This window comes from Triturus cristatus, chromosome 1_2 (genome assembly GCF_964204655.1).
Source record: "Triturus cristatus chromosome 1_2, aTriCri1.1, whole genome shotgun sequence".
NCBI lineage: Eukaryota > Metazoa > Chordata > Amphibia > Caudata > Salamandridae > Triturus > Triturus cristatus.
The window spans coordinates 141,594,263-141,716,158 of record NC_140580.1 but is presented as its reverse complement, the minus strand read 5'-3'; the positions used below and the strand labels follow the sequence as shown (position 1 = coordinate 141,716,158).

The 121,896-nt window shown below is 46.4% G+C and overlaps 1 protein-coding gene across 4 annotated transcripts; it reads right to left on the bottom strand.

Annotated features, from left to right (window-relative positions):
• Positions 1-8,836: 8,836 nt before the first annotated feature.
• Positions 8,837-71,727, bottom strand: LOC146866970 (uncharacterized). Of its 4 annotated transcripts, XM_085603295.1 has the most exons (7): positions 71,636-71,700; positions 67,167-70,419; positions 66,924-67,073; positions 65,888-65,985; positions 59,371-59,446; positions 51,494-51,556; positions 8,837-8,931 (listed from the first exon to the last, which is right to left on the bottom strand). In XM_085603295.1, exons 2-5 carry the CDS (start codon positions 67,266-67,268, stop codon positions 59,407-59,409), a joined length of 390 nt encoding a protein of 129 aa, XP_085459421.1. In that variant the 5' UTR covers positions 67,269-70,419; positions 71,636-71,700; the 3' UTR covers positions 8,837-8,931; positions 51,494-51,556; positions 59,371-59,406. The 4 variants fall into 4 exon arrangements, 3 of the variants coding, with proteins under 3 accessions (XP_085459421.1, XP_085459420.1, XP_085459422.1); XR_014961050.1 differs by lacking the exons at positions 8,837-8,931; positions 51,494-51,556; positions 59,371-59,446 and adding an exon at positions 61,196-62,504; XM_085603294.1 differs by lacking the exons at positions 8,837-8,931; positions 51,494-51,556; positions 59,371-59,446 and adding an exon at positions 61,196-62,560 and having other exon boundaries at positions 71,636-71,727.
• Between the last annotated feature and the right edge of the window lie 50,169 nt (positions 71,728-121,896).

The window sequence follows — 121,896 nt, the reverse complement described above, 5'->3', positions numbered from 1 at the left end:
TCACTCTGCACATGTGCCACTAGACTGGGGGTGTCACAGATGTGGGGCTGTCTCAGCACGGCAGACATCCAGCACAGCTCCCTGCTCACATCAGATGGGCAGGGTGTATCCATCCCACATGTAGCTGGTGTGCAACACTCCACATATGCACACACCCACATGACAGGGGACTCACACACACACACCAATGTCCAGGGGACGACCACATCATTTGGACACTCTCACCACAGGTACACTGAACAGACACACATCTGTGAGTCCTGGCACCTGTCACCCTGGGGGGAGCACAGACTCACATCAGGACTGTAGAAACAACATTTCCAGGAGGATTAGGCAGTCCGAAAGTGGCATGCACCATGCAGTGATCGTCACAGTAAGCACCATGCTAGTGCGTTGTGCACACAGGAACTACAGCATGCTCTGCATGGGAGACATGAGCCCTTCCCCCCCCTGGGAACCACTATGAAGAACCCTGCATGTCTGTCACACCTGGACACAATGCCAGAAGTCACAGTCACAAAAAGGGGCACAGTTTAAGCTAGTGGAGTCTGCACTCACCTGCTTCCCTGGTCGACCATACAGCATGGTGTACTGTGGGAGGATCACATCCACCAACGCCATATTCTCCTCCATGGTGAATGGCTGGGCCCTCTCCACAGACCTGGACATGGTGCCAGAGGAATCACAAGCAGCAGCAGTGTTGTGGAATGAAAGGATGTGCAGGCAAGTGCTCTCTCAAGGGACCTGGCTGCCTTATATCTTCCTTGCTGGCCTGTTTCATTTACAGGAGTACAGAGTGATTGGCTCAGTCACATTTGCTTTCTACGTGTCGTCCAATCATTTTAAAACTACCCCAGTGACAGGCTTTGCATGGTCTTAAAATTGAGCATGATGTAATGTCAACAACCACATTGCAACAAAGTATATTGTCTCCAACCGACTTCTGCTGGCCACATGATGCAAAATTCAAACCTGAAACTCGGTCTCCATGACAACCAGCATGCATTTAGGCCCCTATACTTGTCCCTCATGTGTCCCCTATGTCAATCCTATGTCACAACACAGGTACAGTGCGTTCCACAGCCCTAGGGCACCCCAAATGCATTGCAACGGACCGTACACGCGTGTGTACGGTCCCCATCACTATGGGAGTGCTGGCAAATGCGTACACCATAGTGATACGGACCGTACACGCGTGTGTAGGGTCTCTATCACTATGGTGGTGCTGGCGTGTGCATACGCCATAGTGATAGGGACCGACCCTACATGCGCGTGTGTACGGTCCGGACTACTATGGCATACACGTACGCGAGCACCCCCATAGTGATAGGGACCGTACACACGCGTGTGTACGGTCCGGACTACTATGGCGTACACGTTCGCGAGCACCCCCATAGTGATAGGGACCGTACAGGGTCGGTCCCTATCACTATGGGGGTGCTCGCGTACGTGTACGCCATAGTAGTCCGGACCGTACACACGCGTGTGTACGGTCCCTATCACTATGGGGGTGCTCACGTACGTGTACGCCATAGTAGTTCAGACCGTACACACGCGTGTACGGTCCGTATCACTATGGCGTACGCATACGCCAGCACCACCATAGTGATAGGGACCGTACACACGCGTGTGTACGGTCCGGACTACTATGGCGTACACGTACGCGAGCAACCCCATAGTGATAAGGACCCTACACACGCGTGTGTAGGGTCGGTCCCTAGCACTACGGGGGTGCTCGCGTACGTGTACGCCATAGTAGTCCGGACCGTACACACGCATGTGTACGGTCCCTATCACTATGGGGGTGCTCGCGTATGTGTACGCCATAGTAGTTCGGACCGTACACACGCGTGTATGGTCCGTATCACTATAGCGTACGCATACGCCAGCACCACCATAGTGATAGGGACCGTACACACGCGTGTGTATGGTCCGGACTACTATGGCGTACACGTACGCGAGCACCCCCATAGTGATAGGGACCGTACACACGCGTGTGTAGGGTCGGTCCCTATCACTATGGGGGTGCTCGCGTACGTGTACGCCATAGTAGTCCGGACCGTACACACGCGTGTGTACGGTCCCTATCACTATGTGGGTGCTCGCGTACATGTACGCCATAGTAGTTCGGACCATACACACACGTGTACGGTCCATATCACTATGGCGTACGCATACGCCAGCACCACCATAGTGATAGGGACTGTACACACGCGTGTACGGTCCGTATCACTATGGCGTACGCATACGCCAGCACCACCATAGTGATAGGGACCCTACACACGCGTGTACGGTCCGTATCACTATGGCGTACGCATACGCCAGCACCACCATAGTGATAGGGACCCCACACACGCCCTCGGAGCGTATGTACGTGGGATTCACACCTGACAGTGGTGACAGGCGGCACACAGGAATTAATTGAGCTGTCACACATGGCCAAGGCTGGACATCAAGGCATTGTCGGTGCAGTACTACATGTGTCGGGCACAGGTGGGTCAGGTTGTGATGTGGCACCATACTCCTGAGGTGTGAAGCGAATTACAGTATGATGAGCTGTGTACACATGTCACGTGTGATGGTGCCCTATGTGCCACACATCCCCTTCACTCCTTTGACATGTGTGCATGTAGTACTGACTTGGTGGGCCATGCGTCACTGGCATGACACAGTCACCGACACCCGCAAATGTCCCCTGATGCCAGGTACACAGAATGTTACCCCTGACAAGTGAATGCCCACGTTGCACGCTGTAGCTATGTCATGTGTGTGTCATGTGTTCCCATAGGTTTGCTGTAGGTGTTTGGTCAAATGCATCTGCAGTTGCTGCAACCAACATGTGTCTGTGTGTAGATGGGCATGACACGCTGTTACGCACACAAGCACACATGTGTAATCCGACGTGAGGTGTGTATGTATGCATCCACACGGAGTTCCAAAACAAGGACATATCTGCATACTCTCAATGTATGTGTGATCAGTCTTGACATGTAATCCTTCTGTTGCCGAACACACCCACCTCAGTAGGATGTGAGCTTTCTGATCCACAGGAACGACGATAATGTTCCCACACTCTCTAGACCTCTTCACAGCAGAATGATTTAGCCACACCCTAACTGCAGAAAGATAAAGAGAGATGTGGGGACCCAAAACGGGGAACAAAAGGTTTCAGATCCCCCAGCTGGTTGCCATCCAAGGGTGAGAAGGGAGGAGGGACCTATAATAGAAGATAACAAGGTATCATTAAAACTGACCTTTCTTTCCTACTCCGTTCACTATTCTCACACTGATGTACAAGAGTGTATGTATGTACTTAGTTCTTGTCTTACCAGCTGGACAGCTCATAGAACTGTAGAAGGAATGACTCAGCAGCTGTAGGGACAGAAATTCATCCAAAAGGGGTTGACTGAATGAAGGACACTTAAGCCTCTTCGAGGACTAGAAAAGTACTGGTAAGATAAACTGGGGAATAGACTGCTCTCAAGAGTCAAGAAGAACACTAGAAACACTTGTCCCCTAAACAATAACGCCCTCAAACGAGGCACACAAGGTACAGAGAATAAAGGCACTCTCAACAAAGGATTTCTCACAATAAGGTCTTACTATGCAGACTCTGATGTGAAGGCGCTCACTGTGCTTTTCAATGGCTTAAAGAACTGTCAAAAGGTAAAGAAGAAACGAGTGTTTCACACTACGTACAGCGCGTTTCTCCACTTTGTAAACACGCAACTATTTCACAAAGACAAAACAATTGTAGTGCGCCTAGCGCGCGTTGCATCAGCCCTTACGCTGAACCATACACTTCCAGCTTTTCGGGCACAAATAACTTCAGCAGAGCGCTAAAACATACTCCACTATTATCCGGGAGTCGGGGGAGAAATAAACCAGAAACAAACAACCTTGTCCTTCGTAACACGAGTACTACGGGAAGAGAAGGGGAGGGTTACCACCATAGGGGAGGAGGAATACAGTAGGGAACCAATCCAGGCAACGACGAGAAAGCAAGCTTACCGCTCGATAACACGGAACACCAGGAACGCGTTGCCAGCGGAGCAATCCTCTCGCTAGCCACGCGAACACACCCTGACTTCTCCTACCAAGGAACCACAGCGACCAAACAAACAGGAGCACAGGGAAACAGGAACAGGGAAGCACTTGACCAGCAAGGAGACAGGATTCGGAAAAACTGAAAGCCAAGCACTGGCTTCAGGTCGACGCCCATTATTTAAAGCAGGGAGCGTCTGCAAACTCCGCCTCCTAGTCCTCGAGCAGGGAGCGTCTAAAAACAACATGCCTTCTCAATTAACTTTATTGTACCCACGAGGCCCATTTGGCAAGACAAGAGGCTCGATGTGTAACACCTTCATGGCAAGGTGTGTGGTCTGTCCTTATTCTATGACATGTGACCTGTGCCTCTAGTGTTCCGCAACCTGTCTGTACAATAAACATCCTTCTTCTGCACATATTTGGATGTCTGTAACTCCTGTAATGCGTCTGCCTGCTCACTTACACTGGCCCACAGCTAGTTTCATGGCATGGCATATTGAGGTTGAGAATCAACGTTTGTAGCTGGCTCTTGGTAGGAGTGTCACATGCCTGGCATACGTGTCCAGGGCATATTGCACAGACCTGACTCTGTATGTAGCATATGTGTATTGCCTGTTGAGCATGTGCTCTGTACATTGACATTGGTGGTGTACTGTACTCACTCTTCGTTGTCCCTTCTAATTCACTGCAGGGCTCCGCCTCTCCTTCGACCAATTCCGGACTTGGCTGACATGCGGGAAAATGACTGTATACGCCGCTACCGCTTCCCCCAACGCTTGATTGAGGACCTGACGATACGGCTGGCACCACACCTCCAACCGCTACACAGGTATCTTACTGCACTGACACCCAAGATGAAGGTGATGGCAGCCCTACATTTCTTGGCCACAGGTACCTTTCAACATACCATTGCCCATGTCGGTGGCATGTCCCAAACCATGTTCAGCCGTGTTCTGCATGATTTTTTAGAGGCCATGTTGGAGCACCTGGATGAGTTCATTAAATTCCCAACTCCTGAGCAGTTGACAGCTGTCAAGCGTGAGTTCTATGCCCTGGGAGGGATGCCCCATGTCATTGGGTCCATAGATGGAACACATGTGGCTTTGGTACCACCACAGGCACAGGAGGTAGCCTTCCGTAACCGCAAGCATTACCACTCCATTAATGCCCTTGCAGTGTGTCTTGCCAACATGGTGATTTCACATGTCTGTGCTCGTTTTCCAGGATCAGCACACGATGCGTACATCATGAGGCGTAGCAGGGTGCCTGAAATGATACTGCAGCTGCGCAACGAACGAGCATGTATTGTTGGTGGGTATACTCTGGCAGTCCTGTATTTAACGTCATCTTCCTGTCTTACTGCTTCTCCTGACCCACTCTTGTCCATGATGTTTCCATGTAGGGGACGCTGGCTATCCCAACATGCCATGGCTGATCACGCCTCTCCGCAACCCCAGCACGGCTGCCGATCACCGCTACAACAACGCCCATGAGCGGACCAGGCGAGTGATAGAGAGGACGTTTGGCCTCCTGAAGAGCCGATTCCGTTGCCTCCACAAGACCGGTGGCGCACTCCCATATGCACCGGTGAAGGTCTGCAAGATATTCCTCGTGTGCTGCATGCTGCACAACATGGCAGTGGAGAAAGCTGTGCCACTCATCCTGGATCCAGATGAGCAGGACCATCCACCCGTGGAGGATGAAGGGCTTGGTCACGAGGCAAGTGATGTGGAGGAGGAGGAGGCGGTAGAGGACATGCGGAGTCGGTTCATACGCGACTTCTTTGCTTAGTGGTGAGTTCCAGTGTCTGAGTGTGCACGCATTGGGCTGTGTGGGGCAAGTTTTGCAATGTGTGTGTTCATCTGCATGTCTTCCAAGTGAGTCAGAGGTGTGTTTGGATGTGTCACTCGAGTGATGGTGCAATAGAAGAATGTTTTTCCAGAGTCATCATTGTCACCTAGCATGTTGACAACCTAATACGTGTCGAGTACATGCACATGCATGTGGATGTGCTTCTTTTGGCTGACTTCTGGTGTGTCTCCCATCCACAGGTACTTGCGCATGCTGTCTGCTGGTGGCATTGTTGTGCTCCTGCTATTCCTCATGAACACAACAACATGTGCTGAATCAGCGTTACATGCACAGACAAGTTCGAAAATCTCCTTTGGGTAAGGGATGCAGCACGGCTTTTTGGGAGTGGTATTTGTTTTGAATGTGTGTGCACTGCCCCTGTTCATGTTTGGATACTTTACATACATGTAGAATCACCATGGGGCACATGACATGGAGCAGAATTCACCTGAATTGATGGTCAGACTAGGTGACAGTCATCTGTAATGGGATTGTGGATTGTGATGGAGCCATCAATGTGTGTAACACTGCCCTCGGAAACATACGGGTTACACCGGGTTGACATGGTGTGTGAATTCCCCATTAGGGGCTCAATGGTGTATAGCAGCCTCTCCGTGAGCAGCAGGGGGTGTTTAGCTGTAACCCGTCACTTGTGTGCCAGTGCCATGGATTTCCAGCATCTGTGGTGGTAAGGGGGGTGCCAGTGTTGGTCCCACGTGTTCATCCACATGACCTGTGTATGTGTTGACAGAGTTGCATTAGCATTCCGACACACATGAGTAATAAAGGTGTCCCTCTGCCTCCAAGGTGCCTCATCTCTGTCAATGGTGGTCTGTTGCCACTGTGCATGCGGCATGTCTGGCATTGTTCTCAGAGATGGTGCATATGAGTCTATGTGTAGAGTAGCAAGATGCAAGCTGTTTGTCAGGGATTAGATACTGTATTGTGCATGATGTCCATGGCTGTGTAGGTATTGTGGCATGTCAGTCTCCACGACGGCCACTGTGCTGCATGTGAATCCATTGTGTGTGTGTGCCATGTTGAACCAGACATTCCTTCCTTGACATACACCTTTTGCATAGTTCCTTCCTGAGATCCTTATCTTTGTGTGCTACTTGTGGCATTGTTTCCTTGACATGGCACATGCTGCTGCAGGCCCTGCAGCAAGGGCACCCAGTGTCCACGCAAACGAGCTGGTGTTCATCATGGATTGCTTGCTGACATGTGCTATGCTGATCAGCAGCATCTGTGCCTCATGAGGCAGCACACTCTGCATTATGCACAAGATCCCCAGTTCCATCCACCTCAAGGCAAGAGGGAGACCATCCCCCAGGTCAACTACGACATCCGTGTCTAATCCTACCCTGCACTCTACGGACATGTGCGTTAGAAATCCCATGATACTTGTCCACATCCAGGGTGCATCTGCACAGCTCTGCTACTATATCCGGCGACCAGGCCACATCAACGTCAAACAGAGATGGGGGAGTGGATCACTGCCAGCTGCAGGATGACCTTCTCAATCCACGCACACACTCAGGATGCAGCCCACAACCACAACACAACCTTGTGGCACTGTGATCCAACACCCAATTGTGCCATCTCCATGCATCCAACCTTGGCTGGCCCACCATTCTCCACATCCACCTGACTCAAGCATGCAGGACATGGTTCTGCCACGTGTCTACACATACTTGGGACTCCCACCCCAGGACACTCGACATGATCCCTGACCTCTGCGCATGACTGTTGCTCTTCTAAATAGGTCTGTAGGCACAGTTGTGCGGGCACCCCCTCAGCTGGTTGGGCCCATCACGGGTGAGTATGGTGCTCCATGTCTGTCTTGGATGGTACATTGTGACCCATCCTGTGCCAGACCCCAGGGTATGGATGTTTGGAGTTACTTCTGAAATCAGGCATGGTTTGACTTTACAACACACACATGTAGTGGAATAATGCAAAATGACGGCATCATCTTGTGAATGTGATGAATTTTATTAGTGCTGGGGTACGTGTTTGGGGGGGTGACAAGAGGTGCTTGGCGGGAGTGTAGAATCCAAAGTTCACAGGGGGAGTTGGTGTCCTTGCCATTGAAAGTCATCAGAGTCTGTGCCACAGTCTTTGTCAACATTGGTCAGACAGTGACCAGCAAGGCCATGTGGCAGAGAATGTCCTTTGCTGCTGTGCTGCTGTTGGGCCAGAGGGCCAGGTGCCAGGCCAGGTGACCTGGGAGATGGTGATGTTCCGCTGACTCTCACGGTCTTTTTCGTGGACGACCCACCTTCCTGCGGGGACCCTCAGAAGCAGGCCTTGACGATGCCAGGGACACTCCGTCAGATGAATCCTCCTCCTCCTCCCTCCCTGTTTCTGGTGCTGCTCTACGCCTGGTGGCACAGGGAGGGTTTGCCAGGCTTTGGGCGATCTGACGGAGTGATTGGCTCATGTCCCTGTGCACCGCCAGGAGCTCTGCCAGTCTTGCCTCCATCCTGGCATGATGCTCGACCTGCATGGTCTTCATCTCATTGAGGGTCCCCACTACCTGGTCGATGCCCCTGGAGTCACGCCGGTATGCGTCCAGGATGCTTCTGACGTGTGACATAGCCGGGTCCTGAGCCAACTGGGCAGGTTCGCGCCTCCGCCGTCCTCCACTCCCACCACCCCTGCCCACTTGCGCCTGGCCTGCCGTTGTGGGCACATCGGGTCTCCGGGACCCCTGAGGGATGGCATTTGCGGTGTCACCTGCCTCCTCCTGGGTGCCCGGAGAACCTTGTCCCTCCTGGACAGACTGGCTGCGTTGTTGTGTGCGGGCAGGGCTCCTGGGTGTCTCCTGGGATGTGGCAGGAATGGGGGTGGTGGTTGGCACAGTTGTACCTGACGCAGGTGCTGTAGGTGGTTGGACACCAGAGGGGCCAGGTTGGTCTGGGTCATCCACGGAGTGGTGAGAGTCGTCGCTGCCGGTGGGGTCCTCTTCACGCAGAGCCTGGTCCTGTGAGTCTTCCCCTCCAGTGTTGGGGGGAGATCAACGACGTTGACCTGTGTGTGAGAGAGGCAGTGTTAATTGTGTTACATGCGACATCCATGTTTCATTCATTTTTGATTTGGCACAGTTCCTTTGGGTGGTTGGATTTGGCTAGCATTCCTCTCACAGTGCACTTGTGCATGGGTATTTCCCTTGGCCACAGCTTTCGACACTTTACCTATGTGTGACACAATCTTAGTTGATGCATCTTTTGGGAACGCAGTCAGCAGTGTAGTGAGCTGTTAGAGTCGGGGATCTCTGGTTGGCGCAAGGTTGCCCTTGTGTCAAGCAGGAACCCTCTCCTCCACGTCAGGGCGCAGGATAACCCCTCGCGAATGACCCTTGCTCACCCTCTAGGTGCGTGGCGTGAGCAGCCAAGGCGATTCCTCAGGCGTTGTTGGTTAAGCACTTACAATCACACACACAGTAAATACATCAATCCCCCCAGAAACGGACACCAGACTTGGATATATATAAAAATACGCTTCTTTATGTAAAAACAAGGATATATATCTCAGCAGACTTATCACAAGACCAATAACGTTTTCGCTATGCCACCAGGTTGTAAAGCAGGCAAATGTTCTTTGTTCTTAGCTTCAAATGGAGACTTTGTAGTCTCTTGCAAGTGTTACTTGTGGTTCCAGTACTCACAGCGATCGGCTCCTGCGAACGGGGAAATAAGGCGTTGCGGGCCCCGAGCCCGATACTGGAACTTCTTTCGTGATGTGGAGAGTCGGCACAGGTCGGTGCGACTCTCAGCTTCGGAAGTGTTCTTGGGTCCTCAATCAGCAGGTGTGGGCAAGTAGGCAGGCGCGGCCAGCGACCCTTTAGCACGGCGGTGCCGGAGGGTCTCCACAGCGGGGGCGGCGCGGCCTGAGATGTCCGGGGATAGCGAAGCGGGGTCGCAGGGCACGGTCAGTGCAGCTGGATGACCCGGCGTAGATCACAGTCGTCGGACGGCTTCCGGCGGGAGGGGTGATAGCGCGGTCAGCGCGCTCCAGTAGCAGGCGGTGACAGGGATGCAGGCGGCCTGGCCCGGGGACAGAGAGCGGCTCTGGATGGAGCGGGGCTCTCACGGGTTTGAGGCAGGCAAGCTTCTGAGTGTCACGGCCCTAGGAGGGGCGATGAGGGGCGCAGTCTCTTTCCAGCGGGATGCACACACGGCTCGAATTGGAGGACGAGCAAAAGCACAGAGAACCCACTGGTCCTGGGGTTCAGTTCAGGGGGCAAGCTCAGATCAAGCCCTTGGAGAATGTTCAAGCACAAAGTAGCAAAGTCTTTTCAGTAAGTCTCTTCCTCTCCTTTCTCAGCAAGGCAAGCAGCAGGCCAGCTCCTCCAGTGTCTTCTTCTCCTTCTAGTCGGGCAGAGGTTCTTTGTGGTAAAACAGGATTCTGGTTTCTTAGGAGCCAGGCTCCTACTTTTATACCGCGATTCTTTTGTTCTTTAGCGCCAGGGGGCCTAGGCCTGGCTCAGTCCAGTTCTGGAGTACTTTGTTATGGTGACTCTGCTCTTTCCTTTCAGCAGCAGGGCAGAGACATCAGCCGGCTTTGTGGTGGCAGAGCACAGGTCTATTCAAGAGTCAAGGTGTACTCCTCCCACCCATCCTGGTGTAATCTCTCTACCCACCACCTGGCAGCCAACCTGTCTCTGGGGATCCCCCCACCCTGCTCCTTACTGTCGCTAGGCAGAACACACACACACACACACACACAGCAGAGGCAGACGGAGATGGTCAGGTCAGTAAATACTAACTTTCTAAAAGTAGTATCTACAAACCCAGGATATTAAAATAAACTTGACTACAAGAAGTATTTTATTATTCTGAGTTCAGGCATACCAAACTTGACACTCTACCATGCTCTCTGAGTCCACTGGGGTCACCGCGTTGGCGTGATCCCAGCAGCCCATCCTGGCCTATGGAGAGCAGGTAGCCTTCAATAGTGAAGAACGGAAAGGGCTGTAATTCACTACTAAGACATGCCACACACACCAGGGCATGTCTTACCTTATGCCTACAATGCACCCTGCCCTTGGGCCTACCAGAGGGGTGGCTAATATGTGGGTAAGGGAAGGTTTAGGGACTGGCAAGTGGGGGCACTTGCGCAGTCAGCGCGACGGTCCCGGACCGCGCACAGGGTCTGCGGTGGCAGACCCTAGACACATTTTACAAGGCCGCTTCAGTGGGTGGCGCAACCAGCGCTGCAAGCCCACCAGCAGCATTGGCATTCACGAGCCCTGGCACCCCTGGTGCACTTTACTGGGGACTGACAGTGAATCCAATAAACCAATCATGGACATCAATTACAGGTACACTTTACTTAGGGAGCACTTGCACTGCGGCACGGATTAGCCGTGGCGCAGTGCCCTGAGCGGACAACACCAGCAAAACAATCGAGGCACACCATCAAAAAGTGGAAGGGAAACTCACGCCAAGGTGCCAGGTCTAACACGTGTCCCCTCCAGCTGAAATGTGGGGAGAACTACCCTTGCCCAGGGGGTTCCTCGTCACTAAGGCGGAAATACCTGGACAGACCGTCAGCGTTGGCGTGATCTGTACCAGGACGGTGTTCCACCGTAAAGTCCATACCCTGTAGGGAGATGGACCACCTCAACAGCTTCGGGTTTTCACCCCTCATTTGCATCAACCATCTGAGGGGCCTGTGGTCCGTCTGAACCCGGAAGTGAGACCCAAACAAGTAGGGTCTTAGCTTCTTCAGCGCCCAGACCACAGCAAATGCTTCTCGCTCAATTGCACTCCACCTACTTTCCCGTGGAAGTAACCTCCTACTGATGAAGGCTACGGGTTGGTCCCAGCCCTCCTCAGTCATCTGTGAGAGAACAGCCCCTACACCATGCTCTGAAGCGTCTGTCTGCACTAGGAATTCCTTGGAGAAGTCAGGGGCCAAGAGCACGGGCGCCGTGCACATGGCAGTCTTCAGGGTGTCGAAAGCTTTCTGACAGGTGTCAGTCCAAATCACGTTCCTGGGCTGCTTCTTAGAAGTCAGCTCCGTCAAGGGGGCAACGATCGTTCCATAGCCCTTGACAAACCTCCTGTAGTACCCAGTGAGCCCCAGGAAGGCCCTCACTGCGGTCTGCGTCTTGGGGGGTTCCCAAGCCAGGATGGTCTCAATTTTGGGTTGCAAGGGTGCCACCTTGCCACTCCCCACTTGGTGTCCCAAGTACACCACGGAACCCTGCCCGATCTGGCACTTGCTTGCCTTGATCGTGAGGCCTGCTCGGCGCAGAGCCATCAACACTTCCCAGAGGTGGCGCAGGTGTTCGGGCCAGGTGGCACTGAACACTGCGATGTCATCCAGGTAGGCGGCACTGAACGCATCCAGCCCAACCATTACCTGGTTGACCAACCTCTGAAAGGTGGCAGGGGCATTCTTCATCCCAAATGGCATGACTCGGAACTGGAAGTGCCCATCTGGTGTAGAGAATGCGGACCTCTCTTTGGCCCCATCGGTCAAGGCGATCTGCCAGTACCCAGACGTTAAATCAAACGTGCTGAGGAACCGGGCAGCCCCCAGCCGATCAATGAGCTCATCAGCTCTGGGGATGGGGTGCGCGTCAGTCTTCGTTACTGAATTGAGTCCTCTGTAGTCCACACAGAACCGGAGTTCAGGTGTGGCTCCCGGCGCAGCAGCCTTTGGGACCAAGACCACGGGGCTGGACCAAGGACTGCTGGAGGACTCAACCACCCCTAGCGCAAGCATTTTGGAGACCTCCTCCTTAATGCAAGCTCTGACCCTGTCAGTTACCCTGTAAGCCTTGTGCTTTACAGGTAAGCTGTCTCCTGTGTCCACATCATGGACGCACCAATCTGTGACACCAGGAACCAGGGAGAATCGGTCGGAAAACTGTCCCAGCAAGTGGCGGCAATCTTCCTGTTGTTCGGGCGTCAGGGTGGGTGAGAGGTTAACTCCATCCACTGACCCATCTTTCTCAGAGGCCACTAAGAGGTCAGGAAGAGGCTCGGTCTCCTCTTCCATTCCATCATCAGTGGCCAGCAGCATGCCCACTTCGGTCCTCTCTAAGTGGGGCTTAAGGCGGTTAACATGTAGGACCCTCAAAGGGTTCCTGGGAGTCTGCATGTCCACCAAGTAGGTGATAGGACTTTTGCGCTCCACAACCTCAAATGGACCTGTCCACTTATCCTGAAGTGCACAAGGCTCCACCGGGGCCAAGACCCACACCTTTTGTCCAGGTTGAAGCTCTACCAGAGTGGCATTCCGGTCGTACCACCGCTTCATCTCCTCCTGGCTGGCTTCCAGATTTGCCTCAGCAAGTTGCCTGAAACGCCTAGTCTGGTTTCGGAAGGCCAGCATGTAACTATATACATTCTGGGGAGGTTTCCTGGGAGATTGCTCCCAGCCTTCCTTTACCAAACTCAGAGGTCCTCTTACCGGGTGACCATACAGAAGCTCAAAGGGGCTGAACCCTAGAGACTTCTGTGGCACCTCTCGGTAAGCGAAGAGCAGGCATGGCAAGAGGACGTCCCACTTACGCCTCATTGGACCGTCCAGGCCCATGATCATGCCTTTGAGGGTTCGGTTGAATCTCTCAACCAACCCATTTCCTTGGGGGTGGTAAGGAGTGGTGAACTTGTAAGTTACCCCACACTCCTTCCACAGGGATTTCATATATGTGGATATGAAATTGGTCCCCCTGTCGCTCACCACCTCTAGAGGGAATCCCACTCGGGAGAAAATTCCCATCAGTGCCCGTCCCACCACGGGGGCCGTCACTGTCCTCAGAGGGATGGCTTCAGGGTACCGGGTGGCATGGTCCACCAAGACCAGGATGAACCTGTTGCCCAGGGCTGTCTTGGGGTCCAGAGGCCCCACAATATCAATACCCACTCGTTGGAATGGCGTACCGACCACAGGGAAAGGTTGCAGAGGAGCCTTATGCTTCCCTCCGCTCTTACCACTTGCCTGGCAAGTCTGACAGGTTCTGCAGTAGGAATCTGAATTCTTATGCATTTGGGGCCAGTAAAAGTGGGTGACAAGCCTGTCATAGGTCTTGTCCATCCCCAAATGTCCTGCTAAAGGCACATCGTGAGCCAGCCCCAGTAGGAAGGTTCTGAACTTCTGGGGTACCACCAGCACACGGGCTGACCCAGGTTCAGCAGCCTTAGGCTCGGAATACAGGAGGTCACTCTCCCAGTACACGTAGTGTGTTTTGGCCTGAACACCATTGGCCTGGTCTGCAGCCTGTTGCCGCATACCCACGAGAGAAGGGCATTCTTTCTGCTCCCTGCAGAATTCCTCCCTGGAGGGACCTCCTTCTTGCTGCCAATGGGTCAGCTCAGGCAGGTCTCCCAGTTCGGCAATCTGTTCCCCGGTAGGCTCCAGAGCATCCCCCTCCGGGTCTGCTTCCTCCTGGGCCGTGGGAACTTCGGGGGCCGGCTTCCCGCGCCTCCTGCGCCTTCTCCCTAAGGCCGGTTCCTGGACCTCTCCCTCAGGCTCCAGGACCCTCTCAACACCCCTACTGGCTGCCATGGACCGGGTGGTCACGCACGCCCAGTCGGGTAGACCCACCATCCTCAGATGCGTGGTCTTCTCCACCTTTTCCCAAGGGGAGCTCTCCAGGTCGTTTCCTAGCAGACAGTCTACAGGCATGTCAGTTCTCACAGCGACTTGTAGAGTACCAGAGACCTCCCCCCACTCAAAGGGAACTTGAGCCATTGGACAACGACTCTCTATGTTGTCAGCATTGACAACCCTACAGTAGGCATTGGGTACAATCTGCTCTTGAGACATCAGGTGTTGCCTCACCGAGGTCACGCTGGCTCCTGTATCTCTAAGAGCCTCAACCTTCTTTCCATTGATGGTCACTACTTGCCCATATTTCTTAGTGTTAGAGGGCAAGTAAGTTTCGGGGACCATCTCACTGTCTCCTAGCGAGACTAGGGTCATCTGCCCGGGACCCCCACCCTCCTGGACTGCTACCTCCTCCCCAAAGTTAACACTAGCTACTTGCCGGGGTGGAGCACCAGTGGGTGCGGTCTTACCAAACAGGCGACACTTAGGATCAGAGGCAATGTGACCCGGGTCACCACACCTATAACAATTGAAGGGCCCCTTTGGAACAGGTCTACCTGTCGGGGCCCCGTTCTGCTGCGGGGGTGGGGGTGGCTGAGAACCCTTCTGCTGGTTCCCTTGGGGATTACTTTGGGGGCCTTTTTGGAACCCTTTCTGTTTACCCCTGTCCCCCCCACTCTTCTGCTGGGGACCCTGCCCACCTTTGGCGGAGTCTCCCACTTGACCCTTGTGGACCCTGGTGCTGAGCCAGCGGTCCGCCTCCTCAGCAAGTTTCCTCGGGTTGGACAGCTTGCTATCAATCAGGTGCTGGCGTAGCTCAGGAAAACATTGACTGGACAAGTGCTCCCATGCAATTAAATCAAGCAGCCCTTGATAATCATTCACTTTGCTACCCTTCACCCAACCATCCAGTGCTCTGCAGAAAAAGGTTACATACTCCACATATGTACTCTCAGGGATCTTCTTAGTCTCCCTGAACCGCTGTCTATATAGCTCCGGAGTTAACCCATACCTGTTCATTAAAGCTTCCTTCATATGGGGGTATGAGGCTTGGAGATCTAAGGGTAAATCTAACAGCGTGTCACGCCCTTCAGCAAGGAACCTTCCCCACAACCCCGCTCCCCAGTCTTTCTCAGGGACCCGGTGTGAGGACATGGCCACCTCGTAGGCTCTAAACCACTGCCCTATGTCATCCTTTCTAAAATACTCCTTTACTACATCTTTGGGGATGTACACCTTGGACTCTACCTGCACCGGTGGAGTGCTGCCACCAGAAGGAGCGGTGTCCAAACTTTTCGCCTTCAGCTCCAACTCCTTCAATCTGATATCATGATCCATTTGGCGTTGTTGTGCCTCCAGGGCCAACTTCTGCTTTTCCATTTCCATTTGTCCTGCCAACTTTGCCATCTCCATTGCATGCGCCCTGTCTGCTGCCCTGTCTGCCAGCTCCTCTGGCGACCGGACTCTGCTGGGCTCCTCAAGGTTGTCGGGCGGAACGATGTCCCCCGCATTCCGTGGGTCTCGTGACTCCTTCCAGGCTCTCAGTGCCTTGGCGTACTGGGTTCTCCTTTTGAATCCAGCATGGGGGACTCGGAATTTTACACTGTAGCCTTTCAATTGCTCTATCGTGTAGCCTTCCAGTCTCTCCCAATCCACCTCATCTATTCCAGAAATCACAGAGAGTGCTCTTCCAGCGGAGTGTGAGCCAGGCATGGTTGCAGTAATGGCAGATGTCTCAACAAAGTTCCAAAAATGAAAACCTGTGGCTGCGTTACTTGGTCTGCTCTCACTATCTGGTGATTAATAATTCACTGTATGTAAATTACAAGTGCAAATCCGGAATCCCAACCGCTGCCAACAATGTTAGAGTCGGGGATCTCTGGTTGGCGCAAGGTTGCCCTTGTGTCAAGCAGGAACCCTCTCCTCCACGTCAGGGCGCAGGATAACCCCTCGCGAATGACCCTTGCTCACCCTCTAGGTGCGTGGCGTGAGCAGCCAAGGCGATTCCTCAGGCGTTGTTGGTTAAGCACTTACAATCACACACACAGTAAATACATCAATCCCCCCAGAAACGGACACCAGACTTGGATATATATAAAAATACGCTTCTTTATGTAAAAACAAGGATATATATCTCAGCAGACTTATCACAAGACCAATAACGTTTTCGCTATGCCACCAGGTTGTAAAGCAGGCAAATGTTCTTTGTTCTTAGCTTCAAATGGAGACTTTGTAGTCTCTTGCAAGTGTTACTTGTGGTTCCAGTACTCACAGCGATCGGCTCCTGCGAACGGGGAAATAAGGCGTTGCGGGCCCCGAGCCCGATACTGGAACTTCTTTCGTGATGTGGAGAGTCGGCACAGGTCGGTGCGACTCTCAGCTTCGGAAGTGTTCTTGGGTCCTCAATCAGCAGGTGTGGGCAAGTAGGCAGGCGCGGCCAGCGACCCTTTAGCACGGCGGTGCCGGAGGGTCTCCACAGCGGGGGCGGCGCGGCCTGAGATGTCCGGGGATAGCGAAGCGGGGTCGCAGGGCACGGTCAGTGCAGCTGGATGACCCGGCGTAGATCACAGTCGTCGGACGGCTTCCGGCGGGAGGGGTGATAGCGCGGTCAGCGCGCTCCAGTAGCAGGCGGTGACAGGGATGCAGGCGGCCTGGCCCGGGGACAGAGAGCGGCTCTGGATGGAGCGGGGCTCTCACGGGTTTGAGGCAGGCAAGCTTCTGAGTGTCACGGCCCTAGGAGGGGCGATGAGGGGCGCAGTCTCTTTCCAGCGGGATGCACACACGGCTCGAATTGGAGGACGAGCAAAAGCACAGAGAACCCACTGGTCCTGGGGTTCAGTTCAGGGGGCAAGCTCAGATCAAGCCCTTGGAGAATGTTCAAGCACAAAGTAGCAAAGTCTTTTCAGTAAGTCTCTTCCTCTCCTTTCTCAGCAAGGCAAGCAGCAGGCCAGCTCCTCCAGTGTCTTCTTCTCCTTCTAGTCGGGCAGAGGTTCATTGTGGTAAAACAGGATTCTGGTTTCTTAGGAGCCAGGCTCCTACTTTTATACCGCGATTCTTTTGTTCTTTAGCGCCAGGGGGCCTAGGCCTGGCTCAGTCCAGTTCTGGAGTACTTTGTTATGGTGACTCTGCTCTTTCCTTTCAGCAGCAGGGCAGAGACATCAGCCGGCTTTGTGGTGGCAGAGCACAGGTCTATTCAAGAGTCAAGGTGTACTCCTCCCACCCATCCTGGTGTAATCTCTCTACCCACCACCTGGCAGCCAACCTGTCTCTGGGGATCCCCCCACCCTGCTCCTTACTGTCGCTAGGCAGAACACACACACACACACACACACAGCAGAGGCAGACGGAGATGGTCAGGTCAGTAAATACTAACTTTCTAAAAGTAGTATCTACAAACCCAGGATATTAAAATAAACTTGACTACAAGAAGTATTTTATTATTCTGAGTTCAGGCATACCAAACTTGACACTCTACCATGCTCTCTGAGTCCACTGGGGTCACCGCGTTGGCGTGATCCCAGCAGCCCATCCTGGCCTATGGAGAGCAGGTAGCCTTCAATAGTGAAGAACGGAAAGGGCTGTAATTCACTACTAAGACATGCCACACACACCAGGGCATGTCTTACCTTATGCCTACAATGCACCCTGCCCTTGGGCCTACCAGAGGGGTGGCTAATATGTGGGTAAGGGAAGGTTTAGGGACTGGCAAGTGGGGGCACTTGCGCAGTCAGCGCGACGGTCCCGGACCGCGCACAGGGTCTGCGGTGGCAGACCCTAGACACATTTTACAAGGCCGCTTCAGTGGGTGGCGCAACCAGCGCTGCAAGCCCACCAGCAGCATTGGCATTCACGAGCCCTGGCACCCCTGGTGCACTTTACTGGGGACTGACAGTGAATCCAATAAACCAATCATGGACATCAATTACAGGTACACTTTACTTAGGGAGCACTTGCACTGCGGCACGGATTAGCCGTGGCGCAGTGCCCTGAGCGGACAACACCAGCAAAACAATCGAGGCACACCATCAAAAAGTGGAAGGGAAACTCACGCCAAGGTGCCAGGTCTAACACGTGTCCCCTCCAGCTGAAATGTGGGGAGAACTACCCTTGCCCAGGGGGTTCCTCGTCACTAAGGCGGAAATACCTGGACAGACCGTCAGCGTTGGCGTGATCTGTACCAGGACGGTGTTCCACCGTAAAGTCCATACCCTGTAGGGAGATGGACCACCTCAACAGCTTCGGGTTTTCACCCCTCATTTGCATCAACCATCTGAGGGGCCTGTGGTCCGTCTGAACCCGGAAGTGAGACCCAAACAAGTAGGGTCTTAGCTTCTTCAGCGCCCAGACCACAGCAAATGCTTCTCGCTCAATTGCACTCCACCTACTTTCCCGTGGAAGTAACCTCCTACTGATGAAGGCTACGGGTTGGTCCCAGCCCTCCTCAGTCATCTGTGAGAGAACAGCCCCTACACCATGCTCTGAAGCGTCTGTCTGCACTAGGAATTCCTTGGAGAAGTCAGGGGCCAAGAGCACGGGCGCCGTGCACATGGCAGTCTTCAGGGTGTCGAAAGCTTTCTGACAGGTGTCAGTCCAAATCACGTTCCTGGGCTGCTTCTTAGAAGTCAGCTCCGTCAAGGGGGCAACGATCGTTCCATAGCCCTTGACAAACCTCCTGTAGTACCCAGTGAGCCCCAGGAAGGCCCTCACTGCGGTCTGCGTCTTGGGGGGTTCCCAAGCCAGGATGGTCTCAATTTTGGGTTGCAAGGGTGCCACCTTGCCACTCCCCACTTGGTGTCCCAAGTACACCACGGAACCCTGCCCGATCTGGCACTTGCTTGCCTTGATCGTGAGGCCTGCTCGGCGCAGAGCCATCAACACTTCCCAGAGGTGGCGCAGGTGTTCGGGCCAGGTGGCACTGAACACTGCGATGTCATCCAGGTAGGCGGCACTGAACGCATCCAGCCCAACCATTACCTGGTTGACCAACCTCTGAAAGGTGGCAGGGGCATTCTTCATCCCAAATGGCATGACTCGGAACTGGAAGTGCCCATCTGGTGTAGAGAATGCGGACCTCTCTTTGGCCCCATCGGTCAAGGCGATCTGCCAGTACCCAGACGTTAAATCAAACGTGCTGAGGAACCGGGCAGCCCCCAGCCGATCAATGAGCTCATCAGCTCTGGGGATGGGGTGCGCGTCAGTCTTCGTTACTGAATTGAGTCCTCTGTAGTCCACACAGAACCGGAGTTCAGGTGTGGCTCCCGGCGCAGCAGCCTTTGGGACCAAGACCACGGGGCTGGACCAAGGACTGCTGGAGGACTCAACCACCCCTAGCGCAAGCATTTTGGAGACCTCCTCCTTAATGCAAGCTCTGACCCTGTCAGTTACCCTGTAAGCCTTGTGCTTTACAGGTAAGCTGTCTCCTGTGTCCACATCATGGACGCACCAATCTGTGACACCAGGAACCAGGGAGAATCGGTCGGAAAACTGTCCCAGCAAGTGGCGGCAATCTTCCTGTTGTTCGGGCGTCAGGGTGGGTGAGAGGTTAACTCCATCCACTGACCCATCTTTCTCAGAGGCCACTAAGAGGTCAGGAAGAGGCTCGGTCTCCTCTTCCATTCCATCATCAGTGGCCAGCAGCATGCCCACTTCGGTCCTCTCTAAGTGGGGCTTAAGGCGGTTAACATGTAGGACCCTCAAAGGGTTCCTGGGAGTCTGCATGTCCACCAAGTAGGTGATAGGACTTTTGCGCTCCACAACCTCAAATGGACCTGTCCACTTATCCTGAAGTGCACAAGGCTCCACCGGGGCCAAGACCCACACCTTTTGTCCAGGTTGAAGCTCTACCAGAGTGGCATTCCGGTCGTACCACCGCTTCATCTCCTCCTGGCTGGCTTCCAGATTTGCCTCAGCAAGTTGCCTGAAACGCCTAGTCTGGTTTCGGAAGGCCAGCATGTAACTATATACATTCTGGGGAGGTTTCCTGGGAGATTGCTCCCAGCCTTCCTTTACCAAACTCAGAGGTCCTCTTACCGGGTGACCATACAGAAGCTCAAAGGGGCTGAACCCTAGAGACTTCTGTGGCACCTCTCGGTAAGCGAAGAGCAGGCATGGCAAGAGGACGTCCCACTTACGCCTCATTGGACCGTCCAGGCCCATGATCATGCCTTTGAGGGTTCGGTTGAATCTCTCAACCAACCCATTTCCTTGGGGGTGGTAAGGAGTGGTGAACTTGTAAGTTACCCCACACTCCTTCCACAGGGATTTCATATATGTGGATATGAAATTGGTCCCCCTGTCGCTCACCACCTCTAGAGGGAATCCCACTCGGGAGAAAATTCCCATCAGTGCCCGTCCCACCACGGGGGCCGTCACTGTCCTCAGAGGGATGGCTTCAGGGTACCGGGTGGCATGGTCCACCAAGACCAGGATGAACCTGTTGCCCAGGGCTGTCTTGGGGTCCAGAGGCCCCACAATATCAATACCCACTCGTTGGAATGGCGTACCGACCACAGGGAAAGGTTGCAGAGGAGCCTTATGCTTCCCTCCGCTCTTACCACTTGCCTGGCAAGTCTGACAGGTTCTGCAGTAGGAATCTGAATTCTTATGCATTTGGGGCCAGTAAAAGTGGGTGACAAGCCTGTCATAGGTCTTGTCCATCCCCAAATGTCCTGCTAAAGGCACATCGTGAGCCAGCCCCAGTAGGAAGGTTCTGAACTTCTGGGGTACCACCAGCACACGGGCTGACCCAGGTTCAGCAGCCTTAGGCTCGGAATACAGGAGGTCACTCTCCCAGTACACGTAGTGTGTTTTGGCCTGAACACCATTGGCCTGGTCTGCAGCCTGTTGCCGCATACCCACGAGAGAAGGGCATTCTTTCTGCTCCCTGCAGAATTCCTCCCTGGAGGGACCTCCTTCTTGCTGCCAATGGGTCAGCTCAGGCAGGTCTCCCAGTTCGGCAATCTGTTCCCCGGTAGGCTCCAGAGCATCCCCCTCCGGGTCTGCTTCCTCCTGGGCCGTGGGAACTTCGGGGGCCGGCTTCCCGCGCCTCCTGCGCCTTCTCCCTAAGGCCGGTTCCTGGACTTCTCCCTCAGGCTCCAGGACCCTCTCAACACCCCTACTGGCTGCCATGGACCGGGTGGTCACGCACGCCCAGTCGGGTAGACCCACCATCCTCAGATGCGTGGTCTTCTCCACCTTTTCCCAAGGGGAGCTCTCCAGGTCGTTTCCTAGCAGACAGTCTACAGGCATGTCAGTTCTCACAGCGACTTGTAGAGTACCAGAGACCTCCCCCCACTCAAAGGGAACTTGAGCCATTGGACAACGACTCTCTATGTTGTCAGCATTGACAACCCTACAGTAGGCATTGGGTACAATCTGCTCTTGAGACACCAGGTGTTGCCTCACCGAGGTCACGCTGGCTCCTGTATCTCTAAGAGCCTCAACCTTCTTTCCATTGATGGTCACTACTTGCCCATATTTCTTAGTGTTAGAGGGCAAGTAAGTTTCGGGGACCATCTCACTGTCTCCTAGCGAGACTAGGGTCATCTGCCCGGGACCCCCACCCTCCTGGACTGCTACCTCCTCCCCAAAGTTAACACTAGCTACTTGCCGGGGTGGAGCACCAGTGGGTGCGGTCTTACCAAACAGGCGACACTTAGGATCAGAGGCAATGTGACCCGGGTCACCACACCTATAACAATTGAAGGGCCCCTTTGGAACAGGTCTACCTGTCGGGGCCCCGTTCTGCTGCGGGGGTGGGGGTGGCTGAGAACCCTTCTGCTGGTTCCCTTGGGGATTACTTTGGGGGCCTTTTTGGAACCCTTTCTGTTTACCCCTGTCCCCCCCACTCTTCTGCTGGGGACCCTGCCCACCTTTGGCGGAGTCTCCCACTTGACCCTTGTGGACCCTGGTGCTGAGCCAGCGGTCCGCCTCCTCAGCAAGTTTCCTCGGGTTGGACAGCTTGCTATCAATCAGGTGCTGGCGTAGCTCAGGAAAACATTGACTGGACAAGTGCTCCCATGCAATTAAATCAAGCAGCCCTTGATAATCATTCACTTTGCTACCCTTCACCCAACCATCCAGTGCTCTGCAGAAAAAGGTTACATACTCCACATATGTACTCTCAGGGATCTTCTTAGTCTCCCTGAACCGCTGTCTATATAGCTCCGGAGTTAACCCATACCTGTTCATTAAAGCTTCCTTCATATGGGGGTATGAGGCTTGGAGATCTAAGGGTAAATCTAACAGCGTGTCACGCCCTTCAGCAAGGAACCTTCCCCACAACCCCGCTCCCCAGTCTTTCTCAGGGACCCGGTGTGAGGACATGGCCACCTCGTAGGCTCTAAACCACTGCCCTATGTCATCCTTTCTAAAATACTCCTTTACTACATCTTTGGGGATGTACACCTTGGACTCTACCTGCACCGGTGGAGTGCTGCCACCAGAAGGAGCGGTGTCCAAACTTTTCGCCTTCAGCTCCAACTCCTTCAATCTGATATCATGATCCATTTGGCGTTGTTGTGCCTCCAGGGCCAACTTCTGCTTTTCCATTTCCATTTGTCCTGCCAACTTTGCCATCTCCATTGCATGCGCCCTGTCTGCTGCCCTGTCTGCCAGCTCCTCTGGCGACCGGACTCTGCTGGGCTCCTCAAGGTTGTCGGGCGGAACGATGTCCCCCGCATTCCGTGGGTCTCGTGACTCCTTCCAGGCTCTCAGTGCCTTGGCGTACTGGGTTCTCCTTTTGAATCCAGCATGGGGGACTCGGAATTTTACACTGTAGCCTTTCAATTGCTCTATCGTGTAGCCTTCCAGTCTCTCCCAATCCACCTCATCTATTCCAGAAATCACAGAGAGTGCTCTTCCAGCGGAGTGTGAGCCAGGCATGGTTGCAGTAATGGCAGATGTCTCAACAAAGTTCCAAAAATGAAAACCTGTGGCTGCGTTACTTGGTCTGCTCTCACTATCTGGTGATTAATAATTCACTGTATGTAAATTACAAGTGCAAATCCGGAATCCCAACCGCTGCCAACAATGTTAGAGTCGGGGATCTCTGGTTGGCGCAAGGTTGCCCTTGTGTCAAGCAGGAACCCTCTCCTCCACGTCAGGGCGCAGGATAACCCCTCGCGAATGACCCTTGCTCACCCTCTAGGTGCGTGGCGTGAGCAGCCAAGGCGATTCCTCAGGCGTTGTTGGTTAAGCACTTACAATCACACACACAGTAAATACATCAATCCCCCCAGAAACGGACACCAGACTTGGATATATATAAAAATACGCTTCTTTATGTAAAAACAAGGATATATATCTCAGCAGACTTATCACAAGACCAATAACGTTTTCGCTATGCCACCAGGTTGTAAAGCAGGCAAATGTTCTTTGTTCTTAGCTTCAAATGGAGACTTTGTAGTCTCTTGCAAGTGTTACTTGTGGTTCCAGTACTCACAGCGATCGGCTCCTGCGAACGGGGAAATAAGGCGTTGCGGGCCCCGAGCCCGATACTGGAACTTCTTTCGTGATGTGGAGAGTCGGCACAGGTCGGTGCGACTCTCAGCTTCGGAAGTGTTCTTGGGTCCTCAATCAGCAGGTGTGGGCAAGTAGGCAGGCGCGGCCAGCGACCCTTTAGCACGGCGGTGCCGGAGGGTCTCCACAGCGGGGGCGGCGCGGCCTGAGATGTCCGGGGATAGCGAAGCGGGGTCGCAGGGCACGGTCAGTGCAGCTGGATGACCCGGCGTAGATCACAGTCGTCGGACGGCTTCCGGCGGGAGGGGTGATAGCGCGGTCAGCGCGCTCCAGTAGCAGGCGGTGACAGGGATGCAGGCGGCCTGGCCCGGGGACAGAGAGCGGCTCTGGATGGAGCGGGGCTCTCACGGGTTTGAGGCAGGCAAGCTTCTGAGTGTCACGGCCCTAGGAGGGGCGATGAGGGGCGCAGTCTCTTTCCAGCGGGATGCACACACGGCTCGAATTGGAGGACGAGCAAAAGCACAGAGAACCCACTGGTCCTGGGGTTCAGTTCAGGGGGCAAGCTCAGATCAAGCCCTTGGAGAATGTTCAAGCACAAAGTAGCAAAGTCTTTTCAGTAAGTCTCTTCCTCTCCTTTCTCAGCAAGGCAAGCAGCAGGCCAGCTCCTCCAGTGTCTTCTTCTCCTTCTAGTCGGGCAGAGGTTCTTTGTGGTAAAACAGGATTCTGGTTTCTTAGGAGCCAGGCTCCTACTTTTATACCGCGATTCTTTTGTTCTTTAGCGCCAGGGGGCCTAGGCCTGGCTCAGTCCAGTTCTGGAGTACTTTGTTATGGTGACTCTGCTCTTTCCTTTCAGCAGCAGGGCAGAGACATCAGCCGCCCCACAGGGGGCGGCGCCGGCTTTGTGGTGGCAGAGCACAGGTCTATTCAAGAGTCAAGGTGTACTCCTCCCACCCATCCTGGTGTAATCTCTCTACCCACCACCTGGCAGCCAACCTGTCTCTGGGGATCCCCCCACCCTGCTCCTTACTGTCGCTAGGCAGAACACACACACACACACACACACAGCAGAGGCGGACGGAGATGGTCAGGTCAGTAAATACTAACTTTCTAAAAGTAGTATCTACAAACCCAGGATATTAAAATAAACTTGACTACAAGAAGTATTTTATTATTCTGAGTTCAGGCATACCAAACTTGACACTCTACCATGCTCTCTGAGTCCACTGGGGTCACCGCGTTGGCGTGATCCCAGCAGCCCATCCTGGCCTATGGAGAGCAGGTAGCCTTCAATAGTGAAGAACGGAAAGGGCTGTAATTCACTACTAAGACATGCCACACACACCAGGGCATGTCTTACCTTATGCCTACAATGCACCCTGCCCTTGGGCCTACCAGAGGGGTGGCTAATATGTGGGTAAGGGAAGGTTTAGGGACTGGCAAGTGGGGGCACTTGCGCAGTCAGCGCGACGGTCCCGGACCGCGCACAGGGTCTGCGGTGGCAGACCCTAGACACATTTTACAAGGCCGCTTCAGTGGGTGGCGCAACCAGCGCTGCAAGCCCACCAGCAGCATTGGCATTCACGAGCCCTGGCACCCCTGGTGCACTTTACTGGGGACTGACAGTGAATCCAATAAACCAATCATGGACATCAATTACAGGTACACTTTACTTAGGGAGCACTTGCACTGCGGCACGGATTAGCCGTGGCGCAGTGCCCTGAGCGGACAACACCAGCAAAACAATCGAGGCACACCATCAAAAAGTGGAAGGGAAACTCACGCCAAGGTGCCAGGTCTAACATGCGCGGGCGTAGCAAGCCATGCAGAGCCGCCTTACGTGTTGCACTGTACGTGGCCAAATGTTGTTTTTTCCATGCTATTTGAGAATGCAGGTAGGTACCTTAACTATTTGTGACAGGGTTCTGACAAACACAGTGGGTGGGTATACTGGGTGTAAGGTTCTGTTTGTGCCTGCAGCACGGATGTACTCGTGCACAGATTGACACATGGCCCAGTGTTTATCAAAGGTTGAAGGGGGGGTTCACGCACTGCCAAACCTTGTCTACATGCACACAGTCCACCTGCTGACGAGCGGACATGGCCACACCACCCAAGGGTGATTTGGTCTCCCTCTGTCTCCCTTTCTCCCTCCCTCTGTCAGCCTCCTCCCTCTGTCAGCCTCCTCCCTCTGTCCGTCTCCCTTTCTCCCTCCCTCTGTCAGCCTCCTCCCTCTGTCCGTTGTGGAAATATGGATTTTTCTGGTCAGTTATGTCCCCTATCTTGGACCCCAACGGTTCTATGTGCATGTTACAAGTACATGTATGTTCCCTCCAGTTCCAGTTATGAAGACGCAAATACATGTGCGTCCACCGTCAACATGTCCTCTGTCAGATCCGCCATGAATAGGCCGGATATTCCCTTCCTAAGTACGAAAGGCCACCGCCTTTATATGGTTCACCTATGCCATTTTACAGTCCAGGCAAGTAGGCCCTGATTCTGTCATCGAACTCTTCTTGCCTTCTGCCTCTGAAAACTCCAGTCTGAGCCTGCATCTGTGACCATGAACTTTGTCTCATTCTCTGCGCGGCTCACGAAGCCTGACATCAGCCTATTCTCTGCCAAGAACTGTATTTCACCTTCGAATTATCTGCTTCCCCCTCAGCCGATGCATTCCTGCCTAGTAGTTTAAGTAAACATTCTTCCAGTTACCAAGCAAAAGGCCCGGCTTCTCTGTCTTTATGCAAGTAATTCATAGTCCTGTTACCATGGAATATTTCTACCCCCTCGCATTTAGTGTAGACACTTAGACGCTTGTACACGCACGCACAGTCAGTATAGAATAGATTCTGTCCGAGAGTCCTTCTTTTGTGGATAACATAGTTCTTTAAACATAGGATGTTAGATATGATTTGGGATTAGGTTGACTTGACCCCCCAGACTTTTCGTCTCCACATGTAGAGCTAAATGTCAAGTCCCCTTCACCCCCTAGTTACACGTCAATTACACGTCATGCTGCTGCGCGCGCATCTATGCCAAGTATTATCTTATGGATCCACCTATATATGACATCATAACCAATTATGTTCCTTTTTACTCCTTATTACACCCATTTTCGGTTACGCAGATAAATCGTCATTTTCCTTATCAATTGTTACGCCTACTGTATTCGCTTCATTGTAATGTATGTACTATAAAAGTCATTTCTTGTCAATAAAGTATGTACTTCACTTCCTGAACCTCCGTGGTGATGGAACTTGGAGCAACCGATTATAATCGTTCATTGGAATAAAGCCCATTCCGAACCTCTAATACCACGGATTCTGCCTCTCATTTTACTGAGCTATTTTATTATGTTTCTGTATCAAATTAAGTCCAGGTAAAGGAATTTTATTTACCACATGAATGGCGCCCGAACAGGGACACTTTCTCATCTCACGCGCCGGCGGTGAGTTGCAGGCCCGGTCTCCTGCCACAGCTGGACGGACAATAACGCGTACCAGCAGGATTTCCTGTATCTCCCTCCGGTCAAGCGGGGGCGACTGAGACTGCGATCAACACCCAGACGAGGCGGTGAGAAGTGCGAAGTATCCCGACCAGAGCCTAGCTGAGAGAGCAAGATCCGAGGTATACAGAGGCCCACCAGTTCGAAGTCGAGTCCAGTTTCCGACGAGTCGAGTCGAGTCCAGTCCAGTTCAAGTTCAAGTTTCCGAGGCCTTCCGTTTCCGAAGCTACCCGGTGAGTACCATTACTGGGGAGGCATTTCTGACGTGCACATAGGTTGTGCCGGTCAAGACGGGTTTGGGTACGCAAATCCGGTCTGCACTGTTTTAGCAGTGTATATGTACTGTTTAGCAGTATATCAAGTATTCCGAAGTATCTAGTTATTGTCAAGAATTATGCTTGGTGATTAGTTATGCAGACGATCATCATTGTTGTTTCAGTTAAAGGTTTAATGTTAAATGTTAAATGTTTTAAGTACGTTCTGTATATTGTGGTATGAATGATTGTTCATTATTGTGCTATTGTATTAAGTCTGTTCAAAATCAAGTATCAGGTCAGTTGGTCAAAATCAAGTATAAGGTCAGTTCTCAATATGCCGTTCTTTTCGAAACTAAGACAGATCACTACAAGAAAAGGGGTACTCGAAGAAGCCGTTCCTATTCCTCCTAGGGACACTCCAGGGCACTTCATGTATCACAAACATGGCTTAGATGCTATATTATTTCTTGATTTATGGGTAGACTACACCAAGGAATTACCAGAAAGTCAGAGGTGGCCCGCAGCGGGAACCTGGGATGCAGAGTGCATCATGAAAGTAGAAGAAGAGTTATGGAAAAGGAAAGTCAGACAGTCACAGAAAGATGCCATTGAATTATGGCGTAAAGAATCACATAGGCGAACAGAAAAAGCACGTAGACAGGAAGAGAAGAGTAAAGAGAATTCCAATAAAGTTCAAGAAAACCTATTAATTGAGGAAGGTATCCGAGTGAAATCAGAACAAGTAGACAGACAAAGAAATGCCCTTATGAATGGTATGTATCCCCTTCTGGCCGAAGGATTACCTAAGGCTACTCCAGAAATACCGAAAGACTTGCCACCCCCATTGTTCCCAATAAAGGTACATCCTAAGGGGCATCCTAGAACCGCAGAAGATGTTTTTCTTTCCTCATATTTAGATGACGCAGCTCCCGAGTATGCTAATTCCGCCCCGCATAGACCGCATACCAGGGAGGTTCAACGCCAAGATCCAGTACCCGTATCGTTACAGCAACAAGTTCTGACACAAGTTCCGGCAAGCACATCTGTTTCTGCATCTGGTCCTACAGCTACTTCTATAGCTGTGTCCACACCTGTAGTTGCTGTGTCACGTTCGACGAATCCTTTCACACCCGACACCCCAGATGGGGCCACGGGAGGTGCTACCAATATTTTCTCTACGCCACCCAGAATGAATAAACTTACTTTTCAAGAGTCAGCACATTCACGTACACCCAAACTCATAAGTGCCCGTACGCTGAAGGAACTTCTTATAGATTGCAGATATGACCCTGTGCCCGGTAAAGAGGACGAAATGACCCTGGCATCATTGCGTATCAGACGAGCCGCAGTGTATTTAGGGAAGTTACCAGGAATGACTGCGCATCTAGATAAAATATATCATTTTGTCCAAACAGGGCGAGATCCAGAATGTATTAACAGAGCTATGGAATACCAGAAAGTAGAGATACAGGGGGAACTGTTACGTTTCCTCATAAATTGTGTGATCAGAAATCAAGACCGACCGGGGGTAGACCCGGAAGCAATGCAAATTCTTACCAGATGGAGCCAGAATATATCAGAAGGTAGACATGATAAACAAAATTGTATAATAGCCATGTGCCGAAAGATCCGTAAAGAAATAGAACGCCTACACGAAGAAAGATTAGCGGTAGACGAGTTCGAACAAAACGAGGAGGAAGGGTCAGGACTGCCCACAGGACAGTCAGACACTATAGCCTATGTGGGTAGAGGAAGACCTTGTAATAGTACTAGATGTCTTATTGACCCGATACGTCCGATATGTCCAGACAATAACAGGGGTTTCCCAACACCCATAGTCCATATAAGGTCTAACGAGCATTCGTTCCAAACCGCCGACAAACTACTCCGAGAACGAAGGGGTTATCATTTTCTCGATTCTATGGATGAACAAGAATTAGCCAGGTCAGCTGTCCATTGGGTTGACAGTCCCGGAAAATACAGTGATAATACAGTAGCACGCACATTTTTGAATCTCACCCCAGATGAACAGCGTTTAGCTGGGATTTATATGATTCAACAACTCATTATACTATATCAGAGTCAACATTCAGATCCTGGTCCTTTACCTGATATATTGACCGAATTACTCACGAATAAATGGAGAGGTTCAGGTACTAAATTAGTTAAAGAAATTCTAGAATCAAGAAAGCAGTATATTCTTTTTGTATGCGCAGAGCATGTCTCATTGCCCGTCAAGGAAAGAACCACGTATTACATGGATAGACAGAATCCCTTACGAGAAGTGCACCCAATAAAGGGCGAGGACAACGAGTTCAAGCGCGTATTTGTATATACGCCCATATCGAAAATAGAATTGTTACAAATGAAGAAAGTGGTACCCAGTCATGACAAAGACCCAGCGGGTTTTCACCGAGAAATTAAAGACATGTTACTCATGGGAGAGTATACCTATCCCGACATTATGACAATATTAAAGGTATTGATGCCTGCTGGTATTTATGAGAAACTCAAGGAAAAGGAGTGGGAGGTAGGAGACCAAAAGATAGAATGGTCAGTGTTAGAAGCGGAAGAAAAGGCCCGAACTGCAGGAGCAGGGCTTGGGGATAGAACTAAAGCACTACCAGGTTTATTAGTACAGGTACTGCCACGTTTATTAACTACGAAAAAGGAAGATTGGGGTACAATTTCAGCCTGTAAACAGAAGCAAGATGAAGACACTAGTGATTACTATGCCCGATTTGAAAAATGTTTTGGTATAAATAGTGGTCTAAAGGCAAGTAGCGAATCATACCCACATCTGTTTGTAACAAAATTAGTAGAAAATGCCCTGCCCCCAGTAAAAAATAGAGTATTAAAATTCGAGAGTACGTGGCAAGGTAACACTCCATCACAAATGTTACAAATGTTACAGTACCATCACAATAGAATTAGAGAGGAACAAGAACATGAACACAGACGCATGAAAGACACGAAAATGAAAATGCTAGTTTCTCAGACAGTTCCAGCTGAAGGACATAAAAAGGGTATGACACATTCCGATTCAGTAGGACCTGTAAAAGGGACATGCAATTATTGTAAAAAGCCAGGTCATTACGTACACGACTGTCCAGTTTTAAAACATAATATCGCCATAGGTAAAACACAAGAAAGATCACGGCCACTCAGACAGGATCAGAATGAACAAGGAGCTCCGCAGCATGCACAGGCCATGCCGGCTCCACCACAGTCTATACAGTTTGTGCCGGCTGCACCAGCGCTGCCTGTTGCTGCCACACAGACAACAACACGACAAATGTATCAGACCGCACAGTATGAATATCCTGAGTATCAGCGTTACGCATGAACTAGCCTAGAGAGGGAAGTTGACTTACCCCTTATTGAAATACCTGTAGATCAAGAAGGACCTTATGTACATAGTGAATTATTAGGCCAAGACAGAAAATTTTTACTCGATACAGGGGCAAGTCGAACGACCATAAAACATAGTGAAGTTCCAGGGGCACCCCTCTCAGGCTCACAGAATATTTCCCTTGGTTTTTCAGGAAAACCTATTGTTAATGAAGTATCACAGCCTCTTCCACTTACGATAGGACCTCTGACCCGAACTACAGATTTATTGCTTACTAAATCATGTCCAGAAAACTTGCTAGGAATAAAAACACTGAAAGCTCTAGGAGCTATAATATGTTGTTCTCCGGAAGGAGTAAGATTGTTTTTACGTGATTTTAAAGGTCACTATGTGTCTAGAGACATGGATCCCCGACTGCAGACTTTACCTACACGTCTATGGGCACAAGGCCCTACTGATGTTGGTTGCATGAATATTACACCATATCGAGTCACATTAAAGGCAGGAGTGGTGCTACCACGAATGCGACAATACAAGTTACCACCAGATGCTGTAGTGGCTTTACTACAAATCATTGACGAGCTCATTACCCAAGGAGTAGTTGTAGAAACAGACTCCAATGTATGTAATTCACCGATAATTCCGATTCTTAAACGAACAGATCCAAAGGCTCCGCCAGTATATCGATTGGTTATTGATCTGCGCGAATTAAACAAGTGCATTGTGCCACAATTCCCTGTGGTCCCAGATATCTCGTCATTACTGACAACCATTGATTCCGAAGCAACATTCTTTACTGTAATTGATCTCAAGAATGCCTTTTTCAGCGTCCCAATAGATCCGGAAAGCCAATATTTGTTCGGATTTAGTTTAAATGGACGTAGCTTTAAATTCTCACGCGCACCTCAAGGATTTACAGAAAGCCCCAGCATCTATAGCCAAGCACTGAAACGAGAACTCGACAGTATCCACATGCCAGTTAACACTGCTCTGCTCCAATACGTCGATGATCTGTTGATCACCGCGAGAAGTGAACCGGAATGTGAAAAAGCATCACTGACAGTTTTACAATTTCTAGCCGAAAAGGGGCACAAGGTGTCCCCTTCTAAGCTGCAATTCTGTGTCCAGCGAGTTATTTATCTTGGACACTCGCTGTCCAAGGAGGGAAGGCAGCTTACACCCGACCGCATTCAGTTAATAGCTAACATGCCAACACCCAAGACACAAAAGGAGGTGCGGGCTTTCATAGGTCTCACTTCCTATTGCAGGCAGTGGATCCCTCAGTATGCATTTCTAGCAAAACCACTCATTCAGTTGACAACACAGGAGGCAGCCACATCGACTGTTCTCCCTTGGACTCAGGAACATACACAAGCTTTTGAAAGCCTAAAGAAAGCTTTATGTCAAGCACCTGTTTTAGCAACGCCATGTTACAGAAAACAGTTTACACTCTTTGTTACAGAACGCGAAGGTACTGCCTTGTCGGTACTCACACAGGAACAAGCAGGAGCACACAAACCATGTGCTTATTTTTCTAGTACATTAGATCCCGTAGCTCAGGCTTTGCCTGCATGCCTAAAATCAGTAGCAGCGACAGCTTTAGCAATCAGACAAAGCGATGCCATAGTGTTAGGACATCCATTGACAGTTCAAGTACCACATGCAGTAGAGGTTCTTGTAAATAGAACGCAAACACAACACTTGACTATAGCGCGACTTACAGGATACGAGCTTACATTGTTTCAGCCACACATAGAAATCAGACGCTGTAACACATTAAATCCTGCCACACTTTTGCCAGTAACCGGAACAGACCCACTAGCCCATGACTGTATTGAAGTTATTACTATAACAACAAAACCCAGACAAGACTTAACCGATGTCCCATTGTCAGATCCAGACCTGACATTGTATGTAGATGGTTCATGTATGAGAACAAGTACAGGAGAGTTAGTGGCTGCTTACGCAGTCACAACAGATACTGAAGTCATTGAAACTAATCGTATAAATACTTTGTCAGCTCAAGCCGCAGAGCTCATCGCTCTGACACAAGCCTGTATTCAAGCCACAAGTAAAAAAGTCAACATATACACTGATTCACGTTATGCATTCGGAGTTGTACATGACTTCGGCGTGCTGTGGCGAGAGAGAGGTTATTTAACTTCCCACGGTGCCCACATTCAGCATGGACCCCTCATTCATGCCTTATTAGATGCAATACATCGACCCACTGCAATATCAATTATGAAATGTAAGGCTCATACGAAGGTTACTGATATCATTTCCCAAGGCAATGATCTAGCCGACAGAACAGCTAAACAGACTGCTCAAACTCAAACCCCCGACATGATAAAGACAATAGTCCCGACACCGACACAGTGTATGACAGTTAAAGACCCTACTTTTGACGTAATTGACATCCAGACACATGCTACACCAGACGAAATAAAGAAATGGACTGAATTAGGAGGGATCCAAACGGACCAAGGATGGATGATGAAGGAAAAGTCTGTATGGTTCCTTCCTGATTCAATGGTCCAAGTTATAATTAACACTATACATAGTCCAGCACATCTAGGAGAAAAAGCTATGCTAGACAGCATTCAACACATTTGGTTCAATAAACATTTACGAGCAGCAGCCAAACAAAAGGTCCGTACCTGTATGATCTGTTGCCAGTTCAACCCAGGAAAAAGCGTTCCCGTAGAACAGGGTGGATTTCATCCTCCTGATCACCCTTTTGAAGCCCTCCAGATGGATTATATCCAGATGGAACGATGTCGAGGATTCAAATATGTTCTCGTAGTTGTCTGCGCGCTGTCCCGTTGGACGGAGGCATACCCGGTTTCAGATTACACTGCCCCGACTACTGCCAAACAGTTGGTTCGAGAATTCTTCCCACGATACGGTTTACCACGTGTTGTTTACTCAGATAACGGCCAGCCGTTCTCATCCGAATTAATGAAACATGTTTCACTTCTGTTAGGATATCAGTGGAAATTCCACTGTGTCCGACACCCCGAGGCAGCAGGTCTCGTAGAAAGACATAATCAGATACTGAAAATCAGATTGTCCAAAATATGCAGAGAGAAAGGTGTCGACTGGATAGTAGCATTACCAGTTGCACTCTTTTACATGAGAATGGTAGCACACTCTCGAACAGGGCTATCCCCGTATGAGGTGATCTTCGGCAGACCACCAAATATGTGGGGGACGCCTGTACCACGCAAAATAACTGATGTTGACTGTAATATGCTGACAGATTACTTGGCTTCCTTGATGTCTGCACTACAATCTTGTCGTTCACAGGTAGCTGCAGCCTTTCCCGACAACACTGAGGTGAAACCCCATGACGTAGTTCCGGGTGATCTCGTGTTTGTGAGAAATTTCGACCGAAAGACTCAGCTGGAGCCCAGGTGGAAGACACCCAAGTTGGTTCTGCTCACTACAAGGACAGCCGTGAAGATCGAGGGCCGCAAGGGCTGGATTCATTCAAGTCATATCAAGAAATTTCATGGACTATCCTCGGATATAGACATTGTGCCCTGCACTCCCTCACAGACTGATTCAAAACTTCCTTTGGTTGAAAGGACTAAAACCAAACTCTATAAAGTAAAATTGAGGCCTAGAACGTCAGACAATTTGATTGTTTAAGTCCTCTCCAAGGTGAAGCGGTTGAATTTGTCTCTGACATGTATCCTCTAGACCTGAATCATGGACAGTCGCGGAAAATGTTGAAACGACAGGCGTATTGTAAATCACTGCGTAGCCATTGCATAGTGACATTAATAATCTTGTTTTTCTTAAGTCTTTTAATAATTACTGCAAGTATATTGTTGCACATATATTACCCTATTGCCAGAAACGTTTACAATGTTACCGCAGAACATTCTTTTAGTGACTTACCTCCGCATGAATTGTCTTATAGACTTGCGCTGCGCAATAACACTTTCATTAGTATGTTACATCACTCCCATCAGACTAGTAATGCAACTAATTGTTGGGTATGTGGCCGGCTCCCTCCCTATCAGAATTATGAAGGAGTCTTGCCTTTCTTTCCACATCCGTTTACACATAATGGCTCCTGTGGAGCATGGTTCAGCTTAATCAATTCCATAGACTCAGACACAGCAGTTTATCAAGACCATTGGGTATGGGGAAACCTGAACCTAGTTTTATTCAAAGTCTGTTACCCTGACAAGGAGGGTCGCCCCAAAGGAACAGGAACTGATCTAGAAAATGAAGTATATGGATTAGGTAACTTTACTCCTAATCTCATGATTCTAAATGTCGTATCCGAAGTTGAACTAGTCTTACCCACCATGTCAGTATTCCCAGCGAAGGGTGAATTGTGTGTAAGAAAGGTTGGTTCCATACATATGGGCCATAGTAAATGCACTACTACAGTAGAATTCAGTGATCAAGGCAAATCCTCATTCAGAGCTTATCGCCACTCCTACTTTATATGTGGTCAGACTGCATATATGCGTCTACCTCTAGATTGGGATGGTACCTGCTACATTGCATTCCTTTTGCCACCTGTTTTCCTAGCTCCTCCTGATTATTATAGAAATATTCATTTAGTACACAACAGAGAGCGGAAAGATCTCCCAATTGTCGATTACACTGAAACAGCATGGGAAAAATACACAGATTTCAATAAAGGCATCTTTCCCTATATAGGTACTGTTACTAATAGTAAGCTGATACGTAGATTAACTAGAACCCTTGAAGCAGTAGTGAATGAAACTATTTCCGCCTTAGGCAATTTAACAGAAGAGCAGTCTGCTATGCGGATTGTTGTGCTTCAAAATCGTCTTGTCCTTGACGTCATCCTGGCTGATAGGGGCGGAGCTTGTAGGGTCATCGGATCAAGCTGCTGCGTATTCATACCAGAAAATTCGCCATCAGTATATAAAGCCATAACTCGCCTTCATAAGATTGTAAATCAGATACACCAGAACCCAGGCACTTGGACTTGGTCCAGTTGGTTTTGGAGTGTGATATCAGCCTGGGGATGGAGAGTTTTATCCTTCCTAGGTATTGGCCTTCTCATACTATTCAGTTGCTGTCTATGTCTACAATGTGGACCAGCGATTTGTGGTCTGTGTGCCACATCGTGTATTCCAGCACCAAGATTTCATTCGTCACGGAAGAAGAAAGAAGAACAAATGATGCTATATGAACAGATCAATGGATTAATGAAGATTGATATCTCTTGACGGGCAAGTAGGGGACAAGGAGGGAATGTGGAAATATGGATTTTTCTGGTCAGTTATGTCCCCTATCTTGGACCCCAACGGTTCTATGTGCATGTTACAAGTACATGTATGTTCCCTCCAGTTCCAGTTATGAAGACGCAAATACATGTGCGTCCACCGTCAACATGTCCTCTGTCAGATCCGCCATGAATAGGCCGGATATTCCCTTCCTAAGTACGAAAGGCCACCGCCTTTATATGGTTCACCTATGCCATTTTACAGTCCAGGCAAGTAGGCCCTGATTCTGTCATCGAACTCTTCTTGCCTTCTGCCTCTGAAAACTCCAGTCTGAGCCTGCATCTGTGACCATGAACTTTGTCTCATTCTCTGCGCGGCTCACGAAGCCTGACATCAGCCTATTCTCTGCCAAGAACTGTATTTCACCTTCGAATTATCTGCTTCCCCCTCAGCCGATGCATTCCTGCCTAGTAGTTTAAGTAAACATTCTTCCAGTTACCAAGCAAAAGGCCCGGCTTCTCTGTCTTTATGCAAGTAATTCATAGTCCTGTTACCATGGAATATTTCTACCCCCTCGCATTTAGTGTAGACACTTAGACGCTTGTACACGCACGCACAGTCAGTATAGAATAGATTCTGTCCGAGAGTCCTTCTTTTGTGGATAACATAGTTCTTTAAACATAGGTTGTTAGATATGATTTGGGATTAGGTTGACTTGACCCCCCAGACTTTTCATCTCCACATGTAGAGCTAAATGTCAAGTCCCCTTCACCCCCTAGTTACACGTCAATTACACGTCATGCTGCTGCGCGCGCATCTATGCCAAGTATTATCTTATGGATCCACCTATATATGACATCATAACCAATTATGTTCCTTTTTACTCCTTATTACACCCATTTTCGGTTACGCAGATAAATCGTCATTTTCCTTATCAATTGTTACGCCTACTGTATTCGCTTCATTGTAATGTATGTACTATAAAAGTCATTTCTTGTCAATAAAGTATGTACTTCACTTCCTGAACCTCCGTGGTGATGGAACTTGGAGCAACCGATTATAATCGTTCATTGGAATAAAGCCCATTCCGAACCTCTAATACCACGGATTCTGCCTCTCATTTTACTGAGCTATTTTATTATGTTTCTGTATCAAATTAAGTCCAGGTAAAGGAATTTTATTTACCACACCGTCTCCCTTTCTCCCTCCCTCTGTCAGCCTCCTCCCTCTGTCCGTATCCCTCTATCTCCCTTTCTCCCTCCCTCTATCAGCCTCCTCCCTCTGTCCGTCTCCCTCTATCTCCCCTTCTCCCTCCCTCTGTCAGCCTCCTCCCTCCCTCTGTCTGTCTCCCTGTGTCCACTTCTGTCTCTGTCCCTCTCTCTGCCCCTCTCCCTCCCTCTGTGTGTCACCCTCTGTCACCTCAGCCCAGCTTCCTGGGCACACACAGTTTGCAGGTCTTGCAAAGGCCATTGGCTTGTTCATGTGGGTTTGTTTCTTCTCTGCCGGCACCCATTGGGCGGAGTGTCTGAGTCTGCGCTGCTGCTGTGGCGGTGTGTGCTGACACTCTTTCAGTGTGCTGGGTCTTCATTAGCTGCTGTTATGTGCAAATTGTGCCTTCATACCCATGTCGTCCTGCAACGCGGCCACCATTAGCAGGCAAAACAGTACTGTGTGGGGACACAATGTTTGTATGGCTGTGCCCTAAGCCATATGGGCTGAGGGCATTGTTGTGTGCTTCAGAGTTGCTCTATGTTAGTTTTGAGGCCCACCCTCCCGGCATCGGGGGCATCCTGTCTTGTGTTGGTGTTTTGTGTGGCCTGTGACTTGGCATGGCCTTGCTTGGGGCATGGGGCATGGAGGCGCTAGTGGCATGTGTGTGTTTTTGGAGTGTGGTTGTGTCCGGTGCTGGCTTTGGGGTGGCTGCGTGCATGATTGGTATTTGGGTTGTATATGGCGTTCCCCCCATGTGAGGTGAGTTGTTTGTGTACTCACCAGGCTCTCGGACTCCTTCTAGTCCGTCTACTCCCAACGGCGGCAGTGTGGCCATCACCTTCTCCTCCCAGGGATGGTAGTGTACCGGTCTGCGGGACGGACCTCCTCCAGTGATGGTGGCCTGGTTGTGGTCGTCCGTCATTTTGCGGCGGACCGTCCTCCGCAGATCGTACCACCTGGCTTGGCACTCATGCCTGGTCCTTCTGGTGGCCCCAACAGCATTCACGGAATTGACTATCCTCTGCCACATGTCTGATATTATCTGATATGCTGGTCCGTCTGACCAATGTTCCAAAGAGCTGTGGCTCGACTCTGATGATTTCGTCAACAAGGACCTCCAGCTCGTCCTTTGTGAACTTTGGATTCTTGTTGGTGGGCATGGTGTGGGGTGTGGGTGTGGATGGTTGTGGGGGTGTGGGTGTGGATGGTTGTGGGTGTGTGAGTGTGGTTGTGCAGGTGTGTGTGTGTGAATGTGATGAGGGTGTGTTTGTGATGGTGGTTGTGTGAAGGAGTGCAAGTGTAAGGTGTATTGATGGTTGAAGTATGGTGCAGTGCGTTGTCTCTGGGGTCTGGCAGCAGTGGATCTGTTGCAAAGGATCATGGTTTGTGTGTGTTGGGCCTTTTTATTGGTCCATTTGTGGGTGTGGCTGTGTTTGAACTTTGGGTGGGTGTGTTATAAGGAGTGGTAGTGGTTTGGGCCTCTGTTTAGCTGTTTGTCAGTTGCAGGTCAGTGTATAGGATGTATTTGGCCTTGTTGGATATGTTTTGTGGTATTGTGTGCCTCGAATTGACTCTCCTTGTGTTTTTTTTGTTAGTCCTGGTTCAGTAGGAGTGTTTTTTGCGTCTGTACGGTGCGTACATGGGCCATGTTGTTGTACAGTGCTGTCCTTTGCTATGGCTTAGTACGACTCGTACATGCCCGATGTTGGGTGAGGGTGCTGGTGTGTGGGCCTGGGGTAGGGTGCGTACGAACACGGGCAGGGTGTTGGTCCGCAACGTCCATCGGTGGTGGTGTTTCGCACCGTACATACAGGGGGGGCTGGGTGTAGGGTCCGTACATACACGGGTGGGGAGTTGGTACGCTCCATGCATACACGGGTGGGGGTACGGTCTGTACATACACGGGTGGGGGTACGGTCCGTACATACACGGGTGGGGAGTAGGTACGCTCCATGCATACACGGGTGGGGGTACGGTCCGTACATACACGGGTGGGGAGTTGGTACGCTCCATGCATACACGGGTGGGGGGTACGCTCCATGCATACACAGGTGGGGTACGGTCCGTACATACATGGGTGGGGAGTAGGTACGCTCCATGAATACACGGGTGGGGGTACGGTCCGTACATACACTGGTGGGGTGGGGGTATGGTCTGTACATACACTGGTGGGGTGGGGGTACGGTCCGTACATACACGGGTGGGGGTACGGTCCGTACATACACGGGTGGGGTGGTGGTACGCTCCATGCATACATGGGTGGGGGTACGCTCCATGCATACACTGGTGGGGGTTCGGCGCGTACATCCGCGGCCGGGGGGCGTTTTGCGCGTACATGCGGGGTCTGTGGTGGGGTGTTCGGCGCGTATGCGGGCACGTGTCTCCATGGTTGCTATGGGAGTTCGGTCCGTACGGTGTTTTCTCCATACAGTTGTGAAATCGAAAGGACGGGAGTGATCGTACTTGAGCGGTCGGACTTCATTTTTCCGATTCGTACGGTGAATCGTCCGGGGATGTGTCGAACACAATTTCCGACCCTAGGACGTGTGGGGAAATGTTCCCGATGTGATTCGTATGGAGTTTTTCCCATGCGAATCGTACTTGGCAGTTTGTACGCTACGATTCGGACGGAAAAAAGTCCAGATTCAATTCGGACGGGGGACATTTTTCCAGGATCCGAATCGGCACCTCAGTGTGGAGGTGGACATGGCCTTAGCTCCAATGGAAGAGTGTTCACATACATTTTCAGGCCAATATTTTGTTTTACAATGTAATTGCATTATATCTCTGTGTATAAACAAATTAACATAAACGTAATGCCGATATTTGATCTGCTCACTGTCATTTATCAGCACTACTACTACTGTACCAATCAATGCATGTCTATTAAATAATATTAGGGACTAAAGTCAGGCAAGAAATCTCATACCTACTAATTTTGTCCATTCCCATGCTTTCAGAAATGTCAAGGAGTATATGTAAAAAAAGAGGTTTGTCTTTGCTCTCACACTAGTCTATTATTTTGTATGCAAACAAATTGACACAAACTTCAATTTGTATTAAATCCAGTTAAGAATCACCAGTCCTACTTTGTCCTCATTATAAGTGGCCTGGTGGAGGGTGCAAATATTACAAGATTTCACCAATAATGAATAATATTCTAATTTCGGTGGTTCTTGCTCCAAAATCAATTTGTTCAGGTAAATTACAGGGCATACTTCCATTGTTAAATACAGGAAGGTTTACAGCCTAAATCTAAAAGGGTGTAAAACAAATGATTGATGGACAGAATGCAGAACAATGTCATACATTCACCCCGGTACAGAGATCTGGGCCTAAATCCATAACGTTTTTTGCTCCCCATGCCTTTCTAGTTTGAACCCAGCCATATGCAAATCAGTCTTGACCCTGCACCCAATGGGAACAGTCCAGCCTGAACTACCAGGCCAGGTCCTCCCTGGACTGAAAACAAACATCCTAGGACCGGTTTTGGGGTTTCACCCCAAATCAGCCGGGATAGCTTGACTCCAGTGGCATGGAGAGCACGGGACCCACGTCTGGGTATACCCGTCCCACTAGGGGTGACAAATGCAACAAGTATTGGCATAGCCAATAGGTCTCGCCTTTGGGACCTTATAAGTGTTTAGCCATGCAACAGTTGTTGTTGCACCAAGGATATTGTGCTGCATAACTAAATACTTATAAGGTCCCAAAAGCGAGACCTATTGGCAATGCCAATGCTTGTTTTTCTTTGTTGCAGTTTTGTATAGCGCAAACTGGACCTGAAGGAACTGGAGGCTCTCTACATGAGCACCAGTTACATTCATTTTCTATTTAAGGCACGGGAAGATTACGTGATGTGTTCAGAAACACAGGATGGTAAGCTGACGGAGAGATAAATAGCACCAATAGTGTTTTAAAGAGAACAAGCATTGAAAAGCTGTGTTTGTTTATAAGCTAAGCCTGTTATCTGAGTGGATTTATCAGTATAAAACAAACGTGTAACACCACAACAGCACTTGATGTAATGGCTTTGTGCAGTGTACTGTGTGTGAGAAATATGTAATCTTCAGAGTGTCCCACTTCTGCTCCTTTTTGTCGACGACTCTAACACAGATGTTCAGAGTAGAAATGGCAGTGGGGAGAAAAAGTCCCCGCACGCAGCACCCACCATTAACAAGAACAAACAAAACCTTCGGTGCCTGTCGCAGTTTTGTATAGCGCAAATTTGACCTGAATGTATTGGAGCACTATACATGAGCGCCAGTTACACTACACATGATCACATTCATTTTTTTTTTTTAAGGCACAGGAAGATTACGTGATGTGTCCAGAATCACAGGATCTTAAGCCGACGCCGAGACTAATAGCACCAGTAGCGTTTTAAAGAAAGCACGCATTTAAAAAGCTGTGTTTTTTTATAAGCAAAGCCCTGTTGTCCTAAAGGGTCTTATCAGTAGACACCAAATGAGTAACAACACAACACCGCTGCCTCAAAGAGAGAGTTCGGAATGAAATTATTTTCCTGCAGTTTAATCTCTAGCAGAATGCTTAATGCTTACTTTTTAAACTACAACTAGGCCGGGCCTTACTATTTTATTTTTTATTTAAACTATATTATTTGGTTGAGCTGTGATACAACACCTCACACAACCAAAGGAAAGTTAAATATCCTAATGTGAGCATGTCCAATCAGTGGATCTGACTATGGGACACTGTAACAGACCGATTCTCAAGGTTCATGTTAAAAGTGGCACCGCTTGGTACACCAGTTTTCTAGATAAATCGGACCTTGAAGTTGAACAATTTTGCGCCTTCTAGTGCACAACTAGCCCACTCCTTGCATTACACTGAGATTCAACTTGAACTCTACTGAGTTCAGCAACAACAAGTTACATCAACTTCCTGCTCTCCTTAAAATGCCCCATTTCTTTACAAACAAACTGTTTCTCCCCTGGCTGAATTTCAGGTCAGTGGGATTAGAAGCTCTTTTAGTATAAGGTGGGTGCTCAACCCTGCCTAATGAGGGTACATCAAATGAGCTTTCGTTATCGTCCTCCATTGCAGAACAGATATTCATGTAATTAAACTATATTAAGGAAGGTTCTGCAGTTCTCTGAAAAGCTCAAACTGGTTTGATGGCTTTTAAGTCAGACTACTGAATTATGGAAAAAACAATTGCGTTAAAAATATCAGCTTTCAAGGATGCCATGACAGAAAAATATGATGACGCGTTCCACCTTTTTGAACTTTAGTGGCAAATGAGTGGATACAATGGGGTTCACTGCAACACTGGCCTACTGTTGTGGGTACAGCAGAGAAATAAACAAAGCCCTGACTTAAATTGTGCTCTCATTGAACAGAAAAAAGTGCACAGTCGGCAAAATGGTTCAGGTTCATAAGAGTACACATCTAGTCATCACACTTAGAACACTGGAAAGTGAGTATAAACAAAACAGCAGAAATGAAGCGATGAGTGATACAGTGCAGCACTAAGAAGGATGGAAACACTCTTGTACAGCCTTTCTGGGAGAACTAGCAAATGAGACACTTGCATCTAAAGTGTCTGTACGGTTGGGCAGGGCAGTGGTGCGACGTTCAGAGCATTATTTTGGAGCCTCCTAGAGACCAAACAGACCGCTCTCAAAGCGCCATGGGCATCAAACCACTCAAACTCTCAGATAGCAAGCCCAGTGCTGATGCTGCGCCAAGTCTGACTCACTATTGTGAGCGGTAAAATGGTAATTTTGTTTTTCTGCTTAAAGCACAGTGGATCTTCTGGTGAAGTGTGTGTTCTATGTTAAGTGCAAGCCAATCACAATGTTAATCCGAAGGTGCATACCTCTATACAGAAATATTTTCCATATTACTAATTTAGAAATATGTTAGGATTCAGCAAATACAAGGATGCTTCTTCAACTTTCTGTACGGGGGGGCAGCAGAAGTGTTGTGGTCTCAACTTATGTATTACCCATAGATAGCGCAAAGGTATTCTAAGCAATACAAGTAGCGCAAGAGACCTTACAGAGCAGATGTTTTGCATTGCCTCACGGAGAACCGCAATCGCGATCAACCACGGCGCGCGCCCGCGCACATGCACTGTAGCTCTAGGCCGGCCATGGTAGCATTTTTTTAAGCCCTAACAAAAAGTCTCGCCAGACCAGCGCATGCACTGGGTCAGGCGAGACCTAAAAAGGACAGTTGATGGACAGAATGCAGAACAATGTCATACATTCACCCCAGTATAGAGATCTGGGCCTAAATTCAGCGGTCTTTTGCTCCCCATGCCATTCCAGTTTGAACCCAGCCATATGCAAATGAGCCTTGACCTGCATCCAAAGGGAACAGTCCAGCCCGAAATGTTAGGCCAGGTCCTCCCTGGACTGGAAACAAACATCCTAGGACTGGTTTTGGAATTTCACCCCTCATCAGCCAGGATAGCTTGACTCCAGTGACATGGAGAGCATGGGACCCACGTCTGGGTATACCCGTCCCACTCGGGGTGACAAATGCAAAAAGAACAATTGATGGCCAGAATGCAGAACAATGTCATACATTCAACCCAGTACACAGATATGGGCCAAAATCCATCGTTTTTTTGCTACCCATGCCATTCCAGTTTGAACCCAGCCATATGCAAATCAGTCTTGACCCTGCACCCAATGGGAACAGTCCAGCCCTGACTGCCAGGCCAGGTCCTCCTTGTACTGGAAACAAGCATCCTAGCACCGGTTTTGGGGTTTCACCCCTTATTAGCCAGGATAGCTTGACTCAATTGGCATGGAGAGCACGGGACCTACGTCTGGGTATATCTGTCCCACTCGGGGTGACAAATGCAAAGAGAACAATTGATGGACAGAATGCAGAACAATGTCATACATTCGCCCCAGTACAGAGATCTGGGCCTAAATCCATCGTTTATTTACTGGCCATGCCATTCCAGTTTGAACCCAGCTATATGCAAATCAGTCTTGACCCTGCGCCCAATGGGAACAGTCCAGCCCAAATTGCCAGGCCAGGTCCTCCCTGGAGTGAAAACCAACAGCCTAGGACCGGTTTCGGGGTTTCACCCCTCATCAGCCAGGATAGCTTGACTCCAGTGGCATGGAGAGCACGGGCCCCACGTCTGGGTATCCCCGTCCCACTCTGGGTGAAAAATGCAAAAAGAACAATTGATAGAGAGAATTCAGAACAATGTCATACATTTACGCCAGTACAAAAGAATTATGGATTTAACCCAGATCTCTTGACTGGGGTGAATATTTTAATTTATTCTGTATTCTGTCCATCAATTGTGTGTCTTTTGCTTTCTCGCCCTAAGTGCACCAGGTATGCCCAGAAGTGCGTCCCAGGATCACTGTGCCACTGGATTTAAGCTATCCTGGTTGATGAGGGTTGAAACCCCGATACCGGTCCTAGGATGCTTGTTTCCGGTCCAGGGATGACCTGACTTGGCAGTTCGGGCTGAACTGTTCCCAAGAGGCACAGGATCAAGGCTGATTTGCATATGGCCAGGTCTAAACTGGGGTGGTATGGTGAACAAAAGAATGATGGATTTAACCCAGAACTCATGACTGGGGGTGAATGTTTTAATTTGTTCTGTATTCCGTCCATCAATTGTAAGTCTTTTGCTTTCTTGCCCTAAGTGCGCCGGGTATGCCCAGAAGTGCGTCCCAGGATCACTGTGCCACTGGATTCAAGCTATCCTGGCTGATGAGGGGTGAAACCCCGATACCGGTCCTAGGATGCTTGTTTCCGGTCTAGGGAGGACCTGACTTGGCAGTTCGGGCTGAACTGTTCCCATGAGGCACAGGGTCAAGACTGATTTGCATATGGCCAGGCCTAAACTGGGGTGGCATGGTGAACAAAAGAATTAATTTCTAATTTAAAATACTTCTAGAGCGCAACATACACCTTGCGGTTTCTTGGCGCTGGGGAGATCGGCAACTGAGGGGGAAAAACCCGGGAGAGGTAAGGGGAATTTTGAGGGAGTTTAAGTGAGGAAAGCCTGGCTGAAGAGGAACGTTTTCAGATCTCTACGAAAGGGGAGATACTGGGTGGCAGAGCGGAGATGGTCAGGGAGTGAATTCCAGAAGGTTGGAGCCAGGGTGGAGAAATTAGCCCCGCCCCACTTTTTGCGAGTGAAGCGAGGGATCTGAAGGAGGGACTTGGAGGAAGACCGAAGTTCTCTTACGGGTACATAAGACTTGATTAGTGAGGAAATGAAGACGGGGGCAGTGCCCTGGCGGGCCTGGAAGACCATGCAGCCGATCTTTAATAGGGCCCGTTCCTTTATAGGGAGCCAATGAAGCTCCCTGAGAAGAGGGGTGGAGTGGTGATACCGAGGGAGACCGTACACCAGCCGGGCTGCTTGGTTCTGGACGGTCTGGAGTCTACGCAGACTGTATGCGGGGATACCGTGGTAAAGAGCGTTAGCGTAGTCCAGTTTCGATATCACAAGTGCGGCCATAATGATCTTAAGTGCTTGGGGGGAAAAGAAGCGGGAGACAGTGCGGATAGTGCGGAGAGAGAGGAAGCAGGAGGACACCACAGAACTGATTTGTGAATGGAGGGTGAGTTGGCTGTTTATTTTGACACCAAGGGTTTTGACCGTGGTGGAGGGGGTCGGTGCAGAGCCAAGGAAGGGGGGCCAGAAGAGAGAGTTCCAGGGACTGGACGAACCACCAGTGAGAACCAACTCGGTTTTATCCGGGTTCAGCTTAAGGTGGTTGTGGTTCATCCAGTCCCTGATAAATGTCATAGTTGACTGGAAATTAGAGACCGAGAGAGGAGAAGGGGACAGATCAAAGATGAGCTGGAGGTCATCAGCGTAATTATAGACGGTGACCTCCAGCTGCTGTAGTGCAAAGATGAGAGGAAAGATATAAAGGTTGAAAAGTAAGGGGGAGAGAGAGGATCCCTGGGGGACACCACAAGTGACAGGGAGGGGAGTGGCCGTGAAGTCGCCTAGCCGGACCGCCTGAGTGCGTTCCCTCAGAAAGGAGGAGAGCCAGATCAAAACTGATCCCCCGATGCCGGCCGCCTTGACACGGGTGAGTAAGATGGTGTGGTCCACCGTGTCAAAGGCGGCGGAGAGATCAAGGAGGACCAGTGCCTGGTGTTTGTTTTCATCCATACCCTTTCTGAGTTTGTCCAAGACTGAGACCACGACTGACTCGGTCGAATGCCTGGGACGGAACCCGGCTTGGCGGGATGCCAGTCCCCCATTTGCCTCAACATGGGTGCTGAGCACCGCGGTAACATGGCGTTCCATCACCTTGCCCAGAAAGGGTAGCAGGGAGATGGGGCGATAGTTGGCCGAGATAGAAGAGTCGGCGCCAGGTTTTTTCAGGATGGGCACTATGGTAGCTGCCTTGAGCGCAGTGGGCACTACGCCCTGTGCCAGGGAGCTGTTGAGGAAGGCAATGGGGGGGTCAGGGCAGCTGGAGTAGATTTGCTGCAGGACTCGTGCTGGGCAGACGTCCGCGGGAGACCCCGACTTCACTTTAGGGAGTATCTCCAAAAAAGAGTCCTGAGTGAGGGGAGGGATGGAGGTAAGCAGGTAGGGGAGGGGAGGGGGGGAGGGATCGACGAAGGCGGAAGAAGGTGGAGGGATATTGAGCTTGATGGTTGCTATTTTATCTAAGAAATAAGTATTAAGCTGGTCGCAGAGAGGTTGGGAGGGAGGGATAATGGGCGAGGTTCGGTCTGAGAATGCCAGGTCATTCACTATCCCGAAGATTTCCCTGGGTTTATTTTGAACAGAAGTAATTTTTGACGAAAAGTAGGTGGTCTTAGCAGCCAGGATTGCTGTTTTGTATTTGTCCAGTGCTGAAATGAAGTGGGTTTTTGATAAGGGATTGTAATTTTTCCTCCATTGCCTCTCTGCCCGTCGGGCGCTCAGTTTGAGGTCTTTTAGGTGGTCATTGAACCATCTATTAGAGTCCTTTGGTCGGCGGATGGAGATGCGGCGTAGGGGCGCCACAGAGTCGCAGCCATCAGCCAGCCAGGTGTTAATGGCCTTGGCTTGAGAGGTAGATGGTAAGCCAACAAGAGTAGGGGTAGAGTCGCGGAGCATGGAGGTCAAGGAGGGGTAATCCAGTCTATTCCAGTTCCGTGCCCAGATGTTTTTGGCATGCGGAGTTTTAGGCATCACGTTACGGGGAATAGAGAGGGAAATAAGGGCATGGTCGGACCATGGGCACGGCAAGACGGTGGCCGAGGCCACGGGGAGGTTAAGGGACCAAACCTGGTCCAGTGTGTGCCCATGGGAGTGGGTGGGAACGGATATGTGCGACACGAAATTAAGGGACGAAAGGCAATCTGTAAACTCTTTTGAGGCTGAGCACTCGTGTGGGTCAGAGGGCCAGTAATTAAAGTCCCCTAGCACCAAGACCGAGGCGTAGTTGACCACCAAGTTGGCCAACAGGTCTTGAAAGGCCGGCAAGAATGCGGGCGAGGGCTGGGGAGGCCGGTACATTAATAGGCAGGTGATGGGGGGAGAAAGTGAAAGAGAGCGGACTACCAGGAAGTCAGCAGGGGGAATGGGGGGGGGGAGGGAAGTGATTGGAAGTTCAGCTCGGACCTAGCGATCAAGGCGACCCCACCGCCTGCCTTGCCTGCCGGCCGGTCGGCTCGCAGGGCCACATAGGAGGGGGGTAGGGTGGCCAGGAGAACGGGGAGGGAAGTGTCACAATACCAAGTTTCGGTCAGGAGCAGTAGGTCAGGTTTCTCAGAGTCGAGTAAGACGAACAGCTCATGGTGGTGCTTGACCGCTGACCTGGTGTTGAGTAAAAAGACAGACAATGCTGGCGAGCGGGGGAGGAGGTCGGGGGGAAGGGGGCAGGGTGACAGGGGGGCATGTAGCGGGGGGTGAGGGGCTGTGGGGGAAGAGGAGGCCAGGCCTAGAGAGGAGATCAGTCTGCGGATGGGATCCGGAAGTAGGCATTGACCTTGAAGAGCAATTAGATCCTTGGAGGAGTAGGATGTAGTTTTGGCATGGAGTCGTGCCCCTAGTCCCGTCCGGCCGCGGACGGGCGCAGACGGGCTTGCCTTAGGCGCGCCTTCGGCGCGCAAACGTCGCGCCCGCTGCGCTCGTCCGCTGCGCGTCCGACCAAGACACATGCTTTATGCCGCTGATCGGGAGGTTGGAGGGGGTGTGGCCAGCCGAGGGGGCGTGTCTCGCCTCGCCCTCGTGAATGGCGTCCGAATGAGGGGGTCGTTGCAGCGAGGAGCGCTGTTTGTGAAAGCCCAGGTACAGGTTTAAAAACAAGGTATCACGCACAATAGCTAAAAACAATTTGTCCCCTGCTCCCGGCTTTTCGCCTCAGGAGCCAATCATAAGTGCGGCGCTTGGCGTTTGGCGCGCTCTATTTGTCTGTTTTCCTGGCGGGGGGGCGTGGCCAGCCGAGGGGGCGTGTCTCGCCTCGCCCTCGTGAATGGCGTCCGAATGAGGGGGTCGTTGCAGCGAGGAGCGCTGTTTGTGAAAGCCCAGGTACAGGTTTAAAAACAAGGTATCACGCACAATAGCTAAAAACAATTTGTCCCCTGCTCCCGGCTTTTCGCCTCAGGAGCCAATCATAAGATGATGGATTTAACCCAGATCTCATGACTGGGGGTGAATGTTTTGATTTGTTCTGCATTCTGTCCATCAATTGAGTGTCTTCTGCTTTCTGGCCCTAAGTGCGCCGGGTATGCATAGACGTGGGTCTCGGGCTCACTGTGCCACCGGATTCAAGCTATCCTGGCTGATGAGGGGTGAAACCCCAAAACCGGTCCTAGGATGTTTGTTTCTGGTCCAGGGAGGGCCTGGCTTATCAGTTCGGGCTGGACTGTTCCCATGAGGCACAGGGTCAAGACTGATTTGGATATGGCCAGGTCTAAACTGGGGTAGCATGGTGAGCAAAAGAATGATGGATTTAACCCAGTTCCCTTGACTCAGGGTGAATGTTTTGATTTGTTCTGCATTCCGTCCATCAATTGTGTGTCTTTTGTAAATCTAAAAGGGTGTTCAAGTTTTAAACTACTCAATAATTAACAGGTGTGAAAACGTTTGCATAATATATCTGTCCTATCACTTCAGTAACTGGGTTCTAGACTACTGAATGCACCACTTGTTTTTGCAGTAAATTCAAAGTATACATCCAAACGAAGGCTTTAGTCTCTAGGAATTTTTTGTACTTATGCTATCATTACATTACAAATTGAGAGGCAAAACAAATTAAACAGTTACGGTAGACAGTGTCAGGCTCTGACCCAGTAGTGCGCCTACGTCATTAAGACTGAAGGTGGCAGCAGAACACATATCCCAGGAGGCTATCATTCTGGGAGGGATCGGAACTAATAAACCACGTACAACGCAAGGAGCGTTGTACGTGATTCTTGTTGTTAGTGGAAATCCTGGATGCAGAGCGGCTGCTCTGCACATTGCTGATCAAACCGCTACATTCCGGTGCTCGCGTTCCACAGAGCAAACTACTCTTCCTGGTCCTGTGACTGAGACCTTCAGGTAGGTCATCTGGATTTCGCCTCGTTCCGACTCGGACGGGCAGGAGCTGTCAGTATATCGTGTTTCCCTAGTCCGCGGCGGCGGCGGGGAAAAGGCTGTCTGCATCGCTTGAGGCTCCTGTGGTGTTCTCTGATGGACAGCCCCAGCGGCTCCGAGCCCTGACTTCCGTCTGCGGTTGCGGCGGAAAGGACCGGCCGATAATGATATGGTCTCCGTGTGCTTACGCTCTCTCCAGGTAAAGCACGGATGAATTACCGGCTGCTTTTGCTGTTGATTGCCGAAGATACGGCTTGCCTGGGAGTAACGTGGTGGAGAGTGCCGGGAACCATATTGGAGGTACCACTTTTCTGTTACAGGGTGATTTTGGGACTACTGTGAAACGCGACTCTAGCCTGCATTTCCTGAGCAGGTTCTATCGTTATCCAGTCTGGAGGCCCTGAAGGGAAGCGTGTTCTGGGCGCTCGTAGTACTTTGACTGTATGGACTCCCCGTCAGAGGGTTATGTTACATATCAGCTTCCTGGAGATGGCCTTTCTTTTCTTTTGTTTACAAGGGTGTGTGGTGTAGGGTATGTATGCGGACTATATGTTTTTCTATTACTATTCGCTGAAAAGGGTGATGTAGCACTAACTGGTTGTGTTTGGTTTTCTAGATGTTTGTACATCATTCCCAGCGGTGAGAGAGGAATCTTACTAGACAGAGGAAGTACAGCAGACAGGGAAGATCCTTGGCAGGTACGGGAGTGGTATTAGCGAGAATATATGAGTGTAGTCCGACTTGTATGTGATAGTAATTGTATGTCCTTTTGTTACAGGTCTCCCTTTTCCCACGCTGCACCTACCCTAACCCTTTCCCTCGCTTGATCGCCTCAATACTCTGGATATATTCTAGTCAGAGTTTGGGGATGTCAGGAGGTGGACCCCTTTGAGCATTGCCCAGATCCTGAGGAGGGCTAGTAATCGTGTCAGACAGAGACCTACATTACCGATATATGCTGGTACTGCTGCTTCAAACCACTGTAAGAAATGCAGCCCACAGATGACTTTGCAGATTAGCAGGCTATTAAAATACTTATGCTCAACTTGTGTGAACTTTTGAAGCCAACTGCATGATAATCCAAATCGTGTTTAATGCTTATACACTGTGATATAAAATTGAAAAACCTTTTAATAAACATATTTGAAAAGAAAATATGTATGCTCCCAAAAGGTTGTAGTTAAAAAAAAACAAGAAATGTGGCAAATAGGAAAGAAAAGATGCAGACACTTTCAGATGCAGAGTGGTTATATGAAAAAGGCAACTTGAAGGTGAGAGATTTCCCTAACTGGTTAACATTCTCCATGATGCCAATCTTTACTTTACATACATTGGGCTTTACGACCAAACCATTTAAAGTACCTCCAAAATGCGTGCTGCTGACATCATGGTTTGTAAATGAAACAAGATAAAAATGACAAACATGACATTGTAATTTTAAAAGGCATGCTAACTTTTATTTTTCATTGAATCTGCTTTTACCTTGAACTTACCCTCTGTTCCGGCCTTGCTCTTCCTGGTTTCCTACACAGCTGAAGCCCAGCCCTGAAATATGTAAACTGCAATTCAATTAAACAAAACAGCTCTCAGAGCTGAAGGCAGACTCAGACTAAAACATATATTTTTCCCAAATAAAAAGGAAACCAGAAAAGGTTTCTGATTAATTGGATTGCACCATCTTCAGTGTTCATTTTAAACATTTTCTTTCCTACGTATGCAACTGAAAACAGAAAGGTTTTTGGATTAACTGTATAACCCTTTCTCCAACTGTTGATTTGTGGCCCAATCTTGTCTTCCCCAAACCAATGGGGCTTTCTGCAGATGCTCATGTAAACAGAAATGCACTTACTTAAATAAAATGAAATGCTTTACAGCCTTGAATTCACTGGAAACAAAAATGTAGCATTTCCACTCCTCCTTCATCTTCATCCAGCACATGCAATGAGAAGGTTATTTTTCAGTGGCTAGACCAGTAGAATGCAGTCAGTCTCTTACCTCTGATTGGCTGTTGTCAACCAATCAGTGTGAAGGTGTGTTTCACAACACTGAAAATGAATTGTGCTGATATGACTGAGGGATGAGGAATGAGGAGGAGGGATGATGGATGAGGAGTAGGGGTGACGAATGGTAAGTAGAGATGATGAATGAGGAGTAGGGATGATGGATATGGAGTAGGGATGATGAATGATGGATGCGGAATGAGGAGTAGGGATGATGGATATTGGATGAGGAGTAGGATGATGGATGAGGAGTAGGGATGATGGAATAGGAGTAGGGATGATGGATGAGGAGTAGGTATGATGGGTGAGAAGTAGGGATGATGGATGAGAAAAAGGGATGAGAAGTAGGTTTGATGGGAGAGAATTAGGGATGATGGATAAGAAATAGGGATGAGAAGTGAGGAATGAGGATGTCCTAAAATGAATGCTCTACAAAGTACAAACAATTAATCCCTCCAATGGGTTCTGTATATTTTCAATTCTTTACAAAACTATTTAAAACCTCAAAGCGGCACAGGAAATCTGGAAATGGAAAAAACAGGATTTCTTTCTGAGACCCACTGGAGGGTTTTAAATAGTTTTGTAAAGAACTGAAAATATACAGAACCCATTGGAAGGATTAATTGTTTTGACACAAACTGCAAGCCCCAGAGTGCATTTGGAATTTACTCACCGTGAGAAACTCACCGGAGGATGATTAAGTGAGGTTATGCAGACAAAATTAAAAGTGTGTCAATGGTTTTCAAGTACTGCCTTTGAGGAAGGATCGTGTTCGCTCCAAAATGCGCCAGGCGAAGCAAATCATTGGAATGTAAATGCTGGTTTTTAATAAAAGGATTCGGAGAATCATTTCCTGATGAGTGCGTTCGTACCTCAGGGTGAAGTTTGGATATATATATCCTCACTTTTTTCTGGCTGGATGGCACAAAATGAAGGGAGCACACTCTCAGGCAAGTTTCTTCACTATTTTATTTCCATTCAGGCATATGGGTATAAATTAACGACCCAACGTGTTTCGGGATGCCCTCAGACCTTGATCACGGGTTGTGCTGCCCCCCTCATTGTCAGTGCATTTATTTCCTCTTCCAACCCACTTTTGCTCATTTCCTGGTATAAATGCAAAGGCTTCTGGTTATGGTAGTCCACTTTGAATACAACTTTAAATAGAGCAAAAAAGTGCAATTTGTGGTAATGTGCAAATCATGCTTGTTAAAGTGCTTAAGTGATTGTGCAAAGATTGCTTATAGTTTGATTTTAGACATGTAAAATTCATTCAAATGTGGGAGGAATTAATTATAATGACTATCAGACAATTCTTTTGTGCAAGCATATTTGTCAAGATTGTTTAGTTCACTGTATGTCCATTTTGGATCAGAGCATCTTGATTTGTGCCCGCTGGTGGGCAAACTTCATTGATTTATGGGTCTTCACTTCACAACAACAGAAGTTGATTTTAACTGTATTCTTTATATTTATGAATGTATTCCATTCATGATTGCCAATTATTGTTTATGACATCTGCAGATGCATTGTCATTTTTCTTGTTTTCACTTTTCTTTCGTTCCAATTATTTTTGTTTATGATTTCCCCCAGTGGAGACACTTTTGTGGATGCATGTTGTTTTTTCCTCAACATTTCTGTTTTGTTTGCTCCGATTCATTGATCTTCTCTTAAACATTTTTTCAATCTTTTTCATTGTTATGATTTTATGCATATATTGTTTGATCTGCAGGTGTTACTTTCAGTCTTTTATTCTCAATGTGTTTCCTAATTTCTAAGGTGCACATACAGTTCTTCATTTTGGTTCAGTCCCATCGTGTTGAGCGTTCTTAACGCTAAGATGTGTTTTGATTCTTTCTGTCTCAACACTTTCTCTCTGTCACCCCCTCTCTGCAATATGGGGATTTGTTCAATTGCATAGTATTGTAATTTTTCACAAATGCTTTCATGTTTCTCTTCCATGTGATTTGCGATTGCATTGCTCTGGTCTTTATTGCACGTGGCCCTGATGTGTTCAAGAATGCGCTTTTTTAATTCACATGTTGTACTCCCCACGTACTTTTTACAATATATATAAATATTTAACCATAAGTAACATGTAAATTTGTTAAGCAGATCTGAAGAACATCTATATATTTAGAAAACATAATTATACATATGTTTATCAAGAAACACACATATATAGATATATACATATAATCACATTAAATGTTTATATACACATGGATATGCTGTACATTTGTGTTTGAGTATGGTGGTGATGTAGGAAAGAGTCAACTTTTGAGTAGTCTTCTGAAGATAAGATAGTTAGCTGTGGATCTTATGTTTGGGGGTAATGAATTCCATAGTTTGGTTGCTTGAACAGAGAAAGATGTGTCACCTATGTCTTTTTTTCTTGTATGGTGGGATTTTGAGGCGAGGTGCCAATCTGGGTTGGAGGTACCTTTGTTGAATGTATTTGGTGATGTTATTACTGACGAAAAGTGGTCCTGTTCCATGTATTGGTTTGTGGGTGATACAAAGCAGCTTGAATGTGTATCTTCTGGCAACTGGTAACCAATGTTGGGCCCTCAAAGCAGGGGATATGTGGGCTTGTGGCTTTACATGTTGGAGTAGTCTGGCAACAGAGTTCTGTATACGTTGTAGTCTTTTCATAGTTGCTAAAGATGATCTGTGGTAGAGGCCATTGGCATAATCAAGTTTAGACACTACAAGAGAGATAATGGCCTGGACCGTGTGTGGAAATCCCAGGTAAGGGAAGATGCGTCACTGAGTCGTCATAGTAATGAAGCTTGATCTTGCTAATTTGTCTACTTGGGCATTCATTGATAGCTTGGAGTCCATGGCAATTCCAAGGTTTCTTACTTACTTAGATACTTTGGGATCCCAGATCCTCAGGCCCAAAGTGGATCACAATTTTTCCAATCGCCACATGTGAGTATTTCCGTTTTTAAAGCATTCAATTTGAGGTGGCTCTTAGTCATCCACTGATCAACTCACATAAAAGGCTTACATTGTGCTAACTATTTGCACAAAAAAGCCACAAATCCTTTAAATTTCGAAAATAAATGTTTATTTTCTAGGCATTTGTTTTTCAGCTTCCTTGAAAAATTGATATAGTTTGTTATATCATGACAGCATTTCTACGCACAGGATTTAGTCATGCCCTTCTGCTACTAATGATGTCACCAGTCTTGCTGAGCAGTAGTTCACTGTGAACAGAGGTTACACTTCCACATAGATATTTCAGTGCTAATTGTGAAAGTAGAGGATTTCTTCACCCCCCCCCCCCCCCCCATGAAAAGACATCAGTTGTGTGATCCTCAATATCTTCAGCAAAGTATTTGTCTAATTTAGATAGGTTGCCTTTTTGTATCCCTCTTTTCTTTTTGAAGTCACTTCCAGATGTCAGATCCTGGCTTTTTTTGGCTGGTGGAGGACCATACTCGCAATCTTTTGTGAAAGACATTATTTTGACCATCATCTGCTGAATTTCTTGTGCTAATTCTTGAACATGTATATCAGCTGCATGTTGGTCTTGTAAACCATATGTTTTGACCCTAGGATCCAATTTGGTTGCCTTACTAAAAATGCCATGCTTTTCAATGTTTTCAAACCGTGCATGTACAAGATCTTTTACAGTTTCACAGTTTAAAAAATACAGCTAATCTAGAACCTCAAGCAAGTAAAGTTTCATCAGCATTTAAAGGCTGAGATCAAATAACTTTATATCCATATGCAGCTCATCCAACCAAATGCCATTACTATGTAGATCGCCTAGCCTTATATTTCTGATGAGCTGCAATTGTCGCTAAACAGTCACTTGTCAGTTTTAGCTCTGAGGGGTTTCAGTGCGATTTTTACTGTATACTAACTTCTCAGCTCAGTCCATAAATGTAATCAATCTGACACTAACTGTTGCAAAGTCAGCCCCATACAAAAAAAATATTTCTTGTCGGCATTTTCTAATGCCAATTTGGATAAACACCAGGCAAAGCCAATTTCCGCGTTAACTTAAAAGGGCAGTGCTGATGCAAAGTAAATAGATTAGTGATTCTTTTTCAAACAAGCACAGTCTATGGGTGCTGACGGAGATCATGTCCACCCATTTTGGCAATAGGTCACAAGATAAAAACAGCCCAAAGCGCAGTTGTAATAATTTTAACTTAAAATAGCTTTTATAGCTTTCAGTGCGATAGCTCTGAGGTTGAAGACGTTTGTATCGATTAATTGATACCCAAGCATGACTTCTTTTTCAGATTATTCTTTACTATTAAAGAAAGAATGCCAATGTACTTGTGTATTCAGCAGTGTTTTGAAGCCATTGTACAATAGGTTTTGTTCCCACAGAGGACCCGCCTGCAGATCCCGTAGAGCAGTGGTCACAGCTGAGACCATACATTTGTGTTAGTCCCCAGGGGCATCTTCTTCCTTTAGTGCAGCTGCTTCTGGTGCTGCAGGGACAATAAATATTTGAACAACAATGCTTTGCGGGCCAACTGTTGATCTATTAAGCCGAACTTCAGCCTTACCTGTGCTTGAGCAGTGTTGGTAGGGAGCTGAAAAAACAGGCAATAAGCTTTGCATTGTAATACATTAAAAAAAGGTCCCAAGCTTATCCGAGTAAGCTACTGGACCAAAAGGTATCACTGGCATGAGCTTTGCCCTTATGATACGTAATAGTGGAATCAAGGAAGGGCCAGAGGATTTACGAAGGAGCTCTACAAAAATTGGTGGTAAATTGTATGTCCGAAATGTGCTTTTTGCAAAAATTTACAACTTGCAAATGTTTGATACATCACTTTGCCACTGGATTCAAGCAAGCCTGGCTGAAGACGGCTGAAATGCCAGAAACCGGTCCTAGGAAGCTTGTTTCCGGTCCAGGGAAGGCATGGCTTTGCAGTTCGGGCTGGACTGTTCCCATGAGGCATAGGGTCAGACTGATTTGCATATGGCCATGTCTGAACTGGGGTGGCAGAGTGGGCTAAAGAATGGTGATGGATCAAATCCAGATCTGTTGACTGGGTGTGAGTGTTTGATAGTTTCTGATGCTCCGTCCATCACCACCCCCTTTTGTACCGCTTTGTTCGCCATAAGTTGGCAGGGTATGCTCAGACGTGAGTCCCTTGCTCACTTTGCCACTGGATTCAAGCAAGCCTGGCTGAAGACGGCTGAAATGCCAGAAACCGGTCCTAGGAAGCTTGTTTCCGGTCCAGGGAAGGCATGGCTTGGCAGTTCGGGCTGGACTGTTCCCATGAGGCACAGGGTCAGACTGATTTGCATATGGCCATGTCTGAACTGGGGTGGCAGAGTGGGCTAAAGAATGGTGATGGATCAAATCCAGATCTGTTGACTGGGTGTGAGTGTTTGATAGTTTCTGATGCTCCGTCCATCACCACCCCCTTTTGTACCGCTTTGTTCGCCATAAGTTGGCAGGGTATGCTCAGACGTGAGTCCCTTGCTCACTTTGCCACTGGATTCAAGCAAGCCTGGCTGAAGATGGCTGAAATGCCAGAAACCGGTCCTAGGAAGCTTGTTTCCGGTCCAGGGAAGGCATGGCTTGGCAGTTCGGGCTGGACTGATCCCATGAGGCACAGGGTCAGACTGATTTGCATATGGCCATGTCTGAACTGGGGTGGCAGAGTGGGCTAAAGAACGGTGATGGATCAAATCCAGATCTGTTGACTGGGTGTGAGTGTTTGATTGGTTCTGATGCTCTGTCCATCACCACCCCCTTTTGTACCCACCAATTTCTAGGGCAGTGTCTGCAACCAATATTTTAGATGCTGCTGAAATTGGGTTGGCATGGATGTGGGAACTCCACTTCTGCTCCAATGCTTTGGGCATTGCCTGGTTCAAAATTCTAAATGCAATCTCCCTGCACAAGCTTCTTGTTCCAAACCCCTTAATGGTTCTGAGAAAAAAGGAAACTTTAAAAGAAAGGTTTGGAAACTGATTCTTTCCTACCCAAAGCATTTAGTCTAACATAGTAGAGTGCTGCCAGAGCTACGAACTTCAGTTTGCAATGGAAATTGTACAGCAAAACAAAAAGCCCATCTGTGCCCTCTGCTGCTGCCAAGACAGTTGCAGACTGAATGCATTTCGCCTTCAGGTAATGTCTCTTCTGCTGGAGGCAGAGAAAAAAACATACTAATAGTGCCACAGAGGAGTGTCTTGTTCCTCATTAGTTAATTACACTGTATCTTACCTAATAGAAACATCAACCCAGTGAGCTACCATCCTCTGTGTAAAAATGCTCCACTACATTCCTCCTATCATCCCTCGCAGGACACTATATACTTGTCTCCAGTAACCATAACTTTGAAGTCCTACTTTTCCCTGCTTCTGATGTGGTGGCTTCACCATGGAACTGCTTCACAGGTTTCATATTTCTCCTCGATTTAAGCTCGAATAGTCCAGAAGATGCCTCAGTGTTCGGGACTGCCAGAATTGGCCTCTGATTATGTTCTAGTCTGTATAACAAGACTATCTTGCAATAACAACAAACTATGGTGTAAAGTAACATATGGATTTCTTGGTGCTGAAATAACAAATGTTTATGGTTACCCAACTCAGTAGGACTCATTGTCTCAACCTTCGAAGGATGAAGGCACAGTGGACCTGCCGGGATTTGAACCTGTGATTGTTAGGTCAAACACAAAAATAAATGCATTCTTCTAATGAACTAGAAGACCGACATATATATATGCATGCAGATTCTGCGTTTATCCGGATAAACCAAACTCCAGGTACCAGAATGGAAAAGAACATATAGAACTGAATGAGTGCCATAAGGACATCTTGGCACGTCAGGGTACTGGTGTTTTTATTCCTTTGTAAGGTGCTACTATCACGCTCTGTCTGCAAGTGCAGCAAGTGCGAAGATATGTATTCAATTAAAAAAGTGAGATACGCATTAATGATTTGGTACAACAAGCACTGGGGCTGCCATAGAGCAAGCAACCATGTTCTGAAACTGGTGGTGAAAGTTAAAAAAAAAGAACTTGTCGAACTGATCGTAAAAAACATGAAAGGGAGGGTGCTAATCTCACCATAGGAATTGAATTTATTTCCTGTATCCAGTTTGTCTCGTTATTCTCGAGTAATCTTTCCAAATTGTTTGGTTTCTCACATTTCTGTTTGCCACTCTCTCTTTCTCTGACACTCTCGTCTTCCATGTCTCGCTCCTATCCCACCCCTCTCCTATGGTGTTTCCCCACACCAAGTTTACTCTCCTCTATCTGACCACTTGCTCTCCATGCCAAACCCCCTCCTTTTTCACTCACATCATTCACATGTCACTCAAGAGGCTGCCACCTGCATCTGCTCCCTTGCCCTCTCTTAGCATGTCCTACTTACTCTGCCTCCTAAGTCTGTTCCTACTATGCCTCGAACTCAAGCATGATCCAGGGGCAGTTCTTCAGAAGATGGAGGCCTGGAAACAGTTACAATATCAGTGTCAGTAAGAACGCTTTGTGACTGCAAGCAGTATGGAAAGCAATATGTAACTACATATAACATAACATGTTCAGTAGATATAGAAAGCACAACATAGCAGACAGCAGTGGCATTACATAACATAACTGCAGCTATATAACAGAGCACAAATATGTTACATAATATAAAACTGCAGCTTCATACCCCACTAAACAGTCAACAGCATTAAAACAAAAGCACAACACAAACAACATCCACATAACACATCAGTTGCACAGAGCATAACAGAAAGCAGCTATATAGCACAGTATACACCCTCTGCATAACATATCAGTTGCATAACATGGACAGTACCTACTTCTTACATAACATAATATAGACAGCAGTTACATAACAAAGCATACATCTGATTCATAACAGACAACTGGTGCAGATTACATAGCATACCATATTCAGCAGCTATGTAACACAATGTAACCATCCACATAAGACAGCAGCTACATATAAGATAACAGACAGCAGCTACATAACATAGCATATATTTGCACTTAATATAGACAACAGTTATATAACATAGACAATAGCTATTGCGTTGCATAGACATCAGCTAGATAACATAACATAAGAAGAAAGCACATGTTACACAGAACAGTTAATACAGACCGAAGCACACATGCCATTTAACTACTCCAAAGACTAAGGTGTTGTCTACCCCATGTTACAAGCCACAAAACCTACAAATCCTCTCCTAATCAAAACAAGTTTCACTTCCTACTGGGCCAAGTCAACAAAATGACCCCTTCTCAGGTTGCCCTGAAAAACCCAAACTTTGCTCTTTCTCCTGAAAGCTCACTATCTGGGAACACAGGGTGGAGAGCACTGAAATACGGCCTTTGCAATACAGCCGTCATGCCGGCTGACATTGTGTCCTGGCATGGATAAGAGCCAGTTTGCTACAAGCCTTCGCTGATGTCAACAGAAACCTGCCTGCTGACCGCTCCTGGCATACCAAAATATCAAGCTAGAACTATGGAGACACTATCATGCTGGTCGAACATCTGAGAAGAATCAGATCTACAACAGTCCCCCATTATGTCAATCTGAAATATGCCAGCTAACATTACAGCATTCCAATGCAAAACTTCACATACATTGGAAGGGAAAGTAATATGGCAGCCAACAGAAACATGCCAACTTACATCCTGTCACTGCACATAAATACCCCAAAATAGTGCTACAATACAATCATTGTGCCAACAATCTCCTCATCACAACACAGAGGAAGATGAAGTCCATGTCCGTCTTCCCCAGATACCAGTACACGCATGGCAGCATTGGGACCATTGCAGCAGACAGAGAGAGGTTAAGCTGAGCGGTCAGATTGGGACTGATAATGACGGCTCCAAGGGCCAGGGTATGTGGAGGTCAGAGGACCTCTAGAGAACCAGATTTACTGGCAAGGATGGCCGAAAGAGTATCCAATACATTAGGTTGGGAAAGTTTAACAAAGCGACTCCTGATGGAAAGAGTGAGGCTGAGTTGTAGATAGTCATGGAGTTAAGTGATGATTACCCTAGGAACCAAGAGTAGATTTTAGCAATTTTGTTGTGAAAAAAATTGCAAGTTCTTTGCATAGCTTAGGGGAGGGAATAATGTTTTGATTAAAAGTGGTGGGATTTAGCAACTTTTCCACAATTACAAAGACTCCACTAGGCAATTTTCTCAAACAGCACCACAGCACATTAAATTTTTTTAGTCTAGTATTTTTATTGAAGAAATTAAAGATATACATGAATTCCGGCAAACCAGTCCATTAACTAGATTATATGCAATAAAGATGTTAAGTAATCCAACTTATGCTAACATTGAAAATAGAGATAATACTATTGAACTTAAAACTAGACTAAATGGAAGGTAATCTAAGGAAAAATTGTAAGTATAGATTCAAAGGGAGAGTAAAGTAAAGAGAGAGAGAAGAAATAGAGAAGAAAGACATAAGAAGAGGAGAAAACCTGTAAACTTTGTAATATATAAAAAAACTTCCAAAAAACCATGTATAAACACATTATATCATAAAAAGAACAATATAATCAATGGAGAAATAAGCACAACAATAGCCTAGAATCAATGTATTGGAACACATTAGGTAATTAATTTTAATTACTTGCATGCAAAGCCAAATATTAAGTCAGTGGTTTCCACAGTTCTTCATGTTTGGCCGATAAAGATGCAGAATGTAAATTATAGCAATCCAAATGATGGATGTGACATACCGAGTTCCATCACCGTTGAAGGGTAATATTGTCTGTAAATTTCCAATTAGAGGTAATTACCTGGAAGGCAATGACAATCAACAAATCGACTAATTTGCGAATCATTTGATTCTGAGGCCATAAATCATTCAACTCACCAAGAAACAAAACAACATTGTAGGTTTGAGTGTGAACATCAATGATGTTCCCTATTGTGGTCCATAACTCCTCCCCAAAGTGAGACAGCTAAGGGTGGAGGAAGAACATGGTTGGGTAGAGTTTAAACAGATGTGATGGTGTGTGATATAGTCTGTTATAAAAGTAATATAACGTTTGAGTGAGGTTAGCAGGACGTGCAGTAGAATGAATCTTCTCCCATATTTTCATAGACCAACTGAAGAGCAATTCAGATTCCCGTCAAAGTTCCAGTTTGAATTTAGGTCTATCTGACGGAAGTGTTATCCGGTGCTTTAAATGGGCCGGTACTCCCCGGTACTGAGTACCGGGACTTCTTAGATTTATCACTCTGAGTACCGGCACTTCTCTTCTGCCGAGGAGAGTACCGGTACTCATGAAAAGGTAGGCTCCTTGGCTGTGAGTGCTTGTGAGACGGAGTTGAAGGTGTCTATGGCAGCCAAGGTGTCACTTCTGTATTCCAGATCTGAGCCCCAGCTGAGCTATTCAGCAGGGCTCATTTGAATAATTGCCGGGTGCTCACCATCACGCTGTGTTTGACAGAGCAGGGTCCGTTCAGTCACACTATCCTGTGCATTTGTGCAAACAAGTGTCAGCTGACAGAGGTTTCTGAGGGAGTAGTCAAAAAGAGCATGATACAACGAGTCACAACTTTCATGGAGGACCTGATAAGTCAATGAACGTTTTATAATCATTAGAAAATGTAGTACGATAGCAGCCACTGAGAGAGTTACAATTTGTGACGAACCACATTGGATGGTGCTCCCTACCTCAGGCCCAAAAATACTTTCCAAATCTTGCTCTCTATTCTTAGACGTTTCATGTAAGCAGACGGAAACTATACCTCTGCACTGTATATTACCGAAAACACAGCCTTCACTTGATGGTACTCTAGCCTCGTATACATTTCATCAACACCACATATAGTTAGCATATTTTTCCACCAACATTTTTCTTAAAACATCACAGTTTTACAAAAAGTGTGTATGCACATGCCCCTGTTTGTGTGTATGGGTGTGAGTGAACATGCGTGTCAGATAATGTAATTAAGAATTAACTATGCCAAGGTAATTATGATATTCTCTTGTAAGGACCTACAACAGAGCTTGTTTTTTGCCGTAGTTAATTCTCAGTGGTTTTACATTTATTGTAGAAAAACAACTGTGAGCCATTTCTATAGACCACTTGGATTGCAGTGTACTTACAGAGTAAAGCAAGTGCAGCTCAAAGGTCAGGTGCAGCTTTCACCATTTTGGAAAAAATTATATAATTTAATATGAACTCTTTTTGTGAAAAGGCTGATCCGCATTTATCCGCCTGCTGATAAGTTAGTATGGCAAAACGTCCTTGTCGTAGGACAAACTGAGGTATCAACGTTGCTCTCGCCTTGTGTGACATGGCATCTTTGAGCTGCTCTGGGTACACAGCGGCGAGGGGAAGAGGTGTCTTATGTTAATCGTTCCTCCCAGCATTACTAAATTGATAGTGTAAATGTTAAATAAGTGCTAGAGGTGCCTCACCCAAATTTAGTAGAGAAACAGTTCTTACGCAGAACAATTTTGATTGCATTAAATATTGAGACAACATTTCCTGAACGTTTGCGTAGATTCTAAATATGACATTGCCATTCGTGTAAGCTGCAAAAAAGGCTTTACATGCACATAAAAATAATGAGACATTGGCCCAATGTTATGAATTACTCATAAGTGAAAGTCACTGATAAATGCACGGGTTATGTAACTGAAACGTTTTCACTTCTTAACTTCTTCACTTCTACAGCAAGCACTTTCGAAAACTCCCAAGAATGGTGGATGGAATAAAGAAATGAAAGGGTTGATGGATAGATGAGCGAAAGGGTGGATAAAGAGATGGATGAGTGAAAGGATGAATGGATAGGTTTTGAGTTGGATGGATGGATAGGTTTGTATATGAAGGGTGGACAGACGGAATGGTGATGAAAGACTGAATAGACAACAGAATGTAAAGGTTAAATGGTGGACATCAGCAGGTAAATGGTAGGTGAAAGGATGAATGGATAGATCTATGGAAGAGACAAGAGATATCTTCTGGAGAGGGTCATGATGATTTTCTTCATTTACTTTGTGCCATAAGAGCTTTGGGTCGAAGTGGGGGTATTTTCAGTTTCTTCCTACTCATGTGCTGAAAAATATATGGTTTTGTGCCAAACAACATCAATTAACAGTATGGCATTAAGAAGGTGCATCTATAGCAAAAAAAAAAGGAAATGTTATCATATTATAGCATTTCTCTTTCATTTTGTGTAATGAGTTAACTTGCTTTGTTTATATAAACACATTTCTCGTGTGTTTTGGTATGTGCTGCAACTTATATAGAAGTCATGAAGTATCATCATGTATTGCCTTTAGCCCCGCCCCTCACTACACATCTAGCTCATTTTAATGAGTACCTGCACTTATTTTTCCCATTTAAAGCACTGGTGTTATCAGTGTTTTATATATTAGTACCGCCTTGGAAGTAGGGATGATAGGACTATGGGAGGACTGCAGAACGTGCCCCTAAATGGAAGAGGCAAAAAGAGAAAGCAGTGTGGGAAAGAGCAAAGATTCCATATGCTGATATTGTTTGCGATAGTTCGGGGAAAGTTTTAAGGAAGTGGAGCAAATAAAATAAGTGCACAGTTAAGGAGAAGTAATTGAGAGACTGCAAATAAACCCTTATTTAACCAATTTAGCCACAAGAACAATTTGCCATGTGCTACAAGCCTTTTATTATACTAAATAGGACCATGAACACATTGTTCATATAAAGAGATCTGTGATACTACATAAGGCTTAAAAAGCGATCAAGAGTGTGATATAACTGCGGGTATCCAATATTTTGGGGGATGGGACATATGTATGATATGGGTATGAGAGAATGGAGAGCCAAGGGCGAGCTCCAGCTGGTGGCACAATTTGGATTGAGAGTCTGGAGAGTCAAGGAAGCAACCTTGGCATTGCTTAATACCAAAGGTTATGTAATTAAGAAAGAGGTCAGGGAAATTGACCCCTCATGAATATTTCGGTAGTTTTTGGCACTGTAAGGAAATACGACATGGTTTCCCATTCCATAAAAATCTAGATAAGAGCTTATAAATAGCTATGACGTATTTACCAGGGATTTTAATAGGCAGCATCATAAGATAGAAATTTATAATAGGAAATATCATCATTTTGATTGTGTTAAGGCGGCCCCACCATGACAAAAATAAAGGTGGCCAGTCTTGCGTTAGTGTCATAATTGTTGCAAGAAGAACATTCATATGAGAATGAAGTGTGTCTCTGAGAGTGTTGTGATGCATGATCCCTATGCATTTGATCTCATCAGGGTTCTGGGAAAGGCCCATCCCAGCAAAAGGAGGTTTTAAACAGAATGTATTCAAAGGCATCACTTTGGGCTTTTCCATATTAAGTTTATAACCAGACACCTTCAAATATGGATGTAGCTCTTCAAAGAAGTGAGGAAGAGATGATTTTGGTTTTGAAATATAAAAAAGAATGTCATCCACATATGCCGTAAATTTAATGTGTGCATTATTTAGCTGAAAATCAGAAAAGGCATCAGGATACTTCAGCCTATTTAAAATAGGCTCAAGTGCAAGAATAAACAGCAAGGACGATAGAGGACAACCCTGCCACTTACCTCTGTGAAGAAGGAAGTATGAAGATTGTACTCCATTGACCAGGACAGAAAAACAAGGTGAGGAATATTATAAAGAATTTAGTTGGAGAACTGTGTGCCATATAAAGAGAAAAAAGGTCTCATTAATCTCAAAATAATCAAACATCTAAAAAAGATGGGACCCGACTCGACTCTGGCGAACAAGCAAGGGAACAAAGTGAACATTAAAAGAAAATACATCAAGAAATAGCTGTTAGACAGAGAAACACAGGAATGAGGAGACAGTATGACGTTAAACAATTTTAGGACTGTAGAATACAAGAGGATAAATAGCGTATCAATAAACTTACCATGGACTACGAGGGGTAGGATGCAGTGAGAACAACACACACCATAATGGAGCGGAACGCACTAAGACAGGAGACAGACACCATATAATACTCTGGGGCTGAAAAAACAATGGGACAGAAACAGGTTATATAGAGTACATAATCCAAGAAGACACAGTACCTAAATAAAAGAGAACATTTTGTTACTCAAGGAAACAAACCAACAAGTCTAAAATAACAATCATGTTTTTGCTGCGACATCAATTTCCATATCCTAAAGACAATCCTGTAAAATTAAGTCCTGCAATTTAACTGTCCTCGAAAGAGTATGAGTTCTCCTTATAAATGGTTTAAAAAAAGCGTGGATGAACAAAACCATATCTGATATGCATGGATTTTAGTTGTAACCGAAGTTCAAGAAAATGTTTCCTCCTTGTGAGAGTTGCGTTAGAAACATCCTGCAAGAAATAGATCTTCTGAACAGCCCATTGGAGAGGCCTGGCTTGTTTAGCTGCTGAGAGGGTGTGCATTAAATCGGTGTGCTGTAAGAAAAGGATAATAATGCCTCTAGGCCTATGATGAGAAGCTGTGGCAGATGGTTTAGGCCTGAGGTGATGAGCTCTTTGAATATTAAGCTGGCTGTGGTCAGGTATGTGAATGATTAAAGGGAAGATCCTTTGCAAAAAGGAAATCATGGTGCTTCCCTCTGAGTTCTACAGAATACCATAAAGACTTACGTTATTTCTCCGATTCCTGTTTTCCAGGTCTTCGGTGGTCCATTTGAGAAGCTCTATTTCCTTTGTCAGCTGAGATACCACTAGGAGTGAATCTTACACTTCACTAATCCTCTGCTCGACATCTGTGATGCATTGGTCATGAGAGGACCATCTCTCCTCGATGCGTAACAAGGAAGCATTAGTGTCAGGTCTGTCTGGGGCTGTCTGTCATGTGCCACAGGGAGCGGTGCGCATGCTCCATTTAAACTGCACTATACAGAGGAAGCTGCTTGCCATTCTAGTTGTTTGGGCTAGTAGCTTCCTGCCGTTGCATCACTCACCTGTACATCCAGTATTCCCCTCACATTTCTCTGCATCCTGTCGGCGGTTGCCTTGTAGGGTTCACGCATTCCTATGTCTCTGGTCTGCATCTGCAGGGGATCCTGTATTGCCATTCTTCGACTTCCGGAAGAACTTCCTTGGCTCAGCAGCTATTAAAAGAAGAAGAAACAAAGGACAAGGATCAAAGTCATATTACTGTTTGGGTAACACGCTAGTCGCACGCTTTCATATTCTTTACTGACATTGCTGATACTTATCTGACCCGCCTCCTTCTGTGCAGTCAGCTGTAGATGCTTTTTGTTCTCTTCCCTTCTTCCCCATTGCTTGAATCTGACATTGACCATGTGGGGTTATTCTAGGCACTGGGAGGTTGGGACCTTGGATCTTGTTTGCCTCTCTCTCCTGTGGAAAATCCAGGTGAGGATTCTGACATTTAGTTTCCTCAACGGAGGATTTTAAAGCTCTTAATTCTATTCTTCCATTGAAAGGAGTGAAAGGAGGGAGTAACTTGGAAGAAGAATCTGAGTCTTTCTTGAGTCTCTTAACTGGAGCAGAAGGTTTCTTTGGCAATGCTCTGGATGCAGCGGTAGAACACCCCATGCCCAAGTCATTGGAGCTCTCCATGAGGGCTGACAGGGACCTAGGACCAAGGCTCTGCGGACAACTTTTAGGACATGTGTTGATCTTAATGGAAAATGGGTGAGGTGTAACTCTGTCCTTCTTCTTCAAGGACCTACCAATAAAGGACAAAAGAATAATCTGAACTACTAATGAGCCAAGCGAACATGGGCGGAAGCGGAGGCAATTATTGGGATTGAGTCTCCGAGAAGGCCTAATATAAGGTTCAAATCCTGAGGCGTGTCTTAATCGGATGTCCAGAGTAATGTGAACTGTGCCCACCGGAGAGGTAAATAAGCCGACGAGTCAAATATGGCACTAGTAGTAGCAAAGAACACGTCTTGGCTGACTGAAATATTTAAGAGGCAGCAGGTAAGGCCACTAAGAAAGAAACACAACTGCAAAAGACATTATGAAAACAAAATGTTCCTTGAAACAAATCCAAGAACGTCCCATTCAAGGACCAAAGTGTGTCTGTGAGGCTGCCAAAGTGGAGGGGATGAGGAGAATGTCTATAGCCTCCAGGGCTTGGCATAATCAAAAACACATGAAAGCCTCATACAGCAGCCTAACTCCTGATACTAGCTGCATGGCCAGCAATATGTTATGTTAACAGGGTAAAAAAGTCCAAGGAAAAACATAGCGCCCAATGGAAAAATAAATAGTCTTTTACTATGACAGGAACATCGACGTGGCAGTAAGGAAAGTTGGAGAACTGGATGGATTTATCCAACGTAGCACATTGGCGTCCTCTGCAGCGCACTATGCAACATGAGGAGTTCTGTACTAACGATGTGTGTTAGTAGTGAATAAACTTCAGAAAACAAGGCACCAACAAAATCCACACCTCGGAGGAGGATTCGTCATAAAGATCTCCATGGTCCAGGGTGTTCGCCAGTGTCGACTGGGAGGGCTAAAGTCCGGTGGCCATCTTGTGTGGTGCTCGCGACACATTTTATAACACAGCATAACACAAACAGCAGCCACAAGATTATGGCGAACAAATTGGAGAAAGGTGGAGTAGGGAAGGGTGCACCTTGCTGGTGTGTGATGCTGCAGTGTTTTCCCTTATTATTAGGATTAATGGACAGTTCTGTAGAATTCAGTGCACCTTTACCTCAGTCTTTGTCCCTCTTCACCTAACCTCCTCCTCCTCCCTTTCATTCCAAGTGCACCATTGAGAGGTTTGTCTAACATAATTCAAGCAGCTGTGAATTTGCTGGTGATGCTGGAGGAACCAAGGGAGGGGCTGGCACGTTACACCGTCTTTAAATGTCCTGCTGAACCAAATGCTCTGCAAAAGTTAGAATTTTCTTCGTCTGGTATTTCCTTTAGGGGAAATCTAATTGCCCTATTGAGCACCATCACTGATTTTCACACTGTCCAGGAGTAAGGGGGTGGAGATAGAGTGATATTTGAAAATTCCAAGGGCCCACTGTATTGACTCTGGCTTCCAAGGGTTTCCATCTTTCTACAATAAAAATACTGCCCATTTGTCAATTTGTAAGAGTCTGCAAAGACGCGGTCTTAAAGAGATTATTACTTAAAGAGAACTTAATAAAAATCATCAGTATTCATTTGTAACATGACCTTTCTTTTATTGTTTACTTTACTTATCAGTAAGGGTTCATTACAGTAGCTCTGGAGCATGTTTTAAAGTGCTTTCATCTTATATGTGCTGTTTGAAATATGTACAGATAACAGGGGGGACTTAAAGTAATTTCACAATGTTTTTAGTGTACAGGACATTGAAGTGCTGGTAGAAAACCAGCCAAGTGGCAACCCAACTTCCAGACCTCAAAAACTAAGGAATGAGACGGACAGGCTGGTTCTAAAATATTGAACACTGCCCACTTTAGGGGCATTGGGCTTTGGGTCAGCGAGACCACTAAATAGTTACCATCTGCCACTCTAATTTTGAATTTTAAATGGATTATAAGGGGCCGTCCTATATAGTCTAAAGCTGATGTGTCAAAGGCAATGCATTGGGGTTGGTGGTTTTGTGGAGTTTTAACACCATGCTGGTTTTCACAGCCTTTAAAAACCAACATTTAAAACTCTAAGAAACACAAACACGGGTGTAGTGTCTATTAGTAAATGATGCCAATAGACAATGCATTGATGTTTGGCTTTCTTGATCCACAGTTAAGAGGGAGGGGTTGAGCTCGGATCGTGTTGGGCTCGAGGGTTCATGAGGATCCTGAGCTGAGCCAGAGCAGGCATCTGGTTGAACCAGGTTCAAGCTTTCAAGGACTTATGCACCTCTGGTTCCAGTCATTATATTTGAGGTGATCCCAACCACATGACAGGAAAAACGCAGGAGTATTTCGAAATTCAAATCCCCACTCACCCGCCAGAGTGCTGTAAGTGGGCTAGAATTCCCAGAATCCTCTTGTTTGTGTATCCTGTTTTCAGGATGAAGGTAGTGACATCAGTGGTTCATTTACTTAAGTGATTTGAAGTTGTGTTGGATTGGGGAGAGATATTTCTTGCCTGCTGGCCTAACTGGACATACTCTTTGCACAGGTGGACCCTTTAGGACGATCCGCTCAGGGCTGCGGTGTAAGTCCATATTCACCAGCTTCTTCCTTGCCATATCACAGAGGTTATCATTGACATGGTCCACGCATGCGCAAACTTTCATTTTGGAGCATGAGAGTTTGCAACTCTGTTTCCTGTATTGAAACAAGCCAGGATCATTCGTGGTTTGAAGTTTTGAAAATTAAGAAACCAATCCTGAATATCTTTAGTGCTTTGGAACACCATTTTTGTGCCTTCATTATGGGGAAACATTCTGCAAAGATGAGACATGGTTTTCCTTCACGCTCTCCAGTGTCCCCCCACTCGTCTGGTGTCTCCTGCTCCTCACTCAAGAGACTAGAGAAAGGCAGAGAAGAGGACAAGGAAGAGAAAATTAGAAGGATTGTTTTGGAATCTCTAAAGACTTTTCATAGGAACAATGCCAAGTCTGATTTAAATAAGAAGTCAGCAGTAGAGGGTTATCTGTCTTGAGTATTTCTTCCAATCGGATGATTATTTGCCTACTCTGGAGCACAAGAGGAAGTATATATAAAGCGAGATGCTCCAAGACATTCTAATGATCCAGTCTATTTTAGAACAATCGCAATCCTAGGTAAATAAAGTAAACCATGTAGATAAGTAAATAGGTGCAGCCTGGTTGACCCTCCTGTGTATGAGGATATCGAATATTTGAAAGATTGCGTTATCCCATGAAGTGGAGAACGTCACCAAGGTGCACTCTGAATGAAATTTTCAATAATTATAACCAAACAATTCTTCAATTTAACTTATTCTTGTTATATCTTTATTCAGATTTCTTCAGAAAAATGATTATGTTCATCATATTTTTCAATCATATGCCCAATGCATTTCGGGACTTAGCCCTTCTTCAGGGGTAACTTTCTGTAATGGGTAAAACACACAGCATTTAGCATTTCAATTCATATTATATTTGTCTCATTAGAAAACTCAAACAGATAATCCATCACTGGTGAGTACCTTATATCCCCGAATGGGTACAATCTATAGGAAAGACAAGTGCTTTCAAAATTTCAAATTTTCAAAAAGTCTGTGGACGAAATCATATTTTAAAACCACGTGTCAATAAATCATGTTTTTTGAAACCATGTGTCAATAAATCATTGCCAAAATAAAAATTAACCGCAAAGGTGACTAGAACTGAAAGTGAAAAGTGAACGCGTGGAGATACGGTGTTATTTAAAATATATGTGTGAATGAAACCATAACAAGGAAATTCACCTGAAGCGAAAAAAAGCATTAGCAACTTGTGGGTAAATTTGTCACGAGTAGAAAATGAAATCAGCTCAAATATAACCTGTGAAATAAACGAAAGAAACCTCTGTCGAACTTTTTGTGGAACAATAATAATGGCAGTTACAATTTGAATGAAAAAAAGGTTTGAAAAAAACTCATGGACGTAGTATCCGTAGGTTTGTAAAGTCCCGTTGTGCATACTTGATGCACGACGAACTGCCGAAAAATAAACGGCAGGTAAATTATAATTCACTGTCCATGTCAAAGTTTAAAGTTAACTATACGACGTGACGCTTACCCCGAGTACTTCGCCCTCATACCTCCTCGGGTCCCGCCGGCGGAATCAATTTCCAACCCCCTGCTGCTGTGCTGTATTATCGCGGGTCACATGACCCGAACGGTAAAGATAGAAGATAGACTACGGTGATCCCGAGTGAACGGGTTTGGAAAAAGAAAGACTTGCTCTCATATTCATATGAGCTACGATCGATATTAAATAAATCGGACGATGGAAAGGTAACAGAAATAAAATTATGAAGATAAAAAAAAGTAAAAGCGACCAAAAATAAAATATTTTCTGTATATCGTGTGGCTGTACCCTACCTCAAAGATTCAATTGAGTAATGAATAATATACTAGTCTTACCAATTAAAATATATTAAACAAAAGGTACACTTGATTCCAATTCTAACAACAACCATGCATGTCTAAGTTGGTCTACATATGTCCAATACATATGGTAAAAAAGAGTTATACATTTTTAAGTGATTTCACTATATTTTACCATTAGCAAAAATCATGATTTTAAGGTTCATGTGTCATTCTTAAAGAAAACAGTTTAAATCAACATGCTCATTCAGTGCTTTAGGATACGCTGTATTCAGGTAATTGATCCAATATATTTCCCTGCGTAATAGGTGTTGCGTATTGTCTCTTCCTGGGAGTATTTGAGCTTGTTCCAATATTAAAAACCGTAATTGACTAGGATTATGGTTATGGAGACTGAAATGTGTAGCCAGTGGAGATTTGGAATTCTTTGTACGAATGTTGCTTTTATATTTCACCAAACGTGTTTTTATTTTACGTTCCGTCTTGCCCACATAGGCAAGTCCACATGGACATTTTATCATGTATATTAGATTGTTACTGTCACAGGTGGCTGTGACTCTTAATTTAATTTGTGTCCCCTTGGTTGGATGTACAACTTGGTTACCTTTAATTATGGCATTGCAATTGCCACAGTTGTAGCATGGAAGTGTACCTTTGAATGTTTTGTTTTTGGGGTCCTCTTTTTTATTTAGTATTTCTTTGATGTTCCGTGTACGTTGATATGCAAATCTTGATGGATTTGAAAAAATTCCATTAAAATCTTCTTCTATGGTTAATAATAATAACACTACCCCCTGCACAACCCTCCCCCGACCCCCAGTCCTGTTCCTACACCCAAACACTACCCTGCACTATCCCCGACACTACCCTAAACCCTAATACATTATCCTACACTATACTAACACCACTACACTACCCTAACACACTACCCCCAGCACGACCCTGCCCCTACCCCCAGTCCGTTCCCTACACTAAAACACTACCCTGCTCGACCCCCCGACACTACCCTAAACCCTAAAACACTACCCTACACTATACATACACCATATCACTACCCTAAACCCTAAAACACTAGCCCCAGCACGACCCTACACTACTCATACACAACCCTACAACTTAAAAGACTACCCCTGCATGTTACAAAAAAACTACACTTACCTCTCTCTCCCCCGTGGTTCCTCTCTTCTCCGGCTTCCAGCTGCTTCCAGCAACGTGAGATCTGCACGTCGTTGTTTGGAAACGGAAGCTCCTTCCAAACAACAATGTGGATAGCACATACCATTACAATGCATGCATTGTAACAACGCTTGCGATGTAACAACTTGTGTACTAATGGTACGCATTGTAACATAGCAAGCGTAGTAAGGCACGCGAAGTAATGGTATGTGCACTAGCAACCGCGCATTAAAGGCTCTTTACCTTCCTCAACAACTACTGGTTTTGATGACAAATGACAGTCAAATAGCTTGGGCAGTTATCATCAATCTCCAATCTTGTTGCTTCAAATGATCAGAGAATGCTAGTAGATCAGACCAACCAAGCCACCATGATCCTGTTAGATTTATCAAAAGCTTTTCATTCCATTTATCATGAGTTATTATTCCAGCGACTGTTTCAAGTAGGCGTTAGTGGTAATGCACTCAAATGTATTGCATCTTATTTTTCTGATCACACTCTGAAACCTTACAAGTTTCACTCTTTGTAACATCTATGTTCTGCCCCTGGCAGATCTCTTTAATTCCTATGGTTTCCTGTGTTTCACCAATGATGCTCAAATTCTTATATACTTAGATAAGAAATGTCCTACTGTACGTGACAATTTGCCACTTTGTCATCAGGCAGCTGTTTCGTGGATGAGCCATCACTCACCAATACCAGCAGAGCAACACTACTGTTTAGTCGAAGGATTGGTGGCCACTGAGTTGGGCCGGGCCCCTATCCCACTTTCTTTAGTCTGCAATTTGGGCTGCCACTTTGACTGTAATTTATTCCTCTCAGTGCAAATCAATACATATTTCCCTAAGTCTGCTTTCTTACAGCTTCAGCTAATGCTCAAATATCTTCCTTTTATCCCTCTGTCGTCCTGTCCTGCCATGCTCCACACAGTCCTTTTCAGTTGCCTTTACTACTGTGACTCCCTTCACGTGGTATTCCCGCTTATTCCATGTTCACAACACATTTAACATGCAACTATCAGTTTTGTTGTTAATCTTCCATCTTGATCACACATCTCCCCTTTTATGCACTCCCTTCATGGGCTCCATGTTCCTCACTGGGTACAGTGGGTAATGCTTAGATCTCTTTATATAGTTCACAAACATTTCACAGCAGCAGCCCCCTCTTTAATTTTATTTTTTGCAGTCTACTCTTTGTCATCAGCTTCATTCCTCGACAGCAAGACTTCTTTATGTCCCTTATGTCTGTTAGATCCAAGTAGGTGCTCATACTTTCTCCCACCTTGTGCCAAGGTGTGGGATTCTCCTCCCTCTTCTACCCATAGCCTGGATGATCATCTTTCTTTCCAGAGTAACTGCAAAAGTGCTTCAAACAACACTCCTGACTCTCACTGTCCTTGTCTTTGCTTCCATATCCTTCTGGGTAAATGTGTGTTTAAGCAGTGTTGCTTCTTTCATAGATACATCCATGTCCCATGAGGATGGAGTGAAGGACCCACTTGCAGGAGACTCGCAGACAACTTAAAACATGAGAGGCCAGTAGCAAGACTCCTTGGACAATCAACAGGGAAAAGGACTGTCTTGCACACAGAATCAGTTGCTGAACCACAGCCCTGTAAGCTGATGGTAGTCTTGCTCGAAAAGGAAGTGCACATGGTGTTCCCCTCCACAGCACAGAGCTCTGCTCAGGGTGGGCCCTCCATATACATTCATGTTTTGCCAAAAATGAAACCTCTTCGTGTACTTGCTACATGAGGTAATCAGGGATCGGTTGCATACTTCCCAAACCCTACCAGGGACGTTTCCCATCCCAACAGTAAGCATTGGGCCTCAAGATCCAACTGTGACCTACCAAGGTGGCAGCAAGATTTCCACCTGGGCGAACATGCTTGCCTCACAGAGGCCTGGGTACATCACGATGAACACTGTGCTTCTAATGCATCTCTTCCTTCCACAAGATCTGTAGGTACCTATGGAACACTGTTTAAAAGCATGCATTCTTGCAGGAGCCACCTTAGGCCTTCTATCTATAAATAGGAAATCACAAGTAATGTTGAAAAACTGTGACTCTGATTATTTGCACCATATATTTCTCCTACTAAAAGCAAGCAAAATATGTGTGAGAAAAAGCCTGGTAAAGCAGAAAAACCTTAGTAAATTGATGCAGAAACACAGTTTCTCACTGTTATTCCCTATTTACTATTCCAAATTTGTAATGGTCCTTTATTCCCGCATCACAGAAGTCCATATTCCCACGGTATCGCTGCCTCCTGGTGCTAGCATATCGATGTAGGAATAGAAGGTTGGAATGGGGGGCCTTAATATAATACCTTAGAAGTACAGTAGAGTTCTTCCCCTTTCAAGCTAATACTTTATGTCTACATGAGACCACTACATGTCCAACTCAGGAAATCTTGCTATTTTCATTATACAATCTACTTCCATTAAATATTCTTCAAAATCACATATGAATTTATTTAAACATACGCAGATTCTTTAGAGTGCAACAGTATGCCACGCAGGCCTGGCCTCGTTCGGGCTGCCTGGTGCTTGGCCTGGAGAAAGCCTTTGACTTGCTGGAGTGGCCTTATTTAGCGTCTGTGCTGGCTAAATACGAACTGGGGGAATACTACTTGAGTATGGTTCGCTTATTATATCAACAGCCCTCTGTCCAGGTTCGTATAGGCAGGTTAATCTCAGATAATATCAGGGTTAGATGGGGGACGCGTCAGGGATGCCCACTATCTCCGCTGTTGTTTTCCCTAGCTATGGCACCCTTAGCGGGGAGGAGTGGGGGATACGGTTGGGAGACGGGTTACATGCCGTTTCCTTGTATGCAGATGATCTATTATTGTATCTCCAAGATATTACTGCAATCCCGATGTCCATAGCTGATATACTTACCTCCTTTGAGGAGAAGTCAGGACTCTGGATCAATTGGGCCAAATCGGGGGTCTATTCATTCAGCGCTCACACCACGGAGGTGGACGTTACACTAAATGGCGTGCCTCTCACGTGGTATCCTACCACATTCAGATATCTCGTCGTATTCATATACCGCTCGCCTGCAGATCTAATGGAAGGCAACTTAACAAGAGCAATTACGTCTATACATGCTCAAATGCAATTATGGAAGACGCTTCCGCTGAATGTAGTCGCATTACCCTGTTGAAAATTATCACACTCCCCAGATTGCTCTATTATTTCTCTAATCTTCCACTATATGGTCCTCCTAGGGTATTCTGAGACCTGGAGCGACTATCCCGGGATTTAATATGGAATAAGGGTAGACCACGAATCGCGTTGTGGAAAATGTATGCCCCCACTAGCCAGGGAGGGCTGTCGGTCCCCAACATGGAATTGTATTATTTAGCTGCTCAGCTTCAGAGGGCGACAAAGTGGTTGAATGATATGTGCCTGGAAGACACGGCAACCATGCAACAGCCCTGGTCCCATTCCCAAATTTGTCATTTGTTCCATCCCATCGCTAGGCTCCCACTACCACAGCAGATACATTTGGGACTAGCCCTTAAATGCTATAAAAGAAGCTTATATTTCACCCGCACGACCCCTCCATATGCCCCAATCCTACCATTGCTGGGGACACCACGGGAAGGCTGGGTACCACACGGGCGGCTCTCATGGCCTAGCACGCGGCAGGGCTTGAGACACTGGGCGACCTGTTTAGGGACGGCGCACTACTAACATTCGAGACACTAGTTGAGGACAATGGACTCCCAGCGGGACAATATTTGTTGCACACCTCTCTCCTGAAAGCTCTGTCAACTGCCTGGGGGGATCTGGCTACTGAGCCATTGACAAACCTGTTGGTGCAATATTTGCACGTGATGGACGCAGGGTCACATGTAGTGCATTGGCTGGTGGAGGCACTTCTCACACACATGCTGAGCCCAATGACATGACTTAAGGACAGATGGGAGGCAGATAGAGGTCGGCCTTGGACGGACAAGGAATGGGATTCTATATTGGAGGGTGCTAGGAACATACACAGAAACTAGAGGTTCAAGCTCATTGTGAGAAGTTGGCCTGGCATATGCTGTCTCCTAGTTATAGGGGACACCTTGCACCAGTCCAATTCGACTCTTATTGATGATAGGTTTAAGACAACCTTTAAAGAAAGCTATCCTAGTGGTAGCTGTGGAGAGCAGCCTTCAGGCTAAGTCTTGAAGGAGTGTTAAGTTTATTGTTTTACCATAGATAACCTCTTGAATGACCAAATGAAAGAGTAGCCCACACAGGTATATATATAAAATATATGTATTTATTCTAAACAGAATCCCACAAGTCTCTTTATGAGGCTGAGGCAAAGTTACAATTCAAACAAGCATTGATAGATACAATAAATAGCACTGGAATCATCGGGCCCCAGGGGGGGACCAAACCATATATTAAAAAAGTGGTATAAGAACCACGACAATTCTACAGTCAATGCCTAGGGCATTTAGGATCGCTGGCCCCTTAAGAATCCACCCCAGGTTATGAGGAAGGGGACCCACGGGAGGCGCGTGCAGTGGAAATAGCTGCTATCGGGATCTCTATTAAAGCCTAAGGAGAATGTCGCGGTTTGATTTAAACAGATTAAAGTCCCTTCTAGCAGGAGTACAAAGTTAAAACTTTAGAGTTAAGCTTTTGAGGAGCCCACTACCACGAGATTACCGAGGTACCATTGTTACCTGCCCCAGGGAAGCCGGGTGCATAGGTCGTTTTCGATGTTGGGTCGCGAGCTGATTTTCAATGGGAAAATGTACAAAACTGCTGCTAGCCAAAAGCGTCGATGATGCCGTGAAGATTGAAGTTGGAGATCTTGCAGAGAAGAACCTGAAAGCAGAGGGGACAGAGTCTGGGTCACGGCACAGTGACCAGGGAGCTCAAAGGAAAGAGCCCTTCAATGTCGGGTGCTTCAAGTGGAAAGAGGTGTAGCTTGGATCTGCAGCCACGCTCTCCGGGAGGCTTCAAGGAAGGCCAGCTTCGGGAGGGCGACTGTCCCACGTTGGATGAGGGTCGCTGCGGTGTTAGTGTCCGGATTGGATCCACTAAGCCTTGGCAACCGCAACCCACGCAAGATGAACAAATCAGCTACTGGTGCAGACCCACGAGGTCTGTGAGAGGTCTCCTTTGGAGAGACTGTAGAGCAGGCCTGGAGCAACTAGGGGAACTCTTAAATGTCGAGATTGTCCTCCGCTCGGGCCCACAAGTCGAGAGACAAGGGACCGCAGAAGGCAGCAAAATGGAGTGCGTAAAAGGGAGCCCACGGGCCACTGGAGGGGGCTAGGGTGCTGATCTTTGGCACAATTGCTGCTTGGTGGTTGGCTCAATACTGGGCCAAAGCACAACTTCCCCACTGGTCAGGGTCGTGTGCTATGCAAGAGGTGGCCGGTGTCCTGGGGTATTGGGAATCTCGGCACCCACGCGGTCCACGGTGCTCAGGTTTGCTGTGCACACTCACTGGCCTCTGGGATGCTTAGGAAACCCACCTCGAGGTTGCTGGAAGTCGACAAAGTTCATAAGAGCAGCGAAGTTAAAACCGGGTCACTTGCAGTGTTTCAGGTGCCTGCCAAGCAGGGGGTAACTCCTTTACCCCATGGGAGATTTCTTCAGTCAGCTGGGCAGCAGCTCATCGAAGGTCAAGTCTGTGAAGTTCAAGATTAATCTGAGGCTCTGGGGCCACGTTATTCACCTTTATCCCCAAGATTAGGGGAGTAGTGTCCACCAATGAGAGGTGAGGCGGGAAAGGGTGGCTACACCCTCTCCCCTTTGTGTGTTTCCCGCCTGGGCGATGGGCAGGATGCCCCTGAACCAGTTCCAGGCGGTGTATGCAAAATGTAGGCGCTGTAGCTGCCTACGTGCAACTCTGAAAGGCAACTTTGGTGCACCCACCCTGTTCCAATCCACATATCCTGTCTGGGGAGATGCTAGCACCTCCCTGCCACAGGAGCCCTATTGTCCAGCTGGCGAGGCTGGGATTTTCCCCAGCAACAGCCAGCCAGAGTCGTGTGGGTTGCGGGTAGTAGCCATTTTGTACTACTTGTGCACTTTTAAATTGGTGTCCGAATTCTGCCGCTTTTCCCATATCGCCCCTCTAGCAGGGGGGAATCGTGCCCTCATGCCCATGGCTGGACTGGGGGTAGGATTCCTACATGTTTGACACCAAACATGATATGGTTCTGTGTAGCCATTCTCAAGTTATCACGCTATCGCGATAGACTTATAATGCGGTTAAGAGTATATGGTATGGCTACACTACAAACAACCCAGCAATGATTTTATGAAGGTTGCAGAGAGGCCCTACTCATGTAGGGGCCCCCCCTCACACATACCTCAGCACCCTGCCTTGTAGGATTAGCAAGGCCTTCTATAGGGGTGACCTATGAGAGTATATGTGTTGTAATGGGGTGGGATATAGGGTACCTATATCCCGGTAAGGGGTGCTAGCACCACCTTACCTAGACTACAGTAGTGGTCTGGTGGTGTCAGTTTGTATGGCTGTCCCAGGGTGGCACAATAAGTGCTGCAGCCCTGGTAGGCCTACTGAGGGACCCATGCCCTGGGTACCTAGGGTACCATCTACAAGGGACTGTCAGGGCATCCTCAGCATCCAATTGGTTTGTACCTAGGGTACTCACATCGTTTAACAGAGGAAGCAGAAAGGCTGGGGTCCTGGATAGCAGGGCCACAGCCTGGCTAAAGTCATAAAACAGTCAAAACATCAGCAAAAAGTTGGGGGCAACTATGCAGTCGATGCCACTCTCCTACACTCATCCAAACGTACATTACACAAAGGGCATATCTCTCGCATGACATGATCAATAGGTACTTCCACATCATCACTTCCGCATGTCCACGTTGTCGACAAGTGGATGCAGATCTGCTCCACATGCTGTGGACCTGTACATCCCTTCAGCATTACTGGAGGGAGGTGGTTGCAAGTCTGGCTTCATGCACAAACACGGACATGCCACTATCGTGGGAGGTGTGCCTTCTTGGGCTGTACACCAGATAAAAAAAAATAAAGTTACTTCGAAATTTCGGGACCTGGGTCTCATTACTGCAAAACGTCTCATAACTAAGAAATGGAAAAATGCAATCCCCCCCCGTAGATACTTAGTTGGATGCGTTCATTCATAGTATGGGCTCAGGCGGAGAGTACAGCGTTACATAGAGAGGAGATAGCTGGGCTTCGTAAGTTCCCCATTAAGCAAGAATGGGACACACTGCTAGCCGCCTTCCAGACTGACAGAGAGAAATCGATGCCGCCCCGTTAGCCAACCAGTGATCAGCTCACCAGCCCTCCTCTCCACTACTCAGCTAAAGAGAGTTGACACATCTCAGTGTTGGCGGAACTGGTTTCTGTTGCTCCCCATGGTCTGATACGGATACCCCCCCACGCGCCTCCCCCCCTCCGCCCTCGGACATGGGGGCTCTCCTCGTTGAAGGCTGCTTTGCCTTGACATGTGACGTGACAGTTATTCATTGTGTGTGCGACTGTGTGGTAGTGTTCTAAGGGTAACTATTTAGATACAGTCATGCATGATTAACATTAATAGGGTGATGGCAGATGTTCTTTTGATGGTTTAAGTTTTTAGTTCTGTTTCGAATATTTTGGAAAATATGATTTATTGGTACGCATCAGTGCTCGGTATGTGTGTTCTGCAGTTATCTAAGTCCTTTCTTCGATTAAACAGTGATTTGCCGATACGACCCGTATAGCTAGGCGCTGGATGCACCTGGTGCACATACGTGAGCTCCTGATAGGACAGTTTTGATAAAATGTGCTATGAGTACATAGAAAGATAGCAATGACATTAATTGGTAATCTACAATGTAGCTCGTCTGTGGGCAATGGCACACGGAGGTGTTTATGCATATGATATAAATGTCAGCATTATGGAATAGCGTGAATGTGTTGTTTTTATATTATGGCGTTGATTAATGCTATTCTGCACATGACATTTGCATTTCTGATGTTCACATCTAAAGCCTTTGTATGGATACGTGTTAGTCATTTTTGAAAAAAAAAATGCCAATAAAGATATTTAAACAAAAAAAAGTGAATTTATTTTAAGCTCCGTCAACTTTTGTCCACCCTTGCAACACATTGAATAGTGATTGAATCGTTATTTATTCAACCCAAGCCTGACAAAATTAGTTTATATAGATTAGAGGATCCTGAACTAGATGTAAGACATATCCAAAGTTCTAGGCAGCAGTGCAAGAATGCTAAAAGTCACCTAAAATTATTTGCAGGTTTCTTCACTTTGTCCAAAGATGAGGGAGGTGCCTATAACGGAACGGCTCTTTTTTCCCTTTTTTTTTTAAACAAAAAGTGAGTTTTGGTTGTAAACGATTCAAGGGTCCTTTCAATGATTTGTTAGGATATGAAGTTACCAGTTTTGACGTCTTTTCATGCTTCATCCTGCATAATCACATGCAGGTCACAAATTACTGGATTGATGTGGCATTATATCAGCCCAGGAACTTAGAGGCATGGCCAGCGTTAGGGCGGTGTTACCGGAGCACTGGCACTGAGTTTAGGGGGTGCTGAGTACATGTGGCGCTGTGTTAGGAAATAAGTAACTGGTTTAAAAGTAGCTGCTGATGATTTTTGTGTGTGTCCATCAGGTTTCAGGCAACAATAAAACTGTCATGATAACCCTGGTGATTAATGACATCTTGAGGACATTTGGAAAGCTTCCCTGAAAATGCATTCCTCCCATTGCTTACCATTGGCATTGTGGTTTGTAAATCACATTTGCTTGCTTTCCATTTGCTGTCTTTATTTGTTTTAGGCTGTCCACCTTGTATTCGTCCCTTCCCTTGCCCAACCCCTATTTACTGTATTCTCCTGCCAGTACTGAATTTCTATAAACAGGCCTCTAACTCTTGTTCTTATCTTGTCACATTTGCTGTGCATTCAAAGACAGAGGCTAAATGTCAAGGCCTGTCTTCCAGGGAGCTTGGTGTTTGATATTCTTTTTTTTTTTTTACTTCCTGAGAGATTTATGTGACAGCATGCTGGCTACTTGGGGTATTCTGTATGATGTTATTTTTTTTCTAGCACAAAACAAAATTTAAATATCTGTAAGTGAACTGTGCAGATATTTCAGAATAGGGAAAGCACAAATGAAGCATATTTTGGGGTAATTGGAAAGTGTGGTGGAAACAAATAGTTTAATATGATTAAAACAAATCAATATACTAGATGATGACATTTCCATACATTATAGTTTGTATGCTGTATACTTTTATCATTAGTACTCTATGTTTGTGAAAATGTAATATTCTTTTCAATTGAAGATGTGTTGTCTGTAATGGCAGTGTGCTACTACACCTTTATTACTCCACTTTATCCCACTCCACTCTACTCTGCACCACTCCACGAAACTACCCTACTCTGCACCAGGCCACACTTTGCAACTCCACTCCACGCCACTCACACTACTTCACTGCACTCTACTCTCCACCACTCCAAACTATGCCACTCGATTCCACACTTCGTCACTGCACTCTACTCTGCACCACTCCTCTCTGCACCACTTCACTCTACGCCTCTCTACTCTACTCCACTGTACTCTATGTCAATCCACTCTAAGCCACTCTGATCTACTCTGCACCACTGCACTATATGACACTCTACTCGACGACACTCTACTACTCTATTCCACTGCGCTCTACGCCACCTCACTCTACTCTGAAACAATTTACCCTATGCCACTCTATTCCACTCTGCCTAATTCCACTCTACGACACTCCACTCTATGCCACTGCAATCTACCCTGCGCCACTCCACTGCACTCTACCCCACTACACTCTACGCCACTCTACTCTATGCTGCTGCACTCTATGCCAATGCACTTCACACCACTTTCCTCAAAACCAACACACTTCATGCCATTGCACGCTTCGTCAAACTACTCTGCACCACTTCACTGTACGCCACTATACTGTACTCTGCACCACTCCACTGTACGCCACTAGAATCTACTCTGCAACACTCTACACCACTGCACACTAAGCCACTCTACTCTACAGCATTGCACTCTAGGCTACCTTACTCTAAGCCACTCTACGCCACTGCCTCTACTCTGCAACACTGCACTCTCTGCAACTGAACTCCATGCCACTCTACTCTGTGCTACTGCACTCTATGATTCTGCACTTTACTCTGCACCCCTCTACTGCACGCTATGCCAACACACTCTGTGCCACTATAGTCTATACCACTAGTCTATGCCACTCTAATCTACTGTGCACCACTGTACTCTACGCTGCTTCACTCTATGCCTCTCTACTCTACTCTGCAGCACTCTACCCGACTCTACTATGCACCACTGCACTCTACCACTGTGCCACTTTACTCTATGGTAATGCGTTCTATGACAATGCACTCAACGACAATGCACTTTATGCCACTGCAATCTACGACACTGCATTCTATGCTTTCACCCTCCGGCACTGAACTCAAAGCCACTCTACTCTATACCACCGCACTCTACTCTGTGCGACTCAACTTTACACCGCTCTACTGCTCTCTACACCAAGGCATGCTATGCCACTACACCAGGGCGGGCTCCTCCATTATGGTGGAGGGGCGTCTCCCCCCTTGCCGAAAGCCAGCAGAGGCAAAGGGCAAAAATAAACTGAAAATAAAACATTTTTATTATCATTATATTTTTGTTCCTGCAGGCTGCAAAGGAGGGGCGTGGCCTACCATCCTGATGCTGCAGCTGCAGTACCAAGGAGGAGAGGGGAGTGGTGCGCATTGTCAAGTGCTCATGACTGTTTGGCCGGCCCTCTGGGGCCGGCCAAACCGTCATGCCCATTTAGCCATTCTCCACATAGCTGTGTTGTACAGCTGGGTGGAGAAACCAACACAGGCTCCCACTCTATGTCTGAGTGCCGAACTGAGGCGCTCAGACCAATCCCAGAATAGCATTCCCATGCATGTGAGCAGCGCTGGGATTGGGAGGTGGGATCCTGTGCAGTGTGCAGCAGGCTCCTGGCAAGAACGCGAGGATCGGGAGCAAGGCGGTGGCTGCCAGAGCAGGTAAGTTTATTTTATTTATACTTGTTTGTTTGTTTTTTGTGTTTACCTACCCCAACCCACCACTTCGCACTATGAGTGGCCGCTACTACACTACTCTTCTTCACTTTACTCTACATCACTCCACTCTCCCCCCATCTAGTCTATTCTGCACCACTGCACTCCACACCACTGTACTCTACACCCCTCTACTCTTTGCCATTGCACTCTACATCTCTCTACTCTATACTTCTACACTCTACCCTGCCCCACTCCACTCTACCCTGCACCACTCCACTATATGCCACTTCACTCTTCTCTGAAATAGTCTACTCTATGTCACTGCACTCTACGCCTCTGCATGCTACTCCACATTGCGCCACTCCACTCTATGTCATTGCACTCTACGCCACTGCAATCTACTCTACACCACTCTAGTCTGCATCACTGTATTCTATGCCAATGGACTCTGTACTACTTTACTCAAAGCCAATACACTCTGCACCAGTCTTCTCAGCACCACTTTACTTTACGCCACTTCACTTTAGTCCACTGTACTCCACTCTACGATACTCCACTCCACGATACTCCACTCTATGACGCTCTACCCCATTAAGCTCTGCTCCACTCTATGACACTCTATTTACAATGCTCTACTTCACTCAATGCAACTCTACAACACAACTCCACTCCTCAACGCTCTACGCAACTCCCTCTACACCAACCCAGGCAACTATACTGCACTCTGTTCTATGACACACTACTCCACTCCACTCCACTGCTCCACTCTACGCTGCTCCACTGTATGCTACTCCACTCTACTCTATGGCACTCCACTCTGACACTTTATGCCACTGCACTCTACGCCACTCAACTCTACAACACTCTACTCCACTCTACTCCACTCTATGGCATTCTACTCTCTGGCACTACTCCACCTTATGCCACTACACTCTACAACAATCTACTCCGCTGTATTACACTCCACTCTACAACACTCTGCACCACTTCACTGTACGCCACTATAATCTGCACCACTCCTCTGTAGGCCACTATAACCTTCTCTGACTGCAACACTCTACTCTAGGGCACTGCACTCTAAGCCACTCTACTCTACAGCATTGCACTCTATGCCACTGCACTCTACACCACTTTACTCTACACCATTGCACTCTATGACACTCTACTGAACTCTCTGCAACGGAACTGAAAGCCACTCTACTCTGCGCCACTGCACTCTATAATTCTGCACCCTACTCTGCACCACTCTACTCTACTGCACTTCACGCCAATGCACTCTATAACACTGTACTCTACGCCGCTTCACTCTACGCCTCTCTACTCTACTCTGTAGCACTCTATAACACTGCAATGCACTCTATAACACTGTACTCTACGCCGCTTCACTGTACGACTCTACCCTCCTATGTACCACTGCATTCTTTACCACTGTGCCACTCCACTCAATGACAATGCACTTTATGGCACTGTACTCTTAGCCACTGCACTCTCTGCCACTGAACTCAACAATACTTTACTCTATACCACTGCACTCTACTCTGTGCGACTCAACTTTATGCCACTCTACTACATTCTACACCATTGCACGCTATGCCACTACACCAGGGGCGGCTCCTCCTTTATGGTGGAAGAACATCGTCCCCCCTGCTGAAAGCTAGCAGAGGCAAGGGACAAAAATAAAACGATAATAAAACATTTTTATTATCATTTTATTTTTAGCCCTGCAGGCTGCGAGGGAGGGGCGTGACCTCCATCCTGATGCTGCACCTGCAGCACCAGGAAGGAGGGGGAGTGGTGGGCAGTACCAGGTGCTCATGACGGTTTGGCCGCCATCTGGGGCCGGCCAAACAGTCATGCGCACTTAGCCTTTCTCCACATAGCTGTGTTGTACAGCTGGGTGCAGAAACCAACAAAGGCTCCCACTCTATGTCTGACCGCCGAACTGAGGTGCTCAGACCAATCCCAGCACTGCTCGCATGCCTGGAATAGCATTCCCAGCATGTTGAGCAGCGCTGGGATTGGGAGCCTGTGCAGTGTGCAGCAGGCTGTTGGCAAGGACACAAGGATCGAGAGGAAGGCAGTGGCCGTCGGAGCAGGTAACTTTTTTTATTATTTATACTTCTTTGTTTGTGTTTTGTGTTTACCTCCTCCCGCCTCACCACTTCGTACTACTAGTGGCCGCTACTGCACTACACTCTAAATCACTATACTCTACGCCACTCTGGTCTATTCTGCACCACTGCACTCCATGCCACTGCACTCTACACCACTCTACTCTATGCCATTGCACTCTACGTTGCTCAACTCTATACCTCTGCACTCTACCCTGCACCGCTCCACTCTACCCTGCACCACTCCACTCTATGCCACTTCACTCTACTCTGAATTGATCTACTCTATGTCACTGCACTCTACTCCACTTTGCGCCACTCCACTCTATTTTATTGCACTCTACGCCACTGCAATCTACTTTACCCCACTCTACTCTGCATCACCGCATTCTATGCCAATGGAATGTATACCAATTTACTCAAAGCCAATACACTCTGCGCCAGTCTACTCTGCACCACTTTACTGGACGCCACTTCACTTTAGTCCACTCTACTCCACTCTATGACCCTCCACTCTACGATACTCCACTCCCCAATACTCCACTCAAGACGCTCTAACCCATTAAACTCTGCTCCACTCTATGACACTTTATGCCAATCCACTGTACAATGCTCTACTCCACTCTATGCAACTCTACAAAACAACTCCACTTCTCAACGCTCTATGCGACTCCCTCTACGCCAGTCCAGGCCACTATACTCCACTCTGTTCTATGACACACTACTCCACTCCACTGCTCCACTGTACGCTGCTCCACTGTATGCTACTCCACTCTATGGCACTCCACTCTGACACTCTATGCCACTGCACTCTACGCCACTCACCTCTACAACACTCTACTTCACTCTATGGCATTCTACACTCAAGCACTACTCCACTTTATGCCACTCCACTCTACAACAATTTACTCCACTGTGTCACTTTACTCTACAACACTCTACTGTATGCTACTATACTCTACTCTTCACCACACTGTACGCCATTATTATCTACTCTGCAACACTCTACTCTATGCCACTGCACACTAAACCACTCTACTCTACAGCATTGCACTCTATGCCACTTTACTCTGCACCGCTCTACGCAACTGCACCACTCCACTCTACGCAACACCCTCTATGCTACTCCACTCTGCTCTATACCACTCTACTGCAAAAACAACAATTGATGGACAGAATGCAGAACAATGTCATACATTCACCCCAGTACAGAGATCTGGGCATAAATCCATCGTTTTTTTGCTCACCATGCCATTCCAGTTTGAACCCAGCCATATGCAAATCAGTCTTGACCCTGTGCCCCATGGGAACAGTCCAGCCCGAACTGCCAAGCCAGGTCCTCCCTGGACTGGAAACAAGCATCCTAGGACCGGTTTCGGGCTTTCAGCCCTCGTCAGCCAGGATAGCTTGATTCCAGTGGCATGGAGAGCAAGGGACTCATGTCTGAGCATACCCTTCCCACTCGGGGTGACAAATGCAAAAACAACAATTGATGGACAGAATGCAGAACAATGTCATACATTCACCCCAGTACAGAGATCTGGGCCTAAATCCATCGTTTTTTTGCTCACCATGCCTTTCCAGTTTGAACCCAGCCATATGCAAATCAGTCTTGACCCTGTGCCCCATGGGAACAGTCCAGCCCGAACTGCCAAGCCAGGTCCTCCCTGGACTGGAAACAAGCATCCTAGGACCGGTTTCGGGCTTTCAGCCCTCGTCAGCCAGGATAGCTTGATTCCAGTGGCACGGAGAGCAAGGGACTCACGTCTGAGCATACCCTTCCCACTCGGGGTGACAAATGCAAAAACAACAATTGATGGACAGAATGCAGAACAATGTCATACATTCACCCCAGTACAGAGATCTGGGCCTAAATCCATCGTTTTTTTGCTCACCATGCCATTCCAGTTTGAACCCAGCCATATGCAAATCAGTCTTGACCCTGTGCCCCATGGGAACAGTCCAGCCCGAACTGCCAAGCCAGGTCCTCCCTGGACTGGAAACAAGCATCCTAGGACCGGTTTCGGGCTTTCAGCCCTCGTCAGCCAGGATAGCTTGATTCCAGTGGCATGGAGAGCAAGGGACTCCCGTCTGAGCATACCCTTCCCACTCGGGGTGACAAATGCAAAAACAACAATTGATGGACAGAATTCAGAACAATGTCATACATTCACCCCAGTACAGAGATCTGGGCCTAAATCCATCGTTTTTTTGCTCACCATGCCATTCCAGTTTGAACCCAGCCATATGCAAATCAGTCTTGACCCTGTGCCCCATGGGAACAGTCCAGCCCGAACTGCCAAGCCAGGTCCTCCCTGCACTGGAAACAAGCATCCTAGGACCCGTTTCAGGCTTTCAGCCCTCGTCAGCCAGGATAGCTTGATTCCAGTGGCATGGAGAGCAAGGGACTCACGTCTTAGCATACCCTTCCCACTCGGGGTGACAAATGCAAAAACAACAAATGATGGACAGAATGCAGAACAATGTCATACATTCACCCCAGTACAGAGATCTGGGCCTAAATCCATCGTTTTTTTGCTCACCATGCCATTCCAGTTTAAACCCAGCCATATGCAAATCAGTCTTGACCCTGTGCCCCATGGGAACAGTCCAGCCCGAACTCCCAAGCCAGGTCCTCCCTGGACTGGAAACAAGCATCCTAGGACCGGTTTCGGGCTTTCAGCCCTCGTCAGCCAGGATAGCTTGATTCCAGTGGCATGGAGAGCAAGGGACTCACGTCTGAGCATACCCTTCCCACTCGGGGTGACAAATGCAAAAACAACAATTGATGGACAGAATGCAGAACAATGTCATACATTCACCCCAGTACAGAGATCTGGGCCTAAATCCATCGTTATTTTGCTCACCATGCCATTCCAGTTTGAACCCAGCCATATGCAAATCAGTCTTGACCCTGTGCCCCATGGGAACAGTCCAGCCCAAACTGCCAAGCCAGGTCCTCCCTGGACTGGAAACAAGCATCCTAGGACCGGTTTCGGGCTTTCAGCCCTCGTCAGCCAGGATAGCTTGATTCCAGTGGCACGGAGAGCAAGGGACTCACGTCTGAGCATACCCTTCCCACTCGGGGTGACAAATGCAAAAACAACAATTGATGGACAGAATGCAGAACAATGTCATACATTCACCCCAGTACAGAGATCTGGGCCTAAATCCATCGTTTTTTTGCTCACCATGCCATTCCAGTTTGAACCCAGCCATATGCAAATCAGTCTTGACCCTGTGCCCCATGGGAACAGTCCAGCCCGAACTGCCAAGCCAGGTCCTCCCTGGACTGGAAACAAGCATCCTAGGACCGGTTTCGGGCTTTCAGCCCTCGTCAGCCAGGATAGCTTGATTCCAGTGGCATGGAGAGCAAGGGACTCACGTCAGAGCATAGCCTTCCCACTCGGGGTGACAAATGCAAAAACAACAATTGATGGACAGAATGCAGAACAATGTCATACATTCACCCCAGTACAGAGATCTGGGCCTAAATCCATCGTTTTTTTGCTCACCATGCCTTTCCAGTTTGAACCCAGCCATATGCAAATCAGTCTTGACCCTGTGCCCCATGGGAACAGTCCAGCCCGAACTGCCAAGCCAGGTCCTCCCTGGACTGGAAACAAGCATCCTAGGACCGGTTTCGGGCTTTCAGCCCTCGTCAGCCAGGATAGCTTGATTCCAGTGGCACGGAGAGCAAGGGACTCACGTCTGAGCATACCCTTCCCACTCGGGGTGACAAATGCAAAAACAACAATTGATGGACAGAATGCAGAACAATGTCATACATTCACCCCAGTACAGAGATCTGGGCCTAAATCCATCGTTTTTTTGCTCACCATGCCATTCCAGTTTGAACCCAGCCATATGCAAATCAGTCTTGACCCTGTGCCCCATGGGAACAGTCCAGCCCGAACTGCCAAGCCAGGTCCTCCCTGGACTGGAAACAAGCATCCTAGGACCGGTTTCGGGCTTTCAGCCCTCATCAGCCAGGATAGCTTGATTCCAGTGGCATGGAGAGCAAGGGACTCACGTCTGAGCATACCCTTCCCACTCGGGGTGACAAATGCAAAAACAACAATTGATGGACAGAATGCAGAACAATGTCATACATTCACCCCAGTACAGAGATCTGGGCCTAAATCCATCGTTATTTTGCTCACCATGCCATTCCAGTTTGAACCCAGCCATATGCAAATCAGTCTTGACCCTGTGCCCCATGGGAACAGTCCAGCCCGAGCTGCCAAGCCAGGTCCTCCCTGGACTGGAAACAAGCATCCTAGGACCGGTTTCGGGCTTTCAGCCCTCGTCAGCCAGGATAGCTTGATTCCAGTGGCATGGAGAGCACGGGACTCACGTCTGAGCATACCCTTCCCACTCGGGGTGACAAATGCAAAAACAACAACAACATATGGCCATGTCTGAACTGGGGTGGCAGAGTGGGCTAAAGAACGGTGATGGATTAAACCCAGATCTGTTGACTGGGTGTGAGTGTTTGATTGGTTCTGATGCTCCGTCCATCACCACCCCCTTTTGTACCGCTTTGTTCGCCATAAGTTAGCAGGGTATGCTCAGACGTGAGTCCCTTGCTCACTTTGCCACTGGATTCAAGCAAGCCTGGCTGAAGACGGCTGAAATGCCAGAAACCGGTCCTAGGAAGCTTGTTTCCGGTCCAGGGAAGGCATGGCTTGGCAGTTCGGGCTGGACGGTTCCCATGAGGCACAGGGTCAGACTGATTTGCATATGGCCATGTCTGAACTGGGGTGGCAGAGTGGGCTAAAGAACAGTGATGGATTAAACCCAGATCTGTTGACTGGGTGTGAGTGTTTGATTGGTTCTGATGCTCCGTCCATCACCACCCCCTTTTGTACCGCTTTGTTCGCCATAAGTTGGCAGGGTATGCTCAGACGTGAGTCCCTTGCTCACTTTGCCACTGGATTCAAGCAAGCCTGGCTGAAGACGGCTGAAATGCCAGAAACCGGTCCTAGGAAGCTTGTTTCCGGTCCAGGGAAGGCATGGCTTGGCAGTTCGGGCTGGACTGTTCCCATGAGGCACAGGGTCAGACTGATTTGCATATGGCCATGTCTGAACTGGGGTGGCAGAGTGGGCTAAAGAACGGTGATGGATTAAACCCAGATCTGTTGACTGGGTGTGAGTGTTTGATTGGTTCTGATGCTCTGTCCATGACCACCCCCTTTTGTACCGCTTTGTTCGCCATAAGTTGGCAGGGTATGCTCAGACGTGAGTCCCTTGCTCACTTTGCCACTGGATTCAAGCAAGCCTGGCTGAAGACGGCTGGAATGCCAGAAACCGGTCCTAGGAAGCTTGTTTCCGGTCCAGGGAAGGCATGGCTTGGCAGTTCGGGCTGGACTGTTCCCATGAGGCACAGGGTTAGACTGATTTGCATATGGCCATGTCTGAACTGGGGTGGCAGAGTGGGCTAAAGAACGGTGGCGGATTAAACCCAGATCTGTTGACTGGGTGTGAGTGTTTGATTGGTTCTGATGCTCCGTCCATCACCACCCCCTTTTGTACCGCTCTATACCACTCTACAGCACTCCACTCTGACACTCTATACCACACCATTCAACTCTATGCCCTTCCACTGTGTGACACTCTACTCCCGCCAAGACACTCCACTCCACTTCAGACCACTCAACTCTACCCTACCCCACTCTATACCACTCCATGCCACTTCCCTCTACTCCACTTTGCGACACTCCACTCCATTTCACTCTCCTTTATCCCACTAACTTTTATTCATGCTGAACAGCAGCTACGCTGGAGTACAACATGACTAAATCACTTTGGCAAAGCCAATAGCTCTTGTTTACGCGAGGCCTATCGGCTTTGCCAATGCCTGTGTTACTTGCAGTTCATAAGTTACACTCCTAATATAGGAACTGTCATCAAAGAGCTGAATGAAAACTGAATGGTATAGGTTAGAAAGTTGTGTTTTTTTTTCTCCAGTCTTTCATTATCCTAATGCTGCTAAAAAAGGATTGATGTGGCCAGAAATACATTCTAACACTGTTATGAATAGCGCTCTAAAAAAAATATAATGTATTTGCGAGAGGAGCTATGGAGAGATGAGGGGTAATGCTGAACTGTGGTAGTGAGGGAATCTGTGGAGAAGGAGGTCATGGGAGTGTTGGGCGCCGAAAAAAGACTGTCGCACCAGGCGCTACCAGCGCTTAAACCGGCTCAGCTTAGAGGCTATGACTTTACTGCAGATGCTTCTCCTGGGAAATAGCCTCCACTTTCCTTAGAGATTATCTACTGTTTTGGAGGTGATCTTGTAGTGGCATGAGGTTTAGATGTGGATATGTTGCCACAGTTTGATTACACTGTCTTTTTATGCAGACATAAAAAAGTAACGAATGTATCAGATACAGTTTACCAATAAAGTATAATTATTTTCTGCAAATTAACTTCTCAGATGTGATTTAATTTATCACCATGTCAAATAACTCGTTTCTCCATTATGCAAAGAGATTTTTTTTGAACGGTAGAACTGCACACTGCCTTTTTCCATAACCCAATTTGGAAGAGCTGCTGGCAAAAATTCTAGCTTGGAATAAGCAGCACGTGGATTCGAATGTATTTGGTTGTCCTAAATACAGCAATAAAAGTGTTTATTTGTGTGCTGGTACCTGTGTCAGCAAACATGCGTGACTCATCGACCAATACCGGAGGACCAGCTAATTCAGACCCTTTCTTCAAACAAATCCTGCCACTGCCTAAACCCGGCACCCAAAACCTCACAAGCATTAATGTTTGCACAATCCAGGTCATTTCGCGCCTCCAGACATATGGCCATCGGATACCTCAGGTATAGTCATGACCTTCTACTCAATGTTTCGCATTAAAGATATTTGAAGGTCATCATGTGCCTCACCCAAACCCATTCTGCTATCTCGGTACCCATTCAGAGAGCTAGGGCTGACAACTAACTGCACTACAGTAGTGGATCTGAAACCATTCGCCCTGATGCCAGCAGCAAGTTATTTTTCGCTGAAGGTAAACGATTTTTTTATCTGTTTATTGTTTTTAGGTATTTTGTTTTGTATATATGTTATAAACATAGCGCCGGGGAGCGAAGGGACGCTTCGGCTACAACTGGCCCGGCGGGCTTCTAATGACAAGGCGCTGGATGCGGCAAGGGCATGGGGAGTTCTAGTAGAGGGGCTTCGTTCTATGGAGGAGCTGGATGAGGGGGATGGGGGTCCTGTAGACACTGATCAGGTTGCGGGACCTCGGGTGGGGCCCTTTGGGACTGTCGGGGAGGTTACCCCGGACGCGACCACCTAGGCATGCTTTAGTGGAGTCGGCGTCTGCACTAAGTACTGAGAAGAGGTTGGGTGATCGGGGCGTGGCCCTGGAGTGCATATGGCTGGGGAAGGGGAGTCTCTGGTCCTCCGCGAACAAGGAGGATGGCCTTTCCCTTGATTTTAGCTCGACTGCCTTGGATCCCAGGGTGTTTAATGGCTAGGCTCAGGAGGGGTCGACGCGGGCATGCTGACAGCGGGGGGGGTGGGGGTAGAGAGGGCGGTAGAGGGGGGGATAGGGTAGTAAATGTTGTTGAACCGATTTCTCCTGTTATGTATATTGATGGTTGGATCTGTTACATATTATTGTGTGTAACAGTGATTTATCGATACGTTGGTTGGAGAAACTCAATAAAATATTCATTCAAAAAAAATGTTATAAACATAGCGCCATCAATGTTACATTGCAAGAAAGTGTTCTTTTCTAAGTTCACCATACATAGTTTCATTCACTTGATTTGTGTCACACATATTGTCAAGACTACTATTTAACTTGCTTTCAGGTATGTGGAACTGTGAATTTCATTCTTCCAGATTCGTCTTCAAACACAAGTTAGGGGCATATCAGCAACAACCGGCGATAATTATCGCTAAGCGCGCTTAGCGCTAGGATAGTTATCGCCGGCTATCGCTGGATTTTATCCCGGAGAAAGCGCGCTATCAGCGACGCTTATCTCCAAAGCGATAAAAATTCCAGAGTTAGCTGCCAAATGTGCGATTATCGCTGGAAATCCCGCGATAATCGCACAACGATTGGCGATACGTTGTTGATAGGGCAGGGCAGACTTAGCCATTATATTCACCTTCCATTGGATATAATGGCTAAGTCAGATTGAAAGCAGGCGTAAGAAAAGTAGCGATAAGCGCGGTTAGCGCTACTTTTCTTATCGCCATGCAAGTTAGCGGGAGGTTTATTGATAGGAGAAATGTCGGTTAGCGACATTTCTCACGTTATTTTTGTGCGGAACGCCCACTTTGCATCTCATTAGAGATGCAAATCTGGGCGTTGAGGGAAAGGGCGCTAAGGCAAGGATTCACGCGATAGCGTGACCTTGCTGATAATGCAATAAAATTATTGCCGCTTTTCACCCGATAACAGACGCTAAAGCGGCGATAATTTTATCGCGGCGCCTTGATGATATGCCCCTTAATTTTTACAACAACGACTGGCTCTGACTATTCACACAACTTAGTATCTGTGCTTATATTTTAGGCACCTGTTTTTTCTAATTGTATACAGGTAGACGGCTCTATAATCCCACACAAATATACATCTAGGTCCTATCTTGGGGGTTCTTAAAGGTGGAGAGGATCGAATCCAGAGATGTGTAATGGGTCATCTTTGGATCCCTCTCTGTTCTTCTCCAGGTAATGCTACACTATCACTCTTTGCCCGTTTACAAACCACCTTATTCCATTTTGCTAACGGTGGTGCCCTAACTGCCTCCCGTGGATCACTATACATCTTTTTGCTAGGATCAGGGCTAGGTCTGTAAATTGAATTCCAAGTTTCTTAGCCATCGTCCTGGGCAGCAAGCCTAGAAGCAGAGCTCTGGTGTATATACATGTTCTATGTTCAGTATAATCTCTGTTTGAGCTATTATCTTGCTTCAGAATTGTTATGATTGCAGCACCAAATTGTATCATAAAAGTCCAAGTTGGTAAGATCACGTATCGGACATTTTATATTGTCTGTTCCCAATATTAGATTGATATTTTAGCTGGTTATGTGTCTCCAATGGAGAGAGTTAAACTGAGTATACTTTTACCTTGCATTATTCTATACTTTCTGTGTGTATTGAGGACCTTCTCCCAGTCCCTGTCAGTCATTTCCCTTCCATTATGGTTGCCCTACTTCGTCCTCCTATTTTGTAGTCATGCTTACAGGTTGATTGTTTTTGCTCTTTTTTTCTGGTACATTTTGGGTATTCCCTTCATCAGTGGAAAAAGCTATGCTTTTCATCCAGATGTATCTATGGACTTAGCTTAATGGTTTTGCTTAATGGTTACGGGGTGAGTGTCACTCATTTGGTAACAATAAACATATTTCTATCTGTTAATAGCACCAAGACACTCCTGGTGTTTGAATGTGAGCTCTACTGATACACCTATTATGTAAGCATGGACTACCGCTGCCTGTGTTATACCTATTTTGTGGCTGACACATGTATTGCTGCTGCATGTGCTTTACCAGAATGCAGCGACCAGACTTGTAATGGATCTTCCCAAATTCCACCCTGTTTCAGCATCCATTTGTAAGCTGCCCTGGCTTCCCTTAGGAAAGAGAATTCTGTTCAAGGCCCTCTGCCTTGTCCATAAGGCTCTTCACAACACAGGCCCTGAAGGTATCAGACGGCTCTTCCTACAGTATGTCCCTACCAAACAACTGCGGTGTGCCAACAAAAACTTGTTGGTAGTTCCCAGGTACAGGAGAGCCAGGTGGGGGGAAGAGCCTTTTTCTGTTGCTGCCTCTAAGCTCTGGAATTCTCCACCCCCTATCGATCTCTGGGCAAAACTCTCCCCTTTTGTTCCACAAGGCATTAAAAACATGGCTCTTCACTCTTAATTGCTAGGCCCCCTCTGTGCTTCCTCCAACCTCCCACGCTATCCGTAGCGCCTTGACAACTTTGGGCAGAGTTCGCGCTCTACAAGACTTATATTCATTCATTCATTCACCTGGACTTCATATATGAGAGAAGACTATGCTGTTTCTAAGTGTTTTGCAGGTTCTGTGAGTGAAGGAATCTTGCATTGCACTTGCCCCTCCTGTTATTTGTGTAAGTGAAGCTTTGGAAAACATTTCCGGCAACAGGAGCCGAAAGGTTAACAATACCAATGCTTGTTTAAATTCCGAACTGCTTCACTTAGCACTAAGCACCACCTTAACACATTCCTTATTACTCAGCTGTTCCTCTGCTCCAGAGGCAGTACCTTGTGGTTCCAGCATATTCTGAAAAGCCTTTATCTCAACCCACAAACGTTTGTGCCAGGCTTCACATGCCTTCACGGTGCCAGTCTGTGAAAGGAGCCCCCCTCATTCCTCATCTACAGAAATCAGCCATTAAAGCCTTCCGCGTGAGCAGCTGCTGTTAAGGCCCGGTAATTCGGGATACCAGCTAGCGTAGAACGAGGGCGTAAAATGTGCTGCACCCATGCCGAGAAGCGCTGGGACTCTTTCTCAAATTTAAGAACAACAGCAAGTACTTCGTTGCTGTCAAGTTAAACGACTATTGAAACGTGATAAAATAACTTTTGTACACAACTTATAAAAATAGGAGATAGTTTTGAAATGCAGGCTTTTCCGTTAGCAAAATGAAACAAGTCATTTTCGTAACAAGTCAACAAGCCTACGGAAGCGAATACGATTTTATACAAATAATGTAGGCCCATGCATACGCCAAAAGGGTCTTACAGATTGAGACAAAATATAGGAAATTTTAATATTTTAAGTATTGTTAGTTTATATTCGTTTGAGTAAAACGAACCGTATATTTATCTGGTCGTACGCCATCTCTGCCGACAAACCAGCCAAAAGATGGGTGTTTATCCTCCTTGCGCCTGCAGTCCCGGAGCATATCCCCTGCCTAAAAACAGTGCTTAATTTGAGCAGGTGGTTTCCGGTGCTCATCACCGGCACTTATGACGGTCTGCTTTTGAGATGAACACAATATTTGTTTTTTCATTCAAAATTCATTAAAGTGACTAATACCTGCTGGCCAATCTATGCTTGTAGCTATGAGGGCTTGAATTAGTCTTAATTGTCACACTTGTAGAGGTGGACAGTTATTAGCTTTATTGGACTGCCATTGGTAACGTTGGCAGGGACAATAGGTTGTGCAAGCTGCAGTGGCCCTGTAACGTAGGCCCTGGTGCTTATGCTTTTTACAAATTAAGCACAGCCAAAAAAGGAATGGGGTGGGGGTTCTGTCTTCCACATGCCCTTGTCCACAGTTGTGCTGTACAATGCAACAAGAATTGGCAAAGACAATAACACTTGCCTATGGGAGACCTATTGACTTTGTCAATCAATCAGGATTCATAAGGCGCAGCTAAAATCACCCGATAGAGTAACCAGGCTCTTGCAGGCCCAGGGGCTTATCGAACAGTCAGGTCTTGAGGGTCATTTGGAATTCCCAAAATGAGGTGATGGTTCGGAATTGTGTGGGGAGGCTGTTCCAGGTCTTTGCTGTGAGATGGGAGAAGGAGAGTCCTCCACTTCTGCTTCAGTAGATGCGGGGAGTATGTGCAAGTGAGAGGGAGGCAGAGCGTTGTCTTCTCGGCGGTTGGTGTAAGTTCAGGCAGTGGTTAATATAGGCAGGTCATTGGTTGTGTAGAGCCTTGTGTGCGTTGGTCAGCTGCTTGAATTGGCATCTCTTCTGTACGGGAAGCCAGTGGAGTTGCCTGAGGTGGGGTGTGATGTGGGTTCGTCAGAGAAGGCCGAGGTTGAGTCTGGCTGCGGTGTTCTGTTATGCTCTGAAGTCTCAGTAGGAGGTTTGTAATTCCTACGTAGAGAGCAGAGTCCAGTCAGCTGGTGATAAGGGCCTGTGTCACAGTGTGTCTCGTGTGTAGGGGTAGCCACTTGAAGCATGTAGCACGTAGCATGCACAGAGTGAGAAAGCTGGGGAGACCGGTTATCTGTGGGTTCAAGGTGCGCTTGTTGTCAATGATGATTCTGAGGTTTCTGGCGTGGTCGAGGGAGTGAGTGCGGGGTTTAGGTCTGATGGCCACCAGGAGTCGTTCCATGTGTTGCTGCTGTTGCTGAAGATCAATCAATTTCTTTTAGCCATGTCGTAGGGAAGCGCATGTGGCAACTGTGTACCATGGCTGAAAGTTAGAAATAAAAGTGCTATGATGTGCACAACACTGACTGCGAGGGGCATTAATCCGTGTTCTTAGTATGGGATTATACTCTATTTACACAAAAAAGAATGAATTATGTTATAACCGAGCTGAAGTTCGCTGTGTTGGCCCAGCATGAAGACAGTGCCAAAAAGGGCGTGTAGAACAGTGGCATCTGCATCTCTTTTTACATTTCTTTATTGGCATTTCAGTGATCACAACATACATCACATATAATTGTCGAAGTATGATGCATATTTGTAGAAACACTCTGCAATGCCCAATTCAAACAACAGGGGGCGGGACGGGGGGCGGGGACGCATTGTCAGTTACATATATATCCTGCTATTCTTGCATCCAGCGAAGAGAGAGAACTGTACAGTTCACAGCCTATCTTTGTTTACAAATATACAGCGACACTGTGAGTATAGTGCTCCTACTAGCTAGTTCCAAGTTGGTCGGGGTCTGTAGCTTGGAGCTGCCCCGGTCCTACTTGTGCGTGCATGTTTGAGTTATTGTCATGAGACCGTTGGGGAGTTGGGGCCGTCAGTTCTGCGATTGCGTAGCCATGTTACAAACGGGTCCCAAATGTCTTTAGGGCGGGACGCAGCCGTCATTAATTCCCAGAAGTTGGCAGTAAGTAATGTCATGCACCCAAGTGTCTATTAAAGGTGCATTTTGTTTCCTCCAGTGCATGGCAACTCGGCGTTTGGCTAGCAGGAGCAACATTGCAAGTAGGCGGCGAGTGCCTGAGTGACAGGGCTTCTATAACGCAGCCCAGCAATAGAGGTATGAAGTATTATCTCCAGTATTTCTTGAATGCTTTCAGACGTTTCCTTCCAGAAACGTGCTATGGGGGGGCATTCCCATGCCAGGTGGAGGAAGGTCGACTGCAGGGAGTGGCATCTCCAACAGTTGGCGTCTGAGCTGAGGCCCATTCGGGAGAGCTATACAGGGGTACAATAAAAGCGGTAAAGAAATTTAAAATGGATCAGCCTTAATTTGTAATTTTGGGTTAAGAGTTCCATTTGGTCACAACAGAAGCGCCAGTGTTCGTCTGTCATATGTGAGTGTAGTTCTTTTCCCCATTCTCAGATTGCCTTTGGTGTGGTGACCGGGGTGGTATTTTGTGTAATATTATAGAGGCGTGTTATGAGCTTGCGCGCTGAAGTCTCACTCAGTATATGTTCTAGCGCCGGGAGCTTGGGAGGGTGACTTGGGAATGAGTTTTGTATCTGGCAGCACGTTGCTCGAATCTGATAATATAGTAACAGTGTCGAGAAGTCAGGTGGATTGTCCCCAGTTGGTGTTGGGGGGGGGGGCATAAATGTGTCTCTGAGGTATAGGTCCGCAAATGTGTTCATGCCGAGTTTGCGTGTCTTTTTCGTGCTGCCTATGTCTTTTAATGGTGGTATTTGCGGGTTGTTGGCTAGGGCAGTGATTCCCAAACTGTGTGCCGTGGCTCCCTGGGGAGCCATCAAACCTATCCAGGGGAGCCACGCGGCAAGCACTTTAATGCATTTAATGTTGATGGGGTTGTTGGCTTTAGTTGAACAAATTAGACTTAAACGCATGATTTCAATGATTTGTACATGACATGCCTAAAGCTGTAAACGTAGTTCTTAATTGATGGCGTGTCGAGGGAGATGACCTCCATATTTCACTGGATCCCCACGTTCCAAAGTAAGCGGAAGATGCCTTATTTATTTTGTTAGACTTGTTAATAGTTTCGGGTTTTTTCCAAATGCATTTTACACCAATGTAAGTTATCAGGAAAGAACAGTTGTCCTGTCTATGAAACACACTAAGTACTATTATGTATTGACATTTGTACTTGAATCAAAGGTACTTTCAGTACACCTTTCTTTCAGTACACACACATTTCCAGACAGGCCTGCTCTCTCCTCGAGCACAGGGAAGTAAAACAGCATTTACGGCATAATGCCAACATTTGGAAGCAAGAAAGAGGGTCGTTTAAAAAAAAAAAAAATCTGAGGAATTTATTTTACTTGAATTGATTTGGAGGCAATTTTAGGGAGGAGACAGCAAAAATGAAGCTGTATGTGGTTTACAAAATCGTGAATCACCCTGGTGAGACAGGTGTGTTGGCACGTATGACATGGGTAGAAATGGAAGTGCATGCAAATATTCTTCAAGTGCAGAAACACAATGGGGCCTTTATGCATGGGGGTGCTATCTAGCTCTGTAAGTCGGATAAAACAGTTTGAGAGGGTACTCTAAAAATGGCATGGTCAAAGAAGTGTAACTAGGAATATTTTATTAGAGGCACCGCCTTATTGACACGAAACACCCTGCGTATATGATTATAATAACTTCATCAGCTTCATACCAATTATTTTCAGGGAGAAAAATGCAAGTGGTCCCAAGGCCGGGCTTACATTCCCCCCCCCCCTTCCAAAAAAAGTAACAGTGGGGAGCCACAGGCAATGGCCAATGGGTTAAGGGAGCCATGGGTCGAAAAAGTTTGGAAACCACTGGGCTAGGGGCATAAATGGGGCATATAAGATCGTGGTTCCGACTCTGTTCCGCAGACCCTTCCAGGCCCACCGAAGTGTCTCCACTGTGTTGACTTCATTTCTAGGGCGTTTGAATATTTGAAATGCTGCTACCTGTAATGGAATAGGGTCTATTTTGTCTTTTTCGATGGCGGTGTGGGGTTGGAATGGGGTTGGGTGTAACCAGTGGTGGAGAAACTGGGCTTGAGCACAATAGGCATATAGCGGAATGTCTGGGGCTTCCAAACCGCCTTGCTGGAGGGTAACCGTGAGGAGTTCCCAGGGAACTCTGAACTGTTTGCCTGCCCATACTAACGATATCATAAGAGAATGCAGCTTTTGAAATATTGTCTTATTAAGTGGCAAGGGGAGGTTGACGAATAGGTATAATAGCTTGGGGATAATGATCATTTTTGTTGCAGGTTTTCTGCCTGCGAGAGACAGTGGCAGCTTGGACCAAGTACTTACTTTCCCCCCCAATCATGTTATCGTACAGCCGTAGTTCATAGTTCAGAGATCTTGTGTGTCGCGGCTCAGCCAGATCCTCAGATATTTAACTGGGCCCTAGGCCCAGGTTAATGGATAATCTATCCTGAAGGGGTATGTGTGATCAGTAAGGGGAAATAATGTGGATTTGGTCCAATTTATCTGTATCCCTGGTAGACCCCCCAATTTAGTTATTTCCCATAGTATTGGATTTAGATTTACTTTGGGGTCATGTATGTATAGAGTAATGTCATCTGCAAAAAACGAAATGATGAGCCCTCTGGAGGTGAAACCCAGTCCCCTGGCAACATGATGTTGTCGAAGTTGTGCCGCCAGTGGCTCCATCGCTATGGTGAAGAGGCGATAGAGGGAACCTTTGTCGTGTATCCCGCTTTATGTGGAATGGGGTCGAGATCATACAGCTGAACCGCAGTCTAGCAGTGGGTTTAGTGCACAAAAGACAAATCTGTTGTATAAATAATGGTCTGAGCCCTAGACTCGTAGGGATAGGAAAGAGATACCTCCATTCCAAAGAGTCAAATGCCTTGGTGGCATCCAGTAGAGTCACCAGGGCAGGGACTTGGGGGTCCAGGTAGTATAAGACCGCAAATAATGTACACAGGTTGTTCACCGTTGAACGTCCGGGTATGAAACCAGATTGGTCAGGTCTAGCAATGAGTGGCATTAGGGCTGTAATCTATTTGGGAGCAATTTTGCATAAATCTTGTTGTCTATATTAAGAGTCTCGTAGACTGGGGTTTTTTCCGGGCTTAAGCAGTGTCAGTCTGACTGCCTCATGCATTGTAGGCGGAAGGGTTCCTAGTTGCATTGATTCTTGGTAGACCTTAAGAAGGAGCGGCTCCAAGAGCTACGCATAGCATTTATAAAACGAGGCCGTTAGGCCATGTGATCTGGGTGCCTTGTCGCTAGCGAGATTATTTATGACTTGGATCATGTCGTCAGTAGTGAAGGGTTCATCAAGGTAAGCTCGGTGTGCATTGCTTAGCCATTGTAATTCAAGTGAATCTAGGTATGTAGTTAGTTCTTCGGGGACATTGGGGATGATGGAGGAGTATAGTGAAGAGTAAAAGCTAGTGAAGCAGTCCAGTATGTTCTGTAGGTCTCTTATGGAATTTGAGTCATTGTCTAATATCTCTGTTATGAAGGAAGCATTACGTGCTGGTCTAAGGATAGTGGCTAAGGTTTTCCACAGTCTGTCGCCCACTCCATATCTTCTGGCGATAGCGTACTTCCCTAGGAAATTTGATTCCCGCCAGGCTTCTTTCTTGTATTCCGATATGTGCTCCCTGAGTGTCGCGAGGTGTGTCTGTTCGTCAGTGTCATAATAATGTACTTCTGTCTCCCTGATCAAAGATTCCAGTTTTTCCCAGGGTGTCTGATGGCTCACAATTCACCTGCTTGTCTACAAATGCATGACCCCCGGATTACCACTTTGAAGGCTTCCCAGAGCATGGAGTGAGAAGAGACCGATCTTTCATTCAGGGCGAAATAGTTCACTATGTCTTGCCGTATTTCCTCCCTAAAGGCCTCGCCTAACATTGCTTGAGGTGGGAGTCTACAACTAAATTCCCTACGAGTTATCGGTGGGATTGTTAGGCGGAGAATGACAGGTGCATGATCTGACAGTGACCTAGGTAGGTGTCTAGTGTCTGTTGTCATGTCGCTATGTTTTTAGAGACTAGCTAGAAATCTAACCTCGACCAGGCATTATGCTGAGTGGAAATGCAGGTCCCCTCTCGGTCCCCATGGTGTCATTGCCTCCATAAATCCACCAGTGGATTATCTCCCATTTTTTAGTTTAATATCTCTCGCGCTTTAGGGTGTAAGCTTCGGAAAGAGACGATTCTGTCATCATCTAAGATGGCGTTAAAGTCTCCTCCCAGATTATGGTATTGCAATGTAAAGGCATGATTTTTGCCCAGATAGTACTAACATTTTTTGGATCATCTGCGTTTGAGCCATAAATTGAAGTCATGGTGATTGGAGTAGTTCCCACTCTGCCTCCCGGAACCACATATCTGCTGTCGGGGTCTACCAATGTGCGTTGTATATTCTAACCAAGGCCTCTGCAGATCAATACGGCCACTCCTCTGGCATAATTGGAGTAAGCCGATTGATAAGTATCCCCCCAATGTTTATGCCGAAGTTTGGTATCCGTGTTGCTGTTAAGGTGCGTTTCTTGTAGGAAACATATATCAATGTTGTGGTGAGCTAAGTATGCCTGTATGAGGCGAGTTTTTCTATAATCGTTTAGGCCTTGGATGTTTAGGTAGTGATTAGGAAGTTATAGGTGGTCATTTAGAGCCTAAATATGTAGTGTGTAGTATGTGTAGTCAGGTCTGGCTGACATACTTGCTTGTGGTCTCCCAGTGTCGCTGTACTAATAGGATTCAGTTGTTAACATAATTCCTGCCCAGTCACATGGTGCTTAGCAGCATGGTTGCTTCCAAGTGCATGTTGAATTGCATTGTACCCCATCCGCCCCCCAGCTAACGGTAACCTGTCTACTCCCTCCCACCCACCTCCCACACCAACACCCCCAATCATGTTGTGGAAAAGAACCCTACCCCCTTCCCTTGATCATAACAATGTCCCAAACTTAAAGTAAGAACAAAATACGGAGCTCTCCCTGGGAGCCTGCAGTGACCGGCGAACTGCCCTGCCTGAAGGCAGGGTGGCCGAGGTTCCAGTAGCTAGACTAAGGAACGAGAACAAACTTAGTTCCTACATTAGAGAACTACGTTATCAACATAGTATGAGCATGTACAGTTTGCCTCCCATTGACGTTGCCAGGCTTCTGTGCATCGATTCCTTGTTTATTTTATGCTTTACAGTATTTATGCGCTGTAGTATAATTCTATGCTGCTGAGTCCAGCACTCGGAGGAGAGCAATGCGAGGGTTCTGAGGAACGTTTCTGGCCTCCGATATGTTTTGCAAACTTGCGGGCCGATTTGATGTCGGTGAAGAAATGAGTATGTCTGTCATATGTTATCTTAAGCTTGGCTGGGTATAGTAGGGCATATGGTACATCGGCCTGCTGAGGAATGCGTTTTACTAGCATGAAGTCTCTGCGGGCCACCTGAACAGTGGGCATGAAATCGGGGAAGAAATATATGTTGTTGCCCTGGTGATTTATGCTTCCTCGTTCCATGGAGGATCGTGTTGCGTCTCTATAATTGAGCAGTTGGGCTAGAATTGGTCTGGGTATTGTACCAACGGGGGGTCTGGGTGAGAGTAAGTGATAAGCCCGCTGAACCACAAAGACAGCAGAGAGCTAGGGCCAAAGAGCTTGCGCAGCAGGCTTTCAACGTAAACCTCCATTTTAGGGATAGATGTGTCGAGGGTTGCGTTATTCGCCAATCTGGATTTCAATGTGCCAATAACTTGCTCCACCAATCAGAAGCTTTTGGACGGTAACTGCAATGAAACTTTAGCTCAACCTGTAGTGCTCTGCATAGCATTTCCAGGACCTCCTTATTAAAATGAGTTCCTCAATCTGAATAAAGAGAGGACGGCAATACAAAACGTGGAATCAACTCTCTTACCAATAATTTTGCCACAGTCAAGCTGTCATTTCTGCGTGTTTGATAAGCTTCAATCCATTAAAAAAAAATGCATACAATGACCAAAACATACCTCAAACCGCAAAGGGGCATTCAATAAAGTCCATTTGCATTTGGTTGAAGGGACGTGCGGATTTACTAATGGGACACATAAAAAACTGTGTTTTTCTTCCAGGGTTCTGTTGTTGACACACTACATACCTGTGACACAATGTCTCTGCTGTCAATCTGAATCTAAGATTAGCCCACACATTGGAAAATGTGCATTATTGCATCTCTTCCAACATGTACAGGACCATGGTAATATCTTGCCATACGTGGTAATAAACGTGTGAGGCAATACAGATCTGCTATCAGTGTAAACCCAAATACCATCCTCTCTTATGTTACATCTTACTCCCACCCACCCTTGTTGGTCAGTTTCTGTCACTTCCTCTTGAAGCTTCCTCACCTCATCCCAGGTATCCACTGCTGAGAACAATAAATTGCAATCTGTGATGTCTGATGTTTCATTCAACATGTCTTCATTAAAAGGATGCACATTTAGTGCACAATACTTTGCCATTTCATTAACATGTCCATTTCCAGCAGTGAAATAGTCAGTGCCCTGCCTATGAACAACACACATCACAACTGCATTTTGGGCAGGCAAATGTAGGGTCCACTAAAGGTTTTTCACACACGCTATAATTCGTATTGGTGAACCAGAGGATGTTATGAACCTACGCTGTGACCACAATTGCTCGAAGTCAGGTACAACTCCAAAGCCGTACTGACTGCTCGTGTAAATTGTAAATCTGAGTTGCTCTGAAACGTTGCAAGCCCATGTCAAGGCGACACGTTCTGCGATCTGGGCAGAATACGCTCTTTGCAACCATGATGCTTCCACATTACCTCCAACTGTACACACAGCATAAACAGCTTTCAGATTTCTTCATTGTCTCTCAAATAAGATCCATCAACAAACAACACATGAACAGATTCAGGCAATGGTTTGTCCAAAATATCCAGACACAGTTTCGCAAATAATTCAGTCACATCCAAGCAACCATGTTCAAGTTCATCAGTCACGTTCTCATTTCCAGGCAATGGCTTCAAAGTAGCTGGATTCAAAATCATGCATCTTTTCACTGTCACATTTTCTGCACTAAGCAAAATCTGCTCATGCTTAGTAAAACGACTGTTAGTCAGATATTGTGGGCATGTATGTGTCAACAGTATCTCCACTAAATAGGGTTCAAATGCAGACAGTGGATGTCACATCACTATACTTTTTCACTGTTCAAGACACACACATGCAGTTGCAACAGCTTTCAAGCCATCAGGCAATGAAGCCGCAACAGGATCAAGAATAGACGAAAATTAGGTGATCGGTCTGCGATTGCTTCCATACATCTGTGTCAACACTGAAAGAGCGCGGCCTTCTCTTTCACTGCAAAACAACACAAAACACGTATTGTAATCAGGCATTCTCAATGCTTAGGGCCCTACAAAGGTATTCTCAAAACACAGTGAAAGCAGTCATACAACTGCCATTCAATGTACTGGATCAGATATGTCTGTGTGTTATCCTCTGTAGAGGTTTTGCTGTCAATGAAAAATTCGTAATCCATTGCTGACAGTAGCCCACCGTTCTTAAGAACAGGCAGACTTCCTTTTGGGTAGTTGGTGGATTCATGTTAAGAATTGCTGCAATCCTTTTCTCGCTCCTTTTTCAATGTGATGTCCTAAGTACAAGACTTCTGTTTTGCAAAACTGTAACTTTGTCGGAGATACTTAATGTCCGTTTTCTGCTAAGTGGTTCAAAAGCACAAAAGTATCAATCCTGCAAGCTTGTTTTGTATTTGGCGTCACCAATAGGTCATCAATGTACTGCACTAGCACTGAATGATTTGGCATTACCAGACACTCAAGATTCTTTTTAAGTATCTGGTTAAAGATCGAGGTGTTTTCCATATACTCTTGTGGGACTCGGCACCATGCCAAAACATGACTGCCAAAATGGAATGCAAAAAGATACTGAATATCCTTGTGCAATTGATTTGAGAAAAATGCCTGCTGTAAGTCAATAAAGGAACAACGATCTAACTAAATCTATGCAAATACTGCACAATACGATACTTGCCATTTGGCTTGTGCAAGCCCATAATAGGAGAGTTACATGAACTTCTCCTCTAAGATGCCTTGTTCAATCATTGAGTCGATCACAGGAGCAATTCCGGCAATAGTATCTAGAGTCAAATTGTATTGTGGGATTTGTAGAAATTCAGCATTTGGTTTAACTGTGATTCGTACTGGTTCAACACCTTTGGTTAGTCCAATATCTTTACCTGTAACGTACTAGACTTCAGGTAACATGGTGTCTCTCAGTTCAGTGGACAACCCCTTGTCAGGAGAGTATACATTCCCAAATCACTTTTCTGCTGAGCAAGTTTAAAACCAACATCTTCATAAATTGTGTGAAACTCAATACCTCTTGGTACAGTAAATGGAACAAATAACCTTCCACAGTAGGCCACGCCCAAACAGATTCACTGGACTTGTATCACACACCACACATCGATGTAGATCATCAAAGGACCCTATTTTAACTGAGGCAGGTTCTTAAATTGGGGTGGGCAACTTTGTATTCGTAACTTCTACAACTTGGATACTTCCTCCCAAGAGCGGTAGGTTAGGAACCTCTGCTGTTCTCACAGTAGAGGGGTAGTACCAGTATCGACGAGGAATAAAATATGATTCCCATCCACGTCTCCATCCACATAGGGACCACTCTGGTCTACCTGTAAGGCTGCTCCAAGTATGTATTCCTCCTCCTCCCTCAGGCACCGTCAGGCTTACGGATTCTGGTTAAAATCATCTAACTGAATCAAATAATGTTGTGATACATTCTGGTCCTGGAAAGAGTTTGTGTTCTACTGATTTGCATTATACCTTTTCACCTGTACATTCTGTTGAGGCATCAGAGCTTGGGGCATTTGGATTGACTGAGATACATTAGGACTTTGTATTCTCAGATCTTGTGAATGTTGAGTATCTGTCATGTTATTCCCTTGAGACTGTACACATTCTACATTCTGCATCCAATTCCCTACATTATTCACAATTGACTTACACTTGCATTTCCAGTGTCCAAATTTTCCGCAAGCATGACATAGATTCAAATTCTTCAAAAGCAATACATTAACACCATTTGTTGGACCTACTGGATTACCACAAACTCTACCTTGTGACTGAAAATTCTTGTGACTGTTGTAAACCATTAACACACTGCATCATTGGAACTTGTTGATATTCTCCCTGTGCTGAAGAAATATTGTCAAAACAATCTGATTCTGACCCTTCTGCATTGCTCTTATCCGAGCAACCATCAACTTCTCCTAAAGTTTCTTGTGCTTCATCTCAATCTCATCTCCACAGTATTTTGCATAACACAAAATCTTGTCTAATGGTTACTTTGCCAACAAAGCAATTGCTATCAAATCATGTTAGAAATATCAGGTCTCAAACCATGTACAAATCTGTAAACAAAATCTCCCATATCATTTCAGCAACATTATCCAAACCACTATATTGTTTGAAAGCCTGTATCAATCTCTCATAATTGTCATGTACTGTCTCTTTTAGTTCCTTTGTTTTTCTGTCAATCTGTTGCCAATCAATCTCTTTTGTGGAAATGTTAGTCTTCAAGTGATTTATCACCTGCTGGTATTTCTTCAATACCACTGGGAATGGTGCTCCTGTTCTAGGATCCCTCTCTGTTTCTGCCTCAGGCCAATCCACAGTAACGTTACATTCGTCCCACATGTCACCTGGTACCACAATGTCAGAATATTCAAATCAATCCACAAAACGTTCGAAATGTTCACAAATCTTTCAATCTCTCTGTACCATTCCACTGGATTTTCTCTCAATTTCGGGAAATCATTTGTAAATGACAACATATCAGGTCTTGTCCATAGTACATGAACATAACCTCCAGCAGGTACTTCTCTCATTGGGAGCATCCATATTTCACCTTAATTTCCATCTAGGACATCAAGTAAGGACTGCACCCTAACTCTTTCGGGGGTGGGTAAAGGTAAAGGGAGGTGTTGCATTGATGGGTATTTATGAATACTCCTGGAATGGTTCGTACTTGGTTGGCAGCAGATGTTGGAATTAGAATAATTCTGTGTCATGATGAGATGTAGAATGTTGTTATGGCTATTTATGGGAACTTGTGGAATATTGAGGGGTTTTCCTCTTTGTGTTCCTTTTGAATGATGTATTTGCTCTGATCATCTTGTGGACCTGTTTATTTACTGAAGTAAAATACTTGAAACGTTCTGGCTGCGTCCTGTTTTATTGAAGAGTGAGCACTACAGTTTTGGCGAAAAGCTGATGAGCCATAGTACCTGAACAAGATCCACCAAGATACTACGAAGTTGCCCCGGAACAGAAGCACGTTATTATAACAAACATTATCGACTACTGAAAAGATGTATGTACATTTTAATTAAATATTATTGTGCTTGTGAAAAATTGGCAATGCAGCATCTATAACTGCCAAGTTTACTGTTAAACTGTTCTTGCACCAGCTGGCCTCATGGGAGGTGGAATCACAGATCAACTGCTCTCACACCTTCATCTTGAACATACACATGCAGCATATTGTTTGCAAGTGCTATCTAGAAGTGGAATCTTTAATCTCACGCATAAATGCGCCTGTGCAGTAGCATGCAGTTTGTCGCTCACGAGGACACTCAAGGAAATATATGATGCTAGAACCTATGTGATATCAACACGCAGTTTCAAGGAAATACCAGAACACTGACTGAATCAACAACGGAAAAAAATCTATTAAGGAAACTCAACGTGTTTAAAGGAACGTGAAAGCACTTTAGTTCAATTGGATGAATTTGTGTTTCTTTTTTCTATTTACATTACATAAAATTGAAGATTTTATAAAACTCAGATACAGTGATGAAAACAAACAGTATTTGAGGTACAGCATGTTGTCGTTTCTACTACAGTAACATTATTAGAGGGTTTGTCTTTACCTCTCGCATTTATCTCTACTTTTACTCCATACTATGGCTAATTCAAGTGTCACTAACCAACCAGCATTATTTTTACACACTCCAGGGAAACGTGTGATAAAGTGGAAACATTGACACAGGTCCTTTGAGAATTACTTAATTGCCATTAATGGTAAAAAATCTGATTGTGAATGTAAAAGGGGATTAATGTTTGGACTTTTGGGTAATGCTGGTGAAGAAATTATATTCATCTACCAGAGGTCAAACCTTATACTGGACAGTTTGTGCTAATTAATGAGTATGAAGAAGCAGTAAAAAGATTGGAGAACCAATTTACAGAAGAACCAAGTGTAATGGTAGAAAGACATGGGTCTTTTTATGAGAAAACAACATGAACATGAAAGCTTTGAGGAAATCATTGCTAGTTTACGTATTCTAGCAGCTTTGTGTAAATTTGGGGATATGATTGCTACGTATTTACGAGATCAATTTGCATTCCACTGTTATTCACAGAAAATACAGGAAAGATTTTTGGCATATAGGAACCCAAATTTTTTTGTTGTTGTTTTTTTTTCTTTTTTTAAATTTTTTATTGTAAGTATGAAATGTTACTTCAACAGTGACATATACAGTATACAGACAGCTCATAGTATAGAGAGTGTACAATCTATGGATACAGAAGCACATGGGAACCCAAAGTTAAATGGGGTCATTGACATAGCGAAAGGAACTGAGAGATCGCTAATGTCTTCAAGAATATTATCTGCTGAGTGTTCACACAACCATTCAGTTTGTGCTGTTAACAAAAACAGAAATGTTGAGAAAAGAGGTGAATATCCTATTGCTCTCCATGACAGAAGCAAATTTAACAGACCCAACTCTTAGAGAATCATAATGTGTTATAGACTTGGGGCCAGATGTATGACCAATTTTAGCATGCGCTAATGGGTTAGCGACCCGTTTGCGCATGGTAAAATTGGAATGGCCATGTACTAACACAATTTTGCGAGTCACAAATGAATTGCGACTCGCAAAAATGTGTTTAGAGACTTGCTATTTGGAAGGGGCATTCCCTTCCAAATAGTGACTTTCTAACCCATGTACGGATGTTTTGCTACCGCAATTGCGGTTGCAAAACACTCTCAAATTACCACCCTCTTCAAGAAGGTGGTAATGGAGTCGCAAAGGGGTGGTAATGGAGTCGCAAAGGGGAAGGGGTCCCCAGGGGACCCCTTCCCCTTTGGACAGGCTCTGAAAATATTTTTTAAGGGCAGGCAGTTTCATTTTTTATTTTGAAATGCATCCCATTTTCCTTTAAGGAAAACGGGCTGCTTAAAAAAAATGCTTTATTTAAAAGCAGTCCCTGACATTGTGGTCTGCTGAGCCCAGCAAGCCACCATCCCGGGGAGGGCCTGTCATTCCCAATGGGCTCGCAAATTGCGAGAGGCTGATTAATATTCATGAGCCTCGCAATTTTCACCCCATTGAGAATCGCAAACAGTGTTAAACACACTGTTGCACATTGGATTTAGCGCCTCGCAATTTTCGACGCGCAATTTCGAGGAGCTAAATCCAATGGTCATACATCTGGCCTTTGGTTCTGAGTCTGATTTAGGAAACTATTCAGGATGTTCTCCAATAAGAAAGAAGTGTTTGAAATGTCAAAAAAATTGTTTTTTTTGTAGAAGTAATAGAATATTTAGTCATGTGAAAGTGAATTCATTTGAAGAATTTAATGAAAAAATATGTGCAAATATTGTTCTAACAGTTGACACAAAACCAGACATGTTCAAGGGGCATTAGGTATAGTTCATAGAGGTAGCATGGAATGCCATATTATGGCTGATTAAGGGTCACCAATAACCATTTTAGTTGATCACATATTCTATAAACTATGGAGAAATGTGAAACTATTGGACTCGAATGTCAAACCAAAAGTATTTGGTGGAGTTGACATTTACATGTTGGGATACTTTAATTATATTCTTGAATTTAAAGGGCGTACTACAAAAACAAAGATTTATGTGGCTGGGAGAGGAAGAGACATAGTGTGATGGTAAGATCTTGTTAAACTTGGTATTATGCTCAAACTGGGTTTCTCTGAACCCATTGTATTGGGTGACATGCCTATTGTAAATGTGGAAGAAAGGGATAGAAGTCCTGATGTGGAATAGGTTTTAGATAAGCATAAAAGGTGTTTTCCTCACATATTGGATGCGTGAAAGGTTTTGAGTATCATATCAAATTGAAAGAAAATGCCAAAGCAGTTCGAAATGTGCCATTATCAGTTAGGAAGGAGCTGAAGTAATTGCTGACCATGTTATGTATGGATGGTATTTGTGAGCTCACTGATTCATATGAGTGGGTTTCAGGAGTGGTCATTACAAAAGAAAATCTTTTAAAATCTGTGTACCACCAAGTTAAAATGCCTGAAACGTCTAAAGATTTCACCACGTTTGTACCGCCATTTGGCACTTATAGATCCTTGCGGCTACCTTTTGGCCTGGCATCAGCTGCCAGTGTTTTCCAAAAGTTAATGGATCATCTTTTTGAACGCATATATGGGGTCCAGACTTTTCAGGATGTATGACTCATGAACATATTAACATTTTAAATACAGTTTTGGAAATATTTGAAAGCATGGGGTATGACCATTAGCAAAACAAAATGCACATTTCTACAAACAAAGGTAAGAGTACATACTGTGTCCACTGCAGGAATTACACCTAAAGATGATCTGGTCAAACCAATTAGGGAGGCACCTGTTCCTACAAACAAGGATTCCCTGAGATCGTTTTTACATATGAGTGAATACTATGCCTGATATACGCAGGGATATGCTATTCTTCTGGAACGATTGCAGACGTTGATATGTATCTTGATAAATGTATTGAGTGTGTTGGTTTCGACAAGCATTGGGAAGACAAGCATTTGCTTGGTATTCCTGATGGACCCTGGGTGAAATTGAGCACTGATTTTGCTGATCCATTTCATTCACTGGAGGAACATTGTACGATATTTGTTGGTTCTTATTGATTATTGTTCTAAGAGGGTACACTAAGAATTTGCTCCTAATATCACCACTGATATGGTAAGTGATTTCTTGGAAAACAATATTCACTGGAGGGGATAACACAAATTGTAATGTCAGACAATGGTATCCAACTGCCTTCTTGATGAGGGAAAGATAAGGTTGAACTTTACTTAAACCTAGAATAACTAGGTATAAAAAGCAAGTGAAAGTAATTGAGATTGAGGTTTTAAGGTTATGAAGTGGATAGACGTAAAGCGAGGTGAGGGTAGATTGAGGGCTCACAGGTGAGTAAATTAAAAAGAGGTGAGAGTGACTTGAGGGCTCGGGATGGGTAGAGGTAAAGGGCGGTGAGGGTAATGTAGAAGTGTGTCCCTCCAGAAAGCACAGTAGATCGTACGGTGGGGGTCAAGAGAGAATTATTTAAGTGTCACAGCTACAGAGACCCCTTCCATCATCAAGCTAAGACCAACTGACAAATGTCTGAATTCCAGCCCACCCCCTAGCAAACATCCCCACATTCCAGAATATCATGGCACAGGACATCACACCTTCTCCCCCCTTACACATTCTAAACTTAAAGAGAATAAAGGGAAACTTAACTATGAATGCAAAGGATACAAAGAACATAATAGAGAATGCAGTTACGATCTTTGAAAAACGTAATAATGCGATTTGGGAAAAGCAATCAATTTAAGAAACACAATCCTGCAAACGACGGGTAATACATTTCAAGCTAAGGGGCCTAGAGCCACTTTCTTGTGCAACAGGCTCTTCTACCTCAAAGCCCGAATCAGGCCCACTAGTTGCAGTGCTAGTATCAAAACTAGCACTAGCTTGACACTTCGCCACTCTACTTAAGTTCCAAATTCAGTGGTCACTAGTCTTAATTGAATTTTTGAAAACCTTGATAACCTTAAACGGATGACTGAATTTGGATCTGACTCCCCCTTCCCTGGGAGACTTAATCTTGACCCAGTCTCCCACATCGACCACTGTACTCTTCACAGCCCTCCTTTCATCATACCAGATCTTTCTTTTTTAGTTCACCTCTTTCTCTCTCTCTCTCCACGCCTCCGTACTGCACACCTTTTTATCCACCAGCGTTCTTTTGGTCGTTACCCACAATGGAGTGACCTCTATGTTGGCGACCCTTCCTTTAAATAAACGAAAGGGAGTTTCAACAGTGGAAGAATGAGAAGTAAACCTATACTCGCAAATTTTCTTCCTCATGGCCAATTCCCAACTTTAACCACAGGCAACAACTCGTTGCAGAGTCTCTTTAAGAACCTTGACAAAGCTTTCCACCACACCATTGCTTTGTGGATGGTACAGGGCCACCTTCTTATGTTTGATCCCCCTGGAACTCAGAAACTCTTCCATGACTGAGGACATGAATTGAACACCATTGTCTGACAAGAGTGTTAAGGGGAAACACTCATGTTCAAATAGCTCTTCTAGAAACTTGATCACTACACTAGACCTATGTTCCCTTCTGGCTGCGTGCCTGCGCGCGCCTGCAGCTTGCCTTTTCTTGCGCCCAGATTGTCTCTGAGAGCGCCCAGGCCACTTCCAAGAGCAAAGGAGACAATAAAAGGACATTCTACCGTTGCCACGCGGTCATTATTTTCACACTGGCTGCGTGGCGCTGACGAAATGTCCTTTTACTGTCTCTTTAGCCAGGTGTGAAATCTCCTTTTTCTTCTGTGGCAGGCTGCGCTGCAGGAGGCCAGGAACATCTCCAAAGACAAAGAGGCTGCTGCTTTAGTAAGTTTAAGAATGGAGCATTTCAGGAGGCAGTGTGAAATAAACGCGTTACTCCGGACTATATTGTTTAAAGACTTGGCTAATGCTTTTTTACCGGGCCTCTTTTTCCTTCATTATCACATATGAGAGAGCTCCTCCAAATATGTGATTTCAGGATGTTTTAGGGTTGTGCTGTGCATTCAGCAGTTTTCAGGCAACAATAAAACGTCAAGATAACACATGATTAATGTTCCTGCTGGAAAGAGATGAATCTTTGTCTTGTGGCAGTTTTGACTTATCATAAAGTAGTGTAGAGGGTTAATATGCCCGCTGCAAAGAACATGTACCATGCAAATAACCAAACTGTATTTATGTGAATGCCTCCAGTGGTTACAGCTTTTGTCACAGAGATGCTTTTGTTACTTACAAATCATAAATTACAACTCTAATATAGCACATTGACCTACGAATTGTTATCAAAGAGCTGCTTGCAAACTGCATAGTATAGGTTAGAACTTTATGCTTTTTTTCAGAACTTTCATTATCTTAATGTTGCTAAAAATGGTTTGTTTTGGCGGAAACAGGGGTATATTTACAAGGGAAACACCTTACTTTCCAAAAACGAGCAGTGAACTGAGACCCTAGATCACATACAATAGTGGATGGCACGCCATGTAATCTTACAATATGACGAAGAAGCAAATTGGCTAGTTGTCCTGCAGTAGGCACTGTCTTACAAGCAATTAAATGGCCCATTGTTGTGAGACTGTCCACCACTACCAGAATCACTGTGTTTCCTTGATCTTTTGATAACCCCACTATGAAATTCAACAATATCTTGTTCCATGGAACAGTCGGCATAGGAAAAGGTCTTAACAGTCCTTGCATCTTGCTATGATCAGATTTTGCTTTAGCACATGTTTAACATTTTCTTATGTTGTTCAGAACATCTGTCCTCACAGAGGACCACCAGAAATGTCTAAGGACCCTATCAGAGTTAAATCCATTCCATTATGACCTGCACTAGGAACCACGTGACACCAGTGGAACACTCTCTCTTGTAGCCCCTTTGTTGGGATCAACATCTGCTGTTTTCTGATGGGCACCCCTTGTCTTATTCTCCATTGAGCTGTTCTCTGAACCATCTTTTCCATACAGGAAATCATAATTTCCATCTCCAATGATTTGCAGCTGGTTGACCAAAACTTAAATCATTGGATGTCTAGCATAATACGCTGGATGAAGGACAACTCTCTTAAAATCAATACGGACAAAACCTAAGTTTTGGTCTTCAGCCCTCAAACCTCTATTTGATCTGCCGCCTGGTGGCCCGCAAACTGTGGTCCCCTTCCTGTTCCAGTTAAAACAGCTAAAAATCTGGAAGTCCTCTTTGAAGAGGGCCTGTTTTTTGATGCCCAGGTGAACGGCACAGTTAGTACGTGCGTTTACATTCTTAAAATGTTGAAGAAAGTGCTGCCGTACATCCCCTCGGAACTACATCGGCCCACCATCATTGCATTAGTTACCTCCCGGTTAGACTACTGCAATGCATTATACGTCAATGCCAGCATAGGTTCTCTGAACAAACTTCAGGTGGTACAAAACGCTGCAACAAGACTTATGCGTAACATCCCGAAACACCAGTCCGCCAGGGAAGGAATCCGTGCCTTGCATTGGCTTCCGATCAGGAAGCGCATCTCCTTCAAGGCTCTGAACTTGGTGTACAAAGCTATGCATAGCAAAGGCTCACCACACCTCAAATCCTTGTTCCAATGGTACACTCCAGGCAGAGCTTTGAGATCCTCTACTCATAAAAAACTTGTTTCTCTCAGACTCCGTAGGTCCAAATGGGGTGGCCACTCATTCTCAGTGGCAGCCGTTAAACTCTGGAACTCTTTGTCCCCTTCTATCACCAACGCTGACTCACTCCAGACCTTCAGGAAGCTTCTGATGACCTGGCTCTTTGCTTCTTAGCTGCTTGTTGCTAGTCTCTCTTCCATTTTGCCGAGCTCCTTGACATCTTTTGGTTTTAGTGCACTTTATAAATATCATCCTATCCTATCCTATTGCTAAGAGCCACAGACCTTAGGAATTGTTCTGAGTGTAATGCCTATTACTTGATCTGGCGACAATATGGGAAGAGGGTGATTATTTACCAGACTGCAGGTGGTTTTTGTCTGGTGAGTGCATCTGCCTTCCTATTCTCAGAGCCAGGTCTGTAAGTGACAATGTAATCGAATTCAGAAAAAAATAACATCCAACGCAATTGCCTAGGAGATAACATTTGTGCAGATCTCATAAATTGCAGATTCCTATGATCTGTATAAACTGTTACCACATGTTTTGCTCCCATTAAATGATGCCTCCAAGTACTGAAAGAGTCTTTTATTGCTAGCAATTCTTTTTCAGCAATGGTGTACCGCATCTCGGCCTCATTCAATTTGCGAGACATACTGCTCCCGCTGCTGACTTCTCCTACCTCGCCTGGCTGTGCCCCTAGGTCTCTGCATTTTGGCGCGAAGTTTGCGACGCTATTACTGCGATCACCTCGGCGTTGGTCCAGCCCGACCCTCTGATTTGTCTATTAGGTTTCGTTAAATTCTGCCCAGATGCCTCTCGCCACTTGATTGCCATGCTGCTTGTCCTCATGCGGCGTAGGGTCTCCATGTGCGGGGCCGCAGGCCTGCCCCTAAGGTGGCCCTTTGGCTGGAAGATGCATTACGCTGCCAGACTCTTCTGTCCGAATTCTGGGACCTTATGCCAGCCAGATCCCGCCCAATTGACATATGGGGTCCACTCTTGTCCTAACTCTCCAGTCACAATCCCCAGCGTTCGGCGATCTCTCCCGCGCTCCCCGCCAGCGGCAGCCGCAAGTGAAGGTCAATGAGTTGCCCTCTCCCTGCTCTCGCCCCCTCCTGCTCCATTAGCCTCCCCCCCACATTTGATGCCTCCCGCCATGGCTCATTTTATGGTCCTTGCGCTCCCTTGATAAGTTTTTCCCCTTTCTTTTTTGGTGTCAGGTGTCCGAGGTACCCTTCGCTGTAATAATTGTATGCCTGTACATGATGTCTTGAAATGGTGCAATCTTGTAATCTTGCTTTGCAATTCGTTCAATAAAGGTTTTTGAAAAATAAAAAAAAATAAAAATAAAAATAAAAATTTGCGAGACATATATGCTACTGGATGTAGTTGGCCCATTACCTCGTTTCGCTGAGACAAAATAGCCCCAACTGCCATATCTGAAGCATCTGCTTCCACTACAAAAGGTTTCTCAGGATTTGGATGTGCCAACACTGGTGCAGACGTAAAGGCTTTTTTCAATTTATCAAAGGAGGATTCAGTTTCTTCAGTCCATTCGAATGGTGTATTCTTCAGTAATAACCTGGTAATAGGTGTCACTACTTTTGAAAATCTTCAATCTTCTATAAAAGTTAGCGAATCCTAGAAATCATTGTACTCCTCTTACATTGACGGGACGTGGCCAGTCCTTGACTGCCTGAATTTTACAGTCAGACATTTCCAATCCAGTAGGTGAGATTATCACCCCCAAGAATTCCACCTTTTGTACATGGAATTCACACTTACTTAACTTGCAATATAACCCATTGTTACTTAAGACTTGTAGGACCAAACAGACATGTTGATAATGCATTTGTACTGAATCTGAATATATCAGGATGTCGTCAATGTATACCATGGCAAACACATCCAAATACTCCCACAACACCTAAATTAGAAAGAACTGAAATGCAGCGGCAGCATTGCACAATCCAAATGGCATCACCGTGTATTCAAACAACCCAAAATGGGTGCGAAAAGCCGTATTCCACTCTTCCCCTTCTCTTACACGGACCAGATGATAGGCCCTTCTGAAGTCCAAACGCGTGTAGATTTGAGCATTCTTTACTTGATCTAAAAGAACAGTTATTAAGGGTAACGGATATCTGTTTTTTATGGTGATGTGGTTCAAGGGCCTAAAGTCAATACAAGCTTGTTTCTCACCATTTGCTTTCGGTATAAAAGATAAAGGGAGGCAGCAGGCGATTTGGAAGGTCGTATAAAACCATTTGCCAAGTATTGATACAAATATGTTTTGAGATGCTCATTTTCTGATTCAGTAAGAGCATATATCCTGCTACATAGTACTACTGCTCCTGGTACAAGATCGATTTGACAATCGTATGGTCTGTGAGGGGGCAATACATTGGCTTGTGTCTCATTGAATATATCCTGATAACTTTCATAAATCTAAGGTAATTGGATGTCTTTTTCTGCTGTAGTCGCTACATGATGTAAAGATGCTAAACCCTGTACAGGAAGATCTTTGCACCAGATGCTTTCAAATAGAACGGTCTTGGTAAACCAATCGATAGAAGGATTATACTTTATCAACCACGGTAATCCTAATATAATCCCATATTGTGGTGCACGTATTATGTTGTAGATCAAAGACTCGAAATGGAGACGATTACTATAGATTTCTAATGATTCCGTGGAAAGACGGACTGGTCCTGTTACGAGTTCTCTACCATCAATGGCCAATACAGTCTCAGGTGTCTGTTTCTCAACTAACGATAACTGTAAAGTGGCAGCTAACTCTTCATCCATAAATAAACCAGTTGCTCCAAAATCTACCATGGCTTCTAAATCTCTCCACCCACCATTTATCTTCATCTGAATGGGAATCATGAAGTGTTCTGGTTTAAAAACACCTTTTTCCTGTGCTGAAGGGATTACTAACCCGCTCAAAAAGCCCCCTCCTCTCACCTTTGAGCATTCTAGTTTTCCGACTTCGGAGGTACTGGAGTAGCCCCATTACCAAAACCAAATTTGTCTGGGGTTTTACCATGCAATCTGAAACAAAATGGCCTCTCCGGCCACAATACATACAAATCCCATTCTTCCGCCTTTGTACCGCATTCCCCTGATGTTAAAGGGACTCTTACTGTTACTATTTCCATAGGTTCTGGAACACCTACAATACTAGATCTATGAAACCTGGGCTTCTCATATTTAGGAACATATTTATCATTTCTTTTCCTATCGTTCCTACGCTCATTAATCCTACTATCTAGTCTCAGAGTGAGATTGATAAAATCAGTGCATTTGGTAGGCTGAGGTTCTACTTGTGCTAGCACATCCTTGAGTTCTTCTTGTAAGTTGATGAAACAAAGCTGCTCTATTCTCCTCAGGACATCTAGTTTCTGAGATTAAGCGCTGAAACGTGTTTACATACACTACTAGATCTTTATTTCCTTTTTTTAATTCTAGTAGCTCTTTGTCTGCTGACAGGCTATGGGCTTGTCTGTCAAAAACATTCTCAAACTCTTTTTTGAACTCATCCCAATCATATAATAAAGGATCATCATTACGTACCAAAGGAACTGCCCACTGGGCTGCATCACCGGCTAGATATGAAATCAAAAGGGCTACCCTAGTTTGATTGGTAGGAAATGCTCGGGTTTACATGTAAAATGTAATAACACCTGCGTCGTAAACACTTACACCTTATTCCCGTCTCCTGTATACCTTTCCAGGGCCACCAATGGTATAGGTGTGGGGATTTCTACTGACACAGGTGGTCCTGCTCCAACTAAATTACTTGAGGGCCAAGAAGCACCATAAAACCCTTTACCTGCGCTTACATCAAAAGGGTTCTTCTGAAGTTTATCTAGCAGGTCCTTTAATGCCGCTGTTTCTGCTCTAGAACCAGTTAACTCTTGTTGGACAAGAACCAAGGCAGCCATTATATCTTCTAAGGTGGCCATCTTTACCTCAAAACCGATCAGGAGAAAATTAATTCTTGGGCTGCGTATTCTGTCAAGGTTTTATTCCAAACTCTCAGGTCGGCTTGTTGCTCAAGTGGTTCCACCTCTCAATCGCCCCCCTCTCTGAAGCTATAATAGCACAGAGGGTTAGAATGATTAGGCGAGGGACAGAAAGGATGGGAACTGCGGGGAAGGAGACCTATAACACAAGAAACATAATATAACAAACATTAGAAGAATGTTCTAAACCCTTTCCTCTACTTCACGATACCACATAGACATATTATATATATAATGAAATATCTCTATAACTACATGTAAAGGAAAATAACGAGAAGCCTTTTAGAGTATTCCTGGTGGAGGATACCTTATCACCAGAAGGCCCTCTAAAAGTAAGAAAACACCAGTCACCATATAGTGGACATATCATTGGAAGAACCACACACATACACTTGCACCAGTCTTTTACCCACCACAATACTTAAACCATTCATGTAGCTAAGATAACACGTTTTCAGTATTCCTTTTTCAATAATAGGCATTAGTAATTCATGCCCATCATAATACTGCACGGAACAGTAGAACCAAACTGTTCAATCATAGCCCGATAGTCCATGTAGCATTCCAATGTATATAATGTCTCGTGATCATGAATAAAGTGTCTTCAGAACTAACATATTATTGTAGTCTTCTATTTTCATTTATGAGCAGTAGGAATTCTGGGTATCCACACCCCGTACTCAAGATTCCATGACTGCCTAATACCTCAGTTTGTTTGAAACACTTTTACAAGTAAATCCAGCTTTGCCGCAGCTACGAACCAAGATAGGAGATCAAACATCAAGAGAACGGTGATTGTGTCACCCTTACCTCCCTCACGGCTTAAATCAAAACTCAGTCTCTCTTCACTGGATCCATCCGGTACTCGCTCCTACTCGGCACAGAATACGCAGCTAGTGACGAACACCGAAGCCTGTCTTTTATGCGTCCGGGTTCCGGGTGTCATCACTTGCGCGCCGACAGGAAAAGGAAGGTTGCTGGGAAATGTAGTCAATGCGGGAGACCGAGACACTTCCCACCGTGTATCCGCTCCTCTCGGCAGCATACCCTTGCACTTCCTACACAATAAGGTAAGTGTGACACATAATGGTTTTAAAGACTCAAAAGGTTGCACAATAAAGCATAAGTTGCTTAGGGAACAAGTGGCAGAGCTGAAAAAAGGCTTGCCGCAAGCTCACGTTATACATATGCTGAGCCATCGTGTTGGCGTGCATGTTGAAGG

Bases quoted from the DNA above. Each gene is read 5' to 3' on its own strand.
- LOC146866970 (XM_085603294.1), bottom strand. From the start codon at position 67,268: ATGGTCAATGTCAGATTCAAGCAATGGGGAAGAAGGGAAGAGAACAAA. The intron at 65,986-66,923 runs GTGAGTGATGCA...TTGTTTTTTCAG, and splicing joins GGGGAATACTGGATGTACAG to CCCCAGAGTATTATATGGTG. The intron at 62,561-65,887 runs GTAAGTTTATTG...TTGACTTATCAG, and splicing joins CCTACCCCTCGTAGTCCATG to GTCCTCCATGAAAGTTGTGA.